General features: G+C 36.1%; 2 protein-coding genes across 4 annotated transcripts; one reads left to right on the top strand and one right to left on the bottom strand.

Annotated features, from left to right (window-relative positions):
* Window positions 1–739: 739 nt before the first annotated feature.
* KLHL5 (kelch like family member 5) lies at window positions 740–64797 on the bottom strand. Of its 3 annotated transcripts, none has more exons than XM_063107979.1 (11): window positions 64608–64797; window positions 32518–32700; window positions 29796–29932; window positions 28905–29101; window positions 24378–24590; window positions 21695–21881; window positions 15360–15584; window positions 12056–12218; window positions 7100–7312; window positions 5363–5534; window positions 740–1506 (listed from the first exon to the last, which is right to left on the bottom strand). In XM_063107979.1, the coding sequence occupies exons 2-11, from the start codon at window positions 32658–32660 to the stop codon at window positions 1450–1452; spliced, it is 1707 nt and encodes a 568-aa protein (XP_062964049.1). In that variant the 5' UTR covers window positions 32661–32700; window positions 64608–64797; the 3' UTR covers window positions 740–1449. The 3 variants fall into 3 exon arrangements, with proteins under 3 accessions (XP_062964049.1, XP_062964048.1, XP_062964050.1); XM_063107978.1 differs by lacking the exon at window positions 64608–64797 and adding an exon at window positions 58721–58791; XM_063107980.1 differs by lacking the exon at window positions 64608–64797 and adding an exon at window positions 46654–47051.
* Window positions 64798–79229: 14432 nt separating this feature from the next.
* On the top strand, window positions 79230–117918 carry TMEM156 (transmembrane protein 156). The gene is made up of 6 exons (XM_063107429.1): window positions 79230–79317; window positions 90687–90956; window positions 94384–94644; window positions 104479–104598; window positions 106404–106487; window positions 117830–117918. Exons 1-6 carry the CDS (start codon window positions 79230–79232, stop codon window positions 117916–117918), a joined length of 912 nt encoding a protein of 303 aa, XP_062963499.1.
* The last annotated feature ends 3978 nt before the right edge of the window (window positions 117919–121896 follow it).

Here is a 121896-nt window from a genome sequence, read left to right as displayed (position 1 = left end):
AATATATCGAATACATGAAATATTAATATGTGATAAATCACTGCCACCATTATTTTCTTAGAAAATTACTAAATGATTTGTTTGGAAATAGAAGGACTTGCTTTCTTGGGTTCTAAGGTAGAAATATTTTATGTGCATTCAAAATCAGATCATTAAAGAAAAAGTATTTTGTTTTAATTTTTAAAGACAGCAACTAAAATAAAGCCTACCCTGATATAAAATATAAGAACACATTAACCACAACAATGTATTTTAAAAGATGGGAATTTAGTTTATACTCATTTTATATTAAGATATAAGTTAATGACTTATACCTTATAGAGTTTATCACAAAATGTTACTGCCCAGTGCATTTTTGCAAACAATAAACAATTCACTGACAGTATTAACGTTCACATATATAATTAGAGTTTATAAATGTACAAAACTTTGGGTAACAAACACTTTAAACTTATTTTTCAAACATTCAGTAAGCCCTAAAACTGTTTGATTACAAAGAAGCACAATGGGTTATTAACTGTGGCAAAACATAGGCAGGGGAGGCTAATACAGACTTGAAAACATAAGAATAGCAAAACAATTTTGTCAATATCAAAAGACAAAATCAAAACATCTTTTATAATATAAAACAAATTCATATAATTAAATACTAGTTAGGTAAAAGAACATTATAGGGTATATAACATTTATTTTCTTTACACAAATTTGCATATCAAGTTTAATGTAAAATGCCATGTTTCATTGACAATTCAAGAATATCATAATATATAGTTCTTGGTGAAATCTAGATGTAATGGAATAAATATTTAAATGTACCCCAAAGATCATATCAAGTTTTTATTTGGTCACTGTTCTTTTAACTCAATGTTTTTCTCTATTCACTGGACTAAACCAATTCTACAAATAAAATCCACAACCAAAGCATACATAATGCAGGTGTTTCTGAAAAAAGTAAATAGTATAGTCTTTAGTATGTCATTAAAATAGTGGATGTAGTTAAACAAGCAAGCAAACAAATAAAAATTACTCCAACTCATGTATGTTAAACTTACAAAGCAATATTTTAGAATTTTTATCTGGTGTGTTTGCACTGTAATAAAATAAATCTGGTAATGTGAGTAAAATGTTCTTGGTTATGAATCCATGAAATTCTCAGTTAGCACTGGGTTGTGTTTCAGAGCAGCACATTTGTCCTCATATTTTATATCAGGAACATATGTTCACAATCCACCAGCTGTAGTTTTGATATACTAAGAAATGAAAGTATTTAATCCTGGTCCAACCACTCCTTCCCTCCTTTGTTTTAACATCTTCACTTTGGGATCAGGCACTTTGTGCCCAGGAATGTGGCACTGCACATTTACTAAAAATGTATCCACTGATAGAAGAATAACTGTACTAAGTTACTAAAGGAAGAGGATATCTTCATTTAGAAAACAAAGCACTAAGTTATAATTTTACAGTCACAACGCAAGCCCCAGCTCTTCCTAGGCACAGTGGAGCAACCTAAAAATGAAACAAAAAGAGATGTGTTGGATTTGTTAGGTAAAAATATCGATAATGCTACACCAGTTAGTGAAATACTGAAATTGTCTGTACTGTTGGCAAAGAGCTGCTTCCAACCCCCTGCTGCCCCAGCCTGTTGCTGGCCTGGTCCCTTCCCCAAGACCCCATCCTGATATCAAAGTTTTATAATCCAAATTGTTCTGGGTATATCACATGATTATGTAGTATTCACTCCTTTTTCAAGGTGATTTTTTTAATAGCTCAGGAATTAGTCTACATGAAACACTATGTTTTGGCCAAAATGATGTACAATATGCATATGAAAGCATGCTGCACACTTAAAGTAACTTTGTGACCAATATGGAGAAAATATCAAGTGTTATCTAGTGAGGTCCTCTAACAGCCGTGCTATCTCAGATAGTACACAAAATATACCACATGCCTGGGAATCTGCTTTTTCGAGGAACCAGAAACTTCACATTTATTGACTGCCTTCTATGTGCATGGCTGAAAACTTTAAACCCATTCTACTACTTTTTAGCAGAGTAAATAAATAAAAAATACCACCCATCTAACTCCCTAGCTGTGGAAACAATGAATGAGCTCTATGACAGCGAGATAGAAGTGGGGGGAAGAGATGCTAGGGGAAAGAATATAATCTTAATTTATGGATAAGGAACAATTGTTAAATCTTTCACTTACTGTATTTTTTTAAAGACCCTAGACACTGGACAATTCATAGTGGAAATAAAAGTGTGAACAAGGATAGTTTTTGAAGAACTACTCTGAACATGGTAAGAATCTATACATTTGATCCAAGAGAGTTAAAATGTTAGGAGTTGGGGTGGGGGTGGAGGTGACTAATACAAAGTACTAAGAAAGTTTGCTTTGTACTTATGTATGTTAGGGTATGTAATAAAGTGTTTTTGTCAAATTTACAATACCAAAATGACTTCCTAATCAGTTTGACTTCCCCCCAGACCAACAAGTGGATTTTATGAACAGACCAGACTTCAATTGTAAGAGAATTCTCCATCCGAACCAGTTGTTCTGATCACTGTTATATCTCGTTGAACAAATAACCTATTTTAAAACCGTATCATTTACAGTAGTGTAGAAGTGACCTCTCAGTCATTTACATCAAAATGTCAGTTTGTAATTAGCAGCTTTTCTCAAATCACCCAAGACACTAAGTCTCTACATTGTGAATAGTTGACACTGTCATGACAACCAGCTAGAAAGTTTAGCTTAGAGAATTTATTAAATACAAGGCAGTCACCTCTTGCTTTGGGTCAAGGCTGGCAATGGGATGGGTGGTGGCTTAAGACTTTGTAATCTCATTTCAGTCCCTATCCTCTTGTCTATTTGTCAGAATACTGAAAGGAAAACATTTATTTTTCAGATACTATGGTATTAAGTTTGCATTTTTAGGTGCTTTAAAATAGTAATACAGGTGACATGCAAACAAAATAGTTATGTGGTTGCAGATTATTAATTTTGATACAGAGTAATTCAACATAAAGTATTAATTATCTGTAATAACATGTCTAAAATACTGGCCAATAGAGGTTTCTTATAACTGGCCTAAGGACTCAAATCAAATACATCTCAGAAAAAGAAATTCTTTTATGTCTTTTTGGGCTACTTGGTTGTCATTCACAATTATTTCTGCCATAGTGGGAGGCTGATTCTAGGTAATCATGTAATTTCTAATGAAATCCTGTAGCTATAACTAAAGCCCGTAATCTTGTTTCTTCCTCCCTCCTTCCGCCAAGTGATCTCACTTAGTTAAAAAATAAGATCACGGTCACACAATCTAGGTCCTTTTTTCCCTGTCTTTCTCTTCACTTAAAAACTCCATGTACCTTTTTACACTCATCCTCATCTTTTCCTCAAGTCTTGGAAGATAAGATCTTTCCTCCCATTTGAGGATGACCAGTCTTTGCTCTCAATTCTGTTTCCTGCCCTTCTTTCAGGAAGGTGCCCTTCAGTTTTGCTCTTTCTTTCTAGCATTTGGAATCTCTCTTTACCCTCTTGTTGTCATATCTATTGTGAAAAAAATTCTTGGCTCAAATTCTAACTCCACCATTTATTGCTATGTGATCTTGGGTTAGCTATTCAACAGATTCCTCATCCTGTGCAGTGGGGAAATAACAGTACTTACCTTATATGGTTGCTGGAAGAATTAAACAAATTCTTTAATGTAAAGTGCTTAGAATAGAACTGGTACATAAAATGTGTTCAATAGATGTTAACTTTCTGTCATCATTTTAAAATTACATGCTCCTCTAGCTCCCACATTTTATTCTTCTCTTTACTTTTTAAACTGTGTGATAGCTTCTGCTTCTGTCACATTCTCAGAGAGCCCCACAATGTCATGAATGACAAATTATCTTCACTCTTCCTTATAGTATTGAAACTCCCTCTTCTCCCTTTAAATGCTCTATTCTATTATCTTGTAAGAACCTCTCTGATCATTCCTTTGCTGCTTTCTTCAGAGGCTATACCTCCCAATCTAACCCAATAAGTGTGAGTATATAAAGACTGACAGTACTTGGTAATATCTCTCGAGTCCATCTATATTTAACACTTAAAGCCTTGCAACTGAAGCAATCTTCTAAATGTTTTCCTTTTGTCCAGCTTTCACTTCCCCTGCCCCTAACCCTACTTACCCCGTACCCAACTGCATCACTCTCTTGGTTAAAAGTCTCTGCTGGCTTCTCATTACCAAACTCTTTGGCTTGGCCTTCATGGATCTCCATTCTGACCCCATCCTTCCTCTCCAATAAGAACTCCTACTTTTCTCAAGTGTGGATCCTTATATCCAGCCATATTTCCTCAACATGTCTATGTCTGCTTCAGTGACATTTTCTTACATTATTTCTCCTCTCTTTCCAACATTTTTGAATTGGATCAACTTACTAAGGCTTAGCTTAAATCCTTCTTTCTTACTAGAACCCTCCTAACAATGACTTTATTTTTTCTCTTTTATTTCCTATACCACTCACTGCCTATACCATGGGATACTTAATGCCAGTTGCTGTATATTGTGGGTTCTTCCCTTGCATGTGTAGATCTTACCTACCTAAGAAATTAAGTTCTGTGACAGCAGGGATTCTCCTAAATTTTGTTTCCTTGAGCAATACTTACCATTGCTCCTTGCGTGTAAGAAAACCTTGGCTCAATTAAACATTTATTGAGTTTCTTTTGTGTACCAGATACTGAATTGGGTGTTACAAGCACAAAATTCCTGAGTCTGTCATTGGTGAAGATGAAATAAAAGATCTCAAAAGATTATTTTTAGAAGTTCTAGGCCCTCCCAGAAATAGACATGGTGGAATTCTTTTGTTAATAAGCTTGCCAAGTCAAGTTTCTTATTTGTTAATGTAATTTAGGGTTGCCATCTTCGCTAGGTTATGACCAGAAATTTAATCTGCTCCCAAGTATCAGTGGCTTGAATATTTAAAAATTATTGTTCATGTATGGGTAAGTTGTTCAAAATTTTTTGATTACCATCCTTTTTCTTATTTTCCACAATTCCACCTCCCTTTGTTGTAGTCCTCCTGTTATCCTGTCAGCTCTATCAGTGCCATAACATTTCATCAAGCAAGTGGTGGCAGATCAATTAATAATTTATCTGAGTATTAACTTTATACTTCATAGATAATTTTGGATTTTAATTATGTTGTAAAATTAAGCATTGCCTCTTGTTTTCTCACATTTAATGAAGAGGTGACTTTATCATATTTATGCTATATATTTCAATAGTGAACAAAATATAGAGGATCTGTTTTACCAAATGAAATGTTTGAATAAAAAGAGAGTAAGTATAATAATGAAAAATGAAATGCCATACCTGGGTCCACTCATTTGTCTGGGGATCATAAGCCTCCACTGTATTAAGATAAGTTTGTCCATCATATCCTCCAACAGCATATAATTTATCACCAAGTAAACAGACCCCCACTGCATCTCTGCTAATGCTCATAGATGCCACCGAAGTCCACATATCTGTTTTGGGATCATATCTGAAATAAAATTTTACAATTGAAGCTGAATTGTTCTCAAAATATTTTACATAAAAATAGTTTTGTTCTTTAAGTCAACCTTCTGTCTTATTATCTGCTATGTTAAAAAAATTTTTTTGGACATATTTTACAGAAAAATAGAAATTTTTAACATTCTGTTATCTTTTAACTTACAGTATTATGGATTCATTTAGCAGATGTATAACACATTAAAGGAACTAATGTAAATACTGAAAACTGCTTTAAGGTTGCCTACTGAAAACTTGGGGAGATCAATATGCTAAGCTCTAGTAAAATGACTTATAGTCTCAGTCGTGGTATCTGCCCAGTTTTGGACCTTTTTGTTCCTTACATGAGGTATCTTAAATAGAACTGCATGCTAAGATGACCTATATTGCTTCTAATATCTCTTGTCAATGAACAGCTTTTCACTGGGTGCAGTACTATAGTGAGCCTATAATTTATGGGGCAAAGTGTATGAAGACTTCCATATTCCTTTCCCGGATTGCAACATGTAACAAGCATAGTCTGAATTGTTTTCTCCCCAATACAGATGAAATGCAGGTGTAACTTTCCTGCTTTCTCAGAAAACAACAACCATGTCTGCTTGTTATTTCACAGAAAGTGCTCATTATCAACAAACCTTGATTTTACTTTTTATCCTCCTTATCATGATTTACAACTTATTACATAAATCACACAGATCCTAAAATCTGACCATGTCCAACACACACACACACACACACACACACACACACACACACACACACACACACACACACACACAAAGAGGCACTGAACTTCCTATTCTTCTATAAAATCCAAAATACTTAATAATGCCTCAAGACTCTACAGGATCTGCCCCCACCCGCACCCTTTTTCCCCTCCTTTCTGGCCACTCTTTCCATCACTCTTTGTTTTCCAGTCACAATGGCTGCCTTTTACTTTGTTATATGAACCTTTCTGCTTTGGAGTGTTCATACATACTCCTATTGATTCTATCTCCTAAATCCATTCTCTCCATTCCTTGAACTAGATTGAACATAACAGATAGGAACCTGACCTACCATCCAAATTTTCCACTGCTATTAGGCTGTCTACCTGGCCCTATACTTGAGTTTTGTGAGGTAGTTTGGATGACTTGTTTAAGCCTTTAAGCCTTATCATGAGCCTTTTATTATTTTATATCAAAACGTGTCAGAAATGTCCCTAACATTTTCATTTCTTATGTAGCCACCAGCCCCTAATTCATTCTCATAAATCCATCAAGCATCTTATTAGGTCCAGTGTCCAGTACAGAATAGGTACACAATAACTGTTTGTCATATCATTCAATTAGTAAATTATGCAATCAATTCTAAGGTAAAGTTTAAGTAAGTAGGCAGTAATATGATGAGAAAAGAATCTGAGTAGGCCGTTGGGAGACAGATGGAGAGATGGCCAGAGCAGACATCTCAATGTTTACAAAGCTCCTACAGAACTTCCTGGCATGTGGTAAGTGCCCAATAAAGAGTTACAATCTTTTGTTTGTTTATTCCCCCTAGTTTTCCCTCACAGGAAGTTACCTCTCCACACAGTCTGAGAGTCTGGAAGTCAAGTTGGATGCAGGAGCATCGTGTCCTCCAATAGCATACAGCAATCCATTCCAGGTTGTTACTCCTACGCCGCCTCTCCTTTTTGACATCTGTGCACAAAGCGTCCATTTATTCGTATGAGGATCAAAACATTCTACTGATTTAAGACAAGAACTTCCATCACGACCACCAACTGCATAAAGTCTGTAAAAAGAACAAATGAAATGATAAATAAGAAATAGTGCTGTTATTATGCTTAAGACAAAGAGGCTATTCTTATAGTATTTCATTGAATTTAAGGTGCCATCAGTTATAAGACATACTGTCAATTTATGTGCCATTAAGAAAGAAGATATGCTACCAATTAAATGACACATGTATGTATCATATATCACTCGGCGTATACATGAAAAAGAAAAACTGCACATGAAGGCAATGACAAATATTTCACAGCTGCCATATGTTTCACAAGTCACCACTGACTGTAAGATGCATTGCAATTTTGGAGATGTTAAATTGTGTCTTAGAATAGATAAAAGATGGTGTATAAATATACACAACTTATTTTTAAAAATAGCTAAAATAGAACTTGGTTATAAAGGAAAGAAACTAACCTTTTCTTTGAGCACCTACTGAAGGCTAGGTACTTTACATGTATTAATTTAATCATCACAATGAAGCTATGAAAAACCATTTATATCCCTGCTTCACAGGTGAAGAAATAGGGAGGGTCTCATGGAGATGAAGAGAATTTTATAGGGTCACCCAGTAAGCAGCAGAATCAGTACACATAGTTATATAATTAAGCAGCTGTACAGTCAACAGTCACCTGGGATGTACTTGTAATAGTGAAACAGGAGAATAATAAAAATAAAGCTAGAAACAACAGCATATACATTAATATTTATTATATGTGAACAGTGTCCTTCATTAATTGAATTTTGTTGATTTTTTTCCTAGCAGTTGGCTGGCACAGGGATCTGAACCCATGACCATGGTGTTACAAGGTTGTGCTCTAACCAACTGAGCTAACCCGTCAACTTCTCATTAATTGAATTTACCACAGAAAAGGGTAAATTGTCTAAAATAAATATGGTATGTGAATGCCCTAAATGTTGACTAGTAGATCAGTTTTAATTTATTATCAGTCAATATACTGTACTTACTTGAAATAATCTTTCACTCTGAACTTATATATGTAAAATATTTTAAATATTTGAACCCTGCTTTTTATTAAGCATAAAATCATCTTGTACTTAATATTCATTTGAGAAGCTCTGTATATTTTTCTGTTAGTTTTTTTAAAGAGTAAATTTACTTCATTGTTTGCACAAAAGATCACACATTTTGAATTCACAGATACTCTAGTTAATATTCAACTATTTTTTATTCTTTTTCAAGACATAATATTTAAACTATACCAAATTTCTACACATTAGAACTAAGTATGTATATTTGGGTAAATATACATACTTTAAAGACAGATTTTATCATTAAAGTATGCCACTATGTCACTCAAACTTGTTCTTAAATAATAAAATGACCATATCTTAAATAGCAGCATATGGTTATAGTAATATTGTGTTCTAAACTTAAATTATATTAACAGTATGGAAATTGAAATTCATTTGAAACTTTTACCTGTTGAAGTTTTTTATCTGTTAAAAACTACTTGTGTTACTGTTCTTAATACTGAACTAGTCTCATCTTCAACTAATACTTGATAGAATATTATCTGAATATGGATCACAGATCATTAGAAGGCTTCAACAATTAGAGAATATCCCTAATTAAAAATAATTCATGTGTGCATATCTACACACACATTACCATAGACTTCAAGGCACACTACTCTCTTAATAGTGAATTCATGAGTCTTCTCTGTGAAAAATGGTATAGTGCAGTGATTATGAGCATAAACTCTGGAACCAGATTCTCAGGGTTTAAATTTTAGTTCCACCACTTACTGTGACTATTAACAAGTTATTTAACCTCCATCTGCCTGAATTTCATCTTCTGTAAGTTCTACCTCAGAGGATTATTGATAATTAAAGTACTTTGAAAAGTGCCTAGCACATGGTAAGCACAATATAAGCATTTAAGGAGAAAAACTAATTCTGTCTTTGTCTTCTTTTAGTAAATGACAGTATTAGGAGATCTTAAGTTATAAACAGTGCTTACAATGAGCTAATATTAAGGGTTAAAATATATTGGTAATTCTTCCTGAAGAATCATTATCTCAAGCAACGGTTTTCAAACTGTGTTCTAAGTAAGAATAAGATTCTGTGGAGGAATAGGCGGGCAGGGGGGGAGGGGGCAGGAGGTGTCCCAAAAATGGTTCATTTAAAATTCAAGTTTTTGGAGGTTCTTGAGCACTTTTCTCTCTTGCTCGGGCCCACTCCATTTTCTCTGGAGTGTACTCTTCCCTCTTCCTTTGGTAAATAAAACTCTTTACGTTTCAAAAAAAAAAAAATTCAAAATTTTAAAAGTATTTTTAGCTCAGTTAGATGCCATGTAAGACTCAGAACTCATCTCTCTTCCCCATGACAGTATCTATTACACTAAAAAGAAAAATATCATGTCAAGTTGTGATAGTATCATCCTATATATTTTTTAAAAAGATTTAGGTCTTGCTTGATTTTTAAAATTATGATCAAGAATGCAAGTAGTTGGCAGATACTCTTTGAGATTCAATTTAGAAAAAAAATTTCCTACTACTTTCAAACTATTTGAGCGATTTAATTGAAGAGTTTTCTGAGATTCAGATTAAATTGCTCTATTAGTTAAAATAATCATTATCCTTTCAGCATCTTATCTGTGAATCAGGATCTTCTTCGTATTGGACAACCAAAACAAAAGATAATAATAAATTTAAAATAAGTTTAGAATAAACTTGAACTTCCATTTGTCTTAAGTATTGAGGTTTTTGTAAGATTTAATTTGAAAGAGAGATTCTACCACTAAAAATATTTGCCAGCCAATGGCTTAACAGTGGCCTGAGCAATCAGAAGTCTAAATGAAGCTTCTTTCTGTCAAACAAGGTGGAAAGAAAAATTTTAAGATGCAGAATGCAACTCAAATATAGAAATAGTTCTTTCCTAAAGAAACAACTATATTGGGCTGGCCCCATGGCTCACTCAGGAGAGTGTGGCGCTGGTAGTGCCGAGGCCGCGGGTTCAGATCCTATGTAGGGATGGCTGGTGCACTCACTGGCTGAGTGTGGTGCAGACAACACCATGCCAAGGGTTGCGATCCCCTTACCGGCCAAAAAAAAAAAAAAAAAGAAATAACTATATTTTGCTTCAGGAAACATTGTAAAATAAGTTAAAATAACAAAAACAGTAGTTAAGCTAGGCTCTTCATTTTACAGATTAAGAAAAGGCACACAGAAATGATTTGTTTTACATTACAAGGAATGGTACAGAGAAGATCACGATTAATTTTTTTCAACTACTTGCATTAATTGTTTTGAACTAACAACATAATTTTTCTTTATTCTAGATTCTGTATATATACTTTCAAAATAAAATTTCTTAATATTTAGTAGAGATCCTTAGCTTATGATATGATTATTATACTGTCTCAGAATTATATTCAATTAACTGTACTTCAGGTGAGTTAGTAGAGGGCAAGAAAAGGTAAGAAAGTAAGGTATTTCTGTGTCTAGAAGTCCAGGTAGGTCTGGAAATCAGGTTATGAGAAGGCAGTTATTCTTTTGTCCTTTATTGGAAATAAGGGCTAAGAAATATGCCACTGAATGAAATTTAGTCCAATGAACTAATAATCCCAAAAGTTTAAACCAAAGAGTCAAAACCAAGAAGATATTGTTTAGTTTTCTTTCTTTCTTCTCATTTACTAGATTCTTTGATGGCTAACTCTTCTATCACAGAGTTATGAAAGATATGTAGTGATGAATATTGAAGTTATTTCTTTAGCTAAAACAACTGAGGAGATGGGTGTGGAGATCAGATATACCTAAAAAATGGTTACCATTTGTCTATCACTTGTAATAATGCTAAAAAAACCAAAAAGTAGAACATGACTAGTAAGACTTGAGGAAACAAGATCTTAGGTCATAACATTGAAAAAAATTTTACTAGTAGTAACTTTGCTACTTTACTTAAAACTCTACTAGTATAATATTTTCTCATTTTTCTTATAATAATAACACAATTCTACAAATAATTTTATGTCTCTATTTTAACTTTTATTTCTTCCTCTTTCTGGAAATGATGATAAAGCATTTTAAGTGAGCAAAATGTATCAACAAACAATTTTTCTTTAACAACCTTAGAGGGCTTCATTTTATGGAAGAAGTAAGGATGGAAAAAGATACATATTTAGTCTCTGAATAACCAAGTGCTATTGGTGATAGCTCTACCTAAATCTGTTTATTTAGAGTGGACAAGAGGAAAGAGAGCACATTTTTCTAAATTCATTCTAGTTTTCAGTAGTTTACCAAGATAAGAAAGAAGAGGAGTAAAAGTAAAGATAAATCAGTAGAAAAGATGGAAGGAATTTTTAGGGAAACCTCGAGAGAGACCATACTACTTTCAAAAGACCATATACTTTTTTTTTTGCACCTGGCTGGTATGGGGATCTGAACCCTTGACCTTGGTGTTATCAGCACCATGCTCCAAAGATCATATATTTTTAAAGGTATATAAACCACCAGATTTTTTACTATATAATTAATTAATATTGAAGATGTATATAAAATTTCTTCACTCAAAATGATAACTAGAAATGTATAATATCTGCACATTAGAATGAAAGCCTAACAATGTTGAGCTACTTATACTTAGAACTATTATAAAAAGAGACATTATTTTAAAAGTTTCTCCAAATCACTCTTAAGATATTTATGTATATCTTTACTTTGGAAATGATACAGCTTAATAAATTTGCTTTATTGTGTTTTAAATGGAACTTTAAATATTTCCTTACTTTCCACTTAGTACTGCCACACCTACTGTGCTCCTGGGGGTGGACATAGTGGCGACAAAATTCCACTGGCGAGCCTGAGGGTCCCATCTTTCCACTGTATTCAGGTAGCTCCAGCCATCATGCCCTCCTACTGCATACATAGGACCTTCCAATACAGCCACACCTGCAAGGACACAGGAAAGAAGTGAGGACTTGAGATTTGCTGCTAAGTCTTAAAAATCACATTTTAATTGAAATATAAGTACAGTAAACCGTAAAATGCAAATTTAACCAAGCAAAAAGTTATGATATAGATATTTGGCCTCCTCAGTGCACTTCTTAGTGGGTAGATGGGTAGCTGGGGTTGAAATAGCACTGTAGTTCCAGTCTTACAAGTTTTAGAGGAGGGGCTGGCCAGTTAGCTCAATTGGTTAGGGTGTGGTGTTGATAACACAAAAGCCCAGGGTTCAATCCCTGTACCAGCCAGACACAGGAAAAAAAAAAAAATTTAGAGGTATTTTTTTTGAGGTACCTAAAAAAAAAAAAATTATTTTAAAGTTATTTTAAAACTGCACCAGATACATACACTGCTACTCTTTAAAACATTTTTTAATTATATGGATTTAGGATATATTTGAAAAAGCATTTTTATTCCTTTCTCCCTATTAATTCAAATTCATGAGATTTTACTATAGTTGGTTTTTGTTTTGTTTTGTTTTGTTTTGGCAGCTAGCTGGTTGGTATGGGGATCTGAACACATGAGTAGCTAGATTTGATACCATAATCTGTTGGTATGATTCATCACCATGGAGCCAAGCCAGATTCATCTGTTAATTTATTCAACAAATATCTATTGAGTTTATACTAAGAGCCAGGCACTCAATAGAACACAGCAGATAAGGGTTGTTCCCTGACAGACCTCATATTTCAGTCAGGAAACAAACAAATATATTTCAGAAGTTGATAAGTGGTACTAAAAAAAATGGAGCAGGGTAGAGGGGATCAGGGGAAATCTGATAGGTGACATTGAGCAGGAACATGAATGAAGTTAAGAAGTTAAGAAACAAGACATGGAAATTTCTGGGGCAAGAGAAAGTGAGGTAGAGGCATCAGCATGTGCAAAGGTCCAGAGGTATATTTAATATGTCTGAAGTATAGCAAGGTGGCCAGTTTGGCCGAGCAGGGTGAGTGAGTGGGAGAGTATAGATAAGGGAGAGTGGGGAGCCAGATCATGGAGGGCAATCAGAGAGAAGGACTCTGACCTTGTGTCTTGTAAGAACTTTTGATTTTATTCTGAATGAGATGGAAAGCCAGTAGTGTTTTGAGAAGAAGTGTGACATGATCATGGTCAGGTGAGATAGAAATACTCTTAAGGGCCAAATATCACTTGAGGGCCAAAAAACCCCTATAATACAAATATATTTTAATTTGTGAAATCATGGCCATATAAGATAAATATGAAAGCAATATATTATTCCACTCATTTGTTATATTATATACTGTGCCCCACTTTTTGTATGGCACCTAGACCTAATGATAGTATTTTATGTACAATGTAGTTTGCACAAAACACAGCTGGATCATAAGCAATCACATTCTATGTACTATAGTATAAGGATGTATGCTAAGTTAGAATTAAGTTTCTTTCTCCATGCTGGGGAAGGGGGAAGTATGGGGTTGAGTAACACCTTTGACTTTGGATTTTATGGTCAACCCAAATCTATAAGTCTCATTCATGCTTAAGATACATCTTATTCTGTGCCTCAAGAGTAATGTTTTATAGTATACTTTGTTAAATTTCATAAAGTTAATTTTAAGCCCTTTTTCTCTGTACCTTAGCCCTAACCCTCTGGTTTTACCTCCTTATCAAACTTGAAACTTAAGATCATATTTCATTGAGACCTAATTACAACTAGTAGAATCCCTTGTCTGTTTGCTTTATCCACCACCATACCAATCTTCATCCCTAGATAGTTTTCACTGGCTATTGGCTTTTTTGGGCAGCCTGTACTCTGGTGCTCAGTATTAACAGGATATAGTACAAACTACACTATTTAGACTCAGCTATACCTTCATTGCTACTCATCCATCTTTTAATTAATCTTTTAAGATGACCTATCAGATTCTTCAGTGCAACTATTTAAAACCCTTTCCAAACTGTGATAGGTTGAGAATATGGCCACAAATTCTTCCTTTCCTTTTTTCAGCATAACTCTACAGCTCTTCTCTTCAAGAAGAGGAGTCTATTTCTTTACCCTTTGAATCTGGGCTTGCCTGTCTGACTTGTTTTGGCCAGTGGGATGTTAGCAAACATGATGCAAGCAGAAGCCTGAAAAGTGTTTGAGCGCTGGGGTGACTGCCACTCAGTGGTTGCTATCATGTGAAGGAAGTCTTGGCTAGCCTGCTGAACGATTAGAGGCATGTGGCCTAGTTGCCTCTGTTGCCCTATCACCAGACATGTGAGTGAAGCCATCCTAGATCACACAGCCAACCAGCCAGCCCACTACAGATTCATGAAAATCCAGCAGAGATCATCCAAGGCAGCCCAGACCAGAACTACCCAGCTGACCCACATGTCCATTAGCTAAATAAATGGCTGTTATTTTAATCCTCCAATATTTGGAGTGGCTTGTTATGCAGCAAAAGCTGGGTGATACAGATACATTTCAAGCCCCTTCTAATTTTATTTCTACTCCTTCATTCTTATCAAAAATTTCTTTCTCCTATTTCACTGAGAAAAGAGAGGTCCCTTAATTCTCTTTCATGCATCTTAGCATAAGCCATCAGTTCCTTGAGGGTAAAGATTGTGTCTTCCTCATCTTTGTATACCTACAGAACAAAAAACGTGGCCAGTAAATGTCTGCTCAGTGAATTACTGAATGAAAGAATCACTATACTCTTGGTACCACCTTAAAAGCTTCCTGGGTTTTTATTCATTTCTTAAAAACTTAAAAACTGGAGTATATATATGAAAAACAATAATGCTAAAGATTTAAAAATAAGCATTTCAGTTAGTCTAGATAACAATAATTGTCAACACAGAACACATATGTAAAAAGATTGCTTGTCAGATCATCACGCTGCACTAAAATCCTTAGATATCCAAATTTTACTTGTACTTGTTGCTGCCACATTTATGTATATGCTTGTTTTCTCTACTTTTATTTCTCAGATAACAGGGAGTATGTGAAGGAATGTTTGGTGACATTGCTGCTGACGTAGCAGTGCCACACCGGTCATCTTCTGCCTGGTACAGAATGTAAAAATGCTATGTAAGGGAGCATAATATATGACATTTTGAGTGAATTTGCATAGTTATACTTACCAAGGCCATGCCTATGTGTGGACATAGGAGGCATCACACTCCAAGTTTTTGTTTTGGGGTTGTAGCATTCTACAGTATTCAAAGTCTTCAGTCCATCTCTCCCTCCAACCACATACAGTTTGTCATCTAACACTGCAACACCGAACTGTAGCCTCCTCCCATTCATATTTGCTACAGGAGTCCACATATTTGTACGGAGGTCATACTTTTCAATGCTTGTTGCTCCTTAACAGTAACACATAGAAGTTATGTGAATAAAAATTGCACTATGGTTGACTATTTTATGAAATTATACATATAAAAGTATAATTTTATTAGCATTGACAATAATAATTTTATTATATTCCATGAAACCCCTGCATGATCTGGCCTCTGCCTATATCTGTGACCTCATTTCCTCTTCTTCTCCAGTGCATACACCAGGCCCCAGTATTAAAAAGGTCCAATGGGCAAGGATTATCTGTCAAAGGAGGCTGAGAAACAACATCTAGAAGTGGGAGGAAAAGTAGGGGAGTTTAGTGTCATAGAAGCTAAGTTTATAGCAGGTAGGTCTATTAATGGCATCAAATGCTAATGAGAGGATGAAGTAAGATGAAGATTAAAAAGTACTAGATTTAGCTACATGGAAGTCATTGTGACTTTTGGGAGTGTTCCTTATTTGAGTGGTTGAGACATGAATGGGAAGTAAAGAATGGAGATGGTGAGCATAGAGGTTCTTCTGAGAAGCCTGGCTATAAAAGGGAGGAGAGAGTTTTAATTACTAGTAATTGAGGGAGGTTTAGTTTTGCTTTGCTTTTAAAATTGGAAAACCTTGAGTTTGCTTAAATGTTAACGGGAAGGATCTAACTGAGAAGAAAGAAGCTGAAAATATAGGAGATGAAAGGATCATAATTAATAGTGTGAGGTTCTGAGGAGGTAGGAAAGGGCAATATCCAGAGCACAGGCACAGGGGCTAGTTTTCATAGGAAGAGGGTGGGGATATACATTCTTTTGCAATGAGGAAGAACAAGAGAATAAATGCAGGTCAGGTACTCTGGGTACATGATGATGTGTGGGAAGTTTAGGGAGCTATTTGCCTGATGGTGTCTACAATTTTTTTTTCAAGATTTAGAAGATTCCAGAACTCTTTTGATGAGGTGAGACCAGTGGAGGTGAAACCAAAAAACAGAAAAAGAGAACGACCCCTCTTAAAGACCCAACCCCCAATTATGAAGAGTTCAATTAGAGTCTACTTCTCTCTTCTAAGCTTCTAATACAACATGTCATCAGTGCTAGCCTTGTAGTATTATGACCACGACTAATATTTACTTTAAATTATTCGTTACAATTATGTAATTAGAGCACTAGTACTATTGATAATCTACTAAAATTTAGAAATAGTTTTGTTATACATATGGATATTTTCTCATATGTTGCAGTTTTAATTTTTTTAATTTACCCTTCAAAATTCTAATTTATTCTAAATTCTTATTTATTCTACCCCTTGTACACAGTAGCTGCTCAAAAATATTTCTGAATTTGAATAATCTTTATAATTTTTAGCTCTAGTGAGATTTTACTCATATGCTTAAATTACTTGATGTAATAGTATACTCGATTCATCACTCTCAATTTGATCTTAAAATCTTCTTCCTTCCCTCAAATAAACCAAATCAAATAAAAACTTCCTTCCATGAGATAAAAAGCTAATAATCTCACTAATGAATTTAAGGAATATTTTTCTTTTGAATTTTAAGTTATTTCTTTTATATCTAGTTTACTAAGCAGTATCATAGTCTTATGAATTGGTAACTAGAAGTTCTTTTGCTAATTTCAAACATAATTCTTAAAACATAAAGTATTAAAACAGTGTCTCAAATATATATCTTTTAAAAAATCTAAATATCCCAAACCAACAAAATCCTAATAAATGTAAAATTCTCTGTAAAAGCTTGGAACTTCAGTAATTTATACTGAAGAACTGACCTTAAAAAAATAAATTCTAACATTTTCTTAGTGGTTTTTAGAACCATTACCAGCTTATTTGTTGGGCCCCATACTAAACAGATGTATGAAGGGACCAAGAGCCCAACGATCAGACTACCATCCAATTAATGCAAATTGCTCTTCCTTATAAAGATAAACTAAGGCCAGAGGAGATAACTTGAACAGGATAGGTCAGAGTATTTGATTATTAAAAAAGACTCAGAGGCTGGTTAGCTCAGCTGGTTAGAGTGTGGTGCTGATAATGCTGGGATTTGATCCCTGTACTGGCCAGCCACCAAAAAAGAAAAAGAAAAAGGAGAGAAAATTGGTCAAGCAGCAAAGGCCAGATTACAGAAAGTCTTGGAAGCCAGAATGAGGAATTTACATCTTGTGTGGCAAGACTAAAGATTGCTGGAGTTGTTATGCAGAATAATGGCATATTAACTAAAGAGTTAAGCGAGCAGAGAGTATTGTCTCCAGAGACAAAATGCCTGTTTGAATTCCGATCCCATTATTAATTAGTTGTGTGATCCTGGGAAAGTTACTTAATTTCTCTAAGTCTTTGTATTCTCATCTATAAAAGAGAGCAAGAATAACATTCAGCTTTTAGAGCTGTTATGAAGATGAAATGAAATAATATAGATCAAGTGCTTAGCGTAATGCCTGGAACATATTAACAACATAATGAATGCTATTACCCCTAAATTACCATGATCAAAATATGTAGGCTGATAGGAGGGCTAACTGGAACTATAAAGATGGCAGTAGAAATTTGAAAGAATTAGATATAAAACATATTTGAAAGAAGACTTGGTGACTGTTAGAATATAAGGGGAGGGGGAGAGAGAGAGACAGAGAGACAGACAGACAGACAGACAGACAGACAGACACAGACAGACAATATTGTTTACTTTGGGTACTTCGTATTGGAGTTCCCTTTCCATGATTGGGGAATTTTCCACTGTATGTAGGAGCCATGAAAAGAGGCAGGAACCTTTCCCCCAGAAACAAAAACACAGATATTCATTCTCCTTGCCCTGGAATTTTAGGGCCCAGGACTGACCTAAAGTTTGTCACTTGGATGCTTGCACCTAGGATTTAAAAGCTAAAGCAGGTATTATTAAGAAGCAGAGGCAGTGGGGTAGTTTCTTGCCATTTCTCAGTAGCCTTCCAATAAATTCCTAACCTGCCTAAATGAGCCAAAGTTGATGTCCATTGAAGAATACTGTATCAGTCTGTTTCTGTTGCTTATAACAGAATATCTGAAACTGGGTAATATATAATGAAATGGAATTTATTTCTTACAGTTTTGGAGGCTATGAAGTCCAAAGTCCAGGGAACACATCTGGTGAGGGCGTTTTCCTACAGCAATGCAGGCTATCGCACGGCAAATGGCTGAGCAAGAGACAGCTAAGCTTTTCATTTGCTCTACTTATAAAGCCATCATAATCATGCTCATGACCACCCATTAAACCATCAATGGATTAATCCATTCACAAGGGTTCAGTCATCACAATCTAATCACTTCTTAAAGACCCCACTTTTCAGTTATAATTATTGGATTTCCCACCCTCTTGGTGTTGTTATAATTGGGGGTCAAGGTTCAATGAGTTTTGTGGGGACATTCAATCCATAGCAAACAATAAATCATGATTCCAAGTTCTCAAGTTTGGGAGACATGATCAGAGAAGATTTGGACACATCAAGTTTGAGATGAAAGCTGACTATCAAATAGATATTTTATACAAGTTGGAAATACAGATTAATACAGAGAAAGAGTATCTAGTAATAACAACAAAGCTAGCACCAGTTCCAGACACATAGTAGATACTTAAGTATTTTTAGTTATCTGGACCATGAAAATCTCTAAAAATATCCAAATATTTGTACTATAACTCTAATCAGTTATCTTTATGTATTTCTGTACCATCCAGTCATCAAGCCTCTATATAGAATTTAAGCATTTATAAATACATAGCACTATGTTAAATGTTACTGGGATAAAATATAGACAGAGATCTTATAGTCTTTGCTTCCATGAACATAAAAGTTAAGTAATAATACAGCACTTTCAATTAGAGCTCATTTTATATTCTTTTAAAGATGCCACATCGGAGAGAAACCTTTCAACATAATTAATGCATCATGGGCTTTAGTCATACATATAATTCAAGAGATGGCAAAAGAGAACCTTCATTCATTTGACAAATACTTATTGATGCTGTCTATGTGCAAGGCACTGTTCTAGGCTTTGGGAATATATTCATGAACAAACCAAATTCCTTGCTTTTCTGAAGATTACTTGATGTGGGATGGGGGAGATAGGCCATAAATAAATGTATCAGGAGACAGAAAGAGATAGGAAAAAGGTTAGAAAGTGGTGGGCAAGAGGTTGCTACTGAATGGTCATGGAGGGCCTCTTTGGTAAATTGACATTTGAGAGGAGATCTGAGTGAATAATTTCTGCTAGGCCTTTCAATATCAGGGGCGGAGCATTCCAGTGAGAGGGAACAGCTAATGTAGTATCTCTGATGCTGATAAAAAGTTTGGCATGTTACATGAACAAGAAGGCGGGAATAGAAGGATCAGTGAGGGGAGAAGTAAAATTAGCTGAGATCAGAGAGGTAGCCAGAAGTCAAAGAGGTATTGTCAGGGGATTGCAGACCATTAGTACTAAGAATTCAGAGAAAGGCACGATCAATGTACACTGAGAGGGAATACACAGAAAGCTTCTAGCATAATACCTGGCACCCAGTAGGCACTATGTATGGTGTTCATTGCTATTATTTTTAATATTAGTAAGAACTGTTGCAAGAATGGTACAAAGAATTCCAGGATACCCTTGATCCATATTTCCCAAATGTTTACATTTTACTACAGTTGCTTTCCATGTATGTATGTATGTATGCATGCATGTATTTTTTTCCCCTGAGCTGTTTAAGAGTAAATTGCAGAAATGATGACATTATACCCCTAAATAATTCAGTGTATCTTCCTCAAAACAAGAATTTCTCTTATAAAACCAAAATATAATAATGAGAAATGGAAATTAACATTTATACAATGCTATGATCTAATCTACGAACCTTTTTGGATTTTGTTTTTTGTCCCAGTTATGTCCTTTATATAGCAAAAGAAAATCCAAGATGATACCTTATAATAACTATGATATCTCTTTAATTACCTGTAATCTGGGACAATTCCTGAATCTTTTTTATATTTCATGACATTAACACTTTTGAATACTACAGAAAGACAAGTTACTTTGTTGACTATCTTTCAACTTAGATTTGTTTTTTCCTCATGATTAAATTCAGGTTATACCCTTTTGGCAAGGATACCACAGATGCACTGCTGAGTTCTTCTCAGGGCATCCTATCAGAGGCACATGCTGTCATTAATGGCAGCATTACCCGGTTAGTGGTAAATGGATCAATTTTTTTTTTTTTTTTTGCCTTCTACATTCTTGTATGTTTTGTATTTTCTAAAATTTGCTTGTATTAGGAATATAATGTGAAAAACAATTTCTGTCTTTTAAAAATAAAATTTTCTATCCTTTGTAATTTAGTAGAGCTAAGATTTCGTGGTTTTACAAATGCATAAGTTGTACATAATGATTTCCAATGGTACAGCTACAGTTTTCCAAGCTTCAGATATTTGTTTGGGTATTTAATAGCAAATGAAATGCTGTATTTACAGATCCATCAGTGTTCTTAACCATTCTCCTAGTAAAACATTTTCCTTGAGGGAAAAAAATGGCAAAATTACATATGGTCAAGGTGCTGTGTGCTGGGTTTCTCCACTGTAAAGATACTGTTGTACCCTTTAACTAATAAGCATGTGGCTGGGAGATACTTTGAGACTAAATATCCTGTTCTCCTCAAACTTTCACTCACTAGAGCCAGCATCCATTGATAATTCTTGACTGAATCAGTTATTATTATGATGGTTGCCAAATGGTACTTTTTCTAATCCCATCTTTCCTTCTACATTTGTTAGTTGGCACTCTACTATAAGAAACAGCTTTTCCTCTCCCTTCTTTATTTGTATCAGTATGAACTCATGGATACTTACTGATTTAATAGGTTATAATCTTCTACTACCATTATTTATTTTAACATTCAAATTATCCAAGATTTAGACAGATTTTTAAGCAGCCTACAAGCTGCTTCCTGTGTCGTTTGATGTGTATCCATCATTCTTTGAGCACTTCCTTACTTTCTGGCACTAGGGGATGTTCCAGGCTTATCTTGTACTTTTCTTGCCCCTGTTCTGCAACCAGCCATTTCTCCAAAGAGCTCTTTGGCCATATTTATTACTGATTAAAATTCCTTTTTTTCTGTTCTCCCAAATAGAAGCCTATTCAATACCTTTTGTTGAATCCATTCCTCCAACTGCAAATAATGTACCAACAGTTGACTTCCTAGGTTTTGTCCGAGGACTTTGTAACATGGGTCGTCTCTCTGGTAATAAATGATATTTCATTGCTTCCATAATGAGTTTCTGACATTCTATATCATCCCGAAAAAGTGCATTATTTTCCATGTCGGCTAGGAACTAGAAGAAAATAGTGAATGACTAAGAAAACAGTAAGGTAAAAGAATAAATAACATAGTTCTCAAATGGAAATTATCTCATATTTTTAAAAAATTCAAGTCTGGAGACATACATTTTAAATTTCATTGAAAAATAAACTGAAGAGTATACATGGTACACTCTAAACTTAAATAAGTAGTTTTGGATATTTCTTCTTCAACTGTAAGAGAATTAAAGGTGTCAAGAGCTTTGGAAACATGACTCTCTCAAGTCCTTCCCCACCCCCAAATTTAGCTCTTCAGCCTATATTCCTTGTCTCAATTGAGACAGCACTTTCATTAACCTAGTTGTAAAAATCAGAATTGTTCTGGACCCCTCTTTCTTTTTGTACCATTCACCATCCAGTCATTAAGTTGTGTCAATTTGACCTCCTCAGTACCTCTGAGCCTGGTAATTTCTCTCCGCCTCTACCACCAGAGAGTACCTAATTCACTTGTCTGACTTCCAATAGACTTCCTAATGGGTTTCTAGTTTCTATCCCTCCAATCCATTCTCTGCAATGCAATATAGTAACCTTTCTAAAATAAAATTATGATTATGCCATTCCCCTGTTAAAAATCCTTTAGTGCTTCCTCATTGCTTTTAGGATAAAATCCAGACTCCTTGGCATGAGTAGAGGTTCTTCATGATCTGGCTCATTTCTTTTTTCAGCCTCATTTCTTGACATGGCCCCCTTGCATTTCCACACTCTAGCCATGCAAACTATCTTCAAATTCCAGAACGTGATATGTTCACTCATGATTTGCTCTTTTGGGTGGCTAACTCATAATGTAGATCAAGTGACACTTCAAGAACTTCTCCCTGCTTTCCTGCCATCAGTTTGGGTAGGCTACTCCTATTATTTTCATAGTGTTCATCTATCTATCAGAGCCTTCATTTCATTATATTAATAATCACTGACTTTTTAATCTATTTCTTTCTCCACCTGATAGCCTGCCCCCCATTCAGCAATTTTACACAGAGTATATTCAAGAGGCAGAATAGTCTATTGGAAAAGGCACAGAACTGTACTTGGGTTCAAGTCCTATCTGTGCCTCTCATTAGCTCTGTGGTGTTAGCCAAATAGCAAAGCCAAATAAAACCACAATGCAGAAGGACAAAAACGTATGCAATCACTTTGTGATTTTGAACATATGGTTTTACTTTATTGGTTTGTTACTTCTTTTGTATAACAGAGTGTTATACAAAATGATCTCCAGAGTGTTTTCAACTCTAAGAACTTATGGCTATGATTATCATTGGTATCATGGATAACAGAAATTTTAAGTCTCTGAGAATCGTGCAAAATATTTGAAACTACAGAACTGAAGTAAATTGTCCGGTTACTTAATTGCACAGATTCTTTTCAAACTATGGTAGGATTTTTCAGGTTTTATTTTCTTTAATCTAGAAAAGAATAAGAAAAACATTCTGCTAGGCAGCAGTAAGAATATAACTACTTTCTTTAAATCTGATTTCAACAGAAACATTTTATTATGTTATTTTTCCTGAATTTTCATCAGTTCATGCAATTTCACTCCTATGTATTCATACAATATTCTACCTCTAAGGAAGGAGGTCTTTCTTATAAAGCATCAGTATTGATTTCTGTCTCTGTAAGGCAGACAGTAAACGGTAACTTTCACTCACAACAGCAGGAAATAAAATACATTATCCTCAAGATAAATACAAATAAGATAACATTTATGGCACTTTAAATAAAAAAGAAAAGACAGTCTGACCTTGAACAGTAACAGCTCATTCTTTCTCTGCTTTCAAAGGCCTCTCTCCATTTGAGGCCTTGAGATAGGCAGCAAAGTATGCAGGGGGAATTTTTGTATATTCCAGTGAAAATTATAAAAATGGAAAACTATGCATATACATATTTTATGACTGATTGCCTAAATGTACCACCTAGACAGCTCTCAACTATTAAATAATGATAAAAATAATAACAGTATAATTTACAGCACATTTTATTTTGCAGAGCACGTTTCTGACCCTCATAATAATCCTGTAAGATAGTCAGAGAGAATGTTATGTCTCCTTGACAGATGAAGAAACTGAGGTATGTGAATGTGCCAAGTCACAGTTTTAAAATGTCAGAGCGGAACTACTATCATATCTTATTAATCTCTAATCCCCAGAATCCAGTATTTAGTGGATACTTAATAAACATGTGGCAAATGAATTAATCTAAATTTTCCAGTTCCTAGAGTCTAATGTTCCTTTTATTAGCAGCTTTACTAATTCCCCTTCAATTGGGAGGACAGGTTTATAGTTGAATCAAATAAAATTACTAACCCTGAATCAAGAATGCTAATTGATACCATTTAGGAGCCAGACCTTCTGGATTGAAAACAAGCAGAATTTTGTTAGCTTACTATCTTTTCACCTACACATTTCATAGAAATATATGTAAATTTTTTGATATAACAGGCAAAGAAAAAAACCTATAAACAAATACCTACTAATTACCTGAGGTGCAAGAAGAGGTAGCCTAATATAAGCCAAAAGCTTACTGAGATCTTTCCGTCTCTGTTCTAAATCATGACGGACCCAAGTAAGAAGTGCATTCAATATTGTCTCCTCATTAGGAATGTTCATGTCATCACTGGCCAAGAGCTTGGCAATTTCATTGGCTGGTAGTAATACAAATTCCTGGTTTCTGATTACTTCCATGAAATGCTCCTAGGCAGGAAAAAATAGCAAATAAACAATATCGTTCCTTCTGGCCATCACAGTTTATATAAAAGAAACTAAAAGTTTTTTGTATTAGATGCCAAACACAATTTATACCTTAGACCTTACAATGTATTACCACTTACTAGGAAAAAAACACAACAGAAACAAATATTTAAACTGCAATTATGTTCTTAAACGTATATAAGTAGAATTAAAATGTCATATCACTTATTACATTTTTTAAATGGACCTGGGACATTCAGGTATTGCTTTGTCCAAGTTAGGAAATCATTTTGGCAAGTCTTTTGAAGGAAGATAGAAAAATGACACTGAGTTGTATGACACTTTAACATCGGAAGCTAGTTTGGAGTTGTGATTGCTGAATAATTTGGCCAACAGTGGAGCCAAATACCTGGGTGAGCATGAAGTTATTTCTCTTACCCAGAAATGGCCTCTAGGCTGGCTATATTTCCCAGTACCATTTTTGACCACAGAAGTCTTCTCAGACCCCACCCAGGAAGAGTATTGCCCCGTAAAGCTATTTTAATGTTATTTGTAAGACCACCCAGGATTTTAGGTCTGTTTTGAAATTTTTAATCTCTTCTAATATGATTTATGTACAAAATTCTTTTGGTCTCATAAGAAAAAGCAAAAGTGTTGACCTAGAATATACTGGGACCAGGATCTTAGACTGAAGATAACTCAGTCCTGGCCTTATACTAGAATCAAACCCTCTATAATTTAAAATGAGAGAGAGGGAGATGACTTTAGGTGTGAGGTGACTTTTACAGGCCATTATGCTAAATAATCTAGAGAGAAGGAAAACTTACCCTCTGATTTGAAAGGTTACAAGTCTTAATGCATGGAGAGTTTACATTGCTATAAATGCAAATGCTAGATATATTGTCCCTTAATGTACGTACACTTCCTTAATGTATTATCCCTGTCCCAGCATGCAGTCTTAGTAAAATAGCTAAGGCTGTTTAAATTAGAGCTAGAGATAAGGGCTATCAATAACTATCTTCTATATTAAAATGAGAATTATATTTTCTATATAGCCTGTGGTAACCTGAGTGAGATACTGATCTAAAATATATCTTGGGTTGACATTCTTTTCAGCAGAAATTCTTAACAGGGAAAGCATTCATGAATAATCAACTAAATTAAATTGCTTCAATTCATCATAATGTGTTAAAAGATGCCCAAATGAGTCTATTTTAAATGACTGATTATTATTTTCAGAATATTTTAATAAAACCTCAATGTTGGAAAGGTTTCAAGCAAACTGTTCTACTCAATGGTATACTGACATTACAAAATGATTTGGAAACACATAGCAACAGCTATTAAAATGTTGAAACTCTCAATCCAGTTATCTCACTTGTAGTTTAATAAATAATTCGTAAGCAGAAAACAAAGCTGAATGTGTACCAATGATTCTCTGTATTTTTATTTAATAATAGTAAAAAATGGGAAATAGCCTAAATGTCCAGCTATAGGGGCTTGTAACTCAACGAATTATTAAACAGGCATTAAAAATTTCAGGGACAGAGATCACATAGCTTCACAGATATTTGATATAAAGTGTTAAGTGAGATTGTGAACCAATCTAAATAAAATACATTTCTAATTGCCTAAATACATAGTGTAGAGAATAATCAACACAGTTATACACCACTGGTATAACTATTGCCATACTTTTAAGTGGTATTGAAATTACATTTCATCAGTAAGAAAAGGACTATTATATAAATATTCATTTGGTGAATTTGTTGATATATCTATTTCAAAATAATGCCCATTCCATTCCAGTATAATTTATATTAAGTGAAAACAGTTTTTCAACAACTTATGAAATACTACTAAACTCAAGGTTTAACAAAGTTCTGAAAGTATTAATTTAATTTTGAAGCAGCTATTTTAGCAGAATTCAATGTTTTTATAAGTTTTCTAGATTGAGAAATAACTTTTGAATTTTAAAATTAAATGTTTATATTTGTTTCATAAATCCATTAATGATATTAAATAGTTGTAATAATATAATCAGTCTTAGGCTTTTTTTAGGAGTTAAAGACTTGCTCCAGATCATGTTCAGTGGTAATCAGAATGAAAAAAAAAGTTTCCAGATTCTAGGATCCTAAGGAGGAACTCCTCATCCTTTCCTACCTGTATTTGTGCAGGACAGTGAACACCCCCAGTCACATGTACCCAGTGACTGAACTCACTGGGGGGGCAGTATGCTTACTTCATGTGTTAAATCCATTTTATGATACAAACAACTATCACACTACCAAACACTTGCTAGCATTGTGCCCTTTCCCCCTTTGGAATAGTTTTTAAGCAAATAAAATTACTGAGAGATTTATTTAAATTGAAGATTGAATTATGTTACACATTTTCTTTCAGTTCCCATAGCAATAATTCGAATCAGACAATCTGCCTCAAAATTACTTATTGTTATTAGAATTCAATTTCATGTCTCTATTGAAACTTAATAACATTAAATAATGACCTTGAGAAAAAAAATCTACCACAACTAATTGGCTATGAAAATAGCTTTAAAAAATCCAGCTAATTTAAATTTCATTTATGTCTAAGCCTTAAAGCAGCAATTGTGCCTCTACTGTAAACAACAGGAGTGACCTAAATGCATACAAATGTTTTCACATGAATAAAACTACTTCCTAAGAAAGAGATATTACTTAAATTATGAACTTATTATGAAGAAAAAAAATCCAGCTTTGTTTTATTTATTTATATTCATCGTATTCCAAAAAATATTTGAAACAGCAGGTATAAGATTAAAATGAGAAATCTACAAAGAAGAATAAAGACTGAGGGGGAAAAATCTTTCAAAGGACTTAATTTTTAAATTATTAACCTAATACATGCTAGGTCTGTATATGATTATCCTATTGCACAATCTCTTACTTTTTTCACTTGAGGCCCAGTGACAATCATAAGAAACATTCCTGAGAAGTGATTACACCACAGGGAGAAAAACCAATCACAAAGGTTGTGGTTTTGTATGAGTGTTTTTTTCCCTCACATAAATCCCTACTGTGTTGAACAGGGTAAATCTATACAATGATGATGACAATGATGTGATGATGATATCATTTATTAACTGTGATGTGTGAATCACTGTTTTGAGTGTTAAACTTTTATTAACTCATTTAATCCTTACATCAAGCTTATGAAGTAGGTAGAATTAATCTTCCCACTAGTTTGTAAATACCTATTACATTTTTTTTCCAAATCTCTATTTCTCTAATGAAAGATTCCTAAAAAGCACTGTTGATCTCTTCACAGACAAACCAACTCAGTGGAAGGATGGAGAATGGAAGAGATGGTAGACAAAGTAACATTTCCTAAACATTGATAAAATTAATAATATAGATAACTGTATACATGAACATGAATGTTTACATTCTTTTCTTAAAGGCTGTATTGCCCTGATTGAAGCATTTAAAGCAATAGCCTTTAATCATTGACCAGGGGTGAAGAACCAACTGCTGTGGTATGGCAAGATGGTCATTGCTTAATAATCTACACACCTTCCCTTCTTTGTACCCCTCCATTGTTAAGAACATGAAGGCTGGTCCTAACAACCATGCCCTCAACATGCTCTCATTTTCTTGCTATCAAGAATCAATCTGTATTCCATTATCCTTCAGGTACTGAATCAGAATCTCCACTATGATTTATTTTGAACACATAATTTGCTACAATTAATAAGAACATTGTTCTACATGGCTACAAACAGTTCTTATATATAATCATATTTATCCTTAATAAAAAGTCTCCCATTCATCTTTTTATCCTCTGTATTAGCACTATACTAATACACTTCTACAACCACTGTCACCAATTTTCATCAACGAACATATGAACAATTCTGAGATTCATCCATGTGCTTCAAAGTAAAGTATTTGGAAAAGTCCTGCTTTAAAAAGCAGCAGATCTGCAAATCCTGAATGGAACAGTCCTAGGCCATTGCTCTGCTTCATAGTGACTGGAATAATTTAGGGGTTGACCCATATATCCAGGAGAAATATAAGGGTACTTAAAAAACTTGTCAAAAAATAGAATTAAAAGATAATATGAATCTTTCCATAAACTTTTTGAAGTACCCTTGTATTACTTGGTGTTTACCCCTCATAACTCAACGAAAATATGACACACTAGGCAGTGAACGTGAATTTCAAGACATGTGGCAAAGCCACGGGAAAACAGCAACATGTAGATAAGACTGAAACAATAAGGAATGAGAACAATAAGGCAGAGAATATGCCTTCTCGCTTTTCAAAAACTACATACCATAGTGTAATTGTGAGCCACTTTATTCAAATCTGTACAACCCTGGGCATCAGCAAAAGAACGGATTCCAAGACAGTTGGATGGGTGAAGCTGTTTCATTAAAAACTTACAGCATGCTTCCACAACCTGCGAAAGCTGAAGAAGGCAAGCTGTAGATAACAGGCACTCAATATTATCTTCCTTTAATTCAAGGCGGCCTTAATGATAAAAAAGAAATTCCATTAGCTTTGGAACTACATTAATCTTATTGTATAAAATAACTGATGTTAACAGTTATATTTCTAAATAAGAGCTCATTACGTTTATTACAGACCTGGATGGTTTAAGACATTCCAAAAAGAAAAAAAAAAGTACTAAATGTAGAAAAAAATTGGCTCTTTTTGACCTCTTCTAAAATAAAAAACTAATGGCTTATTTTCAGAATTTAAAATTTATGCATTAGTTAGTAATTTATATGTACTGTGTATAACTCTCAAATTTTAAATGCTGAAATTCATCTATTATATTAATATTTAAAAATACCATTCAAAAGAATAATTATGACAACCATTTTAAAGGTTTTAATATGTAGATTTTAAACTGTACAGGTATCACCAAGGGTGGTGATGACAATGGCAGAATTAACTGTTAACTATGGCATGCTTTATTAAAATCTAAAGTCTAATAATACAACATAACCCTGGCGAGGTGTTTTTTTGTTGTTTTTGGTGGCTGGCTGGTAGGGGGATTTTTTATTTTTAATACTTACTTGTACACATTTGTGGAGTACAGTGTGTTGTTTCAATACATGCATATACCGCACAATGATTCACTTAGGGTATGCATAGTTTTGTACCCATTAGTCCACCATTAACTCTGTGAAGTTTTAATTTACATTTTCAGACTTATTACCTGTATATGCATACTGAATCAAGGACCATAATGAATTTGGTTCTACACCTTCCATTTTTATTTCTTCCTGTCTTGCTTCTCTGACATCATTAGTAAACATGGCAGCAAAATAATCTGAGACAGAGGAGAGCACCAATCTGAGAACATATTAGAAAAAAAAAAATCAATGAACACATTAAAGTTGATGTTCATTAATAAATGCTGCTGCTTCTTTTTTTTATTTGTTACCCCATAGTAAGTGCATGGTACTGGGAAATGCTTTTTAAGTCTGACAAATTGCTTTATGCTCTACTTCCTTCCTTTGAATATTAAATTACCATTACTGAAAATGTTCTGCTGAGGTAAATGGTACCCACTCACTACTCAAATATCACTTTATAACATCTAGAAAACAAGCTATAAGCCCATAGCATTAAATCCTATTTCTGATTTTTTTGAAAAAGGAAAAAAATGTAAGGGTTATTTTCTGTTTATTATTTTTGAAAATAACCTGTTTTTTTCAAAAAACTTAATCACAGAGTAATGAATATATAGGAGACATTTGAAAATGGTTTTAGCAAGTTATTTTTAGCTTTTATAATACTTTTTATTATTTTACTATATTATGTTTATGTTTTGTTATAAAATTATGTTTATGTTACAATAACACTACAGAACTATATTTTGTTATAAAACATTGTAATATATATTAGCTATCTCTCTGTCCAGATTTTTGATAGTCACACATAAATAAAAAGTTATATGTTTTTGATACATGCATTTTTTCACTTGATAATGTCTTGAAGATATTTCCATGTCAGCACACATATATGGGTTTACTTTATTCATTTTTTTAAAGAAATAAAAATCATGATACAGATAGTATCATAACTGAAGATCATGAAGGTCCATTTGTGTCCTTCTCTAATTCCATTTTTCTCTCCCCCCAGGAGAGGCAGTGCTGAGTCATAAAGTTTACCAAACTGCTCTCCTAAGTACTGTACTAATTTAGATCCTCACCAGCATTGTATAATAGCCAGCATTTCCCCACAATATTGTCAGATGGTAAAATCTTTTGGCCATCTGCAAACTGTTAAATGGTATCCCATGGTCTTAGTTTTCATTCACCTGATTGCTAGTGAGGTTAAAGATCTTTTCAAATGTTTATTGGCTATTCAGATTCTTTCTTCAGAAAATTGCCTGAATTCATTTATTCATTCACTGAACAAACACTGATGTGAGCTAATAAGTACTGGGCATTGGTGTAGATACATCAACACTGTTGCTGAGATACATTAATGTACAAAACAGACAAAAGATCCCTTTCCTCATGGAGTCTTACATCTTAGAAGGAAGTAAATTCTATAGTATCATAAAAGGTGATAAAGTGGTGCGGGGGAAAAAAGTAGGGTAAAGGCAATGAGGAGTGGGTGGTGAGTTTAAATAGGTGGTCTCATTGGAAGGTGGCATTTGGGCAAAGATTTGAAGGAGATGTAGAATTTAGTCATGCAGTTTTCTGGGAACAGCATTCAGACGGAGCAGCATGTCTAGGATGTAAAAGGAACTACAAGGGGGTTTGTGTGGCTTATACAGAATGAGTAAGAAGGAGAGCAGTAGGACAGAAGATTAGAGAGGTAATGGCAGGCTGGATCAGATAGGCTGTTGTATGTACTTTGGCTTTAACACTCAGTGACATGAGGAGTCAATGAAAAGTTTCGTCAGAGAAGTGACTGGATCTGAGTCCCCATTTGAAAGGATCACTCAGGTGGCTGTGTGGAAAACAGAATGTATGTGGAAAGAGTGAAAGCAGGGAGACCAGTTAGGAGGTTCTTGCATTAGTAATCTAAGTGAGATGGTGATTTATCACACAAGTATGGCAGGTAAGGTAATGAGTTCAGTTTTGGAAATATAGAATTTGAAATGCCTGTATAAAATTCAGATTGAACTATCTTTTTCAATAAATCCATGCTCATAACATGGATTTTTTGTCACAGCATGTAATAGTATCTCAATAAATGTGTGCTAATTGAGTCATTGGACCAAGCCCGTTCTTCCTAATGATTTTACTTCCACATTGAAGGGTTTTTAAAAAACTTTGGGATGTAGTGTTAATTAGTTTTGAAGGATACAAAAAAAACCTTTGGAAATTACAGTGGTCATTAACAACGAACAATTGAATACAGAATTATCGGAAGAAAATGAATTAATCTTTATTAAACAGCTCTCTTCCTTTTCTTACTTCAAATAATAATACACCTTTCACGTTAAAGGCTTTTTTCCTTAGCACTGTTTTTCATACCTCTTGGAGTCAGCAAACAGAAGCTGAGATAGATATGGTTATTTTAAAACTCTTAAGACTTTTTGCTACTCCCTTCCATCAGCTTTTTTGCTTCTAAATACCCACAAGCTCTAATTTTCATTGAGTTTATTTAAAGTATTTAATAGGCAGAATGTAGTGTGAAAGCTGCTCATACTAATAAGCAGTTTGGTATAGAAATCTACATCAAACAATATTGACTTATCTGAGGCCAGTGTGTTTTGTTTTTGTGCTTCTACAGAGGGAAAATGACCCTTTTAGGATCATTTAATGTGTAATAATTTCATATGCACTATTTTCTTTGTGGAAATTCCATAAAATATACCCCTTCCCAAAAGCATAATAATCAATTGAAGTTACCTCAACAGATATAACTAAACTATCAAGGAAATATTTCACACATATGGCAATTTAGAAAACAATTACCTGTGAGCTGGAATTCTGCGATCACCAGCAACTAAAATTACATCACACAACTGTTTATGTCTCAAATAGTTTTCCATTTTTTTAAATGTTTGCTCAGCATGATTAAGGGCTTGGAAAAATTCATCTGATGAGCATGGCTCCATAGTATGGCAGGATGATAATGTCTGACTACTATTGGAAGTCCTGAAAAGAAAGAAAACATACATTTTGAAATATCATGATTACATGAAAAAGATCTTTCCTATTAAGTCCTTTCAAAGCATTCAAATGTAAGAGAAGAAATCAATACTACCTATCAATATTAATGTATGGTCACTTATCATTTTTGTCTTTTAAGACCAGTGATGGTATATGTGTGTCTTGTAACTGTGAGTGAATGTAACATCTGTGAGTTAATAGTAACTACACATTCTTTGTAGTGCCTTTTTTTGAGGTCTCTTCTCTGATAAACCCAATGTCTCTGCTGAAAAAGAACCAAGCTATATTCATATTGATGGCTATATCTCCTAATGTTATATTTAAGGGTGTAAGAGATCATTCTATTCTCATCTTTGAAGGTAGGAAGGCAATTAAAGTATTTTGGAGACATAACTCCAAGTCATCCTTTCTTAAAAATGGGTTATGTTCCACAGTTAATTTATAAAATATATTGTCATAAAAAGTGTTATAAATAATTCTTTTGGTTCTCTAACCAGTCCTCAAAAGTCCAGGTAGCCTTATATTACAGGTTAAAGCAACTTAATGGCCTAATCCAGGTGCCTAAAAAATTATTTGAAATTTCCCGATTATGAGTTCTATGTTTTCATCTGATTTACTGGTGAAAAAGTGAAAAGGTTAGGACTGAGGATAAGGTCTGAATCCCCACCCCCCAACATCCCCCCTGATCTCTTCTCTAGGATCACTTAAATCAAGTAGTCAGCATGTGTTGATTATGCACTTAACTGCAAAGACACCAACTGTCCCATAACTTAGCTTTCATTTCTCATCAGCTCTTCTTTTAAGGATATTATGATTCTGACAAATGCTTTGTTGAATCATGCCTCACCAGATCTTAAGAGAGTCTTTTTAATATTAATATCTAATAACCTCATCAAAAAAGTTGGTGGATCTCTTAATTTTAAAGTAAAGGGAACTGAAGTCAAAGAGATTAAATGCCTTGCCAAGAGTCAGAGTCTGTTCATGGTGGAGATAGGGCTGTCATAGAGACTGCTGTGTTTCACCAAAAGCCTTTTTCTTTTTCTCCTGGCAATACAGTTACACTACATTTCCCCGCCTCTCTTGCAGATAGGTGTGATCTTATGATGGAAATGAACTGTGTTATCTCACAAAATTCACCTTAGCTAAAGTGGCTAAGAGCAGGTATGGCTTTCCCATACTTTGTTTCCCTATCCGTGGGTTGAATGGAGAGTACTGCAGACTTAGATGAGGGAAGAGGTAAAATACATGAAAAGTTACTCAAGCAAGAACACACACATTGGACTGAGATTTATCTGTTTCAGTAGTTAGCAGTGCCTTGACTAATAAATATCCCTACCTAAATCCTACCAGCCCAATGCAATTTCAGTGCCATACAAATATGAAGGGTTTTCAAAAAGTTCATGGAAAGATTCGTATTATCTTTTAATTCCATTTTCCCATAAACTTTTTGAAGTACCCTCGCGTGAACACTAAAAAAATGCTGTTGGAGGATAATTATCAATAATGACAATAGAAGTGAAATATATATTATCTAGAAGGGATGTGTTGTATGCTATGAATATTACTGGTGTAATGACTTGTAAAATCTAGTATAATATACTCAACTTCACATTTAAAATCCTTTTTATAAACAAGTATTGAGTACTTTGTAATTATATAAATGAGAATTAGAAACTATTTTAAAATCTAGGAGAAAGCATAACATAAGCAAAAAAAACCCCAATGGTTTTGAAGATTTAAAACATTTTTCAATAAAATGAAGTTTTATCTGTCAAAGTACTGACAGATGAAGATAAGAGCATTAGTGATCTAAGGATGAGAGAAAATTATAATATCTAATTTTCATAATCCATAAATTCTTTCAAGAATAAGATAAATCAAGTACTTCTTTCTTTGAGTTCCTATATTTTGTATCATATTTCTTATACTTCATATTAAATTATCAGTAATGACTACACAATGAGTTAGTTGAATTATGAATTGAATTATGAATGAGGAATGAATTGCCATCATCCAATGATGAAGCATAACAATGCTAATCAATGTTAAATACTGGAAGAATAACAGAACTTTATAATACTATCATCACTAAGTTAATACAGGCTACCTTTGATGTTGGTGTAAGCCCAATTAATAAATAGACTCTCTTTTCTTGTCAACAACTTTCAGGGTGTTTGGGTTCACACCCTGAAATAAAGCAGGATAATCTGGAGAACATTTCAGCATCCATGCTCAGGACCTGAGACTGATTCACTAGGACTGAGGTGAGATTTGAACATCGTATTTTTTAAAAGCCCTTCAGGTGATCCTAATATATATCACAGGCTGAAGACCACTGGTGTACACTTCGGTCAATAGATAGATGTAGTACAAAAATCAGCATGTGGTGAACTTACAGTATAGAACATTGATTTACACAATTAGATACATTACTTCAAATATATGTAAACTGAATTTATTTGAATAAAATATTTTAAATAAACTAGTAGAACTTAATGGAATACTTGTTATTTTCAAAATGAGCATAAAAGTGAAATATCAAAATTGTTTATAGACATATACATTAACAAAAAACTTATGCTTCTAAAATAACATTTTGAATGTCTTTATTTGCTTTCAAGTCTTTAACTGCCATCACTTGATAAATGAACACAGTACTTCAATGTGACAATTAATTCACTGAGATTTCTGGGTGTAGTAGCAACCATTTCCACTGCTCCAAGTGAAGGATCAAAAGAAGAGCAAGTGGGCTTTTGATTTGTAGCCTATTGAAAAGTGAAGCCATCGTTCACAAAAAGGGCATGAAAAAGGAAGGAACAGAGCTGCTCAACAGAGTTGAAGAGCTGCAAAGCTTTCTAGCAAATCTTGGTGGTTTTTTGGAAGACATTTGGGACTTTGTATATACAATTTTAACACCACAAAAATTTACCATAAAAAAAAAATTTACTGCACATCCATACTACTACAGGACCATAGGCACTAAAACAATTAGATTTTTTACACCTAGAAGGAACCTATTCAGTTATTTAATTCAACTCCCTTATATTGCAGGTGAGAAAATTTGAGGCCCCAAATGGCCAAGGTGACCAAGCATGGCCAAAAAGGGAGTCAGTTACAAAGCCAAAATCAGGTTTTCAGAGTTGGTCAAATCATCCATAAAGGAATGAGAATTCTTGCTTACCTTTACACTAAGGCATCAGTGAGTGCAAGGATCAAAGGTATGAAGACAGAATGATAGTACAATATGAATGAGGATAATTCAACAGGGAAAAAAAGACATTAGAATTAAGGATCTTACACTATCTCACCCCAGTTAGACTGGCTCTAATAAAAAATATGATGAATAATAAATGCTGGCAAGGGTGTGGAGAGAAGGGAATACTCCTGCACTGTTTGTGCGACTGTAAATTAGTACAACCACTATGGAAAACAGTATGGAGGTTTCTCAAACAACTACAGATAGATCTTCCATATGAACTAGCAATCCCACTTCTGGGTATATACCCAGAGGAATGGAAATCATCATGTTGAAGGGATACCTGCACTCCCATGTTCACTGCAGCTTCGTTTACAATATCCAAGACATGGAACCAACCTAAATGTCCATTGATGGATGACTGGGTAAGGAAACTGTGGTATATAATACACCATGGAATACTACTCTGCTATAAAAAAGAATGAAATTCCCCCATTTGCAATAACATGGATGAGCCTGGAGAAACATGTTGAGTGAAATAAGCAAAGCACAGAAGGATAAATACTACATGTACTCACTCATAAGTGGGAGCTGAGTGAGAAAGCAGGAAGGAAAGAAAGACCACAGTAGTGCATTGGACTTGGAGAGGGAGAGAACATACCTCGGGATACAAAGTGGAGGGGGGGGGAGGCTGGGGATAATTGAGTGGGGGGCATGGAGTACAAACACAATTTGTGGTAATGGGCATGCTGCCAGTATGATTCTGGTCTTCACATCTTAGGCACGGGGGCGACAATCAGCTTTGTATCTCATGAATATTCATAACAACAACAAAAATAATTAAAATTCATATCCCCAAAGTGTTATTTTCAATAGACATTCTCTTATCTGATACGAAGTGAGGTAGCCACTAGCCATGTATGGCTGTTTACCTTTAAATTTAAATAAATAAATAAAAGAATTAAGGATTTAGACCAAAGTCCTCAGCTGTGTGACTGCTTCTTAGCTAGGTATGAGAGAACAAGAGTCTCTTGGGTTTCCATGGGACAGAGATCACATCCCCATTCCCAGATAATCAAACTGCTTTCTGGCACTGTGTATTTGACAATGTTAAAACTTCTTTACCGTTTCTCTATCATGTGTTTTAATTTGGAAGGTTGAATTGGAGAAGTATTGGTAAGTGATTAAGAGCAATTTAGGAACGTTCTAGAGCTGTGTTGTCCAATACTAGCCACTAGTCCCATGGGGCTATTTTAATTTAGTTAAAACTAAATAAAACAAAATAATTTAGTTCTTCAGTTGGACCAGTAATATTTAAAATGCTTAATAGTCCTATGGAGCTAGTAGTTAGCAAATTGGATGGTGCAGAAACAGAACATTTCCATCCATGCAGACTGTTCTACTTCTGGTCCAGAGTTCTACAGACCTGGGTTCAACTCTCACTCTGTCACTCACTATATATCACTCTGGATAAATCATTATTATTATTATTATTGGTTATGAATATTCATGGAGTACAAAGCTGACTGTCACCACTCATGCCTAAGATGTGATGGCCAGATCAATACTTGCAGCATGCCCATTACCACAAATTGCTATTATAACCTGTGTCCCCCACCCAATTAATCCCTGACCTCCCTCCCTAGTGGATAAATTATTTAACTTCCCTAAGCCTTACTTTCTTCAATAGCAAAACAGGAATAAGTAATATGTGGTATTTTAGGGGATCCCTCATGGGAGAATTATTAAATGAAATTAATGCATGAATAGCTCTAGCATAGAATACCACAATCAAGGTAAGCTACTGTTAGTAGAATCTCGCTTTTCAGTGGCCAGCAGGAAGACTTGTAATCTGTCTCTTGTCTTTATACAAGATTGGTTGGTTGTCTTTTTAAAAAATGATCCCCAGCATTATCAATTTTTGTAACGAAATTTCATACTTCCTATTTAAAATGGCATTTAGTAAACCCAGTAGACATCCTAATCCACAATACAAACATCTGGAAATAGACCATTTCTGCTGCATTTAAAATATATTTCTCTCTGATTTGTACTTGATCTTTTATATGATAATACAGGAAATACATCTAACATCTCTGCTTAGTTTTATTTACATGATATTACTAAAATGGTAAATCATATTGCAAAGAGTTGAATGAGGTCATTCAAATTTTTTGGAGTGGAGAGGCTGGCTGGTATGGGGATCTGAACCTTTGACCTTGGTGTTATAGCACCATGCTGTGACCAATCATTCAAATCTTTCACCACAAGGAACTATATGCTGCTGAAAATTTCCAGGCTACAGGGAAACATTTAGTTTTTGGCTTATGTCTCTCTCTGCAGTAGGCAATGAAATTATAAGTCACAAAAATACCTAAATATAGAAAAGACGCAAGTATCAAACAGAATCAAGTTATCAACTATTTACAGAGTAACTCCTAACATGCAGCACTGTACCAGTTTGAAACAGGGGGGATGCCAAGAAAGAGATGATTCCTTAGTGAAGGGAATTTGATATGAAGAATCAAGTTTCATAAATTGGAAAAAATTAAATAGCGACATTGACTAACCCTTGTAATTCCCCAGATTTCACACACGTGCTCTCATGTGCATACACAATACGCACCATGACCAATATACTTTTTTATTATAAACTACTTAGATTTCTTTACTTCTAGCACCAGAATTTGTACTAGGATTTCTTAATGGAGAAATGTTTCAAAAAAAGTGCTAAAAATTCATAAGAATTACACTATGTGATTTTGAGTAGGAAGAAAGCTGCTTTGAAACTCTAAATGGTCTGTAGGGCTCACTCCCTAGGTAGGTGACCTACTCCTAGCCACCTGTGTCATAGCTTGTGGCATTCAGAATTTGCCTTTGCAAAAGTGCAATTACTACATCATGAATCTTTTGCATCTTTTACAAATATTCAAAACCACAAATATAAAGTAAAAAATGCAAATTTCTTAGTATAGGCTAACAGTTTCTAATTTTTTTTGATGCAAACCCTTTTCATCAGCACACTTTTTATTTTATTTTATTTTATAAGATGACCGGTAAGGGAATCTTAATACTTGATTTGGTGTTGTCAGCACTACACTCTCCCAAGTGAGCTAACTGGCCATCCCTATATAGGGATCCGAACCCATGACCTTGGCGTTATCAGCACCACACTCTCCCAAGTGAGCCATGGGGTGGCCCTACTTTTTTTTTTTGGTGACTGGCCAGTATGGGGATCTGATCTTTTCAGTATACTTTTAAGTATGTGCACAAATATAGGATATTATTTTATAAACAATATACAGATACCATTGTACAATTATTATTTATTTTATAAAATACAGACAAAATAGAGATTTAAAAGATAAAATATAAATAGAAATTCTAATATATATATTTTTGCCATTATTCCAGTCAATCATCTTGTGCATTCCCAATTGGAGTATAATTGCTACTGGAATATAAGAGAAGAGGAAGATCAGTATAGGCTAGTGTTTAGAAAAGCAACAAGTATCAGGTGAGATCTGAAATATGTATTGGAGTTTAGATGGGTGAGGAATAAGAGGAGTTGAGGTTGTCCCCTTTAAGGAAGTGGTCCCCTTTAAGGAAGTGGTCCCCTCTAAGGACAGGACAAGGCAATTATATAAAAAGAAATGACAAGAGCTAAAGAAAAAGAGTATCTTCACCCCTTTCCCTTCTCAAGACAAATATATTTTAATTCAGGAATTTAAGGATTTTTTTCCCCCTGGCACATTGGCCAGAATATCTTGGTAAAAAATTAAATGCTGTTTATAAGAATCAAACTTTCTTAAATAATAACTGGTATGAAGGGGAAGGGCCATGGGCACTCTCATACAATGCTGGTGAGAATTAAAATAGTAGTAATATTCCCGAAATGACTTTGGGAATACCAAACAAAAACCCTAAAAATGTGCATACTCTTGGGACTTTGTTCAGAAAAAATAATCATGGTATACTTACAGAGATCCAGCTACTGGGAGGATTTATCACAGGTTTTTTCTAAAAAAATACATTGGAAACAATCTAAATTCAAAACAATAGAATATTAGTTAAATAAGTAAAAGGTATATCCATAGATGGAAGAATGGTTCATTCATTTAAAAAGATATACGAGAATATTCAACGGAAATATGGAAAGCTGTTTTTTAGTGGACATAATTGTTTTTTCCTATCCAGGATTCCTTCATATGGTGACAGAACCTATCTTTACCTTTTGGGAAACCATATATTCCTCACCTCCGTCCACATAGCTTGGGCAGAAGTAAGCAAGCAACTGAGGCCTGGCCAATAAGAGTATCCTATCTCCTGGCAACAATGACTGGTTTGGGTTGGCACATGATCCAAACAAGGCCAATCATAGTCTCAATTTCACGATGTTTGTTGGCACTCTTGGAAAAGAGTCACTCTCTTTCTAGTAGGTTGCTAAGCTGATAAAAAGTAAACTTGCTTTTTTTGCTATCACACTGAGAGTTTACCTAAGATAATGGGATCACAAAGGAAAACAGAATCTAGAAAGAGAGAAAAATAGATTACTGGTGTTACTTATCTTGATCCAGCCATGTCCAAAGGTAGGCTCTATCCTTGGACTTTTTGTTTATGTATGTGAACCAAAATTTTCTAGTTTTCACTTGAGTCAGATTGATTTGGGCTTCTGTCTTTTGCAACCAAAAGCATTCTCATTTTAAAATTTATATTAGGTAAAAAAGCAGGTTATGAAACAGTATGTATAATAATATTGAGATTTTTATTTTTAAAGCACATGTTATTATTATACATGCATAGAAAATATACCAGAAAGACATTTCCCCAAATTAAGTTGTTATTTTGGGCTAGCTGGGTAATTACTGATTTTTTTTCCTCCCAATTTTGCTTATCTCTATTTTCTGATAGCTCTATGGTAAAAATATATTATGTAATGTGGAAAAGATTCATTAAAAAAAGAACACTGAACAGTTCTATTCAGCTGTCTTCACTTCTTGCAGTGATGATTATAACCCCAAATCCATTCTTTACTTCTACCATAGTAATGAATTTTAGTAGGAGATATGGTTGCCCAGGTAGTGACTACATTTCTGAGCCTCCCATGTAACTAGTTGTAGCCACGTGATTAAGTTTTCACCAATGGAATATGAGCAGAACTGATATAGACAACTTGTGTCACTTGCTTAATGTCCTCCCTTTCATCTCTTTGGTCCTTTCCACAGGCTGGGATGTAGATGGAGAACTGAGTAAGCTTAAACTATGCAGAAAGGATAATACTCTACAGGATGGAGAAACAATACGGAAGGAACCTGGGTCTCTGAATGGACTTGTGAAACAGAGCTACCTATTTGCCACGGGCCACTTGCCCACCTGTCCAGTGACAGAGAAATAACCTTTGATCCTATTTAAACCATTGTGTTTCTGAATCTCCTTGTTACATCATTTTAGCCAGTGCCCTACAATATATTTCCTAAAGTTAAGTGACCAAATTATATGGTTATGTTTTTATGTATTGTGTGTGCTTGTGTATGTGTGTGCCACTACTTTCATGCCTAATGTATCTTACTCTAAAAAACTACAAAACTCAAAATCCAGTTCCAAATGGAATACAAGTAAAATAAAACGTGAGTAATAAATGACATAAAGACAGGTTCTTCTGCTTTAAAAAACTGGAGTTAAAAAGGCCAGCTGTACAATTGTAGTGCTGATCCTCTTCCTAAGCTGATTCTTCAGCTTTCCCAGCAGTTCTGGGAACTAATATGATTTCAACAAATTCCTATTCTGTTTAAATCACCATGTCAATTTCATTTGCTTAAAGCTAAGAACTTGACTGATACAACATACAGCTAGGCTTTGGGGGTGGGGGGGTCCATGAACTCCTTGAACTGTATACAAAATATTTACTATGCGCCCCCCCCAACTGTTTTCTAGGGAAAGGTAACATAATTTATGTCATATTCTAAAGGGAGTCCATAATGTGACGGAGGCACATGTGTAAAGAGCAACAATGCAATTTATCCTTCCCAGATACAAGTACATTATACTTGAACTTCTTTGCCACCTCTGGTAACAAAAGTTTTTTCATTTGGAAATGTAGAGAATTTTAGTTTAAAACTGAATCAGAATTAAGAGACTGGATCAAACAATGAGGTCCAGAGACAACATAAAGAAGGCCAAGAAAAAGGAGACAGCCATTGAGGAAAGATGATATTATAAAGATAACCCCTTGTTGGGAGAAGGAGGACCTAAATGCCTTCAAGATGAGTCAAAGAGCAGTGAGTCAATTGATAAAGAAATAGAAGACTTCAGTGTATCTGCAGTTGAAACAGAGTAGCAAGCAACCAGTAAAAAGGGTGAGAAGACTATAGGTAAAGAGTTGTGGCTGGGTCAAGAGATTATACTTGTAACCCAGCCAGCCTTGGCATTCTCAAGAAACAGGCAAAGAGAATTAGCTGGGGAAAGAAGGTGAAATTGAAGGTTAGAATGGATAATTAGCTATATGTTAATCCAAGCTGAACTCTGATTAAATGAACAGTAACAGGGAACTGCCTACTTGTATGTAGGCAGTACAGTGTTTGGTTAAGAGCATGAAATCTACATTGTGATTGTTTGGATTCAAAATGCAGCTATTTCCAAGTGGTCAAGGTCAATATCAACAGTGATAAGTCAGGTTAATAGTATGTACCCTTGATATAATGAAAATGGCACTTTATCTCTGGTATTCCTTCCCCAAGCCCATAACCCCAGTCTAATCATGAGAAAAACATCAGACAAATCCCAATTAAGACATTCTACAACACCTGACCAGCACTCCCCAAACTGCCAAAGTCATCAAAAACAAGGAAAGACTGAGAAACTGCTGCAACCAAGAGGAACCTAAGAAGACATGATAACTTAATGTATTATGGTATCTTTGATAGGATCCTGGAACAGGTAAAGGATATTAGGTAAGAAACTAAGGAACTCTGAATAAAGTTTGGACTTTGGTTAGCAATAATGTATCAATGCTGGTTTGTTAACAGTAACCAATACACCATATTAATGTAAGATATAATAATAGGGGAAACTTGGTATGGGATACATAGGAACTCTCTGTACTATCTTTGCAATTTTCCTGTAAATCTGAAACTATTCTTTAAAAAAAAGTTTATTTTTAAAAAATGCAGCTATTTTACTTACTGGCCTTGAGCAAGTTACCTAGCTTTTCTATGCCTCATTTGCCTTATCTGTAAAATTAGAATTAGGTTAGCTTGATAATAGGAGCAGCCTAACTAAAAAATTTGTTGTGAAGACTAAATGAGCTAATATAGTAAAGTGCTTAGAACACTGCCTCAGAGTTAGGAAGCACCGATGAGCATAAGCTAATGATTCATTTTGAATATTTGTAAATTGCAGTAGCATTTATGCAAACTGACTAAAAAATTGCCCAATGTATAAAAAATTAAGCTCTAGCTTCGTAAACAAAATTTGAAATAATGAAATTCCCCCAGTTAAAAATGTCAAAAATTACATAATTTCAAAGTGAGTATATCAAGTGAAGTATAAACTGTGATTATACTATGGTCATATAATGGGCCACCATATAAACCTTGCTAGTCCTGGTAAGAATTTATCTTGAATTAAGGTCTTAGGAACCTATTGCTCACATAAAAGGTGACAACCCTGTCACTTAGGGTCTAAAATTCCTCATGGTGTAAGAAAACATAGTTTGCATTTTAATACCAAAGTAATGGCTTAGATGATGTAATGTCTTAGTAATGGCTACAATGGTAAAAAAGGTGAATAGGCTACAGACCCAAGATCCAAGTTAAAATGTAAGAAGCTTTTATTTATTTTATTTTATTTTTTGACTGGTAAGGGGATTGCAACCCTTGGCACGGTATGTTCTGCACCATGCTCAGCCAGTGAGCGCACCAGCCATCCCTATATAATAGGATCCAAACCCGTGGCCTTGGCGCTACAGCGCTGCACTCTCCTGAGTGAGCCACGGGGCCGGTCCAAAATGTGAGAAACTTTTAAATCACTTAGATGGATGGCAGTGGAAATTACCAGAAGTCTAAGGCTCAGGCAGACATTTCTCCTAGCTGGAATGCAACTGATAAAATATATTACCAATGTATGATGCCTCTAACTCCTGCTTTAAATTGTCCAGATCCTCTGTGGGTATTGTGATTCAGAGTATGGAAAACCACTCAGCTGTCTTCCCCTTTTTCTAATAACTCAAAATTTCAGTTTAAGTTCTGAGATCTATGTAAATATTGCCTGTTTAAATATGAAATTAGTATACCATATGTATTTCCCCATTGTGTTAATATTTTAAGATATCTATAACAGGCTCAAAATGTTTACTATATATTTCATTATTTGCAAATATTATATAAGAAAAAGAATAGTTCCCAAGTTATACACAAAAATTTGATGAATGTCAGTGTAGCTTCTTTTGACATTAACAGTGATAAGCTTTGATTTGTTTACAGCAGAAGGGCAACCACTTAGAGAAGTCTGACTGCTCACTTAATCAAAAAGGCTGAGGGCAAATAAATGTATCCTACGACAAGGGCCAAAGACTCAGAGCCAGAGGATTGCAGGAAGATGTAAAAATCAGATATATTTCATTTAGAAAAAAATGGAGAAGCAAAAGTATACACACACAAAAATTTCTAAAATCTACAATGTTTGTTTTTTCCTTTTTTTGCAATAAGATGTCAAGACTGAAATTTCAAACCATCACGAAAATTAAATTGCTTTGACATATTTCTCCTCATATCTAAAAATCAGATATTTTCTTTCAAGTACATTTTATTTTTGAAATAATATTTTAGGAATAGTTTGGTCACTGAAGATGTGAACTGTCTACTCCCATCTTACTTTGATCAATCTTGTTGATTAACATTTTAAAAACAACTATTTACTTTAGATTCTTTTAAATTATTTTATTTTTGTATCTCCTATAACTAAAAGTCACTTTTGTATTCTTGAAGAATGAACATAGCCATCTCTGTCAAAAAAGGATTTTTTCTTTCATAATGAATATCCCACCAAAATCATATTTCAGTATGCAAACTAAAGAACAGATATACTTTCAGCAATCTTCAGCTATGCAAACTACCTTTGTAATAATGAAGTAAATTATAGCGATCAATGTGTGTATATAAACTTTATACTCACATTATAAGTTTTATAAATGGTAAATGTTCGTAATTCTGGTAAATGAATGAATGCTTTGTTTTTTCTAATTTTGTTAAAATATTCTTGATATGTTGTATTGATTTTCAAATGGAGCAATGATTACTCTTTGGTTTCTCACAAAAACAATAAACCATGAAGCTCTTATTATATAAATTATTCTCTTTATGGCAACAAGTCTCTAATATAAATACAAAACAATCAAAAGACATCAGCTCAATTGATCTCCATTTTAAAAAATTTAGTGGTTCCTATTCCTTTAAGATAAGGACAAGTCCTGAACAAATTTTAAAAATGTTTACTTAATTTACCTATGAGTATGAACCTACGTAAAGATATTCCCTTCTCTCCATTACACAAATGATTACAGATGACTGGTCTATATTTTTTATCATTCCAATACCACAGTTCAGAATTCCATGTTCTGAAGGTTAGAAGAGGAGAAGGTGGTAAATATCTCCAAGTAGGAGATAGTTGAATATATGAACTTATTTTATCTCAATCCCTTATGATGCCTACATAAATAATAACCAACTCACAAATTACAAGTGTTATCAAAATCTGCAAAGAAATTTTAAAAGAAAATGAATACAGTAATCACACTAGACAAATGGTAAACTATTTGTGCCTTTGAATATTTAGAAATATTTTTGAGTGAAGATGAATCTGAAAGATGACTTCCAAGATCTAACTTGTTACATAATACGTTATAGTAATTTAAACTGATTTAATGAGAAAATCCATTTCAAAGATAAAGCCATATTCCAAGGCTGAAGATGGATAAAGTCATTATGAAATCATCAATTTTTTTCTTTCTTTCTTCTAACTCATTTCCCCTTCTTCTTGCTCCCTTTTTACCAGTTGACCACATCTACCCCCTTTATGTTCCCTTAAACTCTCCTGAAGGAATATCCTTCATTTCCCTAAATAGCACAAATTTCAGTGAAAATGAAGGTAACAGGAATTAGTAGCTGTCCTCTTAGAAAGAGACATGTTATTTAGTATTCTCTGTATTAGTCTGAAGAGCTGCAACATAGTCAGGACAAAGGGAAATAACCATAAGAAAAATATTATTGACAACTATGATGATGTAAAAAAAAAACTGGCAACTACAATGTGTATCTCTTTGTAAAACCTTTCATTTTCATTAAATTAAAAAAATGGCTCTGTTGTAAACTGTCACATAAAATTTTGTACTATAGATATGTCTTCTATAGTTTTGCATGAATGTAGAAGGTAAATGAAAACTGTAAGGCAATGATGCATAAAATTGCTACTATATATTATTTTCAAAGCAGAACCAGATCTATATAAAGAACACAAGATATTTCAAAATGAATGCTATTTGTTATCTTTATAATTTTACAGAATACGAGAACATTTTAAAAAATCTTAGCAAAAGTATCCCATGTTTAAACCAAAATATTACATGTGCCTGTATGCAGATGCACATACATAATGTCAGATTTTAAATAATAAATACTAAATTATTTTAAAACATTATAGAGAATTAATCCCCACACCCCATTTCTAACAGTAAGAAAATAATCAACCTGCATGAACTGGAATCAGATTCATTTTCTTCTTCACTAGTGCCATCATCCACTTCTGGTCTATTCAGCCAGTGTGCACTGCCACAATCTTCTGTTGTAAACTCAAATGCAGGGACTTCAGAGGTGGATGCCATTGGCCAAGAAGGTGAATCCTGAAAATCCAGTTGGCTGGACCTTCGGTAACCAAATGAAGCCAAAGGCAATTGTAGGCTACATGGATCTAAAAACTTTCTCCCACCGTTTGCTCCAGTCTGTCCTCGATTCCAAAATTCTCCCTGCTGGCTGTCAACTGTAGAATTAGGAGACGATGCTTGATGGCCAAACCACCTCCATCTGATTTTCAAAATCTGTTTCACATCAAACTCTTTACGAGAACCAGACATCCTCAGAGAAACCAAGTGATCGTCTAGGCAACGGGCAAAAAGCACTGCACACAGATTTGTGCATCCAACCAAGACAAGAGAAGTATATGCCCTGCTGTACACAACAAACAGATTTAAAGGAAAATAAATCACATTTGTATATATATCTATCTATCTACATTTACTATTATGCCAATATATAAGATTATAAAGAACAAAGGATAATGAATAAAGATGAAACACGGTGGAACATTCCGTTCAATCAGAGCAAACTCTCATCCACCTATCCTGAAGCAGTGAGACGACTTTCCCTGCTCTCTTTTCCCATACTGACCATTAGGCTCTCACAAACACTGACAGCATTCATTAAAGTCCTTTCAATGCGGAACACCACCCCCTTTTCTTAAACTACAAATGACAGAGACAGAAAGCACTATCCCCTTGCAGTATCTCACTCTCTACTGCAGAGTATATTAACTCTTTTATTGCTGAAACAAGAAATGTACTCCAAAGCATTTTCTTTTACACTTAAATATCACTTTAAAACTAAAATGTTTCTATTTTTAAACTAAATTCCTAAAGGAAATATCACAAAACAAGTTTATTAAAAAGCATTTTTTAGTTAGATGAGTTATTTTTCAAGTTGTACTCTTTGGATGGGAGGTGAAGAGGAAGGAGGAGTACAAAGGTAGGAGTACAAATTGTTGCCTTCCACCTCTATCTTCTCCTTCAGAGAAGAAGTGTATCAAATTAAATAGTAAGATCCTGGGTAAGATTTCATTTGAACAAAGAATAATGAGAATAAGAAGAAAAAGTCAAAACTACAAAGGATCAAAATACAACAGTACTTACTCTTTTCCAAATAAATTACCTGAAGTCAATATTGCTTTATAATTAGGACTGGGCCACTTCCATCTGGTATAATATTCAAATTTCTATGACACTACTTGGGAAAAGGAAAGTATATCTCAAGACAGCTACCAAGGGCTGGGATAGGACTATTTCATGGGTATACAAATACTCTGATGGTGCCCTCTGTTGCTAGCAAAACAAAACAATGGTCCAAACATGGTTGCAGTTAAAGCAAATTGATGAAGCAAATAATAAAATCAATCAAATTTTAAAATACTGAATAATAATTGTGAGCAATGCACTCTAGTAAGTATTGTGGGGACACATAGATTTACACATCCTGGTTCCTAACCCCTAAAATAAATAAATCTAGTATCAAAACAAAAAAAATTTAGGAAGTTAAATTAAGAAACATTGTAATACAGCAATATTAAAATTTTGTGATCTACAAAAGCAGAATTTGAGTTTTCAGGGTGCTCAATATCTACTCCTATCTCAAATAATTTCACACAAACAGCAATGTCTATATCAACTGACCAAAAAAAAACCCCCAAACCAACAAAAAGCTGCTTTAGAGGCTTACAAAAATATTGTGAGGCATAGATCTTAACTTCACTCATTTCTTCAGGAGAATAAAATTACTCAGAGAAACAAGAATAAGAAGCATGAAAAGCCACGTACAATGTTGTGTTAAATACTGCGGGAAAAACCATAAAAACTTCAAGAAAGAGAAAAGACGGTGTGGAGTGGTACGGGTCAGTTTCATTTGGGAAAAGCCTTCTAAGAATAGTAAGAAGTTGTGTAGGCAGAATGATGAGAGATTCATATAATGTAAGAAAGATATTAATAAAAGCCTGAAGTGAGCATATTGACAAGGAAGGATGGGGATACCAACTTGATCAGCCATACTTAATTAATTTTAAGGAGCATTAAGAGATAAAGCTAGATCAATACAATGAGATGGTATGCCTTGAGCATGAAGCAAAGGCATTATTAAGTGCACTGTTGAATAGGATAATGTTTTAGAAAATTAATTTGACGGTAGTATGCCAGATGCATTAGACAGTGAAATGACACTTTTCCCTCTCCTCCCATATCTGTCAGACTCCTTCCTATCAGCACCCTTCTAACTCCACTCTACCTATCCAACTTTATTTCTATTTTCCAGCACACACAGCTTCATCAGTCAAGATTGTCTACGTTACGTTGTTCCCTCTTTTATAATGCTGTTTGTGTCCCAATTCCTCTGGTTTTAAAATCCTACTCATCCATCAGGGTTTTGCTCAGGTACTACCACCCTTATGAACACTTCTTCAATTAGTCTAGCCTTGTGGTTCTCAAAGGTAGCAATTTCCTTCCCCCCAACACAAGGCTTCTGGAAATTGGGGGAGGGGTAGATTTTTAGTTGTTGGAATGACCAGAGAGTGCTACAGGCATTGAGAGGGCAGAGGCCAGAGATGATAAATATCTTGCAATGCATGGTACAGACCCACACAATGAAAAATTGTCACTGCAGTAGCTATAATAAGCTAAGATAATGATCTTGCTGTCACTCTCTTCATTCAAATAAGTACTTACCAAGTATTTATAGGTACAAGGCACCACAAGAGATAGAGGAATCCCAGATCTTGCTTTTGGGAAGATTTAAACTTACACTCAGAGGAAAGGATAATTAAATATTACAAAAGAAAACAAAATTTTAATAAACATAATTTTATATAAATATTAAATTGGATTTAATTAAATTAATATTAAATTGGATTTAATTGATCAATGTGAGAGCACTTACCAGAGATTCTAGTTACAATATGTGCCAGCTCCAATAGCAAGAAGTGATTTTAATTGGTTCTTTGGTTGACTGACGCCTTTAATGAAGGCCACTGAGATGTCAGTTATTTATCAACATAATTCTCTATAAAATGAAATTCAATGACTTAAGGAGATGTGAATGTTAAAGTCTTAAATCATGCCCTCACTCCTAAAAGGGTCCACAAAATCATGAAGATTTTGAGATATACTCATACAATGAATGTATACCTCCTTGTTGTAGTAGCTGTTTCCAGTAGGTTGGAGATGTGGGTGGGAGATTAGCCATGGAAAGAGGCTCCCTGATTTAAAGGGATACCAGGCTCGTTGCCAAAGGCCAGGTAGCCATATTTAACCAACACTGTCATGATAAAGGATTTAATTATATGCATACGTGTGTGTGTATATGTATATACATATGTGTGTGTATGTATGTACACACAAAAAAAGAGAAAAAACCAAAAATCCTTTTATATCAGTGGGCGTGTATCACGTGCTTTTTTCACTGATCTCTTTGTCAATCCTCCTCCACTCATTCTGTCCAGTAAACAATATTGACAGCTTGGTGTATAACTTTTTATGCCTCTCTCCATGTTTCTATAATCATATACAAACTTATATACACATATATAGGAGTTTTTTGCTATTGTTAGGACAGAGATCATATTGTAGACATCTTTTTGGCATTTTGCTTTTTTCACCTAATCTTATATATACATGGAAATATAAACCAATTATATTTTTAGCAGTTGCATGACATTTCATAACTGTAAAACACAGTCCATTAAACTCTCTCCTTGCTAATGGGCATTTGGGTTGATATCAGGTTTTGTTTTTAGGTTTTTTTGCTAGTAAGATAATGTTGAAATAAACCTCCTTGTGAAGCTTTTGTGTCTATGTTATTTATTCCCAAGAATGGAATTGCTGGCTTGAAGGCATATATTTTTAAATATTTCCTAAAATTCACATTTTCAAAAGCAAAATGAGTGTACCCTTCACATCTATTTTCATAGGCCCATCAGTTAACTATAGTATTATAATTCTTTTAACTGCAGACGATTCTTTTAACTGCAGATGACTAGTGGCCTTAAGCATATTTTCATAGGTTTATCGGCCATTTTGACTTCTAGTTTTCTGTTACCGATTTATATTCTTTGCCTATTTGTCTTTTCCTTATGACCAAGTAAAAGCTCTTTGTATAGTACAGATATTAACTCTTTGTTTTGCATGGAAATATTTTTTCTAATGTATTTTCCAGATGGATAGCAACTAATGCCTATACCTTTAAAAAAACTTTTTTAAAATTAAAGTTTGACCTAGAAAGTGTGCACATCACCAGTGGAGAGCTCAGTGAATTACACTATGAACCCAACCATGTAATCTTCACCCAGGTTCAGAAACAGAACCATTGCCTGCACTTAAGAAGTCTTCGTTATGCTCCTTCCCAAAGGTAACCTCCATCCTTAGCATACTTATATCTGCTTTTGAACATCATATAAATGTATTCTTCTGTTCACCACTGTTTTGAAATTAATCCATTGTCTGTAGCAGCTGATGGGTGTCTTTTATGGCTATATAGTATTCCACTGTATATATACAATCATCAAAATCCATTCTATTGATGACAGACATTTGACTTTTTTCTAGGTTTAGACTTTTGCAATATAATGCTGCTATAAACATTCTTGTACATGTTGTCTGATGCATGTGTATATGCATTACAGTTGTGTGTATATATAGAAATATCCAGAAATGAAATTGCTAGGCCATAAGGTATGCATGTGTTCAACTGCAATTGATGTTACAAATTTACACTCCACAAGCAGCATGAGCACTCCAGTTACTCCACATCCAGCCAACACTGGTCTTGTCAGTCTTTCTAATTTTAGTCATTCTGATCAGTGTGCAGTGGTATCCCATTTGGTTTTACTTTACATTTCCTTTATAATTAATGTGGTTGAGTAACTTCTCAGTTTATTGGTCGCTTGGATATCCTCTGTGAAATGGCTGTTGAGGTCTCTTGCTCCTTTTTTCTATTAAATTATCTATTGTTATCTTCTTGATTTGTAGGAGTCCTCATGTTTCTGATATTTTCTTTATGAAAAATATGTAGTAAGCATAAGCACTAATGCTTTTATGGCATGAAATTCAGCATTTTTTTTAAATAACACTTTTTCTTGTTTTGCCAATCAATATAAAATTGTTTCATCCAAAAATTTACTCAGTTCTGATGAGAAGTACTTCCCAGGGCAATTACTTATAAAAGAGCATTACATGTTAAAAGTCATTACATTGCTAAATTATCAAAATGGTCTTCACTCACTACTCTGTGTAAATTAGATCCCTCATCATTCTCTATCCCCCAACCTTCTTAATTTTTTTCATAGCATTTACCACCACCTGAAATATTAGATGTTTATTTGCTTATTGTCTTTATCCTCACTACAAAGCAAGCTTCAGTAGAGCTTTGTTTGAGTTTATTGCTGTAATCCCAGCCTTTGGAATAGCACCTGGCAGATAGGAGGTGCTCAATAAATATTTCTCTAATAAATGGATGAATCCAACAATTACAAGAGCAATAATAAAAAGTATATACTTATACTAAACATTTTTCAAATTATAAAATAAATTAAGAGCCTAATGTTTTATAAAACATATTAGAAAAACATTTACCTCTGGTGACAAAATATTTTCAGTGTTTTTCCAACTTAAGAGAAAAATCACAATACGTTATTCCAATAATTTCTTTTTTTATTTCATTCTTAAGGCATAAAATTCTATCACTCTGAAGTTCAGTGGCTAAATAGCAGATGTCTTTTCAAACTGATACAACACTTTCTTCAAACTGATTATAAAAGTATATTCTGTACCTCTCTTTTATTTTAATAACCTTGCTTTACTTCAAGTTAAACTTGAGATATAAAAGCTCATGCATTATTTAAAATAGTCAAATATGCCAATTAATACAATTTTCAAATTGTAATTAAGGGACCCACATGTAATTTCTGTTTCAAATCTGCTCAACTGTGAATTTAAAACATGGCACTATTCAGCATACAACAGAAACACTGAAATGTCATTAAGATAGACTGCAGATGAGCTCACTTCAAAGTGTGGCTTTTAAAGCTATGGCTTCACTCAACAATTTAAATCACAGCCATGTGGTAACTTGTTTATATTTGTAGTTATTACTAAACAAACCTCTCTTCACATAGAGTTTTTTAGATAACAGTATTTATAAGTAATCCATTTTAATGGATCTATTAGTATAGTTTTAAGTGTGTAATACATATTACATTAAAAAAAAAAACCAAGAACTAACTTTACTATACTAACCCAGCAGCACTCATCTCCCTAAATTTTTCAACTATAAAAAGAATGAGTTACACATTATGTCATTTCAAAGAGTCCTCTAAAGTTTAGTAATTCTGGATACTTCTATAACTTTGTAAAATTAGGTCTTCTACCAGAATTTGGCTTACTTAAAAAATTTGAATATTAGTATAATTGCACTAACATTTATATTCCACTAACACTTAAAAACACACAAAGGCAGAAAATGTCAGTTAATTATTTACCCAGATTAGAAAAGATTTGAGATTTACCTATTTTAACTTTAATTTTAGTATGCCAGATATTCTGTACCTCTTCTTCAACCTCATAAAAAGTGCAACAACAACAAAAAATCCTGTATTTATATAAATTCAACAAACATTTGTTCTGTCTACAGAACAAGAAGATGAGAAAAGAGACTATAAAATCCATCTAGGCAGGTACCACTATATCCTTAACAACTTGTATAGTGCATTGAAATATTTACTGAATTTAAGTTTAAAAAATTAATGAATAAATTAATGGCATAGAACATGACTTGAAGGATCTTAAAATCCAGCAGAAGATGGTCTTGAATGAAACTCTTACTGAATTACCAAGGAGTCAGTATGTCCTTTATATGGAGAATGAGCTTCTTGAGGTGAAGATTTAGAGGTATATCTCGAGGAGATTAATTTGGCAGTGGTGAAAAATGGATTTGTGAGGGATGATACCATCAGTAGGGATACTAATTATAAAACTCTTTAGTGTGAGAGGTACAGTTTAAACTTGGCTGGGAGTACCGAAGGGGGATGAAAGTTAAAGATATTACAGAGACAGACCTTATAGGGTGTTTGTGGCAAATGGACAGGAAGAAGTCAAATGACAGCATTTTCAAACCCAGGTGACTGGAAGAATGGTAACAATAACATAAACAAGGAAGAGAGAATATAGTTCCTGGAAGATTAAGTGTAGCTTTAGACAAGTTTAGTTTTAATTTTATATCTAGAAACCAAATAGCTAGAAATAGGGGTGTACAACTATAATTAGCTTATACTTAAAAATCAATCTATTTAAGAAATCATAAATTTTAAGTGGCTAGATGAACTCTGCGCAGTTAACACTGGTTATCTTTGCATTCTTTTCACTAGTTACCACAAACACATGGCACCAAAATTTCTTTTGTAATTAAAAAGTTTAGAATATACTTTGAAACCCAAAATGAAGATTTCTAGCACAATGTTAAATCTTTTACTTTGTTAAAAATAATTTGGAAATATTTATGACTTAATCAGTAAATAAAAATTAAAAATAAATATCAAATTTAAGTTCAGCTGCAACAAGCAAAGATATTTGGCTTTGTAAGCCTCCTGGTGGATTGAAAACTCAGCAGTCAAGAACTCCGACATACACTGAAAACTGAAGTACGGTTTCATAATAAAAGCCATCTACTGTAGGGATTTTACTTCTTTCCATACGTTAAATAAAAGCACTGTGATATAAACCTGTAAGATCAAGGTAAAAAAAAGTAAGTGAAGTAAATTTTAACCTTTAAACTAGATTATGTCTCCTTAACATATGATCATACAGCATCCCAAACTACTTGCTCAGATAACTCAAAAATTTTATTGAAATTACTTACTTAACATCTTCTCCCACAGATAGGACAACTCTATGAAGGTTACAAAAAGGACTGTGGCTTTCTAGGCACTTATGGACAGGAACTCACATTTAATTTAAACAGTGCAACACAGCATGACAAAGGTATCCAAGGCATGCATATGATGCTAAGATAGCTGCAGAGGTCAAAGATATATTTCCAGTCAACCTAGAACTCTGAGTACAGTAGAAGCCCCCTTGTCAGATGAAACCTATAATTGGTCCACTAAGTGAATAAGTCAGTAATCATACAAATATATTTATATACCCTTAATGATTTTAACTTGAAAATATAAATGCACATTCATTCACACGTCTTTTCATACAGGGTTAATGCCATATATCTGATATGGCTCTCCTACTCAGTATAGATCCTCTTTTTTGCATAAGCCATGCCCATAATGATCTATCATCTATAATTTCCACTTATGGTTTCCATAAATGAAAAGAGAACTTAAAAGCACTTTGGAAAGAATATGAATAAAGAATCCATTAGATCAGTGGTCTGTCCACCCTGGGAAAAAACTTGTGCCAGAATGTAAATTAATGCACTGCTTCCTTCAAGGAGAAAGTCTTACCATAAAAAAAATAAAATAAAAAATGTCATTTGAACCCAATAGTGTACTTAGTTATGTAATTAATTTACATTCTGGTGTGAATTCTTTATTTCCTGAGGACCACTAATAGTGTAAAGACGAGGTAGCTGGTCCATGGGCTTTGAGGGGCACTTCTTTAGACTTTGATGACTTTTCCTCTAGTCCTTTATACTTATCCAGCCTTCATCCAATTTGATAACAAAATTTTTAAAAACTCATTTATATTGAGATGTCCCAAAGCATTCAACTTAATTTTCACAGAAAGAATTCTTTTCTTTATATTCTCATTAATTTACATGTTTACTACTGTTTTATAATTACTATAACAAGTATAACTGTTAAAAACAGGTTTGTGAATAAACACAACTAACTTTTGGTAAGTACCCAATTCAGCAGGTAAGCACAAATGTGCAGCTCTGTTACAGAGCAGCCTACTTAGCCATGAGTATTCAGCTGGCCCTTGGGATCAGAAAAGAGAGTGCATTGGGTTAAAGCTACTAGTCAGTTCAGAGGTAGGTTGTCAACAGTGCTTCTGCTATTATTCTTTCACATTATCACTTATTAATAGTAGCCTAAGTGATATAGCAGAAAGAGCGTGAATCGATAGCTAAGCTACTCCCCAGCTAGCTGTATAATCTGTGCAAATCACTTCGCCTCCTGGATCTTCACTTTTCTCTTTAGTAAAATAGGATTAAGTAGCATGTGTAAGTATTGAGTAAGGGTCTGGAATTGTAACAGCAGCTACTATTTCCTAAATGCCTAAATGTGCACGATAATATGTGAAATACTTTACATTGAATATAGTTTTGAGAAAAACTGGCTAAGAGGGGTCATTCTCCTTCTCCCCTTACAGATAAAGACACTGAGGGAAAGTAAGGTTAACTGACTTGCTTAATACATATATCTGGTAAGTAGCAGGGCTAATTTGAATCCAGGACCAACTCTAAAGACCATATACTTTTAAGTACATCACACTGCTTCTTGCTTTCAAAATATTCTGATTTGCTAATCACAACTACCTAGTGAGGCAGGTAGAATAGGTGTTACCCCCATTGTACGAATAAGGAAGCAGATTCAGAGTATAATTGACTTGTACAAGGTTTGATGTCTAGTAGAGAGTAGTAGAGCAGACTTAAATTCCTTGCTAATAAAATTTGACCAAACTAAAGGCAAATAAGACACAAAAAGAGAAAAAACAGAGCACTTGAAGAACACATCATTCCTTATAATAAAAAAATTAAGTTCATCATAATTACAATTAAATACCAAAATGGCATTTGTTCACCAAGTACAAGTGCCTCTCAGATTTCTCCCCACTTGCCTCTCTCCCAATCTTTGTTGCTGTTTCTTACAGAGCAAAGTGCTGATCCATAATAACATCAAAAGTATCTTTTCATCCCTCAACTACCTATCAGTACTATCTGGTAGTAAAACAAGGAAAATTTTTTAAATAAGTAACTTAATATTATATAGCCTTTTTAAAAGCTTAATTATAAAAGTTATATTATACTATAATATAATGATTATAGTATGATTATAACAAAATATTTACTTTTGAAAATATTGATGACTGTTAATAAATAAATATTTCCTTGCCATCCACTCCTTAGATTTTGCTGTGGCAAAAGGATGAAAACTGTAATACCATAAAGATGATGGGAAACTACTGCTAAATTGTTCCCTGATCCATTATGTTTGGCATGTGCTGAGACACCCAACTATCTTGTATGCCATAAAAAGTAACAATCTGAATAACCATAATTTTGTCTTTTACTGACCTGAACCAAATCCAGGAGTGTTTCAGCCTTCCATGTAGCTTTATGGTGAAGGAGGTGAAAAAGCAATCAATCAGTTCTCTCTAGACACAAATATAACGAATCCAAAGTTGCTTAGGCTCTCTGAACATGTAATGAGCCAATCACAGATTAACCAATCAGACTTCATAAATTATATACTTACGTTAGAGAGAACAGCATAAGTTGGGTAAGAAAAGGGTAGTAAAGGGCCATGTAAGCAATACAGAGGAGAAAATGTGAAGCACTCTTGTTTCTCAGCTGCTCATAATTAGAAATGGGTATTTGCTACAAATGTTAATTAAACCAGTAAAGAGACTCTCTGGCTTGCCCTAGAACTAGACGTAAAAAAAAAAAAAGGGCCACTAATAATCTGTACTATACTATAATTTAACTGAAGCAAAAAGCAAAATGAGGCATACAAGTGAGTCAAATGGAGATCAGTGAAGCTAGAATTTCTTCATCTTAGTTGGGCATTACATTAAATCCAAGGTTTTTAGGCAATTCAGGGTAGTCCTTCCAAGCACTGACGGGTGAGGGGGACAACAAATAAATTTAGAAGGACAAACTGGTCCAGGCCCCTCCAAAGGACCATGCTGAATCTGTTCAGCAGTTCCAAACTTCTGTAGAACACAGAATTGATTGTATTTCTTCTTTTTTTGAATGAACCACCCAGTCTCAATTCTAAATGCCCTCATTAACTCTCCAAACTACAAACAAAGTAACCTCCTAAAGTGCAATTCTTGACCATATCACTCTACTTAACACTTTTATTCATTTAGTTGGTTCTCGATCACCTACAAAATAAATAAAAGCCAAGATCTTTAGTATGGAATTCAGGGCATTTAATGATCTAGTAGTCCTTGTCTACCTCTAGAGCCTCACCTTCCTCTCACTTTATCTGTAATAAAAAAGACTTAAAACATACTACATCAAAATAAGCAAAATAAATATTATCGAATACTTTCCAAATGAAAGGCACTGTGTAATGCAAATGTGAGTAGAGTTAACAAAACCTATTTCTCTTCTCCATTTAACCTTCAGTTAACTCTCTTAGCTCTTCCCTGACAATCTATAGAATTAGGCATGTCAACTGTTCCTAGGCAACACTGCTTATAGTAAAAATGATCCCCCTGACTAGTAAATTTGCATTGGAACTCAGGAACTACAAATAGGAAGCTATAGCTTTGACTTCCCTGTGCTGGCTCTTTTAAAGAATTGGCACATCCCTTGAGGGAACCCTGGAAGTGAAGTCAATGGAGTTATATAAGAGATACTGGCTGTTGCAGGACAAGGATTTTTTTAAGCCAAGGTGGCTCCTGCACCCAAATGATGTGAGCTTCTTCGAAGATATCGCCCAGATGGCTATAGGAACTGCTGGCACAGACTGCTGTGAAGATCATTCCCACTGATGAGGAACATCTGATGCTGCCCTGATGACAAGCTGTGATTCCTGATAGCCTTCTGAATAAACAAGCCAATGGTAGTTTTCTGAATTTAAATGTTTAGTAGAACCTAAGAAGACCCTTTCATTTACATAGCAAGAAGAGTATAAGAACATCTTAGAGTGGCATTCCAGATCTTCTACAATCTGAACCCAAACCCTTTTGCTCTTTTGCCTGCTCCTTTAGCCTAACGTATATCCCTGACAAATTCCCACCTAATCTCATACACAGCTTTTACTCACCTTCCTGTTATTCTTTTTCTCGGGATCCCCTCTTCCAGGTAACATATAATACCTTCCCACAGTTCATTCCTTCAGCCATCTTCTGAGGTGAAGCTATGGATATTTTTCAACCAGGAAGGAAGGAGATATTGCATAGGTAAAGAGTGCAAGGGAACTTTGCAAAAGAGGCTAAGTACACACAGTTTACAGAAAAAGAATGGAAAGGTACTGAGAATAAAAACAGATTAAGCTGGTGAAGACATATGACAATAGTACATTAACTGTAAAAGGTCCAGATAAAGAGTGTCTAGGAGACTAGTTTGGATGGTAGAAAAGAGCAGAGCAAGGCAGTATATTAAGTGCTCCCTTCTTCCTGCATTATCAGCCATGAGGATAAGACAAGCATCCCTTCATGGATTAAAGCAGATGATTTATAAGAGACAATTCAGTAATCTGTACCTTGGGAGAGAAAAAAGGGAACGGTGAAGGGATTACAATGGAAATGGCACTTGCCAATTTCAAGGAGGGAATATTGTAGCTACAAGTCAGCTCCAGTTCTGCCTCTTATCCTGGTTATGTATTCAGCCTGTCCCACTAGAATTCGCAAGCTGATGTTAGTTGTGTAAAACTTTCTATGGCATCTCAGTTTCTTTAATCTCAGGTTTCTTTGATCTCAAGCTATTAGAACTGCCTCCTTCCTTAGTATAAAGATGCCCACTACCCTAACTTGTTATACCTTTGGGCAAACTCCATTATTTCCAAACTCTGATAGTGGTTAATTTAAGAGCTAACCAAGATGTGGCACTTAGAAAAATGTCAGGTCTTCTGGAATTGCTAAAGGCTCTAGTTAAGTTTCAAGGGTGTGAACTCTTAGGTTAAAACACCCATGCAACAGCAAAATAAAGAAAAATTAACCAACAGAAAAAAAAAAAAGAAGAAAGTATATGTGCAGAGAGAGACACCAGCAAAAACCCATACAGACTTGGAGAAGAAGGAGCCCTAGCTCCTAACTTTCTGTTATCGATGTCATTTGCCTCTGAGGCCCAGCTGCACACCTTGCCTTTGGACTCTGTGACATAAAGCTATATTCCTTTATAGATTTTCTAATAAAACACTCTTTGTGCTTAAGCTAGTTTAAGTAATCTTCTGTAACTTGTCATGAAATAATCCTTAAGACTGTGGACTGAAATCAAGGCTGTTGAGGCAGAAATAATTTTCAGCACCACGCTCTCTGAAGTGAGCTAACCGGCCATCCCTATATAGGAGCCGAACCTGTGGCCTTGGTGTTATCAGCACCACACTCTCCTGAGTGAGCCACGGGCCGGCCCTTGAGGCAGAAATAATTTTATAAAGGTTTATTGAAAGCCAAGCTTGAGGATTAACCCAGGAAACACAAGCCAACAGAGTTGGAAAGTGCTCTGAAATCTACTAAACGCAAAGGCATATTATAAGGGAGTTTCAAAAGGGAGAGGGAAAGTTCCAAGAACAGTTGTCCCTTTCTCACAGAACACAAGAATCACAATTGGTTACTGATTACAACATGAGAAACAAAAACATCTATGTGCAACCTAAATCAGAAGCTTCATGCTTCAGCTATTCTTAATATCTAGATGGCTTATTCAAAACCAGCAGTTTATACATTATTTAATAAATCAGCAGTTCTAATCACATGCATTGTTTATCTTAAGAAGAAGATGTTGACATCGAGTTCATGAAACTTATCCCAAGGCAGTGAGTTTTGGTAAACCTGCTTCATTTTGAGTATTTTCTTCATCAAGACCAAAAGAGGAGAGAGGGAAAAAAAGTGTAACTACAAATATATTGTGTTATATACATATATATATATATATATACACACACACACGTAATCAAGTTTATCATATTGAAAAATTCTGTTAATGTTGCCTTAAAGAGATAGGAAGGGAGAAGTCAATGATAGCTATTTTCTATTGGAATCATAAACTCTCCATTCATCTTCATAGGACCTAACACAGGGCCTTATACAAATATTTATTGAATGGACATACAATTCAAAAAGAATGAAATTCACTTGGTCAAAATAGTACAAAAATAGTGTCTAATTGTGGAGTTTTCAAAAGTACGTCACTTCAAATTAATAAAACATGTTCTTTATAATTCTCAGTAGTATAATTCTGTTCAAATGCATATACATAAAGAAATGCTGTTTTCTGTCTTCTAAATAGAAGACTGAAAATATAATTTGGATTTGATTTCTTCAGATTTTGTATTAACTCATGGTACTATGAGGCCTGCTTAATGTTGTAGTTATTAAGACTGTTTGTAAACTATTCAGTTCTCCTCCTTCTGGGTACAGGGTCGAACTGCATTTTCCCACCTCCTTGAAGTTAGGTGTAGTCGTATGACTTGTTTGGCCAATGAAATGGCAGTGGAAGTTAAATGTGTCACTTCCAGATAGAGCCAGTGTGCTATTCATCACACCCTTTCCCCTGTCCTAACAATTGTGGAAGCAGATATTGAGATGGAGACTCTGACAACCTGGGCTCCAAATGACTACCTGTTACAAAGCTCTCCTGATGACCTTCATTGGACATGTAGTGTGGCAGAAATAAACTCTTGGTGTTTTAAATCACTAGGATGTGGGGGTCTTTGGCTACCATCACCTATCCTGTCTGATACACTCAACAAACCCTCTTCTCATAAATGGAATAAAGACAGTCAATAGCTCTGGCCCTCAATTTATCTTTAGAATGATAACAATTTATATAGCTCTATATCAGTTAGAGAGTATCTTTGTATATAAGTGTCCCTCATTATCCAAACTCTCATAATCCAGACACAGGAACTGAATAGATTCAGAAATATTTTTGGACCAATTCCTTATTCTCTCAACTCTCAGTACTTGCCATCTGAAACTCAGGAACCAAATACATTCGGAAAGTGATATTCCCTGCCCTCCAAACTCTTGTCAACTTCAATCAGGAGTGGAACAGACTTAGACAGTGAAGGATTCACTGTCTAATGAATAATGTCTAATAATGTACTGTCTAATAATGAATTACAATATTTCATTTGCACTATTAAAGCTGTTTTTATACTGCCCACTACCTAGAAGACTCTCAGCATTTATTCCATGAATTAATTATGTGCTGTCATCACTCTAATCTTACAAATAACGAACCAGATTCAGAGAGGTTCATAAACTTGCTGGAAACAACCCTCCACATTAATGACACAATTCCAGATTTTTTGACTCCAAATCTCTTGCTCTTTCTACTATACACCATGCTTCCTAATGTTTCTTATGGGTATAGAATTTAGGATTTGACAGCAAATTAATAGTACAAATAGTGTTTGTGATTAAAAAAAACCATGTCAATCACATATTTGCATCCAAGAATAATTAATTAAAGTCATTTGTCTTCAAGGACTTCTACTTGCCTAAACCTAGTCTAGTTCATAGACACTAAGGACCCTGATGCACAGAATAGGAAGATGCCCTAGATATTATTTGGTCCAACAGGCAACCTGCAGGAAAACAATGAAGTTGTGTAAGAATTGGGGGAAAGAAGCCTTTTCCTTTGACACCTAGTACAGTCATGCGTCACTGGATGAGGATATGTTTTGAGAAATATGATGTTAGGGGATTTCATTGTTGTGCAAATGTCAGAGTGTACTTACACAAGCCCATATGGTATAGTCTACTAAATACCTCCAACCCCACTATAATTTTATGAACCACCATCGTATATGTGGTCCATTGTTGACCAAAACGTCATTAACCAGGCACATGACTGTACTTTAAAATCCTGACTTTTAGGGCCGGCCCCGTGTTGCACTCGGGAGAGTGCAGCGCTTGGGCTCCCGCCGCAGTTCAGATCCTATATGGGAATGGCCAGTGCGCTCACTGGCTGAGCGCGGCGCAGGCGACATCAAGCCAAGGGTTGCGATCCCCTTACCGGTCACAAAAAAAAAAATTAAAAAATCCTGACTTTTAGATTATCTTCACATTGGTCCTTACCATACTGGCCGACTTTAAACTCTTTGCTGTCCAATTCTTATCAAACCCCAGTTGTAAGAAGTACTCACCCAACTGCCTGAAGGATAGACATAATATCCATTTCTATAGGTTCAATTTGTGTTCCACAGTTCCAATTTATTTAAATTGGAAAAGGACAGAATATATATATATATTCCCCTTTAAAAAAGCAAAATTGAATGTTAGAACAGTAAACCTCCAAGAAATGCTGTAGTAAAAACTATTGAAATCTGTCTAACCCAGCTATGTCAAACTCATTTGAGCTCAGAATCTTATTTCAAAAATAAAATATTAATTTCTCATTCTTTAGAATGCAGTTTTAGATTTTAGATCATTCTAAATGTTACGAATGGATTAAATGAAGCCTTCAGAGAATTTATCCCTAGAGTTTTACTACTGCCCTATATTGAAGAATACTGGAGAATACTCTTGTGAAAAATTCACTATTTTCCGTAGGGATATTTTAAAGATGTTTTCAAATATATCACACAATCTCCCTTCTTATTAGGACCCATGAGAAAATGTTCCTCTTAGTCTCATTACTAGGAAACGTCTTGCATAGGGCAGAAGAACTGGTTTGTTTTTATCTTGGAATTAGAAACACACCGACACTTTGTTCCTCTCTCTTTTTTCCTGGCTCCTAGAAAGCCCAGAGGCCAAACTGTGACTCATCTCCAGTACAGGATCTTATAGCATACATTGGACTTGTATTCCTTTTTTCCTTTCCTGCTCTACCTCAATTTTCTCATTTAGTTTGTTTTACTCTATCTTACTATGTGGACAGTAAATTCCTTCAAATCATTTTTTTGTAACTATATATTGTATATATTTAGTCCTCTCTTCTTACAATTTCATATTTCTCCCTCCCTGCCCCATTACCCAAAATATCATTGTATTCACCTTTGTGTAAAAGTATTCACATGAGTCATAACAAGCCAATAGAACGTACACAATCACAATGTAATCAAACCTGTAAATGCTTAAAACCAGGGGAAAAAAGTCATCACTGGTTTTTCCCCCCCCCCCCAGTGGTCTAATATCCAAAAAGACTTAATAAACTGTTTCCTAAGAGGAAAAAGAATTAACATTTATTGTGCAACAGTAAGCGCTAGGCACTTAATAACAGCAGCTCCACTTTCCATAGAAAGTAAGAGGGGAATTTGTATATATAATCTCTGGAAGGATGCACAAAAAACATAATATCCTGGGGGTGCAGGGTGGGTAGGGAGAGAGACTTTGTATATACATTCTGGATCTTTTGAATTTCGTGAATGTATCAGCTATTCGAGAATATTTTAAAAATCAAATGGAACGATAATAAAGTCGATAATGCTTTATTCTTTGACACAGCAAACTTTTTTTCTGCCAGCTTCTGATCCCAGAGTATGCACCGAAATAAAGGCCTAAATGCAAAAGTTTCTACCAGGAAAGCCAGAACTTATTAAAATAAAGTCCCTGTCATTTTCCACATTCCGAGGGTGAGGCCATTATTTAAAAGTAAAACTTAAACACTGAGGTTATGATAGCCTGTACGTAACGATGAGGGAAAAAAACATTCCGAGATGGTTTCCAGTTTATTAGTAGGAACAGTTCGAAAACAGCAATGACTGTGACCAGCAGTCGGCTCCTCACCGGCCGCGCTCACAACTTTGAACAACTCGAGTGCGGCCCGGGCCGCGGTTCCCGGGCTCTGGGCAACTCGGCAGAGAGACCAGACCCGGGTTCGAGCCCCACGCCCGGCCCACCCCCTCCGGGAAAGGGTGCCTCACAGCCGCCTCCCGGAGGGGCCAAGCCCGGCGTAGGGGTCGCGTGGGGCGGCAAACGGGCCCAGTCGCGCGGTCCGGCCCGTGGCAGCCCCCTCCCAGACACCGAGGAGGAAGCCGCACTTACCGCGTCGGGCTCCGGAGGCGGCCGGGGGTCACGGCAGGGCGGGCGGCGAGGAGGGAGGCGGAGGGGAGGCGGGGGGCGGGCGGCCGGCGAGCGGAGGAGAGGGATGCTCGTCCCCTCGCGCGCCCCCAACTCCTTCCCGGCAGCCTCACCCCCGGCGCCGGCCGGCCGGGAGCGAACCACTCCCCCTCCGTCAGGCCGCACCAGGCCGGTTAGTGAGGTGAAGCGGGTGTCCAACTGTCTGGCAGCCGCCGAGGGGGGCGGGCGGGCGAGTGGGTGGGGGTCGGGAACCTGCTTGCGCGTCAGTCGGTCCCGGCGCGAGCGGCTGCCCGCCCCGCCCCCTCCTGCGAGGCCCCGCCCCCCGCCGGGCCGCGTGCCGCGGAAGACCGTTGCCCCCGCCCAGTTGGCGGTTTGTCGTCCCCCCCCAAGCGGCGCGCGCAGACGGCCCGAGCCGGAGGAGGGCGAGCGGGGCGCGGGCTGCGGCGAGGGGGGCTCGTGAGGAGAGGGGACGTCCGGCTGGGCGGGGCTCTGGCGAAGAGAGGGTGGGGAGCGGCGGACCTGACAAAGATTCCGGTTGTTCCCAGCCCCTTGTTGGAACTGGGATGAGGGGAATTCCTGGGGGTGGAAGTTTAGGAAGAGGTCCCTCTGCAGGACTGGAAGGCCATCAGAGCGCCGGCCTGTGTCGTCCTAGAGCTTTCAGGGAACTCACAGAGTTGCCTCTCTTCTCCGTCCTCTGCACCCTTTCCCTTTGCAATAATCTGATCATTATTGTGCTCTGGGAAGTGGGTTTTTGCCATCGCGATTATGGTCTTTGACACTGTGACCACAGCCAGTGTTTTCCAATGATGGGATAAGAAGAATCTGAAAAAGTAGGTTCCTTATTCATTTCTCTAGCGAACGTATTGAACTCCTATTGCTAGGTGCTTGAGAATAACTATTACTAATTTATCCAGCGCTTATATGCCAAACACTGAAGCGCTTTACATATGTTAGCTCATCATCAGGTTTGAGCAAAACAGGTATGGTCCCTCCCCGCGTGGAGCTCACAGTGGGTAAGGGAGGGAAGGGGTTTCTTTTGTTCATCTCAGAGTGACCTGTAAAGGAAATACCCACCTGCTTTTGGTTCTCAAAGTAACTCATATGGTCATTATTTGCAGATTCGGTGTTTACTACTCTGAGCTCACTGTATATTGCCCGTAAAGGTTGAATATGGTCATTCCACTCAAATGACATTTGCTCAGGAGATCATGAGTATGTCTTTATATGCAAGCAAGTGGTCCAGAAGACTGATAATCGGATAACATAACCAAATTGTGGTAGCAGCCTGGGGTGGCTGGGAGATCTATTTAGGGACGTTTTGTGCGTTCCCACTGGGAAAAGTGGTTAGAAAAAGCAACATAATGTAAAATAATGAAGCATTGACATATACTGCTAGGTCAAAGGGAAGCGGATGGGACGATTTAATTTTGTTAAAATTAAGGAAGAGCTACATTACAAACTCTACCAAGGAGGGGTCGAACCACAAAGCACAGGATACATTTTTTATCAGAGCCATGTGGAACAGACCTCCCCCCGCCGCCCTATATAATGATACCTACACACATAGATAAAAATTCTTCATTGTCTTTAAGTACAAAAGACAGTTGTGTAAACCCATAGCCTGAATTTTTGGAAGTCGGTTCAGCTTTTCAGCACTCATTTGATTTTTCAGTATTAACATTTGTTCACATTAACAGCAAATGACATTCTTCTCATAGTTCCCCCCCCCCTTCCTGTTTATAGTTACTTGTTCAGTTTTGGAGTTTTAATTCAGTATTTTTCTTTTGGGTTTATAATGAGAAAGATTAGAAAAGCATTGCAATCCAATCAGATTACAATTGCAGTAAAAAATGAATCCTAAGTTAAGAAATAGGAATTCTCATTACATCCTCTCTTTTTTTCCTGTTAAATATATTTTTTGTTCTGTTCTGACACCTATTTCCTTTGGTTTACTAATCTGTATTTTTCAGCTTATTTGCTCCATCACCGCAGTGCAAGAAATCACATAAAACTTCCATTGTGATCTTGCTCCCTGCTGCAAGCATTGGCTCCCACCACTTGCTCTCAAACTGCCCCCGACCACCACCATTGATTCCTCTCTCTTCTGCCAACATGCCAAGTGCTCATCCATGAAGCCTTCACATGTCTCTCTGTCTGGCTGGCTCTTAGCTATACACACAACTGACTCCTTCCTTCATGTCACCTTTCCTGGCTATCCTATGTAAACCTGCAACACGTTCCCCCACCCCATCTCCTCACTTCTCAGCATTTAGCACCACTTGACATATCTGTCTCTCTACTTCCACTGAAATGTAAGCTCCATGAGAGCAGAACTTTGTTTAGTTCACACCTCCAGTGTCTATTACTGCACCTGTCACATAGTAGATACTCAAATATTTTTTGAAGGAGTGAAGGAATGACTCCACATAGGAGAGAGAGCTTGTAGTCCTTTTTTGTAATGGCCAAAGAGCCTTCATGCAATTTATCTTATAACTGAGTCATATGACTTAGACATATTAATAAGGTCTAAAACACATCCCAGTTTTACCCTATTTACAATTAGAATTTGAAAAGGCTGTTTTTCTCATTCTGGCAATACTAAGGAACAGGATTTGAGGAAGCTTTCTCAGCGGAAAATTTATGCTGAGATCTTACAACTTGGCTCATAAATGGATCCATAGAATCAGAGAGTAATGATGGATCAATAAATGCCGTGAAAGTCTTAATATTTTTCTCTGAGGAGAAATAGCAGTGATTAGAGTGGAATATTTGAACCTAAAATTTGACTACTTATAACTGATAACTTGATAGATGGTGTCAACCCCATGTCCTCTGTGGGCACTTGAATAATTTTAATTGACACTAATCATGATGGTTGAGGTTAACAATTAATGTTTTAATCTGGTTAAAGTGTAGTACTGAAAGATAGTAAACAGACCTTAACTCTAGTGTGTAGTTGCCCTTAAGAAAAAAATGGTTTTACTTTTCACATTCTGTTCTAATTACTGGTTATATGGGTGGGGAGGATTAAGAGATTAAACTATGATTATATACAGTATATATGTTCAAAATCTGGATTCCAGGAATGGGATTCTTTTAGAGGATTTAGGATTTCTTTTAGCTATCCATCTTTTGGTATGAACAGCCTCATATCAAAACAGTCTCATTAAAACACAAAGCTATATAAGGTATGAACAGATCATACTCCTGGAATGAAGATCTCCAGTTTGGGAGAGACAGGTGACCAAGTAAAATACAACCAAAAGTTTGTCCCCTTGAAGTTCACCTCGAATTCTCATTCTGGTTTCTCTTGGTTCCCCAGGGTAATTTATTCCCCGTGTCAACTTGGCCCAAATACTATACACACACAGAAGTTTCCTTGGCTCTCTCTTTACCACAGCCAAGCCAATCCTGAATTTTCAAAATGACCTTTACTAAAATCTAAAGGAGAATAAAAATGAAATTGTTATGGAAAACATAAGCACATCAATAACTTCATCTATTTGTTCAGCTAGTCTTCTACAGTTCCCATTCTTCCAGGAACAAACTTCCATCCCCAAAGACCAAGTATAGATTTGCCCACACAATCTGCCTGGTTTCCTTCCCTCTAGGCTCTCTTTCACCACATGTTGAAGTCATTTTTCTGTCTGTCACTTGAGAGCCATCAAGCTTGTCCTAATCACAGCAAAGGCTAAAAGCTCCACTTGTACTCCCACTCAGTTCTTCTGGTCAGAGGCATATGGCACAGTCCCAGCCAAATTGCAGGACTGTGGTGGCTGACACAATACACAGCTCCCTCTTCGTGTGAGACTCACTATTTACACGTGGAGGGAAGTTTATTATGAGCCCATTGTCAGGCCATTTTGTATAGTCCCCAGATAACTGCCCGACACAGTCCTGGGGACATGGGGAAGGAATGTGCATTCTCTCACGCGTGTGTTTCCATTCACCCATTCACAGGTAGGTTCTCCTGTAATCAGGACACACTTTCTGACTGGAAAAAAAGGCTTTTGTAAAACAACTTCAAATACTTTCCACCAGTCTCCCTAACCTTTCTAAAATACAAACCTAATCCTGCCCATCCCCTAGCCCCTGCTTAACATGCTTCAATGACTATTGCCTTCAGGGTAAGGTTCAAACACCTTAGTCTGGTTGTAAGGTCCTTCATAATCTAACCCCTGTATACTTCTCCAGCCTTGTGCCTATTCTGAATAATTGTAGTATCTAAAATATATCATTTCTCCTGTAATTGTGCCTTTAAATGTTTCTTCCATCTGGAATACCCTGCCTTTCAAATGACCCTCAAGACTCAACTCCAACATGGATGAGATTGGAGAAACTTATGTTGAGTGAAATAAGCAAAGCACTGAGGGATAAATACCGCATGCATTCACTCATAAGTGGGAGCTAAGAGAGAAAGAAGGGAGGAAAGAAAGACCACAGTGGTGTGTTGGACTTGCAGAAGGAAAGAACATACCTTGAGCTACAAAGTGGGGTGGGTAGGAGAAGGAGAAGGGGAAGGGGAGGGAGGGTGGGTATTACTGGGTGGGGAACACAGGGTACAACTGCAATTTGTGGTAACGGGCATGCTGCCAGTATGGATCTGGCCTTCATATCTTGGGCACGTAGGGTGACAGTCAGCTTTGTATCTTATGAATATTCATAACCAATTTAAAAAAAAGACTCAACTCCAGGTCACCTCGTCTGGCAATCTTTATCTGAACTTTCCAGGCTGAGTGTGTTCCTCTTCCATGCTCTTATAGTACCCTGGGGCCCCTCTGTTGTAGCAGTTACTCAATGGGCTGTGAACTTGTCTGTCTCTCTGACTAGCTGAGAGGTCTTTGAGGGCAGGCACTCATAAATATTTTCTGAATGAATGAATAAATGAACAAACACCTCTTGTCTACAAAGCCTTGAAAAATAGCAACCTAGTACAGCTACTTTTTCCCTGAGTGTTCTAACATACACAGAGAGGAAGTTTCCTTCAATTTATAGTCTTTTACTATCAGTTTCATGAAACTTCAGAAGGTCTTTAGGATTCTATAAACTTACAAGGCCAAGGGAATGAACGTGAGTTACTTGTATTTATTTTCATACGTCAAAAAAAAAAAAAAAAAAAATCCAACATCTCCATATACTTGTTTTACATTTTAAAAATAACAGTTGCAAGATTACCAATTGATGTTGATTTCTCATGAGTTAAAAAATGTTCCAGGATGTAACCTTGTATTTGATATATTACTTCCTGATTCACTAACAGACGGGAACCACTCAGTCTGGCTTCTATTTTCATGTTGTCAGAGAACAAGTTCATAACTGCTGTGCAAGTTTAAGCATTTAGGTTTCTTACTGTGAAGAGACCTACAGCATAGAGGACACTGTGCTACTTGTTATGGGGGAGAAAATGAATAAAGATGAATTAGATATGTAAATTGAAAAGTTTTTTTCAATCATTACTCTTCCTCTTGCACCTCCATTTTGTTCCTCTTTTTAAAAGCACACATTCTCTGTGTTCACACTTGCATCCTATATTCAGTGACTATACTTAGCACAGAATTCATGGTGAAAGATTCTGGCTGAGTAACAAGCAGCTGACCTGAGAAACAAAATCAGAGGTTGAATAGAAGGTGGCACGCATTATACACATTTGAAAATGTTCAGAGTCAGTGGTCTAAGCAATACAAAGAGGGAAGAAAAACATTTCATTCTCCTCTGCTCCATCCCCAAGAAAATCAAGTAATAGTATTGCTTAGACTTATAAGGGCTCTCCTGTTATAGCCAGTTCTTTTTATCTGAGACTGGACCTGTTGGACCTGATACTTTCAGACTCTAAGCAATAGATTCTATTCTATTTCCTAAAGAGTCAAAGTTTGTGTGGAGCCACAACTAAGCTATGGCTAAAGTCTGGAATCTTGTCAACATCGCCAACCGTGGCACTCTTAATCCTGTTTGTGATGCCAATTGCAAAGCTAGGCGACCACACCAATTGACGGGCTCTTTTACCTGCTGGTAATCCTGTACCAACTGGGCCAACTGCCAAGCTAGGGCTGGGTCTGGAGCTCATGGACCCCTCAAGCCCATTCGCAGACTGGGTCACAAACCCTTCATACACCAGGCTGGGTCACCAGACCCCTTACACGCAGGTCTATGAGCTAGGTAACCGGCCAAAAAGGTCCTTGGAGCCATAGGTTGGAAAGCATGGCTGTGCCAGGTGGACACCCGAGGCAGATGCCTGCCCGCCCGCTTCACCCTTGCATTTTTCTCCTGCTCTCCACTTTTCTACCACATGGCCAGGCTGCAAATTTTCCAAATCTTTACACTCTGCTTCCCTTTTAAATTCTGGCTTTTGAATTACTTCAATCAGCTTGGCTTACAAGGGCTATTAACTTAGTCCCAGGCAGTTTTTTGCAGCATTTGCCCACAGTTCAAGTAGATGCATTTGCCCAGGCCATCAAGGAGTGGCTGCCTTGCCCTTGTACATATCTGTGGCTCTTTTGCAGCTGCTGCCTCAGAGACAGGTGCATAGTAACAGAAACTAACTATTCCACCTTTTCACCAGGTGAAAACATATTTGAAATTCTGCAAGGGCACCTGTCCTTGGGTCATCTGCCCATCTGCATGTGGCACTCTTTCTCAGGTTTTACAGCACCCAGCCAGCCATTGGGTTTAAGTGGCACCCTCTGAGCCTTTTGCCTTCAGACAAATGCAACATGCGTTTACTACATAGTCTCTATAGCACGTTACACCATCCACCCCTAGATTTCATAGCTGGAGCCACCAGGGGCTCTCCCTGTTTCTGCTGCTTTACTGTCTCAATTTCTCATGCACAACAGGTCAGGCCTGGAGATGCACAGTTTCCCCAACTCACCACTGGGTTGGTCCTCTTCCCTGGTGTGAGAGGCAGGAGTGGCCAGTTGCTGCACGCCATCCTCCAGGATAATCATCCTTGCTTTCAACAACTCTGCTTTCTGCCACAAATCTTGATCAGTTTGCAGCATAGTGATCAGCAGCCAGGCTCCGGTCAGCAGAAAAGTGGCCACCGGGCACCACATGCTCAAGGACAGCCACATTTCCTCCCCCTCCAAGGGGTTTTGCATTGTAGTACCTGGTCTATGCTGCCTTGCAGTACACTGTGCAGTAACCAGATCTTGGTCAATAGGAAGGTGGCCATAGGGCACAGCACATTCAAAAGTAGCCACATTTCCTCCTTCCAAGGGCTTTCAGCTCCTGTACCTGTTCAGAATCCTGCCAACTACGCCAATTGTAGCACTCTTAATCCTGTTCATGATGCCAGTTGTAAAGCTAGGCGACCACACTAGTTGTTGAGCTCTTTTACCTGCCAGCAATCCTGCCGACTGGGTCGATTATTGAGCTGGGGCTGGGTCTGGAGCTCCCAGACCCTTCAAGCCTATTCACAGACTGGGTCACAAACCCTTCATATGCCAGGCTGGGTCACCAAACCCTTTACATGCAGGTCTATGAGCTAGGTAACTGGCCAAAAAGGACCGTGGAGCCATAGGTTGGAAAGCATGGCTGCGCTGGGCAGATGCCTGAGGCAGACGTCCACCCACCTGCTTCACAAACTCTCTACCACTCTCTCTCTCTCTATCTCTCTCTGAAGAACACAAGAATAGCAACAAACTAAAAAGATACATTGGTGCACATGTGCACTAACTACACACACACACACACACACACACACACACACGATTTGCTCACAAAGAATGCTGAAACACACCCAGCTGGACCCAAGGTGAGGGCACTGACCAAACTATTTTCCCAACAGGTTGTTATATTCTAGCATCATGAAGAATGTTTTGATTATGCTTTTCTATCTCTATGCATGTAGTTAACAAGATTATAATGCATTTCACTGTCAAGTTGCAGCCTGTGTTCTCAGAGGCTGAAATACTATAGTGGTCCTAGGAATCCATGCCAGGGTGATTTCCTCTTCTTGCCTTCCTTCTCTGAGTGCACCGGCTGGGCATGCATGCCTGACTCATAGACCTTTTAAGGAAAGTGGCTCCAACAGGTTCTTTCCTGCATAAGCTATCGCAGTGGAGTGGATTTTGTTAGTGAAAACAAACTCTCTTTCCAGATGCAGGTGACTGGGAGGGACAGTGTGGGCAAAGCAGCCACTTAGGGGCTGGGTGTGAGAAGGCCAGCCACCTCTCAGGAGGAGGTCTGAACATGAAGGCCTGGGGTGGACTCTGCCCTGTTCTGAACATTCTAAGCACAGTGGTGGCAGATCAAACCAGATTTTCCCCTCTGTGGAAGAAATGCACTAAGTGAACAAAGAGAAAGCAGCTCAATGAACCGCAGCCTGTGGACTGAGCAATGCTGAGCACCTTTTATGGTTCTCCAAGGGGGTAGTTGTACTTCCCAGGTCAGCCTGGCTGACTCAACCTGGTTGCTGAAGGGGTGACCCCCTGGGTGCCCTCATGCCCTGGGTTTCTTTGCAACAACCTCACCACAGCCTCTGAAAGTAACAAGCAAGCAGAGGCATCACTGTTGTCTCCTGCCTGCTCTGAGGTGCTCTCTAGATTTCTCTTCTACTAAGTTCATGCTTGGGCCCAGGGGAGAGCCACAAGCCTCTGAAACATCACTGTAGCCCCTTTCTCAATAATCACTGTCTTTAAAATAGCAAAGAGGCTATGTGAGTGGAGAGAGAGAGAGAGAGAGAAAGAAAGAGAGAGAGAGAGAGAATTGTGCTTACTGAGTTATAATTTATGTGTAGTAAAATCTACCATTTTAAGGGTAGAGTTCTAGAATTTTGTCTAACACACAAGTATATAATCACCACCATAATCAAGACATAGAACATTTCCATCACCCTAAAAATTCCCATGTGCCCCTTTGTCATCAGCCATTTCCTCTACCTGCAGCCTCTGGCAACCACTGATCTGTCCCTGTAGTTTTGCCTTTTCCCCCATGTCATATAAATGGAATCATACAAGGCCTTATTAGTGTCCTTGTTTAAACCAACATGTACCCTGCCCAACTCTCTGCAAGCACATCTCACTCTCGTACTTTGCCTGACTTTTTCCAGAGCACCTAACATTAACTGAAAATGAATGATTTCATTATTTACTTGATACGTGTCTCATTTGAATGTACACTCCCACTAGAATGTGAGGACAAGGACTTTGCCTGTTTGCTACCACATCTCCAGGGTTCAGGGTGCTGACTGACATTTTGTAAGTATCCATTTGCTGAATGAACTGCAAAATAAATAAGGAGATGGGAACTTCCTAGGATCTTCTCCATACTCAGGGAGACCTCATTAAAAAGTGATTATTTTTCCCTACGAAATGTGTTAATCTAAGCATTACTGTGTTGCCAAAGTAGATAACACAATTTTAAATTCACTTTCTGGATGATTAGATTACCTAGAATAGAACTGGCCTGAAGTGAGTAAAATGGGAATGATGATTGTAACTATTTCATTGGGTTGTTATGAGGATTGAATGTCTTAATGTAAGTGTTTAGACAGTGTTTCTGAACTGAGAGCTATTTTGACTCTCCAGGGACATCTGGAAATGTCTGGAGACATTTTTGTTGTTGTTAAAACTGGGGTAGGGAGGGCTGCTACTGGCAATCTGCTGCTGAACATTCTACAATGTATAGGATTAGCCCCCCACAACAGAGAATTACCTGGCCCCAATTGTCAATGGTGCCACTGGTGAGAAACCCTGGTACAGTGTCAGGCACACACTAAGGGCTATGTTTGTGTTTGCTATTACTATTATTTTATAAGTGACCCTTCTTGACAAATGTTCTCACACCACCTGAGGGTGGAGGTGTAACACAGTACTGGGTTGAGAGCACTGTCTGCAGCTGGACTCTCTGGGTTTGAAACCTAGCTCTACTCTTTATTAACTATGTTATTCTGAGCACATTACTTGACTTCTCTATACCTCATATTCTTTGTCTGTAAAATTGGAAAAACAGTAACTCCCTCAGAGAGTTGCCGGGGGATTGAATAAAATAATCCATATACAACACTCAACACTGTGCAGTTGCACATAGTAAATGTCCAATAAAGGTCATTGGTCATTGCTGCTGTTGTTATTGACCCCAAAAAGATCTTTCAACAGAATATAGTGAAGGAATTGAGGATAGTTTCAACCAGGACAAAAAAAGAAAAGAAAAGAAAATATATTGCTCATATAAACTGTGTACAAGGGTATATTTTATATAATAATAGATAACTATAGAGAAGTTAAATTTAAACTATTCTTTTTATGGCTGTTATTTATTATTTTTTTAAAAGTATGTTGCTTTTATTTTCCTGGTAGAGAAGCTCCTTGAAATAAAAGATTCTTTCATTTTTAAAATTTGTATCTAGAGCAAAATATACAATTATTTAATTAATACTTTCAGTCTCAATTAGAAGTATAAACACATTAAAGTATTTTGAGAATCTGGATCTCATATATGAAATATAAAAATTGGGAAAGTTAAACACTAATGCAGTAGCAATAATCTTTTGTGTTTTAGATTTATTCATTTCTTATTCCTTCATCGAGATAGGAGGGAGAAGCTCACAGTGGGTGAGTAATTGCAGATTTGTAGGCATGATTAGCAATTTCTAGATTCTCCTTTTATAATCCAATATTTGTGAAGGTGCTCCAGAAATGGTAAAAACAAAATTTTGGAAATGTGCGCCATTAGCATTATCATCCACTCTAACAAGTTATTAGAGGCAGAGAGCCAGGGGTTTTATGTTTCTTAGTATGCATTCCAGGCAGTCAAAATCAGGCTGCAAGTAAATTTTGTATTTAAGAAAAAACAACTAAGGCTGGCTGGTTAGCTCAGTTGATAAGAGCCTGGTGTTGATAACACCAGTGTCAAGGGTTCAGATCCATGTACTGGCCAGCTGCCACAAAAAATAAGATAAAATAAAACAAGCCCCCCAAAACAAAAAAGAATAAACTACTTAATAAACTATAATTTATTTGTTATAATATTGTAAATATAATGAAGAATAAATATGTTTCTCAGCATAAAACCTTTAGGTACGTAAACAGCCATATTTTATAATCTGTTACAAAATAGTTTGGTGGAAAAAACCCTACTGTACACAAAATGAAAAAGCAAATAAGAACCTGGGAAAAATGTTTGAAGTATATATACAAAGGATACATTTCCCAATAGAGAAAAAGGCCTACAAACCCACAAGAAAGGTATAAATGCTCCAATAAAAGACATGAATAGGTAATTCACAAAAGAAGAAATTGAAATTGACAGGAATATGAAAAATGTGAACATAATCAAAGAAATGCAAATTAAAACAACACTTTTTTGCCAAATTGGCAAACGTTACAAGACTAAACTGACTGCATTGAAGTTTAGGCACTTGTACATAGTTGATAGTGTGTATGTAGAAACAGCTTTTGTGGAAGACAATTGGCTGTATGCATTAAGAACTTAAGTATAGATCAAAAATCTATACTCTTTGTCTCAGTAATTCTCTATAATCTAGACCCACACAAAGATATATGTGAATGTTCACATTGTGGTGTTATATCTAACATTTAAAAAATGACATAATTAGAATAAGGTTAAATGAATTATGATCCATCTGTGGACCATTAAAATTTGAATGTGGTCTTTAAAAACAACTTCTGAAGCTTTTTCAAGTTTGGGCGACTGAGAGGTTATTGTACAGGTAACAGAAGTTATGAGAGAACACAGATGTAAGGGGATAAACCAAAAGAGGAGAACCCTGACCACTTCTCAAGCTCTGGGAGATTCTTACAACTCCTCAAGGTAAATATGTGCGTTAAATTCTAAAAATAACCCAGAGTCATACACTTAAAGGCATAGCGCTTACTACTATTCTGACCTTCACAGTATAACTCAAAGCCACCAATAACATTGTTGTTTTGTACAACGGTAACCTTGTAAAGAAAGATTCTTACCTACCTCAATGCTTGTCTACTTCAGGTTTGTTTATGTTTCTGTTGCTTCAGTTCTATCTTCAAAATAAAATAAAAAATTAAATAAAAGTCAAGAGTTAGCACAACCTATGTTTATTGATTTCTGAGGCACTGTCATTTTAAGTTGGATTACCTACAAGAAACCGAAGCTTAATTCTTAAATTTTAGTGATTGCTGGTGTTTAAAATGCACATATTTAATCATGTATTTTATGTATTTAGCAATTTCAGTTATAAAACATTTTAGTGTATGAATTATGGCAGTCAGAAACAGCAAGATATTTTGATTCTTTAATTTTAATGTTTGCCATTGAATCCTGAAGGATATGACCCAGGGATATTTAGAACTTGTCTTTATGGCTATTGTTCTGCTAAAAATTTACTTTAAGCAGTTACTAACTGGGCAGAATGATCAAAAGTAAGGTATTTATAAAAATTTGATTAGCACTGCCTAGAACAATTGTGGACAATGAAAAATTCCTGGAATATCTTAGGGTATATCATAATTTTCTCATGATTTGCTAAATCAGAGGTGATATACCTATGTCCAGTAAGTGGATTACAGGCTGGCTGGGAGATACTGATCACTATATCCTCAGAGCAGCCAGATTGCGGCCTAGGATTTAGGGTCTCTGGCCTTTTCTCCTGATATCCACCATCTGGACATCACCAGAGAAACCAGTTGCAGAGCTCATGGGTCAGCCCATCAAGGACAACAGGCCCATTGAGCTGCTAGAGAAATTTGTCTTCCAGGTGCCCAAGAACAGAATAACGAGCCCGATGGCAGAACGGCAAGATATGTGTGGGCAGGTGCAGGTCTGGAAGAAATACTACCACCAAAAAAACCCCTCACAAGTCAATAAAATTTGATATGGACTAAAGAATTAATAAATGGACCAAAGCGTTAACCTAAAATTTACATGGAAAATAATAGGTAATAAACAAAATAATTATCAAAATGAATAAAAATCAATTAAAAATTAATTTAAAACACTAAGTAATTAAAATTAAAGAAAAAAATAGAAGTGGTTTAACTGCCTATTGGGGAAAATTTATCAAGGGATAAACTGATTTAATACTGTTATATCAAGTAAGTACTTTTTTGATAATTTTATTTCCATTGGTAAAATTATGGTTGGAATGTTTGTATTAAAAAATAAGAATCAGAATGTCTGGGGAAACAAAACAGGGTCAAAACAGGGGAGTAGATTGTTCACTGACCATTTAGTGACACCTGTAAGATGGGGAAGAATTAAGGGACAATGCCTCCCACCCCTCTCCACAAGCATCTCTGTTGAAGACTGCTGCCTGATCTGTAGTCCAATATCTCTCAGTCCACCATATGGTGCAAGCCATGACTCTCATCATTTCTTTCCTTCCTTAGAATGATCCCTGATGCTGTTCTTAAAATAAATCATACGTTTGAAGTCCTACTCCCATTCTGAGTGTGCTTAAACTCAGGTCCTAAGGTCTCCTAACTCATGATTCCCATCTGTCTATCAAATTATCACTTCTTCCCATCAGAAGAAAAGACAGTTAATTCATACTGACAGTATATTCACAGCATGGTCTTTATTACCTGCCTTCTACTCCCTACTCATCCATTGTTATATAAAGCTCAGGGCTGAGTGGGAGAGAACAAGGAATAGGATAAATGGAAATGGATTGGTGGTGGGTGTACAGGAGGGAATGGGCAGGGAGAAAATGATTGGAGATATTTAGTACCACTTAAAAAGAAAAAACCAAGAATGATAGAAATATTGGATACCTGGATTTTCTTTTTTATTATTAGCATATTCATTATTACAAATCACGATTTTTCTTTATGCCCTTTACCCAACCTATGACTCCCCAAACCCCGTCCCTACCTCCCAATATTTGGATTTTCTAAGTAAAAATATTTGTTTGCACATCTGCTTTATTCACCATGATTTCCCTACCTTGCATTTACATTCTAAGACAAAATATTTTATTTCACTGGGATTATCATAATGAAAAATCATTTTTTTAAAAATTGGAACTGAAAATGTGAAAACAATAACCGCAGTGTAAGTGAGTTCCTTTCTACTGCTTGTATGCATACTGTATAGAACCAAAATTTTACATGTATCTTCAGTTAATCTTTACATTTTGTACTGTTTACTGTCTTCCAGACATGCTATTTTCTGAGTACCAGAATCCAGCACAGTGCCTGGCACTTAAAAGGGATCAACAATAATTTAATAAGTAAATGAATGAATGATGTCCATACAATCTGGACATGATTGACAGTCATCATTTTATTTTTGGTAAGTATATTGTGGATTTATATTTACTCACACACATTGGTAAACATGGTAAAATAGTTTCAAATTTAGATGAGGACAAGACCCCTTTGCTTCTTGAGATCATTTATTTATCTTTGTTGTTTAGAAGATAGTTTGAAAGTGCTTGTTAGAGGGTAATTTTCTTAACAGAAAGTGGCTCAAAATGAGGAAGTCTCAGTTCAAGGCCATTTTTTTTTTTTTTTTAAAGTCTTACCCACAAGGAAGTAAGTATGAAGTGAATTGCATTAACTTAAAGTACTGCAGAAATGAAACTTAAATCAGGAAGCAATATACCATCAATGTACTAGACGGGAACACATTTGGGTTATGTGAATAGACATGACAAAAACAGCCCTCCTTAAATTATTTGTGGTAATAGTGATCATGTTCATTTTAATTTTGCCAGAATATTTCAAGACACCAGAAGGTGAGTATATAATTATAATCTAGCTCTCCTTTCTTAATTTTTAAAAATTGTCAGTTAGTGGTTTCAGAAAAGATCTTCTTTTTGGATACATGCTGCCTGGGCTGGAGTTATGTGCCTGAAAACACTAATAAAATGAAAGGAGATTGCAATTTTAGTTGACTGTTACATAGTACAGTAAGCTTATTCATAGTACTTAATTATTGTAGCATACATAAATATGAAAAGAAATATTTAAAATCTGTAGTCTAGATTTCAAACATGGAGTTCACAATAATCTCTTCACAGGATTTTGCTCTTTGAAACAATTTCCTTCAAAACAGTTTTAAGTTTGCTTTTACATTCTGGAAATATTTTAATAAAGAAAGTGACATTTATTATGTTAAAAATGTTTGAATTCCCTCCATCACAACAATTTCATGCAAATAACTTATGGTTGCTTTTTGAAAAATAAGGGTATTTAGATATTTTCAAAATGTAATAAAATAATACGGGTACAAATTTAAGCAGGTGTATGTGTATTTGTGACTAGAGAAAAATGGAAGAAAATGAACTCTGTTAACATTTCAGAGAATTGTTATATGATTGCTGAAACCTAGATTAGGAAAATAAATAGATGTAAATTTAAACTATTTTTATATGTTAGTAAAAGATTTGAAATTGTATTAATATGATTGTTTAGATGGTAATTGCGCTCCCTAGCATTTAATAAGAAAATGCTATATTCTATCATTAAATAGTTATCATATGAATTTGATTAAAATCAGAGAAAAACTTATATTTGATGACTCATTGCAATGTATATTTATTGTTCTATATATGTGATGCTAAGTAGCTGGATAAACATATTTTTGCTAATTATATTTGATAACATATTCCAATGATTATTTAGTCTTGCACATACATGATACTAAGTAGCCAGATAAAAAATATTTGTGAGATAAACACTATGACTGCAATTTTGTGAATGACTGAAGTTTTCAAATTTCTTATCATTTTCTGGCATCGTGCTGTTTAGATTAAACAATTATAGATGTATTTGTAATGCTTGATTTCACTGGGTAAAAATGTGTTATAAAGAGAATAGTTAGAAGTTATAAAGTAGTTATAAAGACAATCTATTTGTAAGCTATTCTGGGCTGAGAGTAGGCTCATTTAATAGTTATCTAAGATGGGTCCTATATATATATACCTAGTACCTCCTAAAAAATCATGTTGGAGCTAATAAAAACCAGATGAAAACCAGGTAATCAGCCGACAAAAGATTGAATAAAATTATTTGTTAACTATTGGCTTGTATTTTCTGAGAACTGGTGACTACAAGGGCATGTTAAAGTTTCTTTCTTTGGGGGAGAAGCTTTGTTCTTTTAGTCTTTCTCATAGTGTGAGGGTGGCCTTCTGGGGCAATGGTGAGCAGAAAGAACACTGGTGAAGCACAGAGAAATTCAAAGAGAGGAACAGATTGGAGTTTTAGTGCTGCCTCGTATTGGTGGGTAGTAGAAAGGGCTCTTCTAAAATCCATCTTAGCACAACTTTCTTGTCCTAATAGTAATGTGTCAGTTGTTCATCTTGACAACAATCAACTACCATTTAAATGTTTGTTCTCTTACTTTCATAACTGATTACATCAGCTCCCAACATCACCTTTGCTGTTTCACCAAACTTACAATAGCTGTTTCTCTTTTCCTGGTTCAAGAACAGCATAGGTATTTCTTTAAACTCTTTTTGGGGTGATGTATTTATTTGGAAATTTTGTTTCAGAGGAATTGTACTTTGGGCCAACAAGCAAAAATGTTTAAAAACCACTGTCTTATCCTGATGTCGTTTAGTGGTAGAAGGTATTTTGCATAGACACATTATAAACAAAAAGGTGATTATTAAGCAAAATGTTTTACATGCAATTGCATAATAACAATGCTTTATCTTTTTATAATGGTTTATGGATCACCAGGAACATGTTCCTGTGGTCTCATTTAATGTAGTCCTATTTGATTAAACTAAGGAGACTTGAAAATAATTGTTTTGCTTTTTTAAATTAGTTTTTAATCACAATATTAGTTGGACTATAAAATGAGTTGAATTGTCAACCAGTGTAATTCATAAAAGAAAGTATCTGGTAAAATTATTTGATGATAAACTAAGAGTGTTCTAGAAGTACTAAAATTAACCTTGTGAAATTCCCCTGTGTAGCCTTACCCTATCAGTTACTTGTGTCTTTTTTTCTTCATTTTTTCTTATGCTCTATTCACTTTAATTTCTAAGATAAATATTATAAAATGATTTTTACTTATAAATTATTCAGCGATACCCTCTTTAACACATCAAATGAATTCAAAAGGAATCTTAATGAGGAATAATGTATTCATGAGGTTTAATAGATTTGATTTCAAAATAATAAATCCTCTGAAGTCCTAAGTTAAAAATAGAGCACCATGTTTGATCATTTTTCATCACGAATGTATCTGAGTCTCTGAATAATCATTAGTAAGAATATTTAATTATCACAATTACACAGTGTAAGTTATTTAGTTGCACTTTACCAAAGAAGGGCAACTTCTTCAGCTCTGTTTAAGACTTAATGAGTTTGCATTGGGTGTGCACTGGTAAAGTAGCCTATTCTACAGCAGTGTTTCTAACCTTTCAGTTTATTTGAAAGGCAGCTAAGATACAGTAGTTAATATAAAGATTTGATACACTTACATTGCTTGTAGATAATGGAGATTCAAATGGGAATGGATCTATTTTGATCCAGAGCTTCTTGTTATTAAGCAAACTAGGTGGCTCCCAAGTAAGAGACTTCACCAACCTGCTTTTGTTGGACTTAAAGTGTTTAAGAGAGAGACTTGGTTAACTTTCATATAAATCCCAGTAGACTTTATTTATTTATTCTTTCAAGTATCAATACAGTCTACATGTGCTAGGAACATGGGCTACAAAAATGAAAGGCAAGTCTTTCTTCAAGAAGTTTTCAGTTAGGGGGAGGACTGACTAGCACACAATTAAAAACAATACTGTAGTTACTAAAATAGGGATGTGAAAAAGGTGCACAGTAACATCAGTGTTGCTTCCAGGCCTACCTTGGGGAAGATGTTCCTTCTATTTCCGTTTGCAAAGAGAAATAACAATTGTCAGATTTCAAATGATCATCTAGTATTCCTTCTTACCGGCTTGCAGAAGCACGTGCAAAGAAAAGCAAGATTATTAATGTTGATTTTCAAATAAAATGTTTTCATATCAATATCTCAAAAAAACTCCCCAAACCAGAAATTGTAGTGAGTTGTACAAGTGTATTCCCAGTGATTTGTGATGCTGCAGGATAGGAATGGCACAGGTGAAAACACCCCAAACCTATTTTTATCTAGCTCTTTTGACTTTTTCACTTAAAGAGTCAAACTGACATAAAATATGTTTACCAGTTTTCATTTCCTCTTCCATTTCACACCTTCTGATAAAAATGGTAGTATAATGAACAATGAAATTGAAGAAAACAAAGGGTAAAAGGAACTTTAAATACTTACAAACTATAGGGTAAAACCTGATATATATGAGCATAGGAGGGTATTTCAAAAAGTTCATGGAAAAATAGGATTAAAAGATGATACAAATACTTCCATGAACTTTCTGAAGTACTCTTGTATGTCCCCGTGGCTTATGTCTGTATCATAAAGACTAGCATATCAAGGGTAACTGCAGTTTATTTTCTGAAAGTGTTAGTTTCATAGCTCTTCAAAATGGCACTGTATTTTCTTCTTATTGGCTGGTTCATAAAGATTTAATCAGTAATCCTCAATTAGATTTGGGATATAGCCTTATGACTATTTAAACATTAAAAGTACCCTCATATTTACATGTACCAGGCATCAGGTAATATGCCAAGTATTTTTACATATAATAGCTCATTAGATATTTCAGCTCACTCATGGTAAAGCATTATTCTCAAGAGAGAATATTCAGAAAGTTTTCAGAAAGAAGGAATGAAACTAGATGTATAAATTTACTTTGTTGTAAGACTTCTTACTGAATTTTCTGAATCATTATAATTTTGTAATGGCTACCAATGGACACAATGTTGTTATGTATATATTTTGGACAATATGTGCTGGCAAAAATATGTGCTGAATATATTGCTTTTTATTGCTTTGGCAGAACTGGACTTATTCTCTCATCTATTAGGGTTCCAGGACTTAAGATGTGGACATCTTTGGGAGACCATTATTCTGCCTGCCAAACTGAATAATCAAAACAAATGAGAGAAGGCACAAGTAACTAATGTTAGGAATGAAAAGGGGATACAACTACAGACATTGAAGGAATTAAAAATATAATAAGAGGATATTATGAATAACTTATATCAATAAATTTAAAACATAAGGGCAGTTCTAGAAAAATATAACTTACCAAAACTTAGGAGGAAATGGAAAACCCAAGAATTGTACAATAATTAAAGAAATTGAGCCAATGGTTTAATCTTTCCTGAAAGATGCAAGGTTCAGGTGCTCTTACATGCAAGTTCTGCCAAACTTTCAAGCAACAAACTGAACAGATAAATGTAATTTTACCTAAATCTTTTAAGAACGTAAAAAAGGGGAAACACATTCCAATTTACTTTTTAAGGACAGTATATCTTGGTATGAAAACTCAACGAAAATGGTACAAAAAGAAAAATTGACAAGCCAATCTCACTTAAAAACATAGATACAAAACTTTTAAACAAGACATTAAGAATCCAAATGCAATAATGTAGAAAAATGATCAAAGTAGATTTGTTCCTAGAGTGCAAGATTTAGTTAGCATTAGAAAATCTAATAATGTAATTCACTACATTAACAGATTAAAGAAGAAAGGCCATATAATCATCTTAATAGTTGATGAAAGAGCATTCAATTATATTCAACAGCCCTCCTAATTAAAAGTTTTAGCAAACTAGGAATAGAAAAAAATTTCTTTAAACTGATAAAGGGTATCTAAAAATGACAATAGGAAATACCATTCTCAATGATGAAACATTACAAGTATTATTCTTAAAATAAGGAGCAAACAAGGATGCCAACTTTCATCATTTCTACTCAACGTGCTACTGGAGGTCCTAGTCAGTGCAATAAGACAAGTAAAAGATAAAAAGTATAAGAATTGGAAAGTAAGAAATAAAATTGTCATTATTTGCAGCCAATATGCATAACTACATAGAAAGCCCAAAAACTATATAGGAAAAATATTAAAATTAATAACGAAGTATAACAAAGTGGCAAGAAATAAGGTTGATATTCAAAAGTCAGTTGCATTTCCATACACCAGCAACAAACAGAAGACACATTTCTTAAAAGATGCTATTGGCAATAGCAACAATAAGTACCTAGGAGGAAATATAACCAAGTATATATAAGACCATAGTGGAGGAAATTTGGAAACTTTATTGGAAGATATTAAAGAAAACCCATATAGAGAGAAAGAAGAAAAAGGAAAATGATAGGAGAAACTCAGTTTCATATCTTTCTTCTCCAATTGATTTCTAGAATCAAGTCAGAATCACAACTGGGTTTTTCACTTAACAAGCTGATTCTAAAATTTATTAGGAAAAGCAAAAGGCCAAGAATCACAAAGACACTCCAGAGCAAAAGAACAGGTGTGGGGACTTTGCCTAGATATGAAAGCTTTTATAAAGCAAAAGTAATTAAGTCAATACGATATCTTGGCAAAGATAGAAAAGTGGACTCATGGAACAAAATTGAGGACCCAGAAACACACTCCTATATACATGGAAATTTTATATACAGAGGTGTCATTAAAGATAAGTGAGAAAAAGATAGGCAACTCAATAAATGGTGGTATAATTGATTATCCATAAGGAAAAAATAAATTTGGTTCCCTACTTCACACAAATCCAGGTGGATTAAGAACTTAAACATGAAAGACAAAACTTTAACACTTTTAGAAGAAAGTATAGGTGAAGATCTTTTTAATCTTAGTGGAGAAGGATTACTTAGACAAGACATGAAGTGCACATTATAAAGAAAATGATTGATAAATTCACTACACTAAATTTAAGAGCTTCCTTTAACTAAAAGATCACAAAGAAAATGAATAGACAAGGTACAAACTGTGAGAAGATATCCCCATAAAAAATTTAAAGAACTCCTTAAAATTTTAAACACAAAATTTACAGAACTTCTAAACTTTAATAATTTTTTAAAAGCCTAACAGAAAAATGTAAAAATAGAAAAAAATAGAGAAAATTAGGAAAATAGACATTTATTTATTATTTATTTTAATTTATCAATATACAATGTAGTAATATAGTTGATTTTAATGTCCCTTTATCAATTCCTCCTTTTCTTCCCTCTCTCCCTTCCTCCCATCAACGTCATATCTGTTCACATGTCTTAACAAAATCAAGGAGTTGTTGTGAATGTTGTGTCTTCTTCCCTCCCCCACCCTGTTCATTTGTTTATTTACTTATTTATTTTTATTAGCTCCCACAAATAAGTGAGAACATGTGGTAGTTCTTTTTCTGTGCCTGGCTTATTTCACTTAATATTATTTTCTCTAAGTTCCATCCATGTTGCTGCAAACGGTAGTATTTCATTTTTTTTAGTAGCAGAGTAGTATTCCACTGTGTAGATATACCAAACCTTTAAAGAAGAATTAATACCAATTCTCTACAAACTATTCCAAAAAATTGAAACAGAGGCCACTCTCCCAAACTCATTTTATTAGGCAAACATCACCCTGATACCAAAACCAGACAAAGATAGAACAAAAAAAGAAAACCACAGGTCAATATCATTGGTGAATATAAATGCAAAAATCCTCAATAAAATACTAGCTAGTAGAATAGAGCAACACATACATAAAACTATACACCATGATCAAGTGGGATTCATCCCAGGGATGCAAGCTTGGTTCGGCATACAAAAATCAATGTGATACACCACATCAATAAAATCAAGACAAAAACCATATGATAATCTCTATAGATGCTGAATAAGCATTTGGAAAATAGACATTTAAACCATGATGAAATTCTATTTAACACTCAGCAAACTGGCAAAACTTGAAAAGCATTGGCTAGGGTATGTGCCAATGAAAACCTTTATACATTGCAGGTGGGAGTATAAATTGATATAACCAGTTTGTATAATGATTTGGCACTTTCTAGTAAAATTGAAGATACACATATTAAATACTCATCAATTTCACTCTTAGTGTGTATGCTATAGATACATTCATGAATATTCATAGTAGCGTTATTTTAAAATCAACTTTATTGAGATATAATTTATACATAATATAATGTTTCATTTTAAGTGGATAGTTTGATAAGTTTTGAGAAATATATACACCAATGTAATTACCACCACAATTAAGATTACTTAACTTCCCATTACCCCTGAAAGTTTCCTCTTTCTCCATTACAGAAGAGCCTTTCTCCCACTGTCAATATTGTCAATACAGTTTTACATTTTTTTGAATTTCATGTAAATGGAATCATTCACTATGTAGTCACTTGTATCTGGCTTCTTTCCTTTTTTCACTTGGCATAATGCCTGTGAGATTCACTCATGTTGTCGCTTGTAGTTTCTTCCTTTTTGTGCTGACTGATATTCCATTACATGGATATGTCAGGAGTTGTATGTACATACATTCACTCGTTGTTGGACGTTTGGATTGTTTTCAGTTCTTTGCTATTATAAATTTTAAAACTGCTATAGAATCCATATATGGGTCTTTGTGTAGACATATGCTTTAATTTATCTTGTACAGGAAATTCCTAGGAGTGCAATTTTTGGGTATTATCAGTTTTCTAAAGTGGTTGTACTATTTTACATTCCTACCAACGATGTATGAAAGTCACAGTTCATAGCAACTGCTATGGGTTAAATGTGTCCCTCCAAAAGATCATGTATTGGAAACTTGACCTCCATTATAAGAGTGTTAAGAGAGTGGGAACTCTAATTATAGTATTTGAAAGGTGGAGCCTGCAAGAGGTGTGAGGACTATGCCCTTGTGAATGGATTAATCCATTTATGGAGTAAAGGGCATAGTTCTGATGGCTTTATAAGGAGAGCAAGTGAGATGTTAGCTCTCCCTTCTCAGTCCATTTTTGCCATGTGACACCCTCCTTTGCTGTAGACAGTAACCACCAAAAAGAAGGCCCTCACCATATGTGTTCTCTGGACCTTGGACTTCTCAGCCTCCAATTTTTAAGAAATAAATTTCATTTCTTTATACATTACCCAGTTTTAGGTATTGTGTTGTAAGCAATAGAAATGGACCAATACAGCAACATTATTTCTAACAGCAAAAAATGGAAACAACCCAAATGCTCACTGTCAGAAGAGTAAAAAAATAAATTGTGACATATTCATTCATAACAATATCACAAATAATTAACTACAGCTGTATACATCAACGTGACTAAAACATATTAAGAAAAAAATGAAATTGCACAAGAATACATATAGTATATTCCATATATTTGTATACATTTCTAAAATATGCCATGGTATAGGGGTGGGAAGAAATAGGGTGTTTCAAAGATGTTGGTAATATCCTGTTTTCTAATTTGGGTGATAGGTCCACGGGTGTTCGTTAATTTTTATTATTCTTTAGATGGCACAATACATTTTATATATACATATGTGTGATATATTTTTATAATAAAAGTTAAAAAAGAAAATAAAGATAGTTGATGTTTCTTTAGTCTTACTGTTTGCTTTTCCTTAAAAAGAGAAAGTAATTGACTTGGGCATTTGTCTTATATTGTTACGTATTTTCCTAATTCTATTTAGTATTCTAAATACTTCCTCTGAGAGGTTGCAGTCTTAGCACTAGAGTAATTCTGGAATGTATTTCCATCTCTGAGAGAGAATTTAGCTGTCTGACTCTCAGCAATGCTAATGGCAGTAGTTAAATTCACAAATACTTGTTTACAGAGATGAGAATATAGCCCACCTGATAATAAAAGTAATTGAGTAGAATTTATTTTTAAAAATTATTCCAGGGGACGTCCACTGCCCCAAAATTATACCAGGGAAGGATGTATCCTGTCCTCTATTTCTTTTCCAACTGAATTATTTAAAACTGAAGTTTAAAAACCATCATAAAATACCCTCATAGTCAAATATAAAGGATATATCATCAATTCTAGAAATCCCAGTTGGTCACTTATTAGATAAGAAGACTGCAATATTGACAGTAATAATTTTTCTATCTCCTTTCTAGGTCATATCACAGGAATATAAATTCAAGAAGTTAAAATTTTCATAAGATGAATAGTGCTAGTGAAGAAAATGGAAAGATGGCAAGAAATAAGTTTTTTGTGTGTTTTAGTAATATAAAAAAGCTTTAGAATCTAGAGTTCCATCAGATGGTGCATTTCCATCTCCTTCCTGGGACATTATTACTGAGTCAATATTTTTTATTACAGCTACAATTTGATTTCAACTTTGATTATAGATATAGTAAGACATAATAAAATTGTGTACTTGAGGAAAATTTCATCCCACCCCAAGAAAAACTTTATAGCAACTGAAGTATGAAATTTTTTATAGCTGGAAATTAAATGTGAATTATTATCAAAGCAATTTCGAATATAGAAAGTTAGTAAGTGAGCTGTTAATTTATTAAATGACACCAGTAATTAAACACTTATGGAATTACTATTATAATACAAATCTCACAAATTTAAAAAATGCTTTAATATCAATCATTAGTTTGATTTTGTCATTAGTTTGAACCAAAATGTATGACTAGAAGTAATCATTCAAAAAATTAAAGAAATACTTTCATTGTTCTTCATCTTATTTAGAAATCTTAAAAAATATATTTTGCCCCATATAGTTAAACAAGAGATGGTAAAGAACCACATAAAGATGGAATTGATCATGTCAATTATTGTCTCATGCTAAAAAATGATTGTCAGACTGGGAATTTCTGAAAAATAAGTTGCCTATTCCTTAGATGATCATTACTGCCAAATAAGGATTCCTAATTTTTACATAGTGATCTTTGATTATTTGTGTGAATTAAATCACAGATAATCCTATTGTAAATGAAGGATGAATTTCTAAATTTTGCTTTGGAATATGGGTTTGCATTTTAAACAATATTCATCTGTACAAGTTTCAACAGTGTTTTCATATGTTGTATACCACTTCATGCTGCTATAACCCCATGAGTTTAGCAGGATCCAGAATTATCATCCCTATTTTGCTGATTAGAAAATTAGACTTACGGAGATTAAGCAAATTGTCCAAGTGTCTCGGCTAATGACATATATAGAATTAGAGTCTTTGTCTTCTCTTTCTGAACTCACTGTTATTGTTTTTTTTAGGTTTTTTAAAAAAATTTTATCAATATTCAATGTAGTTGATTTTCTTGTCCCTTTATCAGTTAGTCTTATTTCTACTATACTGTCATTTCCATATCTGATAGTTGTCTTCAGACAAAAATAAAAATTATGATGTCAACTTGTTAAATTTCATCTTTGGAGATTCTGATAGGCTGAATAAATGGTCACCCAAAGATATCGGGTGCTAATCCTTGAACCTGGGAACATTACCTTATAAGGAAAAAAGGTCTTTATAGATGTAATTAAATTAAGGATCTTGAAATGAGGAGATTATGCTGGTGAGCCCTAAATCCAATTACAAATGCCCCTATAAGAGAGGAGCAGAGGGAGATTTGACACAGACAGAAGAGTAGAAAACAGAGACACAGAGGAGAATGCAATATGACCAAAAAGACCCATCATTGGGGTCATGCAGCTGTTAAGTCCAGGAACGCCAGCAGCCACTAGAATTTGGAAAAGGGACAAGGAACATGTTCTTCCCTAGAGCCTTCGGAAGGAGCACTATCTTCTGGACATTTTGTTTTCGGATTATTGAAATTGATGTTGAACATCTGGCCTCTAGAACTGCGAGAGAATGAATTTCTTGTTTTAAACTGCCAAGGTCGCAGTAATTTGTTACATCAGCCCTAGAGAACTAACACAGAGATATTGTTCGAGTAGCCCCTGTTCAACTCCATGCAATTGATTTGAGTCTCTATTTTGGAACAGATGAATTCAGAAGAACCTAAGGTTTGTTCATTAAAATTTTCCTGGAATAGAGAATGGTTAAAATGCTAGGGTTTCCAAGCGCTTCTGTCCAAGGACATCTGTTCTCTGAAAATTAATAGGGAATGTTGACAAGTTTAAAAAACAAATTAAGTGGAGTAGATATTGTTAATTTATTTAAAAGGAAGTCTTGTCACTGAGAAGCTGAAATGTACTGAATTTGCCAAAGAAAATCTTATCGTGTATTTGTCTGAATGCCTGAAACTCAAAATTTCACAGTAAAGAAAGTTTTTTGTTTTTTGTTTCCTTTTAACAGGAAGAATGTTGGAGCTATCATGTCTGGAAGTGTGCTTACAATCTAATTTCACCTATTCGCTCTCCTCCTTAAATTTTTCTGTTGTGACTTCTCTGCAACCAATAACAGAAACTCAGATGATTATGGGAATCATTCTAAATCACTCCAATTTTCAAAACTTGACGAGGATTTGCCAGGGCATCACAGATGAACTTAAAACTTGCTCCTTTTGTTTGGCTTGTGAGCCCAAAGGAAACATGGATTTTATTTCTCAGGAGCAAATATCAAAAGGTAAACACAAAATGAAAGTGAGAATAAAATTTATCAAGTATAAATGAATTTATTCTGTTAAAATAGTATTAATAATTTATTGCATTTTTAAATCCAGTGGCATTGGAGCACTCAGTTGTGTGGCTCTTGATGAATAACTTAGTGGGATTTGGGATATAACTCATTTTTGGTTTACTTTGATTTATCGAAAACAAAATATCTTTTCTTAAAGTACATCAAATGTCACTGTAATTTGCATACATTTGATGGTTAAAGAATTATTTAGCAAGCTGTCTTCAATGGTAGTGAATTTAAAGAAAAATTTCTAAGTAGTTTCTCATAGTAAAATCAAACTTTGACTACCCAAGGAGTAAGGAATCCTTGATACATTTGTATCTACTCCTGCCTAATGTTTATCCATATATATCATTGTCATTTTACTTGTCTGCTCTTGACAGCATGGCCTTTGTCTTAGTTTACTACTGTATCTTCAGTTTTTAGCATAATGCCTGACATAATACATAGCAGGCACTCAATAAATATTTGTTGTACGAATGAATGAACAAATAAAAGAATAACTAGGTATTATCTGCAGTGCCTAACTGAACCTTGCACCTATTATGATATCAATATATCTTACTTAAATAAATTGAATCGAATTGGGTTATTTAGAAATTAAATAATTCATTTAGTCATAAAATATGCCAGTAGCCTCAAGCCCAAGCTTCAAATTTATTGCTTATACCTATGCAGCGAGATTGCCTCCTGTATCACTAGATATTGGCATTTTCCCCATTCTTCCAGAATGGGAACAAGATTTCTTGGCATTGTTTTGTACGAAGTTCTTACTCAAGTAATGCTCTAACTATTCCAGGGTTTTGGGTTGAATTCACCAGAAAGCAAATAGGGAAATGCCTCTATAATGACAGAGAACTAGGAAGTATTTTAAGATTGGTAGCCCAGGGGGGAGGGGAAGAGGGAGGAAGGAAAAGGAGGAATTGGTAAAGGGACATGGAAATCAATTATATTGTATATTGATAAATTGAAATAAAAAAATATATAATACATGCAAAAAAAAAAAAAAAAAAGAAAAGATTGGTAGCCCACAGATGTGACATCTCTGCTTCCTTGAAAAGTGAAAACTGTGTTGACAAGTTGTCCCAGTTGCTATGGCTGTGTAAAAAGTCACCCCCAAACTCAATGACTTAAAGCAATAGTAATCACTTTATTATTATTCTTTTTTGAGGGACAGAAATTCAGAATGGGCATAGCTGGGCATTTCTGGCGTGGGGTGTTCCATACTGTTGGAATCAGACAGTGACTGTAGCTAACACAGAGGAGGGCTGGACAGCTAGAGGCAGGTGGGCATCTCTCTCTTCATGTAGTCTCAGAGTTTTTCTATGTGGTCTTTTACTATTATTAGTAGTAGTATTATAAGAAACTTAACATGAGATTTACCCTGATAGCAAATTTTACATGTACAATACATTATTGTTAACCATAGACACTATGTTGTTCAGCAGATCTCTAGAACTTATTTATTTTGTATAACTGAAACTTTATACCTGCTATATGACAATTCCCTGTTTCCCTCTCTCCCCAGCCCCTGGCAAGCACCATTCTTTTCTCTGTTTCTAATAGTTTGACTATTTTAGATACCTAAGATAAGTGGAATCATCCAGTATTTGTTCTTCTGTTACTGGTTTATTTCACTTAGCATAATGTCCTCCAGATTCATCCATGTTGTTGCATATGGCAGAATTTCCTTCTTTTTAAAGGCTGAATAATATTCTGGTGTGTGTGTGTACACGTACACTACATTAAAAAAATCCATTCATCTTTCAATGGACATGTAAGTTGTTTCCATATTTTGGCTATTGTGAGTAATGCTGCAATGGATATGCAAGTGCAGGTATCTTTTCCAGATCCTGATTTTGATTCCTGTGGATATATACCAAGAAGTGGGATGGCTGGATCATGTGATAGTTCCATTTTTAATTTTTTAAGGTGCCTCCATACTATTTTCCATAGTGACTGGACCATTTTATATTCCCATCAACAGTGAGCAAGAGCTCCAATTTCTCCACATTCTTGACATAATTATCTTTTGTTTTGTTTTATATTTTGATAATAGCTATCTTGACAGGTGTGAGATGATATCTCATTGTGGTTTTAATTTGCATTTCCCTGATGATTAGTGATGTTGAGCACCTTTTCACATACCAGTTGGCCATTTGTATGTCTTCGCTGTAGAAATGTCTATTCAAGTCCTTTGCCCATTTTTTAATCAAGTTGTTGTTTTGTGTTGCTATTGAGCTGTAGGAGTTCCTTATATATTTTGGATATTAACTTTTTATCTCATATATGGTTTGCAAATATTTTCTCCCATTCTTTAGGTCGCTTTTTCACTTGGTTGATTGTTTTCTTTATGTGATCTTTCCACTTGGGCTAGTTTGTGCTTCCTCACAGCATGGTGGCCTTAACTTGTTGGACTTTTACATAGTGTTTCAAGGCTCCAGTGTTAGTGTTCCAGAGAGTGAGGTGGAAATTGCTCTGACTTTCATGGCTTAGTCATGCAGTGTCACTTCCTCTGCATTTAATTGGTTGTAAGCAAGTCATCCCCCAACCCCAGATTCAAGGGGAAAGGAATGAAACACCACCTATTTATGAGGGAGTGGCCAATTTTAGGATTACACGTGTGCTATGGATTGAATTGTGTTCTCCCGAAATCCATATATTGAAGTCCTAAACTTTAATCACTCAGAACATGGCATTATTTGGGAATAGGGTCATTGTAGATGTAATTAGTTAAGATAAGGTCATTAGGGTAGGCTCTAATCAATATGACTGGTGTCTTTATAAAAAAGGGAGATTTGGGACAAAGACATGCACATAGGAGAACACCATGTGAAGATAAAGGCAGAGATCGGGTGATGCTTCTACAAGCCAAAAAATGCCAAATATTGCCAGCAAACTGTCAGAGGCTAAGAGAGAGGCATGGAACAGATTCTTACTCACAACCCTCAGAAGGAACAGACTCTTCCAACTCCTTGATCTCACACTTCTCGACTCTAGAACTGTGAGACAAATTTCTGTCCTTTAAGCCACCCAGTCTATGGTACTTTGTTGCAGCAGCCCTAGAAAATTGGTATAATGTGGGATGGGAAATAATTGTAATGCTCACTTTAGAAAATGCAGTCTGTCTCACAAGTCATCAGGGAAATGTCTGTAATTATTTCTGAGGTACTCCAATTCTATTTCAACTCCACTGACACTTGGCTTTCACAATCTTAAAAAATGTGATCACTTTAATAATTATTTTTAGAGCAGGTAACTTCTTGTTTCTACTTTCTTGTATAGGAATGAGGAAATGTAGTTTTAAATTGTATGTGTTTTCTTACTATGTGTTACTATTTTGCAAATAACATTTAAAAAAATCTCTTTCTAGTTCTTATCATGAGAGGATCAATGGAAGTGAAAGTGAATGATTTTCATTCGCCCTGTGAACATCTTAACTTCACTGTAGCTCCTATAGTTGACCACTTGGAGGAATATAATACGATCTGTGATCTAAAAACCCACACTAGAAAGTCAACCACCATGGAGGAAGATCCATCCAAGGAAAAGTCTATAAACCATACTTGGGGAATTGTGGAATACCCGACTAATTGTATACACATATCTTTGCGTCAAGAAATGGATGTAAAAAGTAAGTTTTTAAGGAAATTAGAAGGAAGAGTAGAAATCAAATATAGACATGTAAAATTAAGTAAGGGTGGCCACGTTAACTGAAAGTCAAATAGTTGAAGAATTCTGTTGATAAAATAATACGGCCTGAAAGGATGTTAGTCTTTTCATCTGTTTATTTTTCTTTCAAAATGTGCTTTTTATGGAGCCCAACTGTAACCTGAGGCAGAAGAGGTAGCTATGGGTCATGATTTGAGGGGCACTAGAAAGACCCTCTGCTCCAGAATAATTTCTGGACATGCCCGTTAATCGTTCTTGAAGTAATACTCCACACTTGGGTGCTAAAGGGTGAGATTTCTTTTCAAATGTAAATATCTGTATGCATTATGATGTACTATTATTTTATTTATTTATTTTTTTGAATTGATTTGATACATCCTCTCCTAGGGCTGAGAACCAGGCCTGGATGAAATGGGATTTTTGATGTAACATTGTGAAGAGAGGTTGAGGTACAGATCAGGCACTTAGGGTCAGCTCATTATGCTGAGGGAAAAATAGGAGGCCAAAAGAGAAATCTTGCATATATCTTAATTCTGTTTAAGGCTGATTAACTTCCTAGTCAAGTTATTTTGAATTATAATTAATCCTTTCTACTAATCAGTTTGCCCCCACATTATTCATAAAATCTACTCTTAGAGAACATTTTATGATCTATTAATTTAATGAATGCCTGCTGTATACCAGGCAGTGTGCCAGGCATTGGGGACCCAGACTTAGATGAATGTAAACCAACCTAGAAGAGGGAGACAACACATAAACAAGCAAGCGCATTCCAGTGCTATAAGTGCTCTTATAGAGTAATTTGCTGTGTTTTTAGATAGTCCAGACATATGGAAACCTTTCAGATTGCTTTAGAATGCTTTTCTAAAGTTTTAATTATTTTAAAGGTAATTATTTAAAAAATATTATCCTTACTTTAAAGCAAACACAAATATACAATGTGTGTGTATTTTTAAGGTGAAATATGACTTCAGAGAAATTTGTTGTGTGAGTTAGTTTGCCCAGGACCCTATAGTTTCTGCAATTAGGGATCATTTCAAGGTGTGGGGGATATAGAAGAGGATCTAAGAAGATCTCAACAGAAGGGTCAGTTCCTTCTGGTTTAGGAATGAGGTTGGAAGGTGGATTCTGGAGAGATTTCATACAGAAGGTAACTAGAGCAAAATCTGAAAGATAAAGAGGTCTAGATTATAAATATTAAAAACGTATTTATTTCAATGTACATTTGTTTATCCATCTAATTGCCTTTTATATTTTTCTAAATATAAAGGAAAAATAAGCACCTTCATAATTATGATTTTTTTTTTTTTTTTTTTAGAAAAATTCATAAACATTTTATTTTTATTTTTATTTTTATTTTTTATTTTTTATTTTTTATTTTTTTTTAAATTTTATTTTGTCGATATACATTGTAGCTGATTAATGCTCCCCATCACCAAAACCTCCCTCCCTCCTCCCACCCCCCCTCCCCCCAACAATGTCCTTTCTGTTTGCTTGTTGTATCAACTTCAAATAATTGTGGTTGTTATATCTTCTTCCCCCCCCCCCCCCGGTTTGTGTGTGTGTGTGTGTATGTGTGTGTGTGAATTTATATATTAATTTTTAGCTCCCTCCAATAAGTGAGAACATGTGGTATTTCTCTTTCTGTGCCTGACTTGTTTCACTTAATATGATTCTCTCAAGGTCCATCCATGTTGTTGCAAATGGCAGTATTTCATTCGTTTTTATAGCTGAGTAGTATTCCATTGTGTAGATGTACCACATTTTCCGTATCCACTCATCTGATGATGGGCATTTGGGCTGGTTCCAACTCTTGGCTATTGTAAAGAGTGCTGCGATGAACATTGGGGAACAGGTATACCTTCGACTTGATGATTTCCATTCCTCTGGGTATATTCCCAACAGTGGGATGGCTGGGTCGTATGGTAGATCTATTTGCAATTGTTTAAGGAACCTCCATACCATTTTCCATAGAGGCTGCACCATTTTGCAGTCCCACCAACAATGTATGAGAGTTCCTTTTTCTCCGCAGCCTCGCCAGCATTTATCGTTCATAGTCTTTTGGATTTTAGCCATCCTAACTGGGGTTAGATGGTATCTCAATGTGGTTTTGATTTGCATTTCCCGGATGCTGAGTGATGTTGAGCATTTTTTCATATGTCTGTTGGCCATTTGGATATCTTCCTTAGAGAAATGCCTACTTAGCTCTTTTGCCCATGTTTTAATTGGGTTGCTTGTTTTCTTCTTGTAAAGTTGTTTGAGTTCCTTATATATTCTGGATATTAATCCTTTGTCAGATGTATATTTTGCAAATATTTTCTCCCACTCTGTTGGTTGTCTTTTAACTCTGTTAATTGTTTCTTTTGCTGTGCAGAAGCTTTTTAGTTTGATATAATCCCATTTGTTTATTTTTCCTTTGGTTGCCCGTGCTTTTGGGGTCGTATTCATGAAGTCTGTGCCCAGTCCTATTTCCTGAAGTGTTTCTCCTATGTTTTCTTTAAGAAGTTTTATTGTCTCAGGGTGTATATTTAAATCCTTAATCCATTTTGAGTTGATTTTAGTATACGGTGAGAGGTATGGATCTAGTTTCATTCTCCTGCATATCGATATCCAGTTATCCCAGCACCACTTGCTGAAGAGGCAGTCCCTTCCCCAGTGAATAGGCTTGGTGCCTTTGTCAAAGATCAGATGGCAGTAAGTGTGTGGGTTGATTTCTGGATTCTCTATTCTATTCCATTGGTCAGTGTGTCTGTTTTTATGCCAGTACCATACTGTTTTGGTTATTATAGCTTTGTAGTATAGCTGAAAGTCAGGTAGTGTTATGCCTCCAGCTTTATTTTTTTTGCTGAGCATTGCTTTGGCTATTCGTGGTCTTTTATTGTTCCATATAAATGTCTGAATAGTTTTTTCCATTTCTGAGAAAAATGTCTTTGGAATTTTGATGGGGATTGCATTGAATTTGTATATCACTTTGGGTAGTATGGACATTTTCACTATGTTGATTCTTCCAATCCAAGAGCATGGAATATCTTTCCATCTTCTTGTATCCTCTCTAATTTCTCTCAGCAGTGGTTTGTAGTTCTCATTATAGAGATTTTTCACCTCCTTGGTTAACTCAATTCCTAAGTATTTTATCTTTTTGGTGGCTATTGTAAATGGGCAGGCTTTCTTGATTTCTCCTTCTGCATGTTCACTATTGGAGAAAAGAAATGCTACTGATTTTTGTGTGTTGATTTTGTATCCTGCTACTGTGCTGAAATCATTTATCAATTCCAACAGTTTTTTTGTAGAGGTTTTAGGCTGTTCGATATATAGGATCATGTCATCTGCAAACAGGGACAGTTTGACTTCATCTTTTCCAATCTGGATGCCCTTTATTTCCTTCTCTTCTCTGATTGCTCTGGCTAGTACTTCCAACACTATGTTGAATAGGAGTGGTGAGAGTGGGCATCCTTGTCTAGTGCCTGTTCTTAAAGGAAAAGCTTTCAGCTTTTCCCCATTCAGGATGATATTGGCAGTGGGTTTGTCATATATGGCTTTAATTATGTTGAGATACTTTCCCTCTATACCTAACTTATAGAGGGTCTTTGTCATGAATGAGTGCTGAACTTTATCAAATGCTTTTTCAGCATCTATAGAGATGATCATCTGGTCCTTGTGTTTGAGTTTATTAATATGGTGTATCACATTTATTGATTTGCGTATGTTGAACCAACCTTGCATCCCTGGGATGAATCCCACTTGATCGTGATGAATAATTTTTCGTATGTGTTGCTGTATTCTGTTTGCTAGTATTTTAGTGAGGATTTTTGCATCTATATTCATCAAGGATATCGGCCTGTAGTTTTCTTTTTTGGTTATATCTTTACCTGGTTTTGGTATCAGGATGATGTTTGCTTCATAGAATGAGTTTGGGAGATTTGCGTCCGTTTCAATCTTTTGGAATAGTTTGTAAAGAATCGGTGTCAATTCCTCTTTGAATGTTTGGTAAAATTCTGCTGTGAATCCATCTGGTCCTGGGCTTTTCTTTGTTGGGAGCCTTCTGATAACAGCTTCAATCTCCTTTATTGTTATTGGTCTGTTCAAATTTTCTACATCTTCACGGTTCAGTTTTGGGAGCTTGTGTGTGTCCAGAAATTTATCCATTTCCTCCAGATTTTCAAATTTGTTGGCGTATAGTTGTTTATAGTAGTCTCGAATGATTCCTTGTATTTCAGATGAATCAGTTGTAATATCGCCTTTTTCATTTCTAATTTTTGTTATTTGAGTCTTCTCTCTTCTTTTTTTTGTTAGCCATGCTAATGGTTTGTCAATTTTATTTATCTTTTCAAAAAACCAACTTTTTGATTCGTTGATCTTTTGAATTGTTTTTTGGTTTTCAATTTCATTCAGTTCTGCTCTGATCTTAATGATTTCTTTCCGTCTGCTAACTTTAGGATTGGATTGTTCTTGTTTTTCTAGTTCTTTAAGGTGAATTGTTAGGTTGTTCACTTGCCATCTTTCCATTCTTCTGAAGTGAGCATTTAATGCAATAAATTTTCCCCTCAATACTGCTTTTGCAGTATCCCACAGGTTTTGGTATGATGTATCATTGTTTTCATTAGTTTCAATAAACTTTTTGATTTCCTGCTTGATTTCTTCTTGGACCCATATGTCATTAAGTAGAATGCTGTTTAATTTCCATGTGTTTGTATAGTTTCCAGAGTTTTGTTTGTTATTAATTTCTAGTTTTAATCCATTGTGGTCTGAGAAGATACATGGGATAATTCCAATTTTTTTGAATTTATTGAGACTTGATTTGTGACCTAATATGTGATCTATCCTGGAGAATGATCCATGTACTGATGAGAAGAATGAATATTCTGAGGTTGTTGGGTGGAATGTTCTGTAGATATCTGCCAATTCCAATTGGTCTAGAGTCTTGTTTAGATCTTGTGTTTCTCTACTGATTCTTTGCCTAGATGATCTGTCTAATATTGACAGTGGAGTGTTCAGGTCCCCTGCTATTATGGTATTAGTGTCTATTTCCTTCTTTAGGTCTAATAGAGTTTGTTTTATAAATCTGGCTGCTCCAACATTGGGTGCGTACATATTTATGATTGTTATGTCTTCTTGATGGATCAGTCCTTTTATCATTAAGTAGTGTCCCTCATTGTCTCTTTTTATGGTTTTTAGTTTAAAGTCTATTTTGTCAGATATAAGAATAGCCACTCCAGCTCGTTTTTCTTTTCTGTTTGCATGGTAAATCTTTTTCCATCCTTTCACTCTTAGTCTGTGTGAATCTTTGTGGGTGAGGTGGGTCTCTTGTAGGCAGCATATAGTTGGGTCCTGCTTTTTGATCCAGTCAGCCAGTCTGTGTCTTTTAATTGGGGAATTTAAGCCTTTAACATTAAGAGTTGTTATTGAAAGGTGTTGATTTATTCCTAGCATTTTATTGGTTGTTTGGTTGTCTTAGGTGTCTTTTGTTCCTTGCTTTCTGATTTACTGTTTCGTTTCTTTGTTTGTTGGTTCCTTAGGTTGTAGATAGTGTTTTTGTTAGCTTGTTTTCTCTTCATGAATGCCATTTTTATTGTACTAGCGGGTTTAGATTTTTCTTAGGTTTTTATGGCAGTGGTAGTTATTTTTCAGGAACCAAACCCAGTACTCCCTTGAGGATTTCTTGTAAGGGTGGTCTTGTGGTAGTGAACTCCCGCAGTTTTTGTTTGTCTGAGAAATATACTATTTGCCCCTCATTTCGGAAGGATAGCCTTGCAGGGTAGAGTATTCTTGGCTGGCAATCTTTGTCTTTTAGTATTTTGAAAATATCATCCCATTCCTTTCTAGCTTTTAGGGTTTGTGATGAAAAGTCTGATGTTAACCTGATTGGGGCTCCCTTATAGGTGATTTGACGCTTCTCTCTTGCAGCTTTTAAGATTCTCTCTTTGTCTCTGAGTTTTGCCAATTTGACTATGACATGTCTTGGAGAAGGCCTTTTTGGGTTGAATACGTTTGGAGATCGTTGAGCTTCCTGGATCTGAAGATCTGTGGTTTTTCCTATACCTGGGAAGTTTTCTGCCACTATTTTGTTGAATATGTTTTCAATGGAATCTCCATTTTCCTCCCCTTCTGGAATACCCATGACTCGGATATTTGAGCGCTTGAGGTTGTCTGATATCTCTCTCAGATTTTCTTCCATGTCCTTGATTCTTTTTTCTTTCTTTTTGTCTGCTTGTGTTATTTCAAACAGCCCATCTTCAAGTTCAGAGGTTCTCTCTTCAACTTCGACAAGCCTGCTGGTTAAACTCTCCGTTGTGTTTTTTATTTCGCTGAATAACTTCTTCAGTTCAGCAAGTTCTGCTACATTTTTTTTCAGGACATTGATTTCCTTGTATATTTCCTCTTTCAGATCCTGTATACTTTTCCTCATTTCATCATGATGTCTAGCTGAGTTTTCTTGTATCTCATTCAGTTTCCTTAGAATTATCACTCGAAATTCCTTGTCAGTTATTTCAAGGGCTTCTTGTTCTATAGGATCTAGAGTATGAGATTTATTAACTTTTGGTGGTGTACTTTCTTGATTTTTTGTATTTCTGGTGTCTTTTTTTTGGTGTTTATTCATTGTGGCAGGGGGTTTCACAGTCCACCGGTTTGAGACTAATGACTAACTAGGATGTTGCTGTGGTTGCCAATTTGGTATGGCTCCCGCCGTGACTGCTCAGTTGGCCTCTAGTGTCTTGTGTGTGTGGTTGCCTCGGGTCTTGGGCTTCTCCAGGGATCCACCTTTCTGGTCAGCTTGGACTCTGCTGGGCTGGTGGATCACGTACCACAGGGTGTGTGATCTCTGTTGAGCTTTCACTTTCTGTACAGGACTTCTCCCCGTTCCGTGTGTTCTGGCCCAGGCTGTTAGATCGTGCAGTGGCGACCCCACCGGGTGTGTGGTTTCTGTCGAGTCTCCGCCTCCCTGGCCGCACGTCTCCCCCCTCTGTGCACACTGTGCTGGGCTGGGGTGTGTCTTCTGCAACCCTCGTCTATCAGCTGGGCCTTCAAGACCCTGCTCAGCACCGCCTCGCCCAGGAAGTCTACCAGGTTTCTGCTAGGCACAGACGACCGGTCTCTCTGGGTGCCTTTGTAGCACTGTGTAGATCTTTCTCGGGTCTTGTTCACCTTTGTATCCCCCCGGTATAAACCGAGTCTAGTGCCCGCCTGCAGCCTGCTCTCCGGCAGGTTCAAGCAGACCTGGGAACTCTCCTACCACACTATTCCCAACCAGAAATTCGTTAGGCTTTTTTCCAAACTGGTGGTCGCAGAGATGGTATCTGCCTCCCAGTAACAGGAAGTTTACCGGGCCGGAGTCCAGGGTGTGGTGGAGTGACAGTCGGCCTGCCCGTACTTCCTAGCCCTCCCAACACTGGTCGGGACGCCCCACACCCCCAGCCCCGCCAGAGAACCGCGGAGGGAGTGGGAGAGGAGGCCGGCCCGCAGGGTCCGGAAAGCCCCGCGCCAGGCCAAGCAAATGGGCTCAGTGATGGCCGAGCCAGGCGGAGCTGCCCGCACCTGGGAAAATGGAGGCAGCACCGGGGCAGTGAGTGGCCTGGTGGTGCAGGCGGGAGCCGCGTGGTCATCCACCCCCCGAACAGAGCTGTGCCAGGGATCACTCACAGTGCTGTGCCAGGTCGGGTGCTCGCTCTGTCTCTGGTTTGTTGCCTTCCGTGTTCTCGGCGCGGCCGCCTCGGGCTGTTCAGTCGCGGCGCCGCTCGGGCGCTCCCAGGAATCTTCTTTAATGCCGGCCTGAAACCTCGAATCCTGAATAGGGCAGCTGGTCGCCTTCAGCGCAGCCCCAGCCTCCGGGATCCTGGCTGCATCCACAGCAGCCCTGGCGCCGCGTTCCCTGTTTCAAGACTCGCTTTTGCAGCTAAGAATCAGTTCTTTTCCTGCTCCACACTTCAAAGCTGTTGCCTGTAAATGAGGCAGCCTCTCCTGCCGGGGGCAAAGTGGCGTTGAGCCCCCACGACCGGCCAGCAGCAGCGGTCCTCCCTTAAGAGATGGCCAGAGGAAGGTCCACAAGTTTCCCGGCTGCCTGAGGCCCAGTGGCCACCTTTTCCACCTCAGCTACTCCGCGCCAGCCGCCGCAGCCGCCGCCATCTTGAAAACCTCCATAATTATGATTTTTAAGACAATTTATTTTTGTGTTAATGGAAAAAAATCCATAAATCCTGGATTCAAAGTGAAATGATAGTTAACAGCTTTTTGGGGGTCCATAATGAAGAAAGATAATAGTGGTGCACAAATATGTACTCTTGTATTCTGGAAAAAGTATATCCATTTTGTCATGGGTAGAAAGTTAAAGATTTATTTTTATTCTACTCTGCTGTGCAAAGACAAATTTGATCTCCCTTAAAAGCCTTCTCCATAAGGGGGTGAAAATAAATTTAGCCTAACCTGGTAAATTTACTCTGAAACAATAATTTAAACTGTCCTTTTAGATTTTTTTCAGATTTCTTTCTGTTTCCCCTTGCTCCTGTTCAAGACAGCTGCAGGGATGCAGGGGTGGGTAGGAAGCGTGGGATGTTGGGGGACACACTCTTCTGAGTTTGTGCTGGTGCTTTGGTGGATGCACTGGCTGGTCTGCCCCAATCATGCACGTTCTCCTATTGCATTGGTGAGTTGGTGAATGCATGGTTCTTTTTTTTTTTCATAGTTTGACCTTGGCTCTGCAAATCTTCTTTGGCTTTTAACCACATGCTTTTATTTTGCTGAGTGAAGAATGCAAGTTTGGCAGCTGAATAGCATGGAATAATGTGGAGGAGGCTAAGTGCTGCCATCCGTCAACCTTTGCCCTTCCTCTGTTCAGCTTCTTCTCTAAATAAACATTGAATGCCTATTTAGTGTACATCTGGGATCCTGTGAAGGGAATACCCAGATCATGAACCCCATAAAGGCAGTCATCCAAGGGTGTAAATAAGTTATATATTCTGCTAAATTGAATAGGTACTAACTGTGTTTTGTGTGCAAGGAAGAGGGCACATGGGGGGCTTAGAAAGTCAGTAGATAGTTGTGTCTTGAACAATTTGAGGTCGCCCTTGTTTAAATCACAGATTCTTTGGTCTGCTAGCCAGTGTGTCTTTGTGGGATCAAGAGAGACGGTGCTAAGCTACTGCTGGATGGTGACCATCCTTTCCATGTTGCCTCACTGAATGGACAAGTTTATATCTGTATCCACGTTAGGCCAGGGCAATTGTAAGTTTAATTAACACAAGTACTTGATCTGGCCATTGGCGTGCAAGCCACTGAACTGCCTATTACCAGGTGGAAGGAGAGTCTGATTATTCATTTTCCCTGACCACTTACATGCCTCAGCTGAGCCCTTTCTCTTTGCCTGCCTTTCCTTTCTTCCCCATCCTTCTGGTACTCACTGCATCTTTGTTGATTTGAGGACATATTTTTGGACTGCTTGGCCCAGGGCCAAAATTGTTGATTACAAATGGCTCTGATTCTGGGACTCTGCTATGTTGTGTTCTTAACCTAGTGACAGAAATGATAGTGAAACTAATATCAGCATAACCCGTAAATTAAATTAATCCTAGAATTTTGGAACTAATCGGATCCCTTGAAGTTACTGGATCAAGTTTCCCATGTAATACCCTCACTTAGTACATCAGGAAAGATTCAAGAGAGCAAGTGACCCTGTACAGTTATGGGTATGCATTCAGCTTTTCAGTTAAGGGCTAGATATGTTATAGAACTCAGTTACACTAACTCATTGCCCCTTATCTGTTGCATCATTTAATTGTATTTTTAGAGTATTTTTTCTTTACAGATGTCACTTGTTCCATGAAGATCACTTGGTACATTTTAGTTCTATTAGTTTTTGTATTTTTGATCATCCTCATTATCCACAAAATACTTGAAGGCCACAGGAGAGTGCAGAAATGGCAGAGTAAGTACCGAGAAATAAATCCATCATTTAGGGTGATCCATTTAGTGTCAAGGAACTCTTAATCTTATCTATGCGTTTAATTTCCTCTTTAGTTTAATTTACCATTTATTATGCACCCACTGTGTTTAAGTGGTGATTCTGGGCACCCAAGGAATAAAAGCATAAATAAGACACAGGCCAGCATTCGAGGAGCTTCATGCATCTTTCTCCTACCCAGAGAAGTACGTAGGAGGGGAAGAAAGACTGAGTGAATAGGAAGAAGCTGATGGGCTGGAGGTTGAGCAGGGGCTTAGTGGAAGTGAGGGCGGAGAGAGGTAGAAGAACAGGAAGTGGTAATAAAGAATTTCGGAGGTGGAGATCTTGAGCAGAGTGGCTTGAGGTAGTGAGGGTGAGCCAGAGTCAATCTTTAATAAGTGTGGGAGTGTCAGTAGATTTTTGGCAGGGCAGAGCTAAAAGGCATAATTGGAAGTCAGGACAATAGGGGTGATGTTAAAAATATTTAACAACTAGCATGACACAGGCACCCACCTATTCGGATGGACATTGATTGTAAACTGCTGGCATGGCGCTACTGATGTGTACCATGCATATGCTGGCTGAATATCAGGCCTGATGGACATTTATAGTATCGAATAGTTAGCCTCTTAAAGACAGTATAAAATGTATCACTATGAGAATAGTTTTAAAAGACAGATGGACTTATGTTAGAGTCATAGAAGTTTAACAGTATCCAGTGTATAATTAGTTTTCAATAAAGGGTAGTAGTATTGGGTGGTTGTATTTATTTCCCAAGATCTTATGTTCTTTACCAGGTAAGTCTGTGTTGGTCATTTCAGAATGAACATAGGCAGAAAAAGTGCTTCCCTCTAGGTTTGAGTAAAGTTGCCATTAATTCTTTTGACTAAGTATTTGTTGCAGATATTTCTGAGAGCAGTTTTTTGTCAAGTCCTGTCATTGATACCTCAGTAATAAAGGCCCTTAATGCAGTACTTAATAATATCATCAATACTGTATATTTGTAGAATAACCATTTTCAGAGCATTTTCACTACACCCTCAAAGTGTGTAAACAGGGTATATGCTATTATTTTCATTTTATAGATGAAAAAAATTCCTGAGACTCAGAGAGGTTAAGTGTTTGTCTAAATCTATACAGCTAGTAAAAGGGCAGAACTAAGGCCTGGAGTCTTTCTAGTTTTGAAAATTATGTTATTTTAAATAAATGTGTGTTATTTGCAAATTGTGCATAGTTCTGAGTTTCTTGACCCATTTTTCCATATGAATACGTACTAGGAAAGATAGATAGAAGTGAAATAGGAAGAATGTCTAGAAAGAGATCATTAGCGGGGAGTCACATTAAATTCCTATGAACATCTACCCAAATGACAGACAGTGGCATTCAAAGACTTGCCTTGCAAATCGAAGCATTTAAGTAATAAAAAATGTCACAGTACTTAGGATATTAAATATTATTGAATATTAAATATACATTAAATATTCTGTACATCATATCTATGTATTAATAATATAAATAATATAACATTTTGTACATAAGAGCTGGTGCTTTTCATTAGAGGAGGTGTCATAATGGCATTTATGGTAGTGGGGAAGCCACTGGTTTTAGAAAGAACCTGTATTTGTTAATAAAAAAGAACTTACTAAGGAAAAGCCATTAATGCATTGTTACTACAGACCCTGTTGTGAATGACCTATTCTCCTTGGTAAACCTTTGAAGAAACATGAGGCAAATATATTAAGAATGTGCTTGTTTATAATCTAAATATTTAATTTCTTCTCTTGGAATAGGTCATAAAAACAATCCTCCATCTGTTCTCTTAAGAGGAAATGATTCTCAGAAACTGAGAGCATTGAATGTGCGGGTTATTTCAGGTGAGTTCTGTGGCATGCGAACAGAACACCACTCAGGAAATTCCAAAGCTGCACCGTTTCACTGCAGAGTAAACTCAAGATCTGAGATCTGAGCTCATTTAAATTAGCCTCGTATCTGGAATAAAGGGGCTATGGGCAAATGAAATCCTGTTTAATATGTCTTATTATCAAGGGACAGTTACGATCAAAACTACCTCCTTAAATAATGGAAAGTTTGCTTAATTGGCAAGAAGAAATTCATGTGAGTAGGCAGAGGAGAAAAAGCAGTAGGAAATAAGCCTTAGATTTATTTTTAAATGAGACAAGATACCATTATTCCTCAGAATTGCAAGAAGTAATTACACAGTGGGCATGGCTTTTAGTGGAGCCTTCACTTAGCAGAGGGTGTCACTGTGTAAAGAGAACTTCTAATAGCCCCAATGAAAATAGCCCCCTGTCCTCTTCTGAGAAATAGAGATGGGATAAGGGAATCCTAATTAGAGCAGGTAAAGGAGCTGTTAGCACAGATGCTGTGGTTCCATCTCCTTCTTCTAATTGTGAGGTCTCCTTTTGAATTCAAGCTGTCAAATCACATTAAAAAGAAAGAGAGGGAGAACGTGACATGGACAAAGGCCTCCATCAAAGAGAAATAATATCCCTGACTCTTTGAAAACTACAGAATTATGAGTGATATTATGAAAGCTCTTTTGCACATAGTTAGTGAGCAGGCCCCTTCATGCTTTGTGAGATGTTAGAAAAGAAAGCTTCAAGTCTGGTGTGTAAACAGTTTTCAAGAATGAGAGGAAACTGATCCAACCATCAGTCTCCCACCGCAGCTGCAACTGTAGCTACATAGAGATTTGCACAGTATATCGTTGGGGACTATGTGTTTGAGGCTTTTGTTAGCTATTTCATTTAGCAGGTACTCAGGCCTCTAGCTTGAAGAAAAATTAGATTGGGTGCACCTAAAGAGCTCAAATTTTTTAAAAATTTAGACTTTCTACTTAGCGTTAGCTGTGAAATTATTAAGTTATGGCTAAAAATAAGCATTAGTTAAAGAATCATTTGATGCAAGTTAAATGTGGAGTAAGTTGATGGAAATTCTGTGTGGCCAATGAAAATTTTATTTGATTAATAAAAACCACAAAGTCATTTTAAATGGCAAAATGAATTTTAAAAGAAGGAAATGGTGTTTTCCCTGTTTGCCCCTCTTATCTCCTGCCCATATACTAGGAATGTTTTAACCCAGTTCTGCTGTGTTTTTTTGTTGCCTTAGGAATCATGATCATTTCTGTCTTTAAGTCATAATTTTGAGCACTGCAGTGTTATCTGAGAAAAAGTCAGCAGTTTTCCTGTCAACCCATATAATTGAGGGAACCACAAATTTTTAAGTACTAGCTAACCACAAGACTAACTTCACAAGTTGTATTTATGTGCCTGTGATTTTCATTCACCAAGGAAACACATCTCAGCCATCCTTTTTCTTTAATAGCTCTCACTAAAAATCCTCTAGGTTTATTATCAGGTACATAATATTAATGTTTAGTTCAGGCCAAGGGGTGATGGCCTATTGTAAAACCAAGAATCCTTTTGAGGTTTAGCATTTTAAAGGGAGGGGAAAAAAAGCAGATTCTTTCTTATTTATATTTCTTTAACCTAAATGCAATTTTTCCCTCCCCACTATAAGTTGCCCTTTCTAAGAGAGAGATGGATAGGAGGTAATGTCCTCCTTGAGTGCCATTTTTAAGGCCTCTCTTTGTGATGACAGATTATAGGCAGTGGTGAGAAGGTAAGGAAAGAATGTGCCAGCATGGTTCTCTGGATGCAATAATATGAGTAAAAAAAAGCAGTTCAAAGCAGCAGTGACTGTGTGTCACACTCAGCAGAACATCTTGTTGTCAACTCTTGCTATACATTCCAGAATGTCTCTCCAGTTGTTTAAGTCTTACAAAGGAGGTATTGTTACAGACATACACCCAGATATAGGTAGGCTCACACCCTCCAAAAGAAATGCATTATCCTCAAGAGAGAAATGAGAGATTACTGGGACACTAGCATCACACAGTGCATGTACTAGGGGCACAGTGAACACTGATAGAGTCAACACATCTCACTGCTGTAGAAAGACATAACATACAGAATGAAATCCCAGCCTTCTATATGTCTCTAATGCTTTCTTCTTGCTTTGATAAGCATGATGGCTTATGTTGCCTGTTGTGGCATTAATCTACTTTACATCTTATCCATTCAACTGTCATCTTCATGCAGGCGACGACTCTGTTTTATTAATCTTTGTATCCTTGTCCCTAGCATAATATCTGGCACTCAGTTTGTGCATGATAAAAGCTTATTGAATCTCACAAACCCTAAGGGGAAATGAGTATAGAGTAAAAAGAGCAGATGAGCAAGAAATAAATCTTGAGGATTGGGAAAGTTTAAAAACAAATGAAGAGACAAAAAGTAATTAGGGGGAACATAATTCCACTTCATTGAAGAACATGTAACACACTTTATAGAATTGCTTGGGATATCAAAAAATAATGAAAAACATTTAGCATCCTCAAGAAGGGATTATGAGAACTATGCAAAAGTAACTTTAAAATGTATACTTAATGGGGTGATAAGATTGGGAAACCAAGAGCAGGGGCAGGAGGTGTGGACTAGGATCTGAATCATGGGATGCAAACAATAGAAACCAACTTGGCTTATTGCAGAAAGGAAATTTATAGGAAAACTGGTAGGTAACCCATAGAAGCAACAAATAGGAGTTAAGGGCCGGCAGGAAGCCAAAAATACAGCTCAAGTCACACCACAGGAATGGTCTGGTGAGAATGTCCCTGCTGGTGTCACCACCACTTGATACTCCCTCAGAGCTGCTGGGGCTACCCTTTGGCCACCTTGCAGTTTTGAGTCTCTCCCCAGAGTTTCAAGCCCGAAGGAGGAGTATCTGATTGATTGAGTGTAGGCCACAGAGTGGTACTCTGGGTGCCAGGAAGCAGGGAGAGAGAATATCTGCCTCTGTAACCTTGAGATGTCCACATGCTGGACAGCCAATAAATAAATATCTACAACACCAGGTTTCTAGAATTAGAGCTTCCACACACTTCTGTTGCGTGGGTCAGTGAAGGGGTCATTTCACATCTCCCCTCTATGTCCATCAAAAATGGCAAAATCCTTAAAACTTGAAATTCTTCACCTTTAAATATTCAACCAAAATTTATTGAACACTGATTGTGGGCCAGCCGTTATACTAAGGATTGGCAATACGGTGGCTCACTCCATAGGCACAGTTCCTGCCTTCACAGAACTTCCAACATAGTCAAGGAGATTCTACTTCTGGTTGCCTTAGGAGAAGGGAAACTGATATCTCACTGAGGGCTTTCCATATATATGCACTGTACTTTCACACATATCGTTTCACAAGCTGAGATAGTTGGAGGAACTGGTTCACAGCCAGTTCCTAGCAGAGTAAGGGTTCAAACTCCTTTCTGTCCAATTGATGCACTTTCTAGCACACCACTTAAATGCAATAGTGAACTGGGGATCTGCTGGTTCAAGGCACAGATCAAAACTCTTCTTGTTCCTTTACATCTAACACTGGAAACTGAGATGAAACATTTTCTCTGTATAAGGTTGTACGAGCTTGTGTGTGACAATGTGAGTCACCTGCAAAGAAACATTTCAGCATTGGCCAGTGCTGAAATGATTTTGCAGTTAATGTGGGTGGGCTCTAAGGGAACACGAAGCAAAGAAAATGAAATTTTATTGTGCAAGAAAATTACTAAATGTCAAAAGTAAGTGGATGACCCAGTAATTTACATCACCCCCAAATAAAACTAATGGCAATGTAAAATTATAACTTGCAACATGTTTATGGCCGGTAAAATAAAGAGCAGGTGATTTCAATTTCCTGCAGAAGAGAAGATAAATTTCTGGTGCCAGATGTCTTGCAACCAAGCAAGATAACATAAAAATTTAATTTTTACTTGCTTAACTATCATATTTATGACTCTTAAAATACAGATTTGGGTTCATAAAATGGGAAAGGTTACAGCCATCTGCTTGGTTATAGAATAGATCAAAATGCAGAAGATGCCTCTCTTTTGCAGGAAGAAATTCACAGTGTGAAGAATCTATACGCAGAATAGGATGATTTATTCTATTCATTCATTGAATACCTTTATGTGACAGCCACTATGCCAGGTCTGGAAGAACTGATGATAAGAAACATATGTACATAAATATCTCCTCCATCTTTACACAGATTGTCCTTGCCTCAACCATCCTTCCTCCCTTCCTCCCACCCTGATATTGTCTAGATAACTCCAACCCTTCCCTTCTGATCTTGGCTTAACTAATACATCCTCAGGGAAATTGTCTCACACCTTCTGGATCAGGTCAATTCCCTTTATTGCACACCCTCATGACACCACAAATCTCTCTTTGTGGCAATTATCACTGTTGCTATTTTGTATTTTGTGTTATTACTTGATTACTGTCTTTCCCAAGAGCCAGCTGGCTCCTTGGGGTTAGGGACACTATCTGATGATACTCACCACTGCATCCTGACTGCATCCCCAGCTCTTAGCATAGTGTACATATAAGGGCGCATAGTAGGTACCCAGTAAATGTCTGCCAAGAATTTACAACTCTACATTGACTATGTTGAAAGAATGGCTGCTGCTGTCTTACAAAGACCTTTCAAATACTTCCCCACCACCCAATTATAACTTTTGATAATGCCTATACAAAACGATGAAAGGAAAATGGCTAAACATTTCATCAGTTTCATTCTTTGATGTGTTAAATATATCTGCAGTGTGAACTAGACAAAACTGAGTCAATGTCTCAGAATATTGGCAGCTGTCAGTTCAAGGAGATTGGGGTGTTTTTTGTTTCCCCCCCTCTTTAGTTGTTAATTATAGATAATTTTGCAGCCATTTACTTTTCCACCTTCATTTGATTTTCACATTTACCATATTTGGAGCAGATGAGTAGTTTTAGGATCGCTTTTAATAACAGATGGAGCTTTGAACATAGTAGGGGGTTAGCACTCTGGTTAACGGAAATCTATTGTAAGCTGCCATAGTTGGTTCTTTTAGTCCTGAAAAGTTCCTAGCCATCTTTGGCTTCTACAAAAGTGCCTATTTTTTTATGTGATGAAATTTCGGAATGATGTATAGTGATATTGAAGTCCTTCATTCCTAAGACAATAAGAAGAAATAATTAAGACTGGAATGTTTTTTGAAGTCAGATTAGAGCTGAATAAGAATCACCAAATAGTCTGAAAATGTCCACAGCAGTCTTGACCAAAATAATCTGTGAAGATTAACCTGAATTCCTTCATTTTTGGAGAAGTTCTTGGGAGGAAACCAAATATTTGTGGGTAACAGTTTAGACGTTTATTGTAACTGTCTCCACAAAGAATCATGATGGCTGAATCTCCCAAAGCATGAAGGAGAAGAAGGAAGGAGGGTTATCAATTCCTTATTATATCAATATATGGGTCCTACTAAATATATATGTCCTACTCAATTCTGAGCAGACCCCTTGAGAGGGCGTACGAAGAGCAAAAATAAAGGTAAAAATAAAATGAGGCGATAACGATGTATTTTGACATATTTTGAAAAATAGAAAGCACTACCAAGCGCAAATCAGAATTTTTTTACTGTGGGCTCAGCGTCCAGCAATGTCAGCACATCGAGAATGATCCACTGTGTAATTTTCCTCACATCACTATGTTTATAGAACCTGAAGGCCAAAGAATAATATGATTGAGAGAAATACAGACCAAAACACTTCTGACAGCAAACTCACATGTTCTCTCTCCTTAGACAGAACCACGTGGGAAGTCAGATCACAGCCAAAGGTTGTTTTGGTAGGTCTTAAGATGCAGTCCTTGGCCAGATATCTTGAGAGCTTCTTCCCCACTTTAGCGGTAGCCTGACTAGTTCATTTAACACAGCACTTTTAACATTTAACAGGTTTGGCTCGGGAATAATTTTTTAAAGATGACTTTGGGTGTTTGTGTTCTGTTCATGGGTTGATTTTGTAGATTACCTTTCGGAGGACAGTCTTATTTTCCTTACTCCCAAATTTCTGGGCAGTGCTCCAGAGTTGCCACTTTATACTGCTTGAACCCATGCCATTTTATCAGGAAAAATGAGGCACAGTGGAGTTAACATTCTTTTAGTCATTCAATACATATGTATTGAATACCTCTTATGTATCATGCTCTAGGGTGGGTTCAGGGGAATAAAACAGTGCACAAAACACAATCTTTGTACTCAAGGAGGCAGATAAACGAGTAGTTACAACAAAGTTGGAAAGTCCACCACTGGGGAAGTAGAGGGCACAAGGGGACATATATTATATGATCACCTAACCCTGTTTACTACTCCTTGTTTTGTTAGCTGATTTCGGCTTTCCAATTTAATAAACAAGTAAAATGTAGCTGAACAAGTAGTTGTGGAGATAAAAACATACAAAATTGATGGGCAAATTCCCTTAGCAGCCTTGAGAAGCTGGCTAGGATGAGGAAGTTTTAGATGTGTGCTCAAGGTTGGAGATGTAACTTGTTCTTGACATGAAAATCATCAGGAACAAAGTGATGAAAACACCTTGCAAGTTCCCATTGCATGGTGGGAAGAGAAAATTACTGTGGAAAGATGAATTGAGGTTAGCTACCAGACATCGCAGATATAAAGCGCCTTTGAAAGGTGATTGAAATCTTTTTAAAAAAGAAGAGAAAGAAGCAGCATCAGAGGGCAACCTGGACATTGTCACAGACAGTGTGTTAGGGGCTTTATTCAAAAACATAAAGCATGGAGTTTTATTTTTAATCGAAGTTTCTACTGCTGAAAATCCATTTTGTTTGCTAGATTCAGCCAGGTCAAAATTCAGACTGGGATTCTCTCTAATTTTTTGACTCTTCTTAGTTTGCTGAAAAAAGTCAAAAAATGTTTGGTTCAGAGATTTGACAAATTCATGTGAAGACTTCTGTGAAGTTTTAAAACTTTTCTGACTGCTTCTACTGCCTTAACTAGTGTTGATGAATTAATATTATGTAAATGAAACTCTTTTCCAGTGTAGAACTAGAAAAAAATTCTACCCATTGTAGCATTCTTGAAGAAGGTATTAAAATGACACATATCCTACCTTTTTGCCTTTTTATCAATTTGTTTTAGAAGTTTTTCTATTATCATATAAGTTACATGACTTTGGGTACTAGGAAAAACCAAAAATATTGCAGCACTAGAGAGTTACTTCAGACTGGCCGTCATTTGACAGGTAATAGCTTTCTACAGTAAATTATGGTTGTATTGTGCTATAATACATCAGGAAATTGAATGATGAACTGTTTGCCTTTTCAACCAAAAGAACTCTGTTAATTTTCTTTGAAAATTATTTAGTTTCATGAATAGGCTCTTTTGATATTTTAGCCTTTTAAAAGAATGATCTCCAAATCTCAAATTCTGTAAATTACAAGACGCTTTGTCAAAATTGTCTGAACAATTATGGTAAGTTCATTCTGAATTTCATTCAACTTGGATGTCTATAAAAACTCAGGCTCCCCGGTCTCCATGAAGGGTGATTCTAATTCAATAGATCTGGGACAGGGCCCAAGAATCTGCATTTTAAATTACTATCTTTGGTGATTTCAGGCCAAGGATCTGTTGTTGATCACTTTGTTAGTTTTCTATTGTTGTGTGACCAATTACCACAAACTTAGTGGCTTAAAACCACAAACATTTATTATCTTACAGTTTCTGTGGGTTGGAAGTCTGGGTATGGCTTAACTGTCTTACAGGGTCTCATGGAGCTGACATCAAGGTGTCAGCTGGAATGCATTCCCATCTGGAGGCTCTGCTTCCAAGCTCATTAAGGTTGTTGGCAGAATTAATTTCCTTGCAGCTGTATACTGAGGGTTTTAGCTTCTTACTGGCTGTCCACTGGAGGCTGCTCAGGTCCTAGTGGCCACCTGCATGAGGCCCTCTCCATAGGCAGTTCACAATGTAGCAGTTTGCTTCATTAAGCCCAGCAGGAGAGTTTCTCTTTTAAGGGCTTTTAGCTCATTAAGTCAGGCCCACCCTTGATGTCTCCCTTTTCATTAGCTCAAAATCAGCTGATTTAGGATGTTAACTACACCTGTAAAATCCCTTCATCTCTGCCTTGTCATATAATCTATCACAGAAGTGAAATCCCATCCTATTCCCAGTCCTGTCCATGCTCTAGGAGAGGAGATTATGCAGAGACTGCACTCCAGATATTGGGAATTTGGGGGGCCATATTAGAATTCTGTCTACTACAACCATCATTTGAGAAACACAGGTTTCAAAAGACAAAAATCACAGACTGCTACAAACTTTCAGTGTGAGACTGGGCTGACAGAGCTAGCCCTATAGAGATGTGGTTGGTACTTACTGAGAATAAAATAAAAGTAAAGGATGCTAAGGGGCTCAGATGCAATGGATCTGTGAGGAAGAGCTCAGAAGAGGGGAGCTCTAGCCTTTGTTCTCACCAGTCAGGGAAGTTCTGTCATTTACCCTTTAGATGCCTAAATGCTTTGAGAGAAGGAATTTTAACTTTAGTGGTGATTTTAGCATTTCCATAGACATGGAAGGGCTCTCAATATCTGCTGGAAATAGCCTCGAAAAAGCATCTATCTATTCCTGCCTCCTACAGCATAGTTACTGTATTAGTCTGTTTCCATTGTTTATAACAAAATACACAGAACTGGGTGATTTATAAAGAAAACACAGTTTATTACTTACAGTTTTGGAGGCTGGGAAGTCCAAAGTCCAGGGAACACACTTGGTGAAGGGCTTGGTGGTGGTTACAGCAACCCAGGGGTTTCACATGGCAGAAAATGGCAGAGCAGAGAGAGATAAACCTCTCATGTGTTCTCCTTTTAAAGCCCTCAGAACCACACCCTTGACCACCATTATTAATCCATTCACTACAGCATGGTCCTACAATCTAATCACCTCTTCAAGGTCCCACCTTTCAATTACCGTAATAGGATTTCTCACCCTCAACAGTTACAGTGGGAATTAAGCTTCTAATATATGAACTTTGGGGACACAATTCAATCAATCCACAGTTACTTACTTAATTTTTAAAATCTTTAGTTAAAATGAGCAATTGTCTGGGAAAATTTACAAAATGCGACACTAGAAGAAATAAAAAAAATCAAAACAAACCAATTGTCATAGAAGAAACAGAAAATTTATCAGCTATCCTTAAAAGGAAGTAACGGGAAGAATTCACAGGTGAATTTTACCAATCTCTAAGAAATAGATATTTCCAGGGTTACTTAATCTATTATAGAAAATAGAAAACAAATGTTCTCTAATTCTGTTTTGAAATAAAGATTCGTAATAATATCCAAACTCAAGAAAGATTGAGTCTAAAATGAAACTGTTGAACAATTTATTTATGTATATCCATGCAAAAATCCTAAACAAAATATTAGCAAAAGCACCAAGTAAGCACAGTTTAAAAATAATATGTACACACACACACACCACCACGATCAAGTGGGCCTTATTTCAAGAATACAAGAAAGTTTAGAATTAGGAAATCTGTTAATGTCACTCATCATATTTATAGATCTAATGGTGGTTTGATTATCTCTATAGGTGTTAAAAATGTATTTGATAAAAAACAATGCCCATTCTTCATTAAAACTTCTAATAAAAGTAAGATAAAAAGATACTTCCTTAACATGATAAAATACATTTGTCTCAAAAACTAAAAATCTCAGAAATATGTTTAATGGGGAGATATGAAAGGCATATCTAGCTAAAGCCAGAAATTTTCAAAGATGTCACTATTGCCACTTTATATGCATTGTATTGGAGGTACTCCTTAACACAATTAGGTAGTAAGAGATAGAAATACGAGGTTTCATAATTCAAAAGAATAGGTAAAATGATCACTTATTTTGTAGATGAGGTAACTGTGTGCCTGGAAAATCTAATATAATTCCCCCAAAACCATAAAAAAGATGTTAGTAAGGGCTAGGGCACAAATGTACATAAAAATCAATAGGATTCATATATTTAAATAACAACCTGTTGGAAGATACACTGCATTTGAAATAATTATAAAAAGGTAAAATGACTAGGAATGAACCTAATAAGAAACGTGCAACATCTTTCTGAAGAAAACTTCAGAAAATGCTCCTGAAGGACATAAAAATGACTTGAACAAAAGGAAAAGTGTACCATGTTCTTGAATAGGAAGATGAATATGTAAAGAGGCCAATTGTTTATATTATGTATATACACACACTGATATACAGAAGACTAACAACCTTGCTTCCCTGTAGCAGAGGAAGAGAAGAGAGGAAGGAGCAGTGTGATGTGATTGTCTGGAACCGGGAAACATATATACTCAGACAATTTGCTGAATATTCCTTTACAGTTTTTAAACTTTTAATCATGGGAATGTATTCGTTATAGAGAAGATTAAAGTTTTTATTATTAAAAGAAATCTAGTTAAAAGAAAAATTTCCAAGAGAAGATCTACAGTATTGCAATTTGGGCAACCTGTACTAGGTTCAATCATCTTCAAGGACAAGAAGCATCATATTCTTGAATACACTTAAATCCTCCCCTTTTGATTTCTCTTTTTAAGAAGCAACCCAAACTTCTCTTTAAATTGTAGGTCACCTCATTTCCACCTATGTTCAGGGCTTTGTATTAAATTAGAGATGTCTGTGAAACAAAAACCACATATAGTATGTAGAATTCAAGTCTCAATATAAAAACTAGAAAAGCAAGATCCCAGATCTCAGAGGAGTAAAGAGATGCCGTGGTGTAGAACATGAAGTTTCATCTCCTACTATGAAGTCAGCTGAAGGCAATATTAGAAGAATTTTATAAAGCAAGAAGACAGATTAGAATTCATCTAATTTGTGACTTTCCTTCTTGGTAAAACCGTCCCTGAAATTAAGGATGTCATTAATATTCTCCTTAGGTACATAGGTCAACAAAATGTGATAGAAGGAAATGGTGACAGTCAGTTTCCAAACTAAGATTCTTTTCCTGCTACTTGACATTGTACTTCAAAATTTTGTCTGTATTCCTCCTCCTTAACTGTGCTTCAGGCCTTGTGCTCAGGAATTGGGGTGAGAAGTTGAGGGAAAGAATAAAGGGAAGGAAACATAGTTGAGAGAAATGCGTTAAAGGTGTCAGAATTGTAGGCAGGAAATTTAGTGAGAGGTGGAAACTGCCCAAATCCTTTCTAGATGTAGAGCATGGTTCTCTTATGACACATACTACGTTAGAGTACATTGTGTCTCTTTTTGCATTGCTATTGACTAAAGATAGACTAAAAGAGTTCTTCTTATATAATAGAGACCACAAAGAGGCTGCCCTTGGCTCAGGTCAATGGAGATCTTCCCCCAATACCAGAACTAGAAGTTACTTCCACAGTACAACAGTGAGATCAATATGCTTGGTGAGTGATGATTCAGCTTCATTGACTATTTGACTCCATTCATTATAAACATGAATAGATTCAAGGAAGAACAGTTTACCCCCAACTACATTTCTGTCTGGGTGTTGGAGGTAGAAAGGGCTGAACTTGCAAAGTCAGTTCATTTAATTAGATGATGAGATAAAATCACTATTTTCTCCAAGATCTAGGAAGGATCAGTAAACTGATCTCTTAGTCTGTTAAACTGATCTCTTAGTCTGTTAAACTGCCCCTGGGATGTCAGCTTATCCTTGGCACTGTTTTTTCTGGAGTTGAGCCTGAGCATTCAGTCAGAGCATGAGAAAAGAGAGAATGAGATTTGTAAAGCAGAACCACCTTCCTCCCCCAAATTATTGAAATAAAAAGTGTTTCTAAATTTAATATCCGAAAATCTAGATTAATGCACATTGATTTCCATATATTTGAATCTAAAACTGTGGTCAGAAGTGTCTTAGAAATTTTTTCATTCATTCAACAAATATTTATTAAGTAGCTATTATACTAAAGGCACTCTATAACCATTGTAGGAGATATAAAAATTAAAATGGGGAAGAGGAGGGAAACTAGCATTTATTGGTACCCTCTTATTGTGCTTGCTGGTGATTGGCTATATCATTTTCTCTTCATAATCCTTGGGTGTCTGTACGTCAAGTGTTCTAGCAGGAAATGTATACTCAAACAATAATTTGAGGAGAGTTTAATAAAGGGCCTATTAATCAGGATGTGGGAAAACTAAGAAGAGTGCAGTACCCTGGAACTACTAATAGTGGGGCACTGCTACTGTCCTTAAGACTAAAGGGGCAAGGAACAAAGAGTGACAGAGGCACATGTGTGCACGCTCACACACACACACACACACACACAATGAATCTGTGGGAAGGGCTGTGTGACAGGAGCTGTGACCTTGGTCAAGGGACACTAGACCCTGTGGTTGCCTTGAAGAGAGAGAGTAAGTATCCCAACTTTGCTATTCTCCCTTTCTCTGATGTACTAGTACTGCCCACTGGCCAAACCCAACCAGAGCCAAAGGGCACTGGATCCCAGTTGGGGCAGTTCACATAGGTTGGATTCCCAGGGCACCAAGCAGGGTAGAAACAAGCAGAGGGCAGATCTGGGGAGGCAACTGAAAGATTCAGCAAGACGGCACAATACACCAAACTAAGCGCCAAGGGTATGTTTGTGTTCAGGACTAAAGAGAGACCGGTCTTGGTGCAGTTAGGGTCTGCTGTTGGCTCAGAAATTCCTAGGTAGAGTATGATGTAGTCATATGCTTGTGTCTGGATATTATGCTGGACACCTTTCATTCTTGTCCTCATTCTGGGATGCTCGACCTTGCATATGAAGAGCTCCCCTTGGCTCTTTACCAGATGCTTTTCGAGCACCTACTGTGTGTCAAGACTTCTTCTACTTATTGGCAAAAATAACAATGCAGCCCTAATTCCAATAGAGTGCCAAGTCACATGATAGAAGTAGTCACAGGATTAGGAGAGCAGACTAGAGAGAAGGATGCCTAGCAGTTAATAGATGTTCAATAAATATTTGTTGAGTGAATGAATAAATCCCAACTTCTATGTCTCTCTACCAGAATCAAGGAGTGTTACAACTGAAAGAAACTTGTGTGGACACTTATACTTTCATTTAATAGATGCAGAAAATGAGCCAAACATACTGTAGTAGAGCAGACTCTACAGTTTCCCAGGTCCTAGGCTGAGAAGTTTATCATTAACCACACTGTCTTCTTAGGTACATAATGGTGGCTCCACTTTATAACAGGGGATTGGAAAGAACCCTTAATCAGTGACTTGAGGAGGTTTCTTAGTGTTCTTATAAGACACAATTTTAATAAGGGTTTTAAAATTGTTTTCTGTCAATTCTAATTCAGTAATACTTATATTTTTTGTGTCAATAATATTTACTTTTTTTTTTTTTAATATTCAGAATATCCCTTGGCAAGTTGAACTGAACTCTTTTGAAGAATACTCATAATTTTATTTTGGGAATGAGTAGGCTGGTGAATGTTTGGGTCCAGCTGAGGAGGCACAGTAGGAATGCTCACTGGTTGATGAAAACTCGCTCAAGAGCATTCATTGGACCCATGAGATCAAGGGAAGGAGAGTTTTTTTCAAGAAGTCATTATGAGTCATGGAAAACAAGCTGATGAAACCGGTGGAAACAGCAACAGAATGTTTACTCTCTTTTTTATTCATCACTATGCAGCCTAGAATAAACCCAAGATTTTAATTTTGAGCAGTGTCAGGGATGAAAATCCTCACTCTCATTGTGCCACATTGCTGATGCTGCTTTGATGGTTTTTCCTATACAGGTGGATTGTTTCTATTTTGCAAATTACTTAAGAGGTCCTCATTGTTTGTTTATATGTTTGTTTGCATTTATAAATCTTGCCTTCTTTTGGCACCAGGATGTTTAAAAAAGAATTCAAAAATACCAAAATAAAATGATTTAAATAAAATAGTTGAGTGTTTAATAGCAAAATGTTTCCTCTGATTCTTTTGGCTTTCATATTTATTATAGTCATCCTTGATGTCAAGAATAATCAAAGGTATCAGTTATAATTAAAAGCACATATAGACAGGAGGGCAGCTCTTAACATAGAAAAATATAAAAACTTTTCTAGAGTTAAGGTGGAACTTAATCTCTTGGTATCATTATAGGGTTAAAATTGCTTATCTGAGTAGATTTCCAGAGCTTAAATTCAGGGTCAGATTTAATACTAAGTAATGGGGTTCAGGACATGCTACCCCAATATATGGCACCTTGGCATATTGAATATTTTAAGCTGAAGGAATTTGAGAAAACAGTAGAAGCAAGAAGGTCCCTCTGACCTGCTCCAGCCACCCTTCTCCTCTCTGAAACAGAGCATAAGAGCCTCATGTGAGAGGTCCCTTCCCTATGCTCAGGAAAGGAGCATCCTTTTCTCTGAAGGCACAGGGACAGAAAGATTCTGAACGAATCGAACCAGCCTTGCTACACTTCCCCCAATTTATTACCATTAGATCATACTCTTTTTGCTCTATTATTTTTCTCCATGACTCTCCAGTTTTCATCAAACCAACTATTAAAAAGCATTCAAGTTTAGCTGTTTCTTTGGGCCTTCATTTCCTTATGAAGGCTCTTGTGTCATGTAAAACTTATTTAAATAAATTAGTATGTTTTCCTCTTGTTAATCTTTGTTATAGAGGACTCAGCCATGAACTTAGGAGGATAGAAAGAAAAGATGTTTTTCCTTGCCTACCTAAGCAGCCTACTGGGAATGCATGTTCCAGCACACAGAGGTTTTTCTGGTATGCTTTTTCTTTTTTTTCCTAGATCACAAACTGAGATTCCGATTGTGAAATGTAGGGAGTGAAGATTTGGCCAATAGAATTCTACTAGTCTCACTTTTTCTTGTCTGTGAGTCAAGCTTAGGTCTGGGATTTTTCAGCAGGAGTGTAGGAGTGTAACAGTCTATGAGGTAGAGATATTATACAATTTCTGAGAAGCCAAATTATTGTTTCCCCACACATCATCTATTATGTTCTGACAAATGACTTAGAAATCAATGAGAACTTGGCTTTCAAAAGGAATAAATCAAGCTTCAAACTCTGTTAGATTATGGCAGCTTTCAGGAAGTTAATTTCACTTACTTATTACAATAATAGATTTTAACATACTGTGAAACACACAAAGATGAAGATGGCCGGCCTGGTCTCTGAGACAGAGAGCTTACAAACTGGGAGAGGGGACAGGATATGCACACCACTAGTGAAAATACTAGTTAAAATACAATAGGGTAAGATAAGTGTCATTTACGGGGTACACACTTCCTGCAGGGATTTTACAGGCCAACAGCATCGTTTCCAGTTGGGAGTTATCAGGGCGGGCTTCTCTGAGAAAGCGGCTGTATCACAGGAACCCCAAATCCAAGAGGCCACTCGCATAGTGTTTG

Source organism: Cynocephalus volans, chromosome 9 (assembly GCF_027409185.1).
Source record: "Cynocephalus volans isolate mCynVol1 chromosome 9, mCynVol1.pri, whole genome shotgun sequence".
In the NCBI taxonomy this organism is placed as follows: Eukaryota; Metazoa; Chordata; class Mammalia; order Dermoptera; family Cynocephalidae; genus Cynocephalus; species Cynocephalus volans.
The sequence above is the reverse complement of the archived record's forward strand: the minus strand, read 5'-3'. Positions and strand labels throughout refer to the sequence as shown.

Bases quoted from the DNA above. Each gene is read 5' to 3' on its own strand.
- KLHL5 (XM_063107980.1), bottom strand. From the start codon at position 47,036: ATGTCTGGTTCTCGTAAAGAGTTTGATGTGAAACAGATTTTGAAAATC. The intron at 24,591-28,904 runs GTATGTAGTTTT...TTTCCTGCCTAG, and splicing joins TGGCTCACAATTACACTATG to GAGCATTTCATGGAAGTAAT. The intron at 1,507-5,362 runs GTATGGCATTTC...TTTCATTTTTAG, and splicing joins AGACAAATGAGTGGACCCAG to GTTGCTCCACTGTGCCTAGG.
- TMEM156 (XM_063107429.1), top strand. From the start codon at position 79,230: ATGACAAAAACAGCCCTCCTTAAATTATTTGTGGTAATAGTGATCATG. The intron at 79,318-90,686 runs GTGAGTATATAA...TCCTTTTAACAG, and splicing joins ATATTTCAAGACACCAGAAG to GAAGAATGTTGGAGCTATCA. The intron at 104,599-106,403 runs GTAAGTACCGAG...CTCTTGGAATAG, and splicing joins GAGAGTGCAGAAATGGCAGA to GTCATAAAAACAATCCTCCA.